Genomic DNA, 144,179 nt, shown 5'->3' with positions numbered 1-144,179 from the left:
ATCCACTAGCTGAAAAGATAGTTGATTTACTCAAGGAGCTATTAAAATCTAACTCTATAGGTCGTTCCTACAAGTATACACAAAAGAAGACCAACTATGTTCCTAAACCCAAAACAATTATGAAATGGATTCCTAAAGTCACCTGCTTGGTTGCTCACACCGCTTTCAAAGCAACAAGTCATTCAAAGTGGTACCTAGACAGTGGATGCTCCAGGCATATGACAGGTGACAAAGCTTTATTCACCGATCTGAAAGATATGACTGATGGGTCAGTCACATTTGGTGATGGTAGCAACTGCAAGATAATAGGCCAAGGTACGGTTCAACTTTTTAATCTTCCAGTGTTTAAAAATGTTTTATATGTTGAAGGCCTAAAGCACAACTTGCTTAGTATATCACAAATATGTGATAATAACCATAATGTTCGGTTTTCTAATCAAAGCTGTGAAATACTAAATAATAAGGGTTCTGTAATATTAACTGGACGTAGAACGTCTGAAAATTGCTATATTATTAGTGAATCCAGCTCATCTAATCAAACATGTTACATGGTCCATACAGACGAGACTGATTTATGGCACAAACGTCTTGGACATGTACATTATCGAAATTTATATCGATTGAGCAAACGAGAACTTGTAAGAGGTTTACCCAAACTTCAGAAATTAGATAAAATATGTGGTGAATGCCAGATAGGCAAACAAATAAAGAACTCACACAAAAAGGTGAATTCAAATACCACATCAAGACCACTCGAACTTCTCCACATGGACTTGATAGGACCTACCAGAACGGAAAGTCGTGGTGGTAAAAAGTATATCTTGGTAATAGTTGATGACTTTACCAGATTCACTTGGGTAGTCTTCTTAAGGGATAAATCAAACCCTTGAAGAAGTAAGAAAAGTTCTCAAAAGGATTCAAACTGAAAAATCTTCTCAAATCAGTAAAATTCGTAGTGATCATGGATCCGAATTTGAGAATAGCAATTTTGAGAAGTTCTGGACCGACCAAGGAATAATACATGAATTCTCTGCACACAATACTCCACAACAAAAGGGAATTGTAGAAAGGAAGAATAGGGTGAATCAAGAAATGGCTAATGTCATGATGAATAGCATGAAGCTCTCTCAAAATCTTTGGGATGAAGCAGTCAACACAGCTTGCTATATTAATAACAGAGTCTACACTAGGAAAGATAATAATAAGACGGCTTACGAATTGTGGTTCAATAAAAAGCCTCTTGTTAAATACTTTCGAGTTTTTGGCAGCAAGTGCTATATTTTACGTGATCGTGAAAATTTGGGAAAGTTCGATACGAAGAGTGATGAAGGTATTTTTCTAGGATACTCTTTAAACAATCGAGCTTATAGGGTCCTGAACAAAAGGATGGTGTGATTCAAGAATCCATTAATGTTGTCATTGATGATCATTTAAACACACCAACTTCTAATTCAGATAATGATGAAGTACTAATCATTGATAAACCCGATACTTCATCAAATCAAACTGATTCGAGTTGAGGACTGTTAAAGATCATCCAACCACACAAATTCTTGGAAACCCTCTCACCGGTGTTCGCACCGTAGACAACTTGAGGATATATGTAATTATGTATGTTTTACATCCCAAATTGAACCATCTAACGTAAAAGAAGCGCTCACTGATGAGAAACCGGATTGTTGCGATGCAAGATGAACTCAACCAATTCATAAGAAATGATGTTTGGTATCTCGTACCAAGACCTAAAGATAAACACATCATTGGAACAAAATGGATTTTCAAAAATAAGTCGATGAACGTGGAAATATAATTAGAAACAAGGCTAGACTGGTGGTACAAGGTTATACTCAAATTGAAGGGATTGATTTCGATGAAACCTTTGCACCGATAGCACGTCTTGAATCTATCCGACTATTTATATCCATTGCATGTTTTAAAAAGATAAAGATCTATCAGATGGATGTAAAAAGTGCTTTTCTAAATGGCGATTTACATGAAGAAGTCTATGTTGAATAGCCAATGGGATTTGAAGATTCCAAAAATACTGATTATGTGTATCGGCTTAAAAGGCACTTTATGGATTAAAACAAGCACCTAGGGCATGGTATGAGAAACTAACGAAATTTCTTTTAACTCATAATTTTCAAATGGGATCTTTGATAAAACTCTGTTTGTTAAAAAACAAAATGATCATATCTTAATGGTACAGATTTATGTTGATGATATCATTTATGGATCAACTTGTACTAACTTGACTACTGAGTTTGCAGATTTGATGAAATCACGGTTTGAAATGAGCATGGTTGGGGAATTGACTTATTTCCTTGGATTGCAAGTAAAGCAACAATCAAGGAATATTCATTTCTCAATCTAAGTATGCCTTGAATCTAATCAAGAGATTTGGATTTGAGAATGGCAAGAATTTCGATACTCCTATGAGTACTACCACGAAACTATCAAAAGACTCTAATGGTAAAAATGTTGACTCAAAACTTTATCGGAGTATGATTGGTAGTTTGTTATATCTAACTGCTAGTAGACCTGATATTTCTCTAAGTGTTGGTATTTGCGCAAGATATCAATCTGATCCAAAAGAATCTCACTTGATTGCTGTCAAGCGAATTATTAGATATGTCGCAAGTATTGTAAATCTCGGTCTCTGGTATCCTCATGAAACCAATGTTCAATTAGCTGGGTACTCGGATGCTGACTGGGCTGGTAATCTAGATGATAGAAAATCAACCGGTGGTGGTTGTTTTTTCATTGGAAATTGTCTAGTTTCCTGGTTTAGTAAGAAACAAAATTCTATATCACTTTCAACAGCTGAATATCGCAGCTGGTAATGCATGTACACAGCTTGTTTGGATGCAACGAATGCTAAGTGATTATGGAATTAAACAGGATTCTATGTTATTACATTGTGATAATTCCAGTGCGATAAATATTTCAAAAAATCCTATTCAGCATTCTCGTACTAAGCATATTGACATTAGATTTCATTATATAAGGGAATTAGTAGAAGAAAAAGTTATATCTCTAGAATATATTCCTACTGAAGATCAACGTGCTGATATTTTCACAAAACCTCTTGATAAAAGCAGGTTCAAAAAGATGAAATTTGATCTTGGCATGTGCATTTTAAATTGATAATTTATGCCTTCTTGTATATTATTGTATATATTTGCTAGATTGAATTTCAATTTTTGTATAATTTGCAAGAAATATGAATTTTTATATAATTTGCAAGAAATATGAAATTACATGAATCTTTGTGTCTAATCTGTATCCTCGTTCGGGTAATAAATCTGATTTTACTTCATTTATGGTTCGTGTTATCCATGCTATCTCAAATGGTACTCAGATTTGTTTGCCTTCCTTAATCTGTCATTTTATTCTTCACTTTCGACTCCATCCTGGTCATAGTGACATTCCATTTGCATACTTTATGACTGTATTGGCTACTCATATGTTAGTCGATATGCCTGTTGATGAAGCACCAATCCATCATCTGATCTTCAACAATACAAATATTAATAAGATGAAGTTGGATCTGCTTCCTGAACAAGGTGGTGGTGGTGGTGGTCCTGAAGAAGCTGGTGTTGATATTAATATGGATGATATTTTTGAGGAACTGGATTCTGACTCAGCTAATGATCCAGATTTTGTACCATCTGATGTTGATGCACGTCTGAGTGCATTAGAAGGTAGAGTTGAGGATATAAATGTTAAGTTGGAAAACATGTCTGTTGCTCATGATTTGCAATTCAAGTATATGCGCAAATATCTTAGGCGCTTGAACAAAGGCATGCACCAACTTGATCCTTCTATTCCTGCTCCATCTTCAAGTTCTAATTCTGACTAGTTTCTATGAGACTTTTGGTATGTAATAACTTTATTACTTTGCTCTTGTTTGATTGAGTTTGAGTTGGATTCTATGCTGGATATTTGTTTTTCATGTAATATTTATGCTGGATATCTGTGATGCTATCTTGAGTATCTCTATGACTCTTGTGCTATACTCTATTTCCTCCTCATGTTTACTCTCATTCCTTTATTTAGTTCTCCTTTGTCATCTTGTGACAAAAAGGGGGAGAATGGTTTATTGTTAATGTGATTGTGAGAGGAGTAGCATTGGTTATGTTACTCAGGGGGAGTGTTACTCAGGGGGAGTGGGGTGTCAAGAAGAATATATGTTTGATCTTGTGGAATGTATGTTGATTATTGATTTGCATGTTTTAACCAGTTGATTTTTATCTTGGTTATGTGTTTTGTCACTAATTTGACAAAGGGGGAGATTGTAAGTGCTATAGTTTATATCCCTGTAAGTTGTCAAATTTGTGGTGACAAAATCTCTGTTATGTTTTATATAACCTGCTTAAGTGAAGCTCTCTCAAGGATCTTAAGTGAAGCTCTCTCAAGGATCAACATACATGTACAAGCTAAGCTCACATCAAGCAACGCTCTCAAGTACAAGACTCAAGATCTTGAATGAAAGAACTGATCACAAGACAAGACTCTTGAATGCAAGAACTGCTCACAAGACTCAAGCTGAAAAGAAAAAGAAAGTACAAGGCAAGACTCAAGCTGAACTCAAGACTCAAGTTGAAAGTCAAGCTGAACTCAAGACTCAAGCTGAAACTCAAGCCACTTTCATGATTGAGCTACTTCAAGGTTTAGTCTACATCAAGACTTCAAGGCTCATTCTTCATGGTCTCTTGTTTCAATGTCCATACTTCATGATTGAGGTTTGTTTGACCATAGGATGACCTTAGAAGTAGGTCATTTCGGATACATAAGCCGAATGTTATTTTACATGTGATTGGTCTGTTTCTTGACTAGTCTTAGCTGCCTGCTTCGACTAGTCCTAGACTTGCTTCGACCGATCTAAGAAATTCCTGGATCGATCGTAAGTTTGTTACAAATTCCTGATAAAATCCGTTAGCCTTCGACTAGTCCTGGAATCTGCTCGACCGATCGTAGGAACAGTGTCGCATCTTCGACCAATCGTAGAATCTACGACTCGAAGTCCATGGAACCTTTGCAGGTCCTAACTGGTCGAAGGAAACCTACGACCGGTCGTAGGTGACCTACGACAATCGTAGGAGGGCTACGACCAATCGTAGAACGGTCTGCGCTTATCCCGCCTAATTTTTCAAATATCTTAGAGCTTCGACTAGTCGTAGAGCACTCTAGACTAGAAGACCGATCTTTTCACTTATAAATAGTGCACGAATCTCGAAGAAATCATCGATTTAATTAAAGTATTCACGCCAATCTTCGTCGAACTTCTGAGAGATAATTTTGTGCTCCATCTAAGCTAAGTGTGCTTATTTAATATCATCTTTCCATAGCTTTATTTTAATTGATTTTGTTTCTTATATTCCAATCGATTTGATAAAGAGGAATTGTTATTCCCTTTCTTTGGAATCAAAATCAATTAAGGCAAGCCCCGTTTGGTTTAATTTAAAATCAATTAGATCTAGAACCATTGTAATCGAGTCTTGGACATTGAACTTGGACATTCAATCATCTACTTTGATTTGGTTCTACCGGTCCTACAACGAAGAAGATATTCGGTATTTTACATATTGTAAATTCCTTTCTATTATTTTGGTTTCTTTCAAGATTTGCGGAAAAATCTTGTTATATTGGTTATCCGAGGAGAGCCAGAAAACTCGAAGTGGGGGTTTTTTTAATTGTGTAAGCCCACATACAAAGACACAATTGTAAGGGTTTTGGGTGAACCTGGGAAAACCTATCTTTAGTGAACGCTAATATCCCCTGTGTGAGGATATTAGGAGTGGAGTAGCTTTTTGTGTGGCTGTTGGATAACAGTTGGTGAACACACAAGCGAACCACTATAAATCCTTTGAGTTGTGGTTGATTGATTTATTCTTTTAATTGTTTTTATTCTTTTTGTGGGATGTATGTATGGTGGTGAATGTTGTAATTATTTCAAGCTTTGTGAGAATGTTGTAATAGCTTAGAATTTACTTTCTGCTATTCCTTTATAAGCTTGATTTTCAATTTCATTTGAAAGTTGTTCCAGCAAGGTTGCCCTGCCATTTTTATGGTGTATGGCTGTCCCTAGAACAATACATCTTTAATTACAAATTATTTCAATTCAGTTCATATTTGTTTTTGTATTCCTCTTCGATTTGAGACTTGATACAAAGACCTTTCTAGAAATAAGGTTGTCCTACCATAAACTCTGTTTTTGGTGTAAGGTTGTCCTTAGAATAACGTTTGTATCAACCTCTCAAGATCTGAATTTTGAGGTTGTTTTTCTTTCCTGCATTATTATTTAATTTGGCTATCATTTTCTTTATTATTCCGCTGTTATAAGTTTTTATTTGGCATTGTCCTATTCACCCCCCCTCTAGGACATATAGCTTGGCCTTTTCAACTCAGTACTTAACTCATCCATTCATCCATCCACTATCCACTCAAGTTGGTGGTGCGCCACCAAATCATTATGTGTATCTTTGTAATGACCAGGATTTCAGTTAAGGCGCGCAACCAACCTGAGATCAGGAGTTTGCCACATTGAGTCTAGCTATCCAAATTTAGGTATGGGACTGGTTTGGATAGAAGTCCCTTGTGATGAACCCTACAGCTTGCGATTCCACATACTATCATCCCGACTACACACTCCAGCATGTTAGTTCTTTTGAATTGTATATTGCATTGCATCCTCAGTATATAACATTTGGCTTACTATGACTCCACATGCCAACTCTGCCATTGCCTTTCCATCGTACGTCATATAGTAGAAAATGGAATTTGATTATCTTGTTCATAATGATTGGCTATTTTAATGATTCATGGTCGCTTGTCGAGTGACATTCCTATTATTAATGTCATGTTCATAATAACCTATACAGTTATATGACATGCTTAATTGATAACCTGCTCACATATGATAGCATGCTATATTGATAACATGCATATGGTTGTTTTGGATGTCTTTACAGGAGCACCTTGATAAGCCGTGTTTTACTCCCGGCACGCAGTACACTCACGAGCTATGGTTTGCTCATATAGATGACTTACACTTTTTTATGAAGCATGCAAGAGCTATTGGAGTTGGTATTGTTTCCCTCATTACTATTGAGCTGGTGCACCATATTATGTGTGACATGTCGAACAAGTTTGTCTCTTCAATAAGCATTGATACCATGAACAAAATGTGTAACCACCTAAACAGATTAATCGTTCAATAAAAAATTCACACTAAAAATTCCTCCTTGTAGGATCCCAGGATCAGAATCTGGCATATGGGTGTTAGGAGCCGAGAATGGGATACTACGGAGGCTGTCAACATCGGATTCAATGATCGGGAATTTTGTGAGCCCGATTTTCAAGTTTAGGGCATGATATTCCGAGCTCTGTCATAGAAATCTGGCAGTTAGTCCTGTAAGACTCTTTCAAAAATTCGGCAAGGAGGAGAAGATACATTCGGCCCGATATGCGTCCCATCCTACAAGTTCGTCTCTTTCTCTCTCTCTATTGAAGTTTTCATCTACTGTTTAAGAGTGATTATATGGCTATTGAGAGAGTGCAAATATTTAAATTAGATGAATGATCTTGATCTTTAAATTAGATCCATCCAACGATGTGAATTAGTCCTGGATAATCACATTGGTGAATGATACTAGCAATCCACTACTAGGTCAGTAATTTGGACGGTCTGTATCACCCATACAACTATGTAATGTGAATGGTGCACAAGTCACCATCATTTTAATGGCAGATGAGTCGATCATAGGAACCAGAACAGGGTGCAACCGAATTATGGAGAGTCTAGGGGAAAAATTCTGGCCTATCCATGTATGGAAATGTGTTATATATATATATGCTCATAGTGAACAATAAATGGTCCCATTTTTTACGGCAGGTAATCAACATAGTAAGGATCACATTCTTCTTAGATCATAGATTAGATGCAGCATCCACAAGTAGTGTTACACCTTTAACAAGGGCCAAATTGAATGGCTAGGATTATCTGAATGGGAGATTTTAATGCATCTCTCATCCACCATGGGGCCCAATCATACAAATAGTTCCAATGGCAAGTTGGACCCCATGTACAATTAATCAACTCAAAACGGATGATAGAGACCCAGCCTCATATTTTCTTGACCAACAAATTATATGGTAGACAAAGTGAAACATTGTTGATGGTCTAAATTTGATAAACAAATGTCGACCAACGACACATTACGACCATCCAAAAATCTAATTTTGAGGATTTGGCCAACGCGAAAATTCGAGGCCCTCCATTTATTTTGGATTGAGATAAATGTAAAAGCATGAGCAGTGGTTGTGTGACTGGGCACTACTGTCACGCCCCAAACTCGAAAACCGGGCTCACAAAATTCCAGTTCGCCGAATCCGGCGCTGACAGCCACCGCAGTACCCCATTCTCGGCTCCTTGCATTCATACGCCAGATTCCAATCCTGGGATGCTATAAGGAGGATTTTTTTTGTACATTTAACTTGTAATAAGCATAACCACAAGCATACCCAAATTACAAAGGCAACATCATCATCACATATCCACTAATATAAACATTTGAATATAATGCTGAAAGGGAAATACATAAATAAAAAATCAAGCCCCAGAATACCGCTGCATGCTCCAAGCTCAACACTGCTGCAACCCAACATCACCTGCACGCATCTATCGTGCATAAGCTTATAGAAAGCTTAGAGGGTGGTGTAAGTGTGTGCACAAGGTAAGTGCCAAGTATTCAATGCAATGCTATAGTCATATAATATCGAAAATACTGTTAATCCATAAACCGTACCATATCGGAATAAGAAGAAATATTGAAAGATCATGAATTATCAAGGTAAACAGAAATACTGACAAGATCATGACAAAATCATAAATCATACAATAACAAAGTAAGCGGAAATACAAACAATTCCATGAGTCAATCAATATCAGAATACGCAATATAAAACAGATATGCAAATGAGGAGTCGTAAAGAGCCAGGTATCAGATGCCAAGGATGCGATACAATATGCAATTCTTGATGAGTCCATGAATAGCATTAGTCGAATCTAGACCATATAATGCAGAAACACAGTAACCCAAAATGTCATATGCCATGAATGTAATGCAATATGCGGTGCAAATGGAACGACCATGCTGGAGTGTGAAGTCGGGATGATAATACATAGTATCACAGGTTATGGAGTCCATCACAAGGGACTTCTATCCAAACTAGTCCCATACCTAAATTTGGATAGTCAGACCCAATGTGAAAACTCCTAATCTCAGGTTAGTTGCTCGCCTAACCAAAATCTTGGCCATGTGAAGGTACACAGCAATTAGTTGTGCACCACTAGCCCGAGTGGATGGTGAATAAAATGAATGCATGAGTATGCAACTCCTACTCAATAAGTCCACAAATCAGTACGGTTCCTCGCTGGGATCATCACTGAGATTTAGTACACTCCAAATGGCACTGTCTCTCTCCCAGCAGCACAGTCCAAGTGAGCATAAGAAACCTCACTATCCGCCTGGCCAATAGTCTGTCAATACCTATCCGCCACGACGATAGTGGACCCATTCACGAGCTGGTCAATCTTAGCTTAGTAATGCCCCCTACCCTCGGGCGGGTAAGGTCACACCCCCTCTCAACCGACCACGACACAGTGGGAGACACGGCCTCCTGGTATTCGGCACTCGCGCCCTCGTGTATCCACTCGGTCTTGACGTTGGGGCATCTCCTGGCCTCGAAAGTTTAGGGACTTTCACCTAGGGACATCTATGGTGCCCGTATGCTAGAACCAAACATTTTCGGTGTCCCATCTGGCCATCAACGATATGCCTGTGGAGGCTACAACCCTGATGTTGCTAGGGTACACAGTAATCATAATGCAAGATGCATGAGTCATACAATCCAGTCATGCATCAATCCTGCACATACTGTGCGCTCATGAGAGATAACCTCCGCCTATCAGGGAGTCTCATAACAACACGCTCAATGATATATGCAATGATCAACCATATCTCATAAAAAACACGCAGATGATGCATATGGGCATGTATCATGATGCTATGATGTCACATACTCATAATCGGTATCAACAACCGGCATCGATAATCGACCTCGACAATGTGGACATTTAACCAACATTGCCCCAAGGAATGACCTACATAGAGCCAAACATATAATGGGCCCACGGCCTCACACAAAGGCCTGATATACAACACAACGAGCCTTACTCAAGGGACACATATACACAACAGGAGGGCCCTGCTCATGGGCCTCAAATACATGACATGTAGGCCCTACACATGGGTCTTGAATACATTGAATGGGCCATGCATCATTGGCCATGAATACATCACAATGGGCCTTTCTCATGGGCCTAACATACATCATAATGGGCTCCATAGCTTGGTCCTCAAATGCATCCCAATGGGCATCATCGCATTGGCCTCATATACATCATAGTAGACCTTAAACATGGCTTGAATGCACATCACAACGCTCCTCAAATACGGGCTGCATATACATCGCAATGGGCCTTAATAATCAGCCTCGATATTCAGCCTCAATCTCGGAAACGACACTCGGGATCGGCCTCGATAATCAGTACCGATAATCAACATGTATAAACAAGGCGGGGTCCTTAGATGGACAACTAATCAACAATAATAAAAAGATCGGCTCTCGGCCGTGGTTATATCAATCCGATGGCACGGAGCCATCTGTCTATGGCGAATGGGGCTCACTTACTTAGGTTAACCCGTGAAGAGAATGGGCATAACAAGGCCTAAGGGAAGGTTACAATGAGGACATCTAACCGTCATTACCCATCAATGTGGATATTCAACCAACATTGCTCCCAAGTAGTGGCCCATGTAGAGTCAAACATAAGGTGGGCCCAAATATCCAACAGGTGGCCTCAAATAATCATCACAGGTGGGCCTTACACATGCAGTACATGTGCCTACACATCACGATGGGTCGATATATTGGGCCGCACCATTAGCCTAATATGCACATCACGGTGGGTCGTACCATTGGGCCGCATCAATGGGCGTCAATCCAACAAGTGGGCCACATCAATGAGCCACACTAATGGGTCTTATATACATCAAGTCGGGCCTTGATAACTGGGCTGGAAACATGTCATAATGGGACACGACATACGGGCCGAAAATACGTCGCAATGGGCCTCGACCCATGGGCCGAAAATACATCTCTGTGGGCCTTACCAAATGGGCCATAAACATATACTAATGGGCCTCAACCATGGGCCTCTAACATATCATAACGGGCCTTGCATCAATGAGTCGCACTAATGGGGCTCATGCACATCAAGTGGGTTGCATTAATGGGCCGCACAAATGCACAATAGGTAGGCCCTGCACATGCAGCAGATGGGCCCCACCAGATGGTTAGTGTGGATATAGAATGCATACATCTAGTGGGTCACACATCCCACGAACGGTGTGAGTAAAACGTACATCGAGGCTGGCCCTATATGACCTGGACGGTTAAGGTGGAACATATGAGGTGGGCTCTGCTCACGGGTTCCAAATACATTACAATGGGCCTTGCCCATAGGCCTAATACGTATCATAATGGGCCTTGCCCATGGGCCTCAGATTCAAGCAGGTGGGCCCCATCATATGGGCCTCAAATATACATTACTGGTGGGCCTAAAATATAAATTACAGGTAGGCCTCCAATCGGCTGAAAACATATCATAATGGGTCTTATCAAATGGGTCACAACAACATAACAAGTGGGCCCTGCACATGACCCTCAAAATATCAAGTCGACAGATCATTTGTACCATACCAGAGCGAAATTGCACGGTGTGGCCCACCGTATTTTGAGATCCAACCTATCCATAAATTAACGTATGGATAGATGAAGTGAAAACAAATATCAACTTAATTGGAAACTAGAGTGGCCCTTAGGAATTTTGAACGGTGGATGACGTTGTCCACTATTTAAATGGTGGAGTCCACTTGAACTTTGGGATCTGACTCACTCATTTTCCCATGCCATAAAATGATCTCACAGGTGGTTAGACGGTATGGATACAGTGTGTGCATTATATTGGGCCCCACCGTCCAAACAGTGGACAGTGTAGAAATACATACATCAATGTGGGGCCTGCGGCCTACTACCGTCAAGAGGAGCAACAATATAGCTGATGTTCATGCAGCTTGCTACACTTAAAAAGGCAGAGGTGGGTCCAACGTAGGGCTCACCATCACGTATATATTATATAATACAATATATAATATATATAATATAATATAACACACACACACACACACACACACACACACACACACATATATATACATCAACGTGTATTCCACACGTGGGGTGGGTTAAAACCCACATATCATGGTGTGCTCCGCATCAGCATATGGACAGTCTGAAGCAATTCAAGGTGGGTCCCACAGAATTTAGTGACGTCAACTGCTGGTGGGACCCACCCTAACGTTAATTTGCACCCAACCTGTTAGCAAGGTCGCATGGACCTAGGGCCTACCGCAATGTTTGTATGCCAACCAGACCGTTCATAAGGTCACGTGGACCAGGGGGCCCACTGTAATATTTATTTGCCATCTAAACTGACCAGGGGCCCACGGTCGGGAGCCCACTATAATATTTATTTGCCATCCAAACTGACCAGGGGCCCACTGTAATGTGGTTCATAAATCCAGCCCACCCATTATGTGTGTCCCACTTGACTGAGGGTTCAGACCAAGTTTCAGCCACATCCAAATTTCAGGTAGGCCCCACCGAGTGATTTTATATGTTTTAGGCATGTCCTCACATGATTTTAGATGGTATGGCCCACCTGAGTTCCGTATACGGCTGATTTTTTTTTTTTTGGGGGGGGGGGGGGCGCTGCCCTAAGGGCCCACCCAATGCATGGCGTTGATGTTCGAAACGCATCATGGTGGGGCCCACAGATGGGGTCATGAGGCCCAGCCCAGTCGTCGTACGTCAGGCGCAGGCGCTGCCTACGGACGCTCTGCAGCAGCATCAACGCTGCCTTTTTTTAAAAAAAGTTTTTCTGCAGTTTTTCCATGGTAGGGCCCACATCAGTTCAATCCGACCCAGCTATCGGATTCTACGGCCCATGATCGACCAAATGAGACCAATATGTAACGTATTCTAGGCGATTGAATGATTCAAGGTGGGTTTTAACGGTATTACCGTTATTTCCTATGGTATGGCCCGTTTGATTGTCAGATCGGTCTCAAATTTCGGCTCAACGCCTAAAATAGGCTAAGGAATGGGATGGACGGTGTAGATTAGTTTTATACATCAAGGTGGGGCTTGTATGAGTGACCCACCCTAAACTTTAAAAGAATTTTTTTTTGTTAGCTGTTAGTACACGCCCATGCCAGTACACACACTTCACGTTAATCACCCTCATGTCTAGCGTCCCTGGATGCTGGACTGCATGGATAAACACAATGGTGGGTCCTACGCGGACGTGGCCCACATGTCATCAAGGTGGGTCCTCACATGAATGTGGCCCACCTGATTTAAATCAATCTGATACTTGTGTATTTCCACCGCCATAAGGTAGGGTCCACATGACTTGGATGGTTTGGATAAGACATACATCAATGTGGAGTCCATTAGAGTGGGCCACACATCACACAAAAATGAGAAAGAGAGTGAGAGAAGCACCCACCTCAAGATCTTCTTAGACTTCTTCCGCCAACGCGATCTAAAGCTCCAAGGGAACAAGATTCAATGGTTGGGATTGATTTTGGAGGGTTGGATTTGGGGGGTGGAAAGCTTATAAAAGGGTTGGAAATGGAGAGCTCTCATGGACCTGGGGAGCTTCCTCTTGTTAGGAAATAAGAAAGAAAGAGGGAGGGAGAGAGATAAGAGAGAGAGAGAGAGAGAGATGGCAAATAATGAGTTTGACTTATGGGGAAAAGGGGAGGGGTGGTTGCTTGTAAGGGGTTAAGGCTAGGGGTAGAGTAGGGTGATGTCATCCCTAGGGTGACATTATAGTAATTATGTTTCTAGGGAAGTACAACAATAGGGATAGGTGGGTCCCACGATCAAGCGATCAACGGCCTAGATAATGCACGTGCCGGATCTCATAATCTAAGCGTCGCATTGACGCACAAGACGCGTCGTTAGAACCGCGGCGACGGCGCGGTCGCAATGACATAGGTCTCATTTTGAGTCAGCTCAGGTTTACAGGATGTGACTCAAGAGCGTGCGCCAATGCTATCTACCAGTCGCGGGTCGTCAGAATTCGACTAGGAGGACCGCAAAAGTTTATAGAATGGTACGGGCTAGGATATGGGTCTTACAACTACTGGATTAAGCAACCCTGCTTCAACTTCTTCTCAAAAGTTTAAGACCTGAAGTGTTCAACATGACAATAACAAAGGCACTAGCAGGACATACTATTAAAAACCAGATAAGTTTTTATTTTTCTTTTTGTTAACATTCTAGTGTCTAATTACCTGCTTGCCTTCTTCTTCTTCTTCTTCTTTCTTTTTTTTTTTCTTTTTTTTTCTTTCTTTTAATTGTAATTATCCTTAACTATTTTTTATCAACAAGGGACGTCCCCGTATTCAAGGAATGGTTTCAACATGACAATGACAGTAAGCTTAACTCTAAATATCACCTTTATAATCAGAATTTGTGCTCTTTATTGTACAGTGGTTGTATGTGTTGTGTTGTTTAATTTGATCATTAAGTGATATAGTTGCTGGGATGACCTGTAAAAAGCCTGAATGAGGGCCAATGAAGAGAGCTTGTTTGATATCTTGGGGACCAAATGTTTGTAGATTTGATCATTTCCCAGCAGTTACAATCTCTGTATAACCATAAGCGATCTCCAAGAGTGATGCAGCTTATGGGATTTGGCTTGTCTAATTTAGGTCCTTGGTTTCATATGTCCAACATTTCCTACCTAGAAATATCAGATTCTCAAGAAGCAGTTGAAGAACTTCGCAGTAATTAAATTTCTTTATAACCCCCTTAGTATTGAGTATTCTTTCATGTCCAAAATTTGCAGGTTGCATACTTTGTATAATGTATACTGATTATATGTCTGTTTTAACAGTGGCAGAGTATTTTTGTTCTTTGGAATTCACAAAAGAGCCATCCAAAACTGATATAAGGGAGGTTCTAGATGTTGTTAATTATACAGATTTATATAATTTCTATATAATGTGAAAACTGAAAATAAAATTGGCTTGAATAAGGACAGGCTAAAGCACGTTTAGGACATTGTCCTTAAAGTGCTATTTGCCCCTACTCAAGTGAATTGAGTATGCTAATAGGTTACAGGAAAACCACTTCTATGATACGACGAGCCTGGTGTGGGTCTGCGTTCAGCAAACACGAAGGCCCACCAAATGGAACTCTTTTACACACTATCTGGCAGAATTACAATAAAGAAAAAATCTCAAAAGAGAAAAAGAGATAATTTAGACCACTGCATTGGTCAGTTCTTCAGCCGCCGGTTCAATTGAACTGTTCTAGACCACACCGTAGGTCTATTCTTCAAGCAAAGGTTCAACCCTTGCTGTCTTGCTGGAATCACTGGAGTATAACAGAGGCATAGTGGGTTGTCTCAGTTCGTATGGGTCTGCTGGAGTGGGTTGAGAGATGGTTTGAAAACCCATTTAGGCCCTCCTTGTATAGGCTATGATGGCTGAGGGTTATGGTCCAGGGAATTAAATCCCATGACTGTTTTCTAGCTGTTGGAGAAAACTAGCCATTTCTAACTGTTGTGCATGGGCCATTAAGCTGTTGCATGCTAACTGTTGTGAGACAGTAGCCAGCCGTTTTCTAGCTGTTGGGCTAGCAATGCAGCAGTTACTGCTGGACCCTTCACTAATGGCACAGTTGTTACAGACTACTGCAATAGCTCTTTTTTCAACTCTCTATATATACCAGAGGACTCTCATTCAGTTCTCTAGTCTCCCCTTCATCCAGCCATCCACCTTAGCCACTTAGTTGCACACGTCTCGCTCAAGGTCGCAAAGGAGCGACCCCCTACGAGTCGCTCCACGACACGATGCGCGAAGTGCAAAGTGCGCCACTACCGCCTCTACAGCCACACTGCCTCACATGCCCACGCCCTCACACTGAGCCCGAGCCCGAGCCCGTGCCTGTGCCCGAGCACGCGGGTGAACACGTAAGGTCTATAGTCCTTGGACTAGGTAAGCAAATATTATAATACTCCACTGTTTTCATTTAAACCACAAAATCTTCTCTTCCCTTTCCCATGTGAGACTATTCTTAAAAACCCACAAAAAGGTATTTTTCAAACCTTTTTTATATATTATATTATTATTTTTTATTTTAAAATATATATTTATAAAATCAATATTTTGCAACATTAGATTTGCTTACCGTCTCTGAGCTACGTGAAATTTCAGCTCTGGTGCTTTCTAAGGTTTGTGAGTTTAGATCAGCTTACTTAGCCTGCATATATCATCTTGTTGAAAATCTTTGATATTATGAAAATATCCTTCTTGTAAACAATTCAAATAAAAAATGAAAATACCCTTCTCTGAAGGGAAGACACACTGACTTTTGTTGCTCTATCAAAGACATAGGTTGTAATGGTTGTCACGGCTTTTTTTTTTTTTTTCGAAAAAATCTGTTTCGGCACCCATTACAAGCCATTTTTTCTGCAATGACTGTTTTGGCGTTGTAACGTGTAATGGTTACCACTATTACCATTACCAACTGTTTTGGCATACCATGAATCAATGTCTCCTACTCACTTACCTCTCTACTTAGTATTACTTAGAATCTTTCACTTTCTTTTTTTTTTCCTTTTTTGTGGATTAGTTTGAGGGCTGTTGAATTTTATCGACTCCTCTAATGGATCTCCTCTTTTTATTTTTATTTTTAAAAACTCTTTTGCTGCTTCAGAAAGCCTTCCATTGTGCAAAAAAGGAGGAACTTGTTAGATGGCTATTCGCAGCATATGAATATGGAATATGGTATTTGAGGGGTTTGCTTTTGGCCTCTTGTTATTTATGTCAAAGCCTTGCATACACTTTTATTGTGTTCGTGACCTTCCATTATTTTTTGTTTAACTGTTGAATGTGCAGCCCGTCACTACCAAACATGGTTGCATTTGCACATGTGAACAATCCATTTCATCAATTGGACAGTCCATTTGGCACGATCCACTCTTCATATATGTTTCTTGAAAATATCATACTTATCAGATTATCTAAACTGCACCTTCGGTTGCTTAAAAAAATGGATGGATAAGATAAGATAATTTATGAGGATAGCCCCACTCATGGATATTTAGGATCTTCCTACTGCTGCATTTATTATTATTTTGTGCAGCAGTGGAAGAAGTTTGGACACGCAACCCCATGGACAGTCCCGTGAAATGGATGCCAAAAGAGTACAAATGCAAATAGGTGCATGTCAAGCTTTCTATTCACTTATCAGCTACCACACATGCATGCCTACATGAGCAAGTTGACATGGATGCATACATACATGGGCATGATTTATCTCTTTCACTCTGCAATTTAAACGTGCCTTTGGATTCGTACTGTCCCAACTTGGGTTCGGTTTGACCAAACCGTCGGGTACTCTAACGGAGTTCATGTCAAGTAGTAGAGTTGGGTTGTCAAGGTAATTTGAATTGGAAAATCGTGTTGGATTAGTGAGATTAGGAATAATCACATGCATTTGACTATGGTGGGGTCAAGTAAAGTTGGGTTGGGATTTGGGGTTGATCACCTTACGTTAGAATTAGGGTGGGGTCAGGTTGAGAGTGTGATGATCTTGATGTTGACATTTAACCTGACTCAAACCTACTGGAAAAAATGGACACCAAAGAAAAACTATTCTGAAGCCTATTCGTAAAAGCCTGTATTTACGATAGTTCAATGCACTGTGACATTGGCGTGCATACATGCATGTACGGGCCTGTCTGCTAAACATCAAACACCACAAAAAATAAAAATAAAAAAATAAAAATGCTCAGATCTTTTTAGTTAATTGATGACGTGGTGCAAACCTGGACACGCGAATTTAGAGTTTTATGTATCCATGTTACTAGGCCACGTCACAGTCGTTGAGAAGGCAGAGGATTAGTTGAGACCCAGGATCCACCGAGGTGGGTAGGACCCCAACTGTGGGGCTCACACTGATTTAAGTGCCTTAAATCCTGTTTTCCCTAGTTTTCTGCCTGGAGTTGTGTTTGGTTTGTTTCAGATCTTAACTGAAATCATATCTAGCTTTGCATTATGTCTGCTGCTGAAAGGGGCAACTTCCAGATGTATCTAGATGTATCTGTAATGATTGCAATCATATCTAGGTTTATGCTCTTTTGGATACTATTGACTCTATGGATCATTTAAAATAGGGATTTTCATAAATTAGTACCTCACTAATTGGATTTTTGCATTCCATTACATCTGTGTTGGCAACGTAGTCTGGCTCCTGGAGAACGATGAAGTTCCTTGTGATCTTGTTTCAATTGGTACTTCCAACCCACAAGGCATCTGTTATGTTGAGGTGACTATAGAATTTTATGGTGTTGGATCTTTATTTCAGGAATTCAGCATCTTTATTATTTTAAAAAAAAAAAAACTTTTTTGTTGGAATATAGTTGTAGAAAGTGTACAAAATGGTGAAAACACCTCTAATGTAAAATTGTAAAAATCTACCAGGTGAAAGCATGACCAATATCATTGTGTCCAATGATCTGCATAGAAGTCGCAATGCATGCTAACAGTCTCGTTTCATAATGGCAGCTTGCTTGGGAACACCAATCTGTCGGGACCTATTCCGGATCTCAGCCCATTAAGGAGGTTGGATAGATTGTAAGTTTGTGGGGTTTCTCCATTTTCTTTGTTTGATCGTTGTGCTTATTTTCTGATTTTATGTTATCTTTTCTTCATGGCATTTTCAGGAATTCGAATTCTTCTTAAACCAACACTTACTTGAGGATTACCTTCTCATGTGTACAAGAACCGCCCCTCGAATATCTCTCACATTCCATGAGGAAATCTCTAGAGAGACATTCTCTTCAAAACCTCGTAGAAAGCAATGAAAATATACTTCAAGTTCTTAACACATGGTAGAAATTTTGACGATTGTTGTACATTTGAAGACAATGGGTAGGTTGTTAAAGCAGACAATCAGAGGGAAACCACATCTAAAAAGATGGTAAAGTCTCACTGGTGTGCATGCATTCATGTAGACACAAGTTCTTAACACATGGTAGAAATTTTGACAATTGTTGTTCTTAGTATTCAAAACTGAATTTTTGTGACAGGGTTTTGAAACCATTCGGATCCTTTTAGATGCCACCTTGAAATGTAGATTAATCACATGTATGAGGAGCGCAGGCTGCTTGTGGCCCAATCATGTGGAGAACTTGCAGAATTCGTTCACCCCAAGATACATGACTATCTCATTTTATCCATTGTGGCCCAATCATGTGGAGAACTTTCTTGAACTATATGCAGACTATCTCATTTTATCCATTGTGGCCCAATCATGTGGAGAACTTTCTTGAACTATATGCAGGGTAATGCTTCAATCGTGAATAAGAAATACGCTTGTTTAAAAAAATAATGATAATAAGAGTTTAATCATAAAATAGGGAGTGGGAGAGTCATTTGTGTGCGCCCAACCCATTCTTAGTGTGACAGCAGAATTCTGTACAATCGTCCAGCGTTCATATATAATGGTGCTGCTCATGGAAAAGGACTGACTTCACCAAATTAACTCAATTGAGTTTTGTTAGAATATTTCTTAATAGTTAATCTAATCCATTACTGGATAACTATTTCAGTTTTAATATGTTGCTGGTAATCAAACTAGACGAACACAAAATTTCATAGAGAGGCCTAAGGGTTACTATTGCAATGCATCAGGTCAATATACCTCTATAGCAAAGCTATCTGTGGTATTGTTCAAGCATTGGAGACAAGGATCCACAGGTATGATGTTTCTATGCTTAGGATTAGCACTGTTACGGAATTCAACTACTTGTGATAACTGTTTAATATCATGTGTATGCTAATTTTCAAAGCCTCTGGCACATACATATTTCGACCAGATGGCGCTCCTAAAACAGCTGCTTCAAGATCGGTAATCCAGTTGGTTTTCAGTTTCTTGTTCATCGTAAATTGCTGAATAATGACTTGAGAAAATCGAAACCACTAAAAAGCAGTGTTGGTTAGCTTGTTTGTGGTTTTAAGGTTACTAAACCTTGAATGTATTGTCATTCGACTGTAGGTACCCTTGAAGATTGTGCGAGGACCTCTAGTTGATGAAGTTCATCAACAATTTAATCTATGGATTTATCAGGTTCTCTACCTTTTATTCACCTATCAAATGGCCATTTCATCAAGATTAATTTATAATATAGCTTAATAGGATTCTTTATTCAAAAACATCTCTAGTGTTTCAGAGTCACAAAATTTTATCTCTTTCTATTTAAATAATTTATAAATCATTTCATTATATTGTTCCTTTAGAGACCTCTAAACCCGAAATGATGGTGACTAGAAACATCTAACACAATCATTTCTTTGAGTCCCAAGTCAATGCATAATATGATAGAAGAATCAACTAAGTAATTCTACATATAGCAGTAAAGGATGCAAGAGAATGTGCAGTAGAGCCACCTCCAAAACATACAGAACCATGAAAAGATATTATAAGATATTAGGACTTTTGATGAGACTGCAACAGAATAAATATAGATATAGTAATGTTTTTCAGTCATTATTTCTTATGATTTGTTTTTCAAATGTTTGCAGCTTTCTTTGAATTTGGATGGATGTGGATGTGAATATGATGAAAATGTATTGTAACAGATGTATTTACATGTGTATATCAGGAATTTTTTTCTGAATTTTGAAAATAAATGAAACCAGGAAGAAACAACTATTATCGATGAAATATTTCGTTGGTAATTATAGGTTGAAAACTTATACCAACAAAATATTTTGCAGGTACAAATTAATACAAAAATTTATACCAACTATCTATATATGAGATATACCGACAAATTATTTCATCGGTAATAGCGGGCTTATGCCGATGAACATACACGTCATTATTATTGTTTTACCAACAAATATACTTGTCGGTAATGTTGTTTATCCGAGCTTATGCTGACGAACATACTCGTCGGTATTATTGTTTTACCGACGAATGTACTCATCAATAATGTCGTCTATCCACAGTTTTACCAACGAAGATATTCTTTGGTATAAGCTATGTTTACCAACAAAATATATTATTTTTTTGTACCAAAAGTAACATGTTTGGCCGACGATTTTAGTCGTCGGTATTTATTTTATCATTACTGACAAAGTCATAATTCGTCGGGAAAAGTCTTCAACCACAATCTTATTGCGACGACATATTTCGTCGGTAATAATCATTACCGATGAAAAAATATAAAATAACGATGAATTATGTCGTCGATAAAAAAGCAATTTCCTGTAGTGTAAAATGGGTCGTGGTTGGTGAACCACGACCCGTTGTGGATGACAACAAGGCAATAATGACCAATTGTTCGTCATAGCCAAGACCATTGTGGATGACAACCATGATCCCCTTGAATGGTTGTAGATATGATGAACAATAGGTCGTGGTTGTCATCCATAATGGATCGTGATTGGGAACCACCACCCTGTGTGAATGACAACCACGACCCTTTCGTGTGATCGTGGTTCACATGCACATTGGATCATGATTGTCATCCATGTTGGATCGTGGTTGTCGACCACAACCAACTCTATATGAAACCACGATCCATTGCTCAAAAAGGCTTCGGTTCACGTGACATTCTCGGAATTGTTCAAATCAGGTAACTTCTTTTTACATTCTAAAACCAAACAACTACTGATCCAAGGACAAGGGACATTTTCATCTAAAATATTTTTTAAAGGCTGTCAGAAGGCCACCCTCGGAATATTTAAGAGGTAGGACCATAAATCGAGGTCAGTACGAAGGATTGTGGTTATGAAGCACAAATGGTCCTAGTTGTCATGGACAATGGGGTGTAGTTCAAATGCACAATGGATCGTGGTTTTCATAAAGGTTAGGTCGTGGTTATGATGAACAATGGATCATTGTTGTATCTAACGTGGATCGTGATTGCCAACCACGATACATATTATGTGACAACCACGACCCATATAACATGACAACCATGACCCATATCAGCTGACAACCCACGACCCATGTAACATGAAAACCACGACCTATATAACATATCAACCATGATCCATAACAACTGGTAGCCACGATCCATACACTATCACAACAATGACCCATATAACCTGACAACCACGATACAAGGTTATGGGCCAAATGAGTTGGGCCTTGCACAAGGCAGTGAAAGGCACGATCATAATACATGACAACCACAACACATCTGGCATGACAACCACAACTCATAACATCTGCCAACCATGACCCATGTAACATGATAACCACGACTCATATGCATGTGAAAAGCACGATCCTTATAACATGACAACCATGATCCAATGTGTATGTGAACCACGACCCTTCATCTGGGTCGTGGTTTTGACAACATGAAGAGTCACTGTTAGTGGTCGATGTTTGATTTCTTTGAGGGTGGAAGGTTTGAAAACGTGAAGTCATGGTTTTCTACTATCAATGGTGGAGGTTTGATCAAGGTGTGCCCTCCAATAAGCTCCCTTCACGTGACAACCAGAACCCTCACCTTCTCCACTCTGATCTTCCTTTACCTTAGCAAATGCCTACAATAAAATAAAATACCAACCTCATAGTGGAAGAAGATTTCATACAAGAGAAACGACAAGGAGAAACAACGTCCCTCTCTGGTAGTTGGTCCCTAGATCTTAACTTTAATAGGAAAACGAAAGAAGAAGAAGAAGGTTTGTAAAAGGTGCATGTGAAAGGCGACATTTGGCCCTTTCCAAGCTCATAAAAGCTTCCGTATTCTCGAGGAAAAATGGATTGGCTACTCCCCCTGCCACCATCCATGGGCCCAACCACCATGTATGTGTTTCATCAATTCTATTCATCCATTTTTATAGATCATTTTAGGGCTTGATCCAAAAAATGAGAGCTATATAAATCTAAGGTGGACCACAACATAGTAAAACAATAATGATTGGATATCCACCATTAAAATCCTCCTAAGGCCCACTGTACTGTTTATTTGACATCCAATCTGTTGATTAAGTCGTACAGACATAGATGAAGGGAAAAAACAAAGATCAACTTGATCCAAAACTTTTATGGCCCCCAAAAAGTTTTTAATGCTTTACGTTCATTCAACATTGTTTCCTGTAATGTGGTCCACTTGAGATTGGGATATACCTCATTTTTAGTTTCATACCATAAAATGATATATAAAAATATATGGACGGCATGGATGAAACATATAGATGGTGGTGGGGCCCACAGATCACTGAGCATAAGTCATTGGCTGGTGGCAAGGGGAGTAGCTAATCCGTCACTTTCTCGTCTGTTGAAACAGAAGGTAACTTCTTATTCACTTCATGACTGTATGACTTCTGAACTAAGGACAGGGGCATTTTTGTCCGAAACGATATCTAAAAGATGTCAAAAGGCCACTCTTGGGATATCTAGAACGTAGTACCTCCCGAGGTAATTTGACCAAACTTCGAGGTTAGTACACTCAAATTTCCAATAAATAATCATGGTTTAAAAACTTGAAAAAACTCAACACATCCCAATTTCATTAAGATAAAGGAAAATTCAATTTGGTCATGACACGGTTGAAACTTGAGAAAACTCGGCAAAAAACAGCTCTGAGTGGATCGACATTATTTATACTTTATAAACATTATATTGAGTTAAATGAAGCTGAGAAAATTAGAAAACCTAGCCCTACTTTTCGAGTTGACTCAATTAGTCGGGTTTCGAGTCAAGTTGAGAGAGAGAGAGAGAGAGAGAGAGAGAGAGAGAGAGAGAGAGTCACGCTCCTGTGAACCTTTTTACATGCTCACTTGTGCACACTTCTGTACACGTGTCTTGGGCACAAAATTTAAGCAATTCATGTGATGCGGCACCTCATGAAACACTCGGGACCTAACTTTCATCCTGATCCAAAACTTTAGTGGATCATAACAAAGAGAGAGGAGAAATCAAGGGAGCACTACAAGAAAATAGGCCTTTAGCCACAATTTTTTAGCCTCTGTTGAAAAAATGGAGGCTAAATGTGTTTTTTTAGGCTCGGTTGCTAAGGAACTGAGGTTAAAAGTTCATTTTACGCCTCAGTTGCATAGGAACCAAGGCCAAAAGTCTACTTTTTAGCCTCAGTTACATAGGAACCGAGGCTAAAAGTCTACTTTTTAGCCTCAGTTGCATAGGAACTGAGGCCAAAAGTCCACCTTTTAGTCTTAGTTGCATAGGAACAGAGGTGAAAAGTCTACCTTTTAGCCTTAGTTGCGTAGGAACGGAGGCGAAAAGTCTACCTTTTAGCCTTAGTTGCATAAGAACTGAGGCGAAAAGTCTACTTTTTAGCCTCAGTCGCATAGGAACCGAGGCCAAAAGTCTACTTTTTAGCCTCAGTTGCATAGGAACTGAGGCCAAAAGTCTACTTTTTAGCCTCAGTTGCATAGGAACCGAGGCCAAAAGTCTACTTTGACAAAATTCTACTTTTTTGCCTCAATTGCATAGGAACTGAGGCCAAAAGTCTACCTTTTAGTGTCAGTTGCATAGGAACCGAAGCCAAAATTCTACTTTTTAGCCTCAGTTGCATAGGAATTGAGGCAAGGATCTGTGGGGCCCACCATGATGTAAGTGTTTTATCCACACCGTTAATCATTTTTCTCAAATCGTTTTAAAATGTTATTACGGAAATTAAGCAGGTCCACATCTCCAGTGGACCACACCAAAGGAAGCTGCAGTGATAATGACACCCACCGTTGAAACCTTTCTAAGGACCACAATGATGTTTTTTTACCATCAAACCTAATAATAGGGTCATGCAGACGTGGATGAAAGGAAAAAACAAATATCACCTTGATCTTAAACTTCTTTAGCTTCTAAGAAATTTTTTAATGCTGAAAGTTAAATCCCCACTTTGTGGTCCACTTAAGACCTATACCTGCCTCTTTTTTTTTATCATACCTTAAAATGATTAACGGCCGGTTAAAACACTTACATCATGGTGGGCCCCACAGAGCCCGGCATGTACGGATTACTGTCCGAGCGGGGGTAGGACACAATCTGTCCATCCACAAGACAGTTTGCAAGGCGATTTATACGCATACTGCCAGCATTATTAATGGATGGCTTATGTTTTAAAAATAAAACCCCATGAGACCATCCTATCCATGGATGGCATATAAAATCGCATTTTACTTCTGCAATTCTATCTGTCAAAATCCCCAAGCTCTGAAAGGAAAACAAATCAAAATCGCATTTAACTTCTGCAATTCGATCCTTTACATTGCCTAGAAACGTTAATTCTGTCCTCCACACCAGCAATATCTTCGCCGATTTCAGGTACTTGTTCTCTCTTTTTTTCTACTGATTTCTCAACTAAAATCCACTCGAAAATCAAAAATCGGGACAGAAATCTTTCATTTTCATGTGTTTTCCCCATTTGGCAGTTCAAAATCCAATTTTTGCGTTTTTCGGTTCGATCTAAGGAGTTTTTTTTTTTGCTAATTTCACTAAAATCTTACTCAGGAAGTGGAAAAACCTATTTTTTCTAGCTCATTTGCTGGATTTGAGCAGTTTCTGCTTTGCAATATCAGCGATTAGGGTTTGGTGTTCAATCTGAGAGCAAAACCTTGTTCTCTACTATGAAATTTGCTCCTCCATTGTCGATTTCCGTGCAGTCTAGATAAACAAGGGGCATATACACCAATTGCAGCTCCTCACCGAGCTGAACCCTAGTTCTTCTCTCTGTCTTCTCCAATATTTCTCTTCTTCGTCAGATCTACCGTCTCTCTCTCTCTCTCTCTCTCTCTCTCTCTCTCTCTCTCTCTTCGATCATTAGATCCTCAAAAGACAGTGAGCTTTTTTCCAATTCTTTTCCACTTATGGTTTTTTTTCTCAATTTTTAGTGCTTAATCTATTTTATTATGAATCCAGCTTATGTCTCTCGATTATGATAGATTTCATTGGATTTTGATCCGATTCGTGCTGATAGATCTGTTTTCCTTTCGGATCTCATTGTTTGGAGCTTTGATTTTCCACTTAGGGTTTGATTTTTGTAATTTTTTCTTGATTTTTGGTGCTTGATTTGTTTTAATCTTGATCCAACTTATGTCTCTTTATTCTTAGAGATTTCATTGGATTTTGTTTCGATTCTTGTTAATTTAAGTTGTAATTTTGGTTTATGTATTTAGATTTTAAAGATTTATCTTTGATTTATGTAATATCATGCATTTGAAATACATTTTGAGATTTAGTATCTTCTGATTTGCTGAGATTTAGATGTTAGTTTTGCATCATTTAGAAGAATCATGGTGAATCTTCACCGAAAGGGGATTTTTTATACTCTAGTTGTGTGTGATGCTTGATACACAAGCACAAAGAAATTGTACTTGTGGCTTACATACACTCAAAGTAAACTGCTTAAATGACAGATCTAGGAATGTCTGATGGTTTGAACTATGAGAACCAAATTGTTGTTGGATTCTTGTATGTAAATCACTGCCTTTCTGTCTTTTATAGTTATAAATTGTCATTTTTCCTTCTTCCTGTGAACCGTTACTTGTAGATAAATGGTCTTAGTTAAATTTGTTGGGGTTATGTTTCAAAAGCTTGTTCCATCAGCAAAATCCCAACCAGAATGCCATATGCTACCCTAAAATCAGTTAGAATATTTCCCAGTTTCAGACGAAGTTGTAGATAACTAAACAAAAGAAGTCCTAGGAATATTATGTCGATGGGAACAAAGCCTCGATTGCATGATCTTCCCCTAGCTAGGAAGAACTTGGCTCTGTTGAGTCTAATTTAATTTACTGCACCTAGAGTTCTGGGTTGATGTGCCGATGATCTTCAGTGGAGATCTGTGTGCATTCTGACCTTGGTCAACCTTTTCATTTCACCAGACATAATTTTTGCTGCAATGTTTTCATTAAAATTCAACCAGGTTGCTTGATTATTAGTTTTTTCTGTAACTTTTGATAAAAGAATCTATTGATTGAGTCTGGTTTTTTGCTTTCGCGTATAACTATCAGTTTATTGATGTAAATTAAGTTCTATGAGTTCCTGTAGTCTGTCCTGACTCTGATTTACGACAACAGTAACAGATTACTCAAATCTGGTTTTCTGTGTGAAAGTTGTTTGGTTGAAAGCCAGCTTCTGTTTCTCATGAGCAAATTTAGAACATTCTTTTATTTCTCTCTCAGTCCGAGGGCCTGGCAAAGCATGTGGATTCATTTACAAAGATGTTGTCCTTGTTACAACTCAAAGAGAGGATTCATTTTGTACTAGCCCCGATACTGGTGGATGATTCATCTAGTGTCAACTTATTGAGGTACTTTTTAAGGACCACCTTTCAGTTGATTAAATATTCGTGTTATGGGCCATTGTATTCTCCAGTTAGAAAGTCATATGTTTTTACTTCTATTTTGGTCAATTTTTCTGCAGGTATTTGGAATCATTCTTTGAGTGCACTGAGAATGATTTTGATGTTGTTCTAGCTGAGATAGAGAAGGAAATTAGCATGGCAGATATAATGAAGGAACTGGGCTATGGATGTACAACTAATACTTCAGTCTGTAAAGAGATGCTCTCTCTCTTTTCACCCCTTAATGAAGTTACTCTCTCTAGGATACTCTGCATAATGGCATGGACCCATTTTCAACATTCTGCTCTACTCTTAGTAGTAATTCGACTGTTGATTCATCATGGTTGAGCTCTTGGAATGTTGGAACATTCATTGGTAGAAAGGAACAACCTTGTGCAGAGGTGAGAAAATCCCACCATTTCCCACCAGAATTCATTTCCAACCATTTCCCAGCACCCAAACATTAGTCTACGCCTTTATTCATTGCTTTTGCTTCCCTTATATTCCTAATAGCCAAAGGAACCTCATTTCAGACTAGCATCAGTTCCGAAACCAAGCATTCCATTTCTTTCTTTCTTACCATAATTTCTTTCTTGTTTACAATAATTCCTGAAAGATGATATTATCTTTTGATGCAGGCGATTGACAAGCTTCCTTTAGTCCTCGGTGTTCTTGAAGTCGTAAGAATCGGTTATACAAGGGTAAGTTTGTATTTGTTGTTTCTTTTCTCCCTCATCAGATATAGGTGACTTGATGATGACTCATGTAATGATCGTCGAACCTTATGTTTGGGCATGCGGGGTGTTATTGTTGAGGCGGAAAATAGAAAATGTATCACTTAAAGATAGGCTAAAGGCACATTACAATGTCGCTATATTTAAGGCGATATTCGCACCATACTGGTGGTTAAACCAATTTGCAAGAGGGTTACAACAAATCTGCCTCCAGGATACAATAAGCCTCTTCTCCAAGACTAGAGAAATGTGGGTTTCGGCCTGTAAAATCGAAAAACCGCACCCTGAACACACTTTTGCAGCATACAACCCTGACTTCTGTGCTGTTACAATTTACCCCCTAAAAACTATTTGTAATTTACTGCCTGAAAATTATTTACAGTTTAGCGCCTGAAAAATTATATTTTTTAAAAAACCTTCCAAAACCGAAAATGGTGAAGAAGAAGAAGATGGAGAGGAGATTGTTGGAATTGTGAATTCGGATTGACTCAAAGATGGGTTTATATAGAATCACAAGAGATGCTTAAGGCCCTTTTCATGAAAAGACATCTTCTTCCATGGTGTCTTTTCATCAATGGTAGTGTCTTTCCAACAATGGCATCCCTCCATTTAAAATTCAAAAGATGCTCCATTTTCAAAGAGGCATCACCATTCACACCAAAAATCACCAAAGCCACAACCCTTCTTTTCTCAATTTTCTTTTCTTCTTAATTTGAAAAACCCAACAATCCCCCATTATTTTTCAAAATACAGAGGTCAGGGTATGTAAGGAAAATATGTGCATAGGAGGAGGTGTCTTATGGACTTGAACCTTCACTTATTATAAACAAATCAAAGTTGAATCAGAATCCTTAGTGAATATGGTCTTGAACTAAGTATTCTATATAACATAACCGGACATGTTACACACACATATATTTCAATTGTCATGTGTTTTAAAGTTATAGCACATTAACAGCCTTGTGCTCTATCCTTGATTCATGAGTTCATGAGAGTAGCCAAAAACTCTCGAACATCAGGAAGTGGCCCCACTTCTAATACTTATATAGGTGAGTACTTATAAATGCCCCTATAAGTATAGCACCCTTGAAAGAACTCATTAAGAGCACTAGATCATCCTTCTTTTTATCATTATAGGTATCTTTTACTATACATACATCCAGGAATGAGACAGATAGAAAACGTACAGTGCTACTTCATCCACTTCCTATAAGGTACTTTGCCTATTGAACCTATTAACTTAGATTGAGTTTCCCTCATCCGGTGTTTGTAAAATTGGCTTAAGTCGCATTCTTCTTGATGTTCTACTGACAACATCCCTTGTCAATCTCTTGGTGAATAGGTCTACTAGATTCTAGATAGATCGTACATATTGTATTGTTATAACACCGTCACCAAGTAGTTTCCGCACAAAACTATGCCTTACACTGATATATCTGGATTTTTCATTATAAGTCTTGTTATATGCCTTTGATAGTATTGCTTCACTATCACAGTAGATAGAGACCGGTAGTAAAGGCCTTACCAATAATGATATTTTTAATAACAGGTTTCTTAACCATACTGCCTCTTTACTACTAGCTGCCAAAGCTATGAATTCAGATTTCATAGTAGAGTGAGATATGCAAGTTTGCTTCTTGGATCCCCAAGAAATGGCAGCTCATCCAAGTGTAAAAATCCATCCACTGGTAGACTTGGATTCATTAGAATCAGTGATCCAACTTGCATCACTATACCCTTCAAGTACACTAGGGTGACCAGAAAAATGTAAACCATAATTAATAGTTTTTCTCAAGTATTTAAGTACTCTAGAAACAACATTCCACATTCCAATGATCTAAACTTGGATTACTTGTAAACCTACTCAATTTACCTACTACAAAAGCAATATCAGGTCGAGTAGAAATCATAACATACATAAGACAGCCAATCACCTTGGAATACTCTAACTGAGATACACTACGACTTTCATTTTTAATCAACTTGATATTAGAATCAAAAGGAGTAGAAACTAGGTTCTTATCATAGTGATCAAACTTTTTAAATATCTTTTCAATATAATGTGATTGAAATAGAATTATACCATCATTGTTTCTTAATAGCTTGATACCTAAAATTAGATTAGCTTCACTCATATCTTTCATGTCAAAACTAGATGATAAGAATCTTTTAGTGTTATTTATAACTTCTAAACATGTACCAAAGATTAGCATATCATTTACATAGAGACATAATTACTCCGTTATTATCAAAGAATTTGAATATACACATTTATCAGATTCATTAATCTTAAAGCCATATGAGGTGACTACTTTATCGAATTTTTCATGTTATTGTTTAGGTATTTGTTTAAGTCCATATAGCGACTTGATCAATTTACACACTTTATTTTTCTTTCTTGAAATTATAAAACCTTCTGGTTGCTCCATATAAACCTCTTCATTAAGGTCACCATTTAGAAAAGCTATCTTTACATCCATCTGATGGATTTCTAACTTATGAATGGATGCTAGAGCAATTAAAACTCGGATAGTAGATATCCTTACTACTAGAACATAGGTATCGAAAAAATCAATACCTTCTTTTTGTGTAAATCCTCTAGCCACTAATTTTTCCTTAAACCTTTTTCTAGTTCTATCTGGTCTTAATTTTCTTTTGAAAATCCATTTAAAGCTTATTAGTTTTGATCCTGGTGGCAGATCCACAAGTTTTCATGTTCCATTTTGCAATATAGAATCCATCTCATCATTTATAGCTTCCTTCCAAAAGGAAGCATCCTAAGATCTAAGGGCATCATCTATTGTTACCGGATCATTTTCTATATTATATATCAATATGGTTTCATTTGTTATGTTGTCTTTACCTCCTTCTATTAGCAAAAGGTAGAAGTCGGGTCCGAAAGATGCACCTTTTCTAATTCTCTTGGTCCTTCTAGGTTCTATGTCATCTTTATCGAGACTGTTGATATCTTAATCAGGTATTTGAGAACTATTTTTTGTACCAAGGTCTTGAGGTCTTGTCTCTTTTCTACTTATAGAAGAGAATAAGTTTTCATAAAACTCGGCATCTCTAGATTCTGTTATGGTGTTTATCGGCATCGCATGCTTAGATTCTACAACTAGAAACCTATAAGACTTACTATTTTGCGCATATCCTATAAAAATATACTCAAGAGATCTCAACCCTATCTTGGGCTTTTTAGGATCAGTAAGTCTAACTAAGGCTCTACAACCCCATATCTTGAAGTATGAGATGTTAAAAATCCTATTCTTCCATAGTTTATATGGAGTCTTACAAGTCTTAGAGTGAGGTATCCTATTAAAGATATGACAGGCAGTTAATAGGGCTTCTCCCCAAAATCCTGAACATAAAGCTGTATTATTGAGCATAGAGTTTACCATGTCTAAGACTTGTTTTTCCGTTCTACTATCCCATTTTGTTGGGGTGAATAGGGAGCTGTAATTTGATAAATTATACCATGAGTTTTGCAAAACTTCGAGAATTCTAAGAATGGATATTCTCCTTCCCTGTCCAACCTTAGAATTTTAATCTTTCGGTCTAATTGGTTTTTAACTTATGCCTTGTATATCTTAAATTTTTGTAGTGCCTCATCTTTATTCTTTAATAGGTATACTAAGGTATAACGAGAGAAATCATCTATAAAGCTTATGAAGTACCTATTTTCCTCTCTTGTTATTAAACTGCTCATTTCACATATATCACTATGAACTAGTTTTAGGAATTGAGATTCTCATTCCACCCTCGGAAACAGTTTTTTAATTATTTTGGATTGTACACAAATGCTACATTTGTCATTAGGTTTTGTATACTTAGGAATTAGATTAAGATTAGACATATTATCCATTCTACGAAAACTAAAATGTCCTAATCTAGTATGCCAAACATCATGTGAATCAAGCATATAAACCGAAGAAGAATTTTCATTTATAAGGTTCAATTTAAACATTCCATTGGATACATAACCGTTCCTTACATATACCCCATTTTTAGACACAATCAATTTATCGGATTCAAATAGGAGTCTGAATCCAAACTTAGTCAGTAGAATAGTTGATATAAGATTTCTCCTAATATCTGGTACATTTAGAACATCGTTCAGAGTAAGGACTTTTCTGAAAGTTAGATTAGACGTACCTTCCTTTTTCTCACAACCTTGCATGTGGGGGCATTCCCCATACATAGTTCTTGATTATCCCCCACTAATTCGTAGGAATTAAACATGTTGTAATTTCTATAAACATGTCTGGTAGCGTCAGAATCTACCCACCATTCAATATCCTCATTCAACATCTTAACTTCAGAGATGACAGCTGCCAGATTTATGTCTTCCGTCATATTGACTTGCCATTTCTTTTCTTACATTTTATTTTTATATTTTCGGCAGTCTTTCTTAAAATGACCAGGGATTTTGTAAAAGAAGCATAGACCCTTCTTGGATGTGTTCTTTTTGAACCCTTGGTTATTAGATTTGAGCATATCATCTTTCTTGAAAGGTGGCTTCTCTAATTCCCGATTCACACTATTCTTGACTATATTCGCATTAGTTAGGGCCTCCTGTTGTTCTTCATTTTTGTCACGGAGCCTAGATTCTTCTTCTATTCGAAGAAACATTAGGAGGTCCTCCAAGGACTTTTTTTCTATTTCAATGATTTTCTAGTATCCTTCCATTTAGGTAGAAGTTTAGCAATAATGATGGATACTGGGAAGGATTCGTCGAGATTAGTGTCATCGGCAATAATGTGTTGGATGATGACCTGTAACTTATGTACTTGATCAAGAACAGGTTTTTCATCCAACATTTTGAATTCTAAAAACTGACTTACTAGGAATTTTTTGTTGCCTTCGTCCTCTGATGTATATTTGATGAGCAACGCCTGCCACAAATCCTTAACAGTCTTCTTTTAACGGTAAACAGCGTATAACGAATTAGAAAGATCGTTGAAGGTATGACCTTTGCATAGGTAGACGTTACGCTCCCAACTTTGTCTTTTTTGAATTTGTTCTAACGTATCATCGTCAGATGGTGGTGAAGTAGGATCTTGAGTGAGCACATGATCCAACTTAAGTGATGTGAGGAAGAGATGGACCCTCGATTGCCATCGAAGAAAATTTGAGCCGTCGAACGGCATCATTCGAACAAAGTTAGGATGACCTATAGAAGAACCATTATATCGCCTTAAAATTGTTATTGTTGAGGTAGAAAATAGAAAATGAATCACTTAAAGATAGGCTTAAGGCACGTTACGATGTCGCTATATTTAAGGCGATATTCGCACCCTACTGGTGGTTAAACCAATTTGCAGGAGGGTTACAGCAAATCCGCCTCCAGGATACAATAAGACTCTTCTCGAAGACCAGAGAAATGTGGGTTTCAGCCTGCAAAACTGAAAATTCACACCCCGAACACACTTTTACAGCATACAACCTTGATTTTTGTGCTGTTACAATTTACCCCCTGAAAACTATTTGTAATTTACTGCCTGAAAATTATTTACAGTTTAGCGCCTGAAAAACTGTATTTTTCAAAAAAACCTTCCAAAACCGAAAATGGTGAAGAATAAGAAGATGGAGAGGAGATTGTTGGAATTGTGAATTTGTATTAACCCAAAGATGAGTTTATGTAGAATCACAAGAGATGCTTAAGGCCCTTTTTATGAAAAGACATCTTCTTCCATGGTGTTTTTTCATCAATGGTGGTATCTTTCCAACAATGGCATCCCTCCATTTCAAATTCAAAGGATGTTCCCTTTTCCAAGAGGCATCACCATTCACACCAACAATCACCAAAGCCACAACCTTTCTTTTCCCAAATTTCTTTTCTTCTTATTTTGAAAAAACCCAACACGGGGCCCATGGCTTCAGGACCCACACTGTTCTAATGGATGGTGTTCACCAAAGATTCCCATGATTGAACTATCCTAACCTTTCTCCTAGCAGCTTGTAGAGATTTGTGGTTTAGAAGGGAAACAGTAATGGCCCATATTCAATGGGCAAACTAAAGATCGGGCCTATTGGAGCTTCCAATCTGGGAGATTTTGTGTCAGGATTTATCCACATTGGAAGCCATCAGATCAATGGTCTAGAATCTCTAGACATATAAGGGTTGTAAGTGGGCTGGGCTGTATCGGGGCAAAGTGGTCCTCGCCCAGGTCATGAGCTATGAATCCGTGCCCAAGCTCAAATGACGATCTAGCAAAGCAAGTAGGCTGAACAGGATTCATGTAGCAGACCCCATTTAGTTGCAACAACTCTTTAACGATGATTTAAAGGACAATCAGTTAGTTTGGAAACTATAAGCACCGTTTGTTTTCCAGCTCTTGTCGTTGACTGCACGATTACATGTAATTCTTTTGTTTTGTCTTTGCAGTGGTTTGCATATAAAAATCCGTTTTATCTCAGCAATCATTCGAACATTTAATCTGTTTATTTTGAATTATTCTTGTATGAGTTGCAAATCGATGATTGTTGCTTGAAGCATTATTTTCCCTTCTCTTTTACGAAATGGAGGTAGCATTTATTGAAGTGAAAAATAAAATACTAGTATCTCACAGGGAACCAGTGAGACTCTGATTCCTCCAGCACCTATACCCAGTGCAAACCAGGCTATATGATCCCTGGGTTTCCGTCATCATTCAATTGGCATCCTGTCATTGGCCTATGCGGGACCTATTTCTTGCCTGAGCCTAGAGAATTCCCTAGGCCAGTCTATGGCACCATTTTCAATTCTAGTATGGGAAACTGTTCTACGTTTTAGGTTCTTTTGTGTCGTTCTTTTTTTTTTTTTTTGTTCATGGGCATGTGGACTATTTTGTTATAATTTCATGGCTTTGAGCTGTGGTGCAATAAATCTTGTATGTGTTGTAACAGATACCAGCAGTGGAAGTGCAGAGAGGAGAAGAATTCCCAGAAGTAAAAGTGGAGTATCAGGTAAATTTCTTTTCGACACGTTCTTTCAAATTCTGCTTCCTATCAGTAGTTCCATTCTATGTGTAATCTATTGTGTAATTATCTATATGCTTGTAATTGTGTCTATGTGCACACGGATTTAAATATGAATGCACTTATGTTTAATTGCATATTTCAAGCTTGGAGTTTTATGAACTGGATCTGTGATTGTTTTAGGAGCATTTGATGTCATCTTGGAGCTTCTGGTTCGTGCCAGCAGAAGTCTGCCCGAAGCTATCACGTGGAAGGGGACCTTACTGAAACAGTTCATGTGGAAGGCTATGTGGCAGTTTGTTTGTTTTGGAAACTTTAAATAGACCATTAATTGTTTTGTTGGTATTGTGTTGATTGTTGTCTTGATGGATGTTAAATGGGTGAAACATGCACAGGTTCAATCATTAGTTGATTATAATATTGTTAGCTTTTGTTGATAGAAACAAGATTTAGCCTCGGTTATCGATAAATGATGTTAAAAATTGAATTTAGACTCAGTTGATTTCAACAAAGGCTAAATCTATCTTTAGTCTTAGCTTTGCCTCAGTTACCTAAACTGAGACTACAACTCCCGTGGCTAAATACTTTAGCCTCGGTTGTTGAGAAACGAGGTTAAAAATAGATTTAGCTTCGATTGGAGGCAACTAAGGTAAAAATTGGATTTAATCTCAGTTGGAAACATTGGAGGCTAAAATTTTGATTTAGCCTCATTTCGAGAAAACTGAAGCTAAAAAGGTTCTTTTAGCTTCACTTGAAGAACCGAGGCGAAAAGTCATTTTAGCCTCGGTTGCTAAAACTGAGGCTAAAGCCTTTAGCCATGGGCATTTCAACCTCGGTTTGGATAACTGAGGCAAAACTAAGGCTAAAGTCTTTAGCCTTAGTTTTTAACCTTTTTAGCTACAGTTTTGAACCGAGGCTAAAGCCCCCTTTTCATGTAGTGGAGGAAACTATTTTCGCTTGCCATGGTTCACCAGAGTTTTGGATCAGGGTGAAAGTTAGACCTAAGGGTTTCATGGAGTGCCGTATCATGTGGACGGTTCAGATTTTGTGCTCATATCATGTGAGATGGTTTATCTGATGATGATCACCTGAATTTCTCTGAACATGATCTTCTGGAGGGTCCCAACATCTATAACTAGAGACTGACCATTGGTTGATTTCAAATAAAAAGGCCCTTTAGGCAATCTCCTCATCCCATACTTAGACAAATCGCCAAATTTTAGCTTGCTAAGCATGAGAATTAAACGGTCCACTAAAGAACATGGTATATATTCTAAAAGCACCATTCCTAAGTGTACCATGCTCTGTGTGAGTACATGGACCTGCACATAATAACCCATACAACAAGGTTAGAGTAATATTAATTAATATGGTATATCCAAGGATAAATGGTCAATACTAAAATGAAAAATGCTTGCGTAGGTACCTAAGATGAGGTACCCATAAAATTATACCTAAAACCAGTAAATTCACATGGTATGATTTTTGGGTAATTCTTTCATACCTACGGGAGACATAAAAAAGAATAGATTGTACAGCACATAAATAGTACTATGGTGGGCCTTATACAAAACTAATGGTGGTCATTCCATTCCAACTGTTTTCTATGGTGCGGTCCACCCAAGTGTTGGATAATCATGATTTTTGGATCTACGGTGTAAATGTCACGCCCTGAAATCCGGCACCTGGGTATATCCGACCCCAATTCCGTACCCGAAAGCATGACTTATGTTTTGTATGTTTACACTTCATAATCCACATGTATATTGATAAAATGATCTCATTCATAAAATATAACAATTCAAAATTTTAATAATCGAGCATTTATTTTAAGAAGAATAAAATGTCCATATCCATGTTCTGGCTATTCAAGATTACCATCAAACACATGTCATCGTAATGTGGTCATACTAAATGTTCATTACACTTATTTAGAAATGGTAAAGAAACAAAAATAAATAAAAGAAGATCTCTTTAAGCTCCTCCATGAGATCTCGATCCTGAAATTTTAAAATCCCAACAGGGTAAGCTGCGAAGCCTAGTGAGTAATCCCAACATAGGTTTCAAAATAATCTCATATAATATGAATAAAATTGTATAAAAATACAATACATATTTGGGCAAAACAACAAATGAGGAGATTTAATAAACAAAATGTTTCAATGTAAATTCAAAGAAAAATGAATGAATGAAATCAACATATGTTATACCCCATAATAACATGTGCGGTTTATTTATTTTAACACCAGGGCCAGTTTACACTAGTTGGCCAACAACCGCACCAATACAACACCTAGCCTAGCAATGGGAACCTCTTGCATGACATGCTCACCCATCCAAAGGGCACTTGGTGAGGGACGCATTTGTACGTTAGCTGGTTAGACTACTACCCTACCGAACCTGGAAGTAGGAACCTTTTGCAATCCTGACATGCTCACCCACTCAAAGGGTATGGTAGAGGTTCCAAAAGGTACCACTTGAGTTTCTGAGACTTTCTACCCAAGGGTCTTGATCGCCCCACCTATTTACGCTTTAGGGATTTTCAACCCAGAGGACTTGATCGCCTCACCTATTTTCTGGTGTTTCATAACTATTTTAATGATGCATGATTTTAATATTGCATAAATCAAATATTTCTAAATATCTTCAATGACCACTATTTTTTATCAATCCATAATACTTGATGTACATGATTTATCAAACTAAAAATAAAATTTTCAATCAATGTAAATTGTACGTAGATAATTAAGATTTTACGTAAAAAAGAAAAGAAAAAAGAATAAAGAATAAACATTCAATGCAATCTATTAGATCTTGGTTAAAATACAACGTAAAAATAAACATGATTTATTAAAGAGAACACCAATCTGTACTATGGCAATGCTTTGGGATCTTTAATAAACATGATTTATTAAAGAGAACACCAATCTTTAATAAAGATGATTTATTAAAGAGAACACCAATCTGTAAAAATAAACATGGTTGCTTTGGGATTCACAAAACTATGGCAATGCTCGAATATCATTTCTATTAGCTGGGAATGAAGATAGATGTCCTAATTATTCTCCAGTAATTCCAAGCATGTCATCTTGGTAATGGAAGAAAAGAGAACATCAATCTGTACAAGTCATTGACAGTGTCGAACGAACCATGGGAAGATCTTAGCTTTTTTCTTTTATTTCTAGTCTCTGTGTATTGGAGCGACCAAAATACCCCTCACAAAACAACTGAAATAAATAAAGTAGGGGTGTTTTCCTACATTTAGTATTAGGATTCTTATAAGTAAATCACTGCCTTTATGTCTTTTGTAGTTATGTAGGAAAAATGTTTAGGCATTCCCATGTGTGATGCACATGCAATTTACTAGTGTGTGCATGCTCACACACACAGTACAATTCCACACACATGGGAAACAAAGCACAATTCATGATTCTTTTCAACTTCTTATTTTTCAAAAACAGGCGATTCCCTGCTCCTGGTTTTTGTGAAACTGCAACTAACATTCTTGTCTTGATGATGGTTTCAAAAACAAGCGATGCCAAGAACAACCACCTAGTGACTTCTCTATTGCTCAGTTCTGGTTTCTAGAGTGACTACTTGTCGTCCATGGGCATTGGTGCTATAAGAGGATTACTAAATGGTAAGAACTACAAAATCCCTTCTTTCTCTACTTTCAGTCAACACAAAATTGTATATTTATATGGGCTGCGTGGCTAATTTGTACTAGTGGAAACTACATTGCATTCAGATCTGTTATTTCTTTTATAAGAATATTTTATTTTGCAGCAATTTTATTTTGCAGTTTAAACTTAATACCTGACTTTTTTAGATTTAACCACTTACCAAAAGCAATTCTAACCATCCAATTAATTGTCATCAAATGGATGGTTCAAAGTAAAATAGTGAGTGGCTCATATTTGAAGAGAGAAAAAATCATATGGTTAAACTTATTTTCTCACTGCACTTTTTCACTTATGTTTCATACACAATTGAGTCAACAATTTCAGTGGTCCAGATTGCATTACGAGTATGCCATGTTATATGCAATTTCTCACTCTGTGCCATATTTCTAATCATCATCTATAGTACAAACTATTTTCTTTGAATTCAAATTACAAACATTTATAATAGATGTTTATGATAGATTATTCTCATTTCTGAAGTCAATGAAGTACACTTTTGTAATATCAATCCACTGCGACTGATATATTGAGTTTATAATCATCACAGTGGGAGGAGCTTCAAGGTGGGTTTGAGCAACTAGATTTGCAGCATGTGTTCATATTTGGCAGGTGATTCATCCAGCACTGAATGTTTTAGCTAATCTTGTTTGCCCTCCTCCTTCGATCAGCAACAAACCTTCTGTGCTTGTACAAGGTCAGCAATTTGTATCAGTTCAGACCTTTTTCCTGTGAACTATTACTTGTAGTTATAAATTGTCAGTTTTCCCTTTTCCTATGAACTGTTACTTGTAGATAAATGGTCTTAGTTGAATTTGTTGGGGTTATGTTTCAGAAGCTTGTCCCATCAGCAGAATTCCAACCAGAAAACCATATGCTACCCTAAAATCAGTTAGAACATTTCCCAGTTTCAGACGAAGTTGTAGATAACTAAACAAAAGAAGTCCTAGGAATTTTATGTCGATGGGAACAAAGCCTCAATTGCATTATTTTCCTTTTCGGAGTTCATTTTTCTTCATTTGTTTATTTTCTCTTTGGACATCTAATTTAAAAGCCTTTACCATTACATGATAGTTATGGCTGTTATAACAGTTAAATTTGAAGAAAATAAAACATAGAAAAGTCGGCAAAATCTATAATACCTGTTTTACATCAACCATTCCAATTTCTTCCATTAACGACCATTAATAAGATGGGTGTTTTTGAAGAAATGGCCGCTATAGCAGTTTCTACAACCATGCTTTTAACTTAAGCTACATTCGGATGTGCAGTTGATTTAAATTAAATTCCAACAAGTAAGATATCCAAAATTGGATTACTCCCACTTTATTTAGTGAGTGATATGTTCCAAGTTGCAATTGCATTTATTTTAAGTTGGACTTGAAACAAAAACAATTGCAACAATGTTGAGAGAAAATTGCATCTATAATCAGAAAGTTGTTGCGATTGTTTATTTCCACTCTGTTGCATCTTATTATCGTAGTTGAAGTTTGTATGTCCAACCTTATTGTAGTTTTGCTTTGAAAAAAACTATGCTTGCATTGCAGTGTTTTAGATATTTTTTCCTTTTCCTTTTTCGAAATTGGATGTTGTATCTTGGATACCATTTCTCATTTTAGTTATTGGATTAACATTATGAATGCAGATGGAAGGACAATCCGGTAATACAAGATTCAGGAATTCCCAGTATGTTTGTTATCCTTGGGTTTTCATATTGCTTTATGGGAAGCTGTGCAGGCATTAAAATTAATTTACAAGATCCATGTTTGTAGTTTAAACTTTCTTGAAGAATTAGATTGTTTTGAGAGCTTATATAATCATCCCTAGAGATTTTTTGCTATTTTTTCTCTTGATTGATGTGGTCTAATGTCATACAAGTTAACTAGATGGTACTTTTGCATGTATTGTTTTATCTGGGAATTTATAAGTCATAGAGAATCTGGGTGTGCGTGTTTATGTCAGAGTCTATCTTTATCAGTAGAAAAAAAGTGGTAGATAGCTCTGTCCTTTTCTAGAGCCACTCCCTCTGAATGTTTTAGAGTCTGTGACTAGAACATATCTCTCAGGAAGATTGGAACTACAAGTGAGATTTAACCTATGAAAGCTCATCGTAGAATATGGTTTCTTAGGATCACTGCAAAGCTCCCTCTGTAAGTTATTATTCAAAATACAAAAGAGATTATGCTTGGAATCTTGTTCAGGCTTTACAAGGGGCAGAGGAGGGTGAGACAGCTATGATGCTCCTATCTCCATGCTCTCCATCTCCACCTGCTACCACTGCTGTAGATTTTTCTCGTCACCAAAATGGAAGCCAATTCACCATGTTCCTCACAGCTCCATTACAGGCTTTCTGCCACTTGATTGGTTATTATGGCTCCAATATCCAAATGGTCAGTTTAATTAGAATTTATAGAGCCTTATATCAAATTAATTTTCCCTTTCTTTTCGAAGTTTGTTTCATTCTTCTGGTGAATTGTTTGGGCAAATGTTTCAGGATGTATATAACAATGCTGAGAAGTTGCTCTCATCATTATTAAATGACTGGGGATTGATTTTGGCAACTTCAGATTTCCTGGACCTAGTCTGGGCTGAAATCTTATCCGATCCATTCCTAAGGCGGCTTCTTCTCATGTGATATTCAAAGACTTCTCTGTTTTCTTTGAATTTATGGATGTAGCATCTCTTGTTGAATATGCTATGAAGTATTATCAAAAATGAAAGCCTTGTCCCGTGAACCCTAAGAAAACCATCTTTAACTCGAGACTTTCTTGCCCTAACATTGGTCAAACTTGGTTTTTGCTGACGGTCCAATCTCCATATACAATGTTTAATGAACTTACATATACTAAACACTAAGGGCCTGTTTGGTAGATTCCAAAAAATGAGTTCATCTCATTTTAGCTAATCATGGATATAAGTATTAGAGATAATGGTTGTTGGTTATCAAGATTATTATTAATCGTCACCAAAAAGAAAGTCTATAATACATAATTGCAACTAACTAAAATGAGATGAACTCATTTATAGGCATTTACCAAACAGGCCATAAACAAGTATCTGAAATAAGTAATATTTATTACCAGCCATTAAATTCACATGTTTGTCCATGCATGTGCAGGCATCATTATTTCCAAAATTATGGGGGAAATTATATGAAACTGTTTATGAATTGAAAAAATGAATAAAAACCATATTCTACGATGAGCTTTGCACACATCTCACTTAACCATTGACCTGATGTTCCAACAGGTTAAAAGCAGAGTTATTTCTGTTTTTGTTTTTGGGTTCAATCACTTTCTCGGGTTGTAATAGGGAAGATAGCACGGGGAGTTGTGTTCATTTGACACATCGACAGTCGCACACAAAATTATTGCTAATGGCGAGTTCTTCTTCTTTGCAGATGCTTTCAGACAACCTAACAAGCTGTAGTTGTTCATCAGCCAAGCAAAAGTCATACCCAAATCTTGCGTTGTGACTTTATATTATTTGTGGAACCTAATGTTGTGTAATAGTTTGATTGAGTTTGTTTTGAAAACTTTCAATAGTAAACAAGTGAGATTGATTGTTTGATTGAGTTGTTAACTATTTTGTTGGTATTATGGCTTTCATGATTGATTGTTTCATGAGTGGATTGAATGAATGGATTAGTAGTTTAAATAAATATTAAAAAAAAAAACATTTTTAGCCTCAATTTGTAACCGAGGCTTGGATTTAGCCTCGGTTGTTGAGAACCAGGGCTGAAATTCCCGTGGCTAAAGGCTTTAGCCTCGATTGTTGAGAACCGAGGTTAAAAATAAATTTAGCTTCAATTGGAGGCAATCGAGGCTAAATTTTGGATTTAGTCTCAGTTGGAAACAATGGAGGCTAAAATTTTGATTTAGCCTCATTTCGAGAAAACTGAAGCTAAAAAGGTCTTTTAGCCTCACTTGAAGAATCGAGGCTATAAAAGTCATTTTAGCCTCGGTTGCTAAAATTGAGGCTAAAGCCTTTAGCCACGGGGGTTTCTCAGTTTGGATAAATGAGGCAAAACTGAGGCTAAAGGCTTTCGCCTCAGTTTTTAACCTTTCTAGCCTCAATTTTGAACCGAGGCTAAAGCCCCCTTTTCTTGTAGTGTCATCAGGTTGGCCACGCCACAGGGATCAACATTGAGGGACACCACACTACAGAAAACTCCAAAATCAGTGTGGGGCGCACCATGGTGTGTGTGTATGAAGTCTAACCGATCATCAAGTTCACCCCAACGTGATGACTAGACACCCTAAAAACCAGGACAATCCAATAATTGAATGTGCCATACCATAGAAAACAATGGAAAACCACCCCAAAAACCTCTAAATTCAGGTGGTGGCCCACCTAATAGTTGGATTTAATGGGGTTTTTTTCTCATGCTCGACCGGTCGTGAGCCTTACACGACCAGTCGAGGGCTGGTGCACGACCAGTCATGGAGTCGAGCCTTGACTCAACTCAAAGTCCAACGACTTTGGGTTATTTTTCTCCAAGGTGCTCAACCAGTTGTGGCCTCGTCTCGACCGGTCGTGGTTACGCAGATTCGTTCCGCGATTTTGCGGATTGTGAAAATCTGAGTCCTTTCACAATTGGGATGCGGAAAGGAATTTCCTAAAACTATAAATAGGGGTTCCTAGGGTTTTTCTAGAGATATGAAAAACACAAAAGGGCTATCAAAGGTGTGAGAGAAAGAGAGAGAGAGGAAGCTAGTAAAAGGGAGATTATGCTCATGGAGGTTATCTACTGTGCAATTTATATCTCAGCGCTTCTACGTCCTCATAATCGGTGAGATCTCTACATTTTTCTTTTATTCTCTCATTGTTTATCCACTCTTGCGTGAATGAAGAAGGTTGTAACATTCTACTTCATAGTGGATTGTTGATTTAGAAGAGGTCCCGTGGTCTTTACCTCTTTGAGGGTTTTCCACGTAAAAATCTCGTGTGATGTGGTTTATGCTTTGATTTATTTCATTGCTTTATTATTCCATAATTCTAGTTTATTTCGGGAGGCTAGATCCTAAGGTTTTGTGCAAGGCCCCCAACAAAGTGGTATCAGAGCCAATTAAGTTCATTGAACAGGTAGGATCGTTTTTGAATTATGGAAGGTGGCTTATCAAGGATGATCAGCCTCAATGGTTCTAACTAAATCATATGGAAGGCTAAGATGGAGGACTTACTTTATTGCAAGGACCTATATTCTAAAATTTTAGGCATATCAGCAAAATTCAAGGCTATCTTTGATAATGATTGGAAGAAGATGGACCAAAAGGTGGTGGGGTTTATTAGACAATGGTTGGAAGATTCTGTATTCCATCGTGTGTCTACGGAGACCTCAGCCACTAACATATGGCTGAAATTAGAAGGGTTGTATGAGAGGAAGACAGCCCGGTAATAAAAATTTTCTGATAAGGCGACTTATGAATTTCAAGTTCAAGGATGGTGGTTCTATGGCCGAGCACATGAATGAGGTCAGCAATATAGTGAACTAACTCTCCTCTATGAAGATGGTCCTGGATGATGAATTGTAGGCTTTGCTATTGCTTAGTTTATTGCTGACAGTTGGGAGACATTGGTGGTGTCTCTAAGTAACTCCGCGCCAGACGGAAAGATATCCATGGAATAGGTGACCAGCTGTCTCTTCAATAAAGAGACAAGGAGGAAGTCTCAGGGGTCTACTCAACAAGAGACCCTTGTGACACAGGAACAGGGAAGAGGAAAGAACGGGAAGTGCGGGAAGGCCCAAGATAGATCAAGAGGCAAGTTGAGTAACAGAAAAGATGTTGATTGCTGGAATTGTGGCAAGAAGGGCCACTACAAGCATGAATGTCATGGTAAGAAGAACAACAAGAAAGGAAAAGAAAAGGAGAAGGAAGATGAATTAGATTCCACTGTGGTCGCTTCAGATGGTGACGTTGTAGTTATTCTTTCAGCAGATCATGATGTTTGTTTCACGGCTACGAGTCAGGACACTGACTGGGTGATTGACTCAGAAGCTTCTTTTCATGCGACTCCACGCAGGGACTTCTTCACAAGTTACAAGTCTGGTGACTATGAAGATGGGAAATTCTAGCGTATCAAAGATCATAGGGGTCGGTGATATTTGTGTGAAGACCGATGTGGGCTGCTGTAACACCCCGTATCTTTTAGTACTCGGGTGTTACCGTGTACTCTAAATTAATATAAATTACAAAATCGATAATACCTGAATATAAAATATGCTAGAAAGGGTTACAATGAATGACATATTCCAAATAATTTAACAACTTATATGAAATTAAAACATAACACATGTAACCCTACAAATAATGTACAAATGATATATACATTAACCTTTGCATGCTAACTTTCGTACAATTTACATGATAATAACCTGTGATATTATAAAATATATAAGTGATAGTAGTAGTAGTAATAATAATAATAATAATAATAGTAAATAACATTAGTAAGAGTAGTGTAATGTGATATTTAGTGTTATTAAAACATAACAGGTCATATATCCATGATCTAAAAAGTGACTTCTAGCTTGGGTGGTCTCTTGGACCCTTTTAGCTGTTGACGTCCAACTTCAAAATCATCAGACCACTAGATTGACAAAAAACCCACCAATACGACCTAAATCACGTTGTGGGCCCCACCTAGGCATTCAATGACCTGATCCTTGATCACGGGTCCTGATTGGGAACTTCTAAATGGATTGGACGGAATGGATTTCCCAAGAACATCACGGTGGGCTCCACATGTGTGTTGCTTGTGCACTAGGAAAGGTGCACTCGCTGTGCACCAGTTCGGGCAAACCCGTCAAAACGGGCTGACCCGCCCTTTCCATAAAAAGAGAGGTTCTCTCTCTCTCTTCGTTTGGGATAGCCGACGGACAACGTCCGTTTGCAACGTGCGTGGCCCACCTTGATCACCCCCTGGGGATGATCCAAACCGTCCTTTTGATAGAGGGTCCGTGTCTGACTAAAACCCTTAAGTTTCTCATGATGCGGCCCGTGTGGGTGCACACGAATCTCGCTGCAATCAGGCCCTACAAAACTGCGTTTCCAAAATGGCAATTTTCCCCCTTGCCACGAGGGCAATCGACATGCCCGTGCATCCTTCCATCTCAACCGTCCCTTGGAGGGTTATCTCTTAGCCGTCCATTCCGTTTTCAGAAGCTAGGGCTTTGGGTAGAAAGCCAGCAACCGAAAAATAGTCCTCTCCCAGCCGTTTCCTTCTTCCCTCAGACCCACCACCCAAAATCCCTTCAACCTCCAAAATCTTCATTTCACAAGCTCTTCTACGACCGTCCAAATCATCCGACGCCATAAGATTTAAGGAAAATCCAGCGGATGGCGACCTGCCATTGGAGCTGGAGCTTCTTCTCAAAGAGCACCACCTCTCCTCCGCCGCATCCGAGATGCTACCCGGCGAACCGGACCGAGCCGCATTTGTTTCCAGGCATTGTTGGGATAGAAAAAGAAGAAAAGAGGGAAGGAACAAATGGAAAGAGAGAGAAGATGAAAGAAAGAAGAAGAAGAAGATGGCGAGTGTGGCTACCTCGCCGCCTCATCGCTGGCCGTTGCTGCACCAGGCCACTGCCCGAGCTTCAGCTCGAGCTTGGAGGGTCTGGGCTCGCCTGAGCTTCTGATGTCCAGGAAGACAGGGCGATAGAGTGAGAGAGAGATGAGGAGAGGGTGCAGTCGGATGTGCACCACTCGACTCGGTCCGGTTGCGACCAAACCAGCGACTCACTGGGTGACTCGGGCTGGGTTGTCCAAACTCCATCCGAGTCGAAGCCTGTTGTACCCAGGTCGGGGCTTTCTAGATGCTGCAAGCTGAAAAAGAAGAGATAAGAAAAGAGGAGTGAAGAGAAAAGAGAATCAGAAGGGAAAGTGGGAGTTCGGGTTGGTGGCTGAGTTGACTCGGTTGGAACCCAGTCCAGCCGATTCGAGTTGGGTGAGTCTTTCTAGGCTCATTGCTGGACATCCCAGCAGGGTAGAAAGAAGAGAGAAAGAAAGAGAGGAGAAGAGTGGATGTGCTTGAGCCAAGTTAACTCGACTCGAACCGAGTCGACTAAGGTGAGTTAACTTTTTCTCCCCATTTTAGTTTTGTTTCGATGTACTATTGTCAATTGTTACCATTATTATTACTAGGATTATTAATATTAGCAAAGATTAGCAATTAGTGGGTCATTATGCTAAACAAGTTATTATAAACAAAATGCAATTATTAAATAGTAGTATCTTATTTATCATTCTTAAATGTTCATTTTGGATAGTCATTGGTGTCACCATGATAATTATTTTGTTACATTAACTAATATTAATTGTAACACTAATGTTAACAATTATTTTCTAATTATTAAATTAACATCGCTACCATTTCCATCATTATTAGGATTGTTAAATATTATGATGCATGACCATCAGTAAATTATCTATTCTAATGAAAGTTATTACATACAAGAAATTAAAATAATATCATTATTAAACGCTAATGTATTGTTTTAAATAATATATCATAATATTAATTATCATCATAATGATTTTTTAACTAATATTTATAACACTAATGTTAGTAAATATTTTATAATTATTAAATCAACATTCTTAAGCTATTACACATTAACTACAATTCAAACCCTAGAGTTAAGACTACAACTAAGCTCTAGGATAAAATCCTAATTTTACACCAAAACCTTAAAAATAAGTAATCCAAACATTAGGTTATAATCACAACCATAAATAGTAGGTAGAACATGGACCTAACCACACAACTTACAATTCATGATAGGATCCAAGTCTAAGGGCGTGTGCTCTTCCTAATAACATTGGAAGGCGAGTCGACAAATAAGGTGATGATTCTTCCCCTTAAGCTTTCCATTTTCTCATTAGCTTAAGTATAGTTTTATTTTAATTTGAATTAATAATTGATATCTCCATCTTATAATCACATATGTAATTATTAGAATCAAATTGTTAGATTTCATGCTTAATGTCCATCCTGCATATTATCTCATGCTTGTGGATTATTTATGGATTGCTTATGGAACTTACACTGGTACATCAGTGGGAAACCCCCACCTATACACCCATACTTAGGATGTAACCCGATTGGTTATGATTGTAATGGACCTTCGGCTTAGTAGTTATTGAATGGTGATTTGAATTGACCATTGATGTGAGCCTACCATCCAGGATTGTTCTGTCAAATGGTTTTCAAGGATGGTCCTTTATCGCATGGTTTTGATACTTGCCCTATGTGGCTCATTTTAATATCTGCCCTAGGTGGCTTGTTTCGATGTAGCCCTATGTGGCTTTGTTTTGGAATTTGCCCTAGATGGGTTCGATGTTTTATTTTGTACAACCATGCGATGGTAAGCCCCATATACTGAATATGATTGGCCACTAGTCGATTGAGATCCATTAAACATCTTAAGATGGTAGCCTCATGAGCCGGGGATGGTGGAATGGGACACAATGCCTGAGCTGTCGGCCTACGCTGGGCTCTAAGCTCCCCATAGTGACCTCTGAGCTTATTAAACCTGTTGATTGTTAAACAGACTAATAATGGTTGGGCTAATCATGCATTTTCATATATTATGGTCTTTTTCTGGTGATTAAATTCTCCTTGGGCGATCTATATATTATGGTTTTTTTCGAATAGCTGGTTCTCCTCGGGTATACCTTTGTGTATTTTTCCAGGTGGCTAGTTCTCTTAGGACGACCCTTACTTTATGGTCTTTTCCGGGTGATTAAATTCTCCTTGGGCGATCTATATATCATGGTCTTTTCTGGATAGTTTGTTCTCCTCGGCTGTACCTTTGTGTATTTTTCCAGGTGGTTAGTTCTCTTAGGGCGACCCTTTATTTCGACAATGGGATGTGCACCCCAGGTTAATGATACATTCACGCATCCATGCATTTAAAAAGACTGCAACATGTATTGTTTTGTATGCTTTGCCATGTTTTTATAACTATGGTTACCTAATGCGACGGTGTGTAATCTTGAGGGGAGTTCACACTGAGTTGGTCACTCATCCATCAAATAAATATAATCGTATAAGGCTTAAGTGATTTACAGGTTCAGACTGATGAGGTGCTGAGTACAAGTGCCAAAGACTCATGAATGTATCGTCAAAAGAAGCTGCGCGATCTTGCGGCTTATGTTTAAATGCATTTTTTTATATATACTTCTCATGTATTAAATTTTGTAATTTTTGTAGTTGTTTCATCAAGACATTAGTTTGTATAAGTCATTATGGGCAACTAATTTTATATCCTAAATATAAATGAAGACTTTCCTTTATGTTGATTTGTCCATCCTACGCTCATCTGTTAACTCTGATAAAAGGAAAAATATTATATATTGAATTTGTCCATCCTTTAAGGTTAACACTCGGGTTTTTGAGAAACGGGTCGTGTACTCAGGTCCTGAAATGTCGGGACGTTACAGCTGCACATTGGTTCTCAGGGATGTAAGGCATATCCCAGACCTTCGCCTCAACTTGATGTCGACGGGAAGGTTGGATGATGATGGGTATGAAGTCGGTTTGCTGGTGGGCACTGGAAGCTCATCAAAGGTTCGTTGATCGTAGCCAGAGGAAAGAAGTGTTGCACCCTTTACAAGGCAAGTGTTAGTGTGTATAAAGGTGGGTTGAATGTAGCGGAAGATTCAGCTATTAATATGTGGCACAGGCGTCTAGGCCACATGAGTGAAAATGGGCTTCAGCTACTAGAGAGGAAGTGGCTCCTTCTAGACGTGACAGGTATGCCTCTCAAAACCTGTCTTGATTGTTTATCAGGGAAACAACATAGAGTTTCATTCATTAAAATTGCTTCTCATATTAATAAGTGTATGCATTAGATTTGGTTTATTCTGCTATGAGGATAAAAACCTTGGGGGCATTGTATTTTGTTACTTTTATAAATGATGCATCTAGGAGGGTTTGGGTTTATGCTTTGAAATCCAAGGACGAGGTCTTTGGTGTGTTTAAATTATTTAATGTTATGGTCAAGAGAGAGACAGGTAAATCATTGAAGTGAATCCACATTGACAATGGTGGTGAATACATTGGCGACTTTCACGAGTATTGTAAATCCCTGGGTATACGGCATGAACAGACGGTTCCCAAGACCCCCCCAGATAATGGTGTGGCTGAGCGAATGAATTGCACCATTGTTGAGAGAATCAGATGCATGTTATCCCATGTAAAACTACCCAAGATGTTTTGGGGAGAAGTAATGCACACAACAGTGTATCTGATAAACAAGTCTCCATTAGCCCCATTGAATGGAGAAGTACCCGAGAAGGTGTGGACTAGACAGGATCCATCGTACAGTTATCTCAGGGTGTTTGGATGCAGGGCATCCGTTCACGTACCAAAGGAAGAGAGGTCCAAGCTCGATATGAAGATCAGACAGTATGTGTTCTTAAGGTACGGTGATGAAAAGTTCGGTTACAAAGTGTGGGATCCGACCGAGAAGAAGCTCGTCAGTAGTAGAGATATGGTTTTCTTTGAAGATCAGTGTATAGAAGACATTGGTAAGCTAGAGAAGAACTAGCCTAGTTCAGATGAGCTAGAGGACACGGATCCGATTATTCCTCCCGTGGTGCCTGATGACAGGGGAGTACACCAAGGTGCAGAGGACGAGGGTGTTCCTTTAGAAGATGGACCAGGGGAGCAGCCCCCACTTGATCCACCTGTTGAGCCACAAGTGAGGAGGTCATCTAGGGATAGACAGCCGTCCAAGAGATACTCACCGCATGAGTACATTATGTTGACTGACGGGGGAGAGCCAGAAGATTATTCTGAGGCCCTAACTGATGAGCATAAGGGGGAGTGGTTGAAAGCTATGCAAGAGGAGATGGAATCCTTGCATAAGAACCACACCTATGACATGGTGAAACTACCTAAGGGTAAGAAAGTTCTAAGCAACAAGTGGGTGTTCAGAAAGAAGGTTAAGCAGAAGAATTCACAGACGAGGTTTAAGGCCAGACTTGTGGTGAAAGGGTTTGGTCAGAGGAAAGGTATAGACTTCGAAGAGATATTCTCACCAGTGGTGAAGATGACATCCATAAGGGTGTTGCTAGGGTTGGCAGCTAGCATAGATCTAGAGATAGAGCAGTTAGATGTTAAAACTGCCTTCTTCCATGGTGACCTGGAAGAAGAGATCTACATACACCAACCAGAGGGATTCGAAGTCAAGAGCAAAGAGCATATGGTGTGTAGGATGAGGAAGAGCTTGTATGGGTTGAAACAAGCTTTATGGCAATAGTACAAGAAATTTGACTCGTTTATATTGAAGCATGGGTATAACAGAACGGAATTGGACCACTGTCTGTTCACGCGCAAGTTCTTAGATGGTGATTTCTTAGTTCTGATGTTATATGTTGATGACATGCTCATCATGGGAAAAGACATCAAGAAGATCGACAGGCTGAAATAGGAGTTAGGCAAGTCTTTTGCGATGAAAGACTTGGGCCTGGCTAAACAGATCCTAGGAATGGTGATAACCCGTGACAGAAGCAGCAGGAAGCTTTGGTTGTCACAAAAGCGGTATATTGAGAAAATCCTAAAGCGGTTCAATATGAATGAGCAAAACCGGTCATTACTCCAATAGATGGTCACTTTAGATTGAGTGACAGGGAGTGTCCTAAGACAAAGGCAGAGGTGACAGAGATACAAAAGATACCCTACGCGTCAGTTGTAGGAAGTTTGATATATGCTATGGTGTGTACACACCCAGACTTAACATATGCAGTTGGTGTTGTCAGCCGGTATCTTGTCAATCCTGGAAAAGAACATTGGGAAGCGGTCAAGTGGATACTGTGGTATCTAAGAGGCTCGTCCAGGTTAAGCCTATGCTATGGTGACGGTAAGTCGTGTTAGAGGGCTACACAGATGCAGATATGGTAGGCGACATATACTCCAGGAAGTCTACATCGAGGTTCATGTTCACGTTTGCAGGGGGAGCAGTTTCTTGGCAGAGCAAGCTACAAAAGGTTGTAACATTGTCGACGAAAGAGGCCGAGTACATTGCAGTCACAGAGGCATGTAAAGGAATGCTTTGGATGAAAAGGTTCTTACAGGAACTTAGCTTGAAGCAGGAGGAGCATGAAATTGCGGTGAGGACCGCTTTAGTTGAAGTAGGAGTATGCCAATATGTCCTAGAGGGGGTGAATAGGATTTTTTAAAGTTTTTATGATTTAATAAAAATCCTATTACACTAATCCTAACATATTGTACTTATCAAGATTACTCAAAAGTAACTCTACTGGCTTCCAAGCTTAGTAGAGAATCCAATCACAAACTATTTAATAAATGAACAATATGTAAACTAATTTATTATGGATATAACTGTGTATGTGTGTGAGGTGTGATCTCAGATATGAAAGTATTAAAGTAAATCACACAATCAAAAGAATAACAATCTCAAACACAGTCATTTTTATAGTGGTTCGACTACTTGTTTACTCCACTACCAGTAATTGCACTCAACCCTTGAGTGTACCGGATTTCACTAAGGAGGTTTCACAGCGGTTCACCTCAAACCTAAGGTTTTAAATCAGGTTCACCTTCAACCTTTACAACGTATACTGAGGCTGACTGTTTATGCTCCCTGAGCAAGGGTCAACACATAGCACTCCGGTTTTAAGCACATTGGCCAAGGATCCACACAAGGAACCTCTGTTTATGCTCCCACGAGCAAGAGTCAACACATAGCACCCACTTTTAGGCACACTAGACAAGGATCTTCCACAAGACCCTAACTGTTTATGCTCTCCACAGAGTAAGGGTCAACACAACGCACCCACCACGTACACTCCCGCCGGAGGCCTCCTACGAGAGCCTATAAGGGTGAGAAACACCTTAGACCCAATCTTAAAAAGGAATAATCACAAGTGTCCTTTGGACTATAATAACTTACAAATAAGTAGATGAGTCTCATTCAGTACGTTGATAAAGTTCTCCTCCTTGTTGATGAGGAATCTTTGACTTCCTTGATCCCTAACTCAGATGATGTACCAATACGAGGCTTTAGGTTGGGTCAAGGTTAAGACGGAATCTTACTCTATAAAATGTTTTCATACAAGGAAGATAGAGTGATTCCGATTATGCATTCAAGGCAACCCAGCTTAAGGATTTGCCATTAAGGTAGTAGCTGGAGGATCCTTGAATGCGAAAGTTCATTCCCCAATCAACTCTATTGAATATCAATGATGAGGGTGGATTGAATGATGAACTTCCTTGAGAGAAAGGGCTTTGGGTATATGATCTAAGGTAAAATACTCAAAAGCACCCTCTTCTTTCTCTACCAGTAACAATAGACAAGTTCTCCTTATATAGGCAAAAGGTTTCAACAGATATAAAATGGTCACATTTATGACAGAGTTCGATATCATCGAGCGTATACTCTCAATAGCATCAACGGTCCACTCAATGACACAAACTCAAATGTCATATGCTTTTGAAACCAATTGCCAGCTAGTCGAGGGAATCGAAACATGTGTCGATGTCATCGGATTTTAAACTCCAATTCCATCAATGTGAGGTTCAATTCCTCGACATTTGAAAATGAGAGAGACTTGCTTTAAAATATTTCAGGTTTACAAGATGATCGAGGGACTTTCGAGATCATCAGAATTTGAATGTCGATGATATCGATAGCTGTGTCGAGGCATCGATAAATCTAAGGAATTTTCATTTAAGCTTACTGGAAAGTTTCTGTCCCTGTTCGATGTCATCGAAACCATACCGATATCATCGATATTTGAATATCGATTCTATCGAGTGACCCTCGATCATAGATAAACAACCCTGAAATAATTGCTAGAAGACTAAGCGCCCATGACCAATAATATCGAGAGCCCTCCGATGTCATCGAGATTTGAACTTCGATAGTATCGAGAACGACTTCGATATATCTATGCACATATGATTTTCTCATGTAAAAACAGGGGCACCAGAGATCTGCTTGTTAATATTATCGAGTCAACTTTAATGGACTAGAGATTCAAATATCGATGATATCGATAGATATATCGATACATCGATAAATCCGTCTAGAGATATGAGTTTGCTGGACATATTTTGTCCTCATTTCGATGATATCATTTAAGCATCGAGGACATCGACAGCACATGTCGATTCTATCGAGAAGTGTATCGATAAAATCGACAAAGCAAGAAAACTTGGAGATTTTCTAATTTTTGAAGAAGTTTTCTTAACTTAAAACCCCAAGATGTTATGACTTATTTTAAGGGTTTTATTTACCTGGTGTTTTGGGACATGGGATGTGAGGCTTAGATTTACCTGAGGCGAGCTTGCACACATCCGGTTGAGGCAGACGCTTTGAATTGATCTTCCTATGAGGGTCTGTAGTCTAGCTGACTCAACACCCACGCTAATTGACAAACCAGGGCACTTTCAATCTCCCCCTTTGTCAATTATGTGACAAAATACTAAAACACCCTAAACCAGTATCTAGACAACCACATCCTAAATTGTGTGTACATGCATTTTATACAATTTTACAATTTCTAGTGAAACAATGTACACAACCCAGTATCTGCTCCCCCTAACTGTAAATTCCCCTTTATCTTGGTGCAACTGCTCCCCCTAACACCGGCAGCACCATTCAAGCAGATAGACAATTTTCCATTCGGGGTGTTTGAGTCATTCTCCCCCTTTTTGTCAGTCATTGACAAAGATATAACAGTTGATATTGACTAAAGTTTAAAGACATGTTGGAGAACCAATATTCATGGAATATGCATATATCAGATAGATGTATAATGGTCAAACAGTTGATTAATCAGACATCATTTATAGTAACTATGTATGCATAGCAGATCACATAGAGCAGTGATAGAAGCAGATAAACTCATGATCAAAAACATCACATGCATGATATATGTCGGAAACTAAATAAACCAGGGGACCTATGAGACATAATCATGGCAATAAAAAAAGTGAATTATAGCAGCCATATCCAAATATCCAAAACACATACTGCCACAGACAACAGTAGATTAACAGTTATCCCAACAAAAATCACCACTCCCATTTAAGAGCACTCAGAAATAACTAGTAGTAACAAACCCACACTGGGGCATATACAAAAAAAATGTCAAACTGTCGAGAGGCTATCACATTCATTCATGAGAGCGTAGAGCACCCAAAAAGATACTAGTACTCATACGTAGAAATAAGTGTGTGCAAATGTGATAGCGATCAGAATCCCATACTACGGCAGAGGAGTAGAGGTAGATGACGCCGTATCGTCTCGACGACAGGTGCTTATCTCAACTAATTGTTGGACTGTTTGCTGTACTCCTTGGACCAGCCGTTCCAAGACGGCAAGCCTCTCGTGCACCGAGTGGACATCCCTCTGAATTGCTCCAATCCGATCCTGGTGGAGCTTAAAGCATTAGCATGTCCAGGAGCTGATGTCGATGGAGCATGATGAGGTCTAGAAACTTCTTCTCCGGCCGTCTCAGTCCCTTCCATGGGAGCCACTACGTGAAAAATAGGAAAAAATGATGGATTTAAAGACGGTTCTGGACCGTCTCTAAAATTGCTTGGTTTAAAGACGCTTTAGAGACGGTCGTAAACCGTCTCTAAATTTTTAGACGGCCCTTGACCGTCCTTATTATTGTCTTAAAAATTTGAACGTCCACAAATCATTTAAGACAGTCAAAAACCGTCGTTAACTGCAGATAAAAGACAGCCATTGACCGTCTGGAATAAGAGACGGTCCCTGACCGTCTTATATGCCGGAATTTGAGACGGTCAAACACCGTCCTTATTAGAGACGGTCATTGGCCGTCTCTTACTAGTAATTTGAGACTGTCAAGGACCGTCTCAATTAGAGACAGTCGTTGGCCGTCTTTTCCTGTAATTTGGGACTGTCAAAGATAGTCTGTATTAGGGACGGTTCTTAGCTGTCTCTGTTTGAAACTGTCAAGGACTGTCTCTATTAAAGACGGTCATTGACTGTCTCGTATTGGTAATTTGAGACTGTTATTGACCGTCTCAATTATAGACGGTCATCGGCCGTCTTTTACTAGTTTTGTAAGCCTGTGAAAAATAGCCTGTATTAGGGACGGTCCTTAGCAGTCCCTATTTGAGACTGTCAATGACCGTCTATATTAGAGACCGTCCTTAGCTGTCTTATTGTGGTTATTTGAGACTGTCAAAGACCGTGCATTAGACACGGTCCTAAACCGTCTCTAATGCTCAAGTCAAACATTAAGAATAAAAAAAATTATGAATTTCGAAAAAAAAAAACCTAAACCGTCTCTAATGCTCAAGTCAAACATTAAGAATAAAAAAAATTATGAATTTCGAAAAAAAAAAAGTTAAAAAACTTAGAAAAATAACTAACAATGTTTAAGAAAAAAAATTTAGATTTTGAAAAAAAAAATCGATAAGAAAATGATATTTTGAAAAAGAAAATTTTAAAAATTAAACAAAATTGTCAAATTACAAAAAAATATATATTTTAAAAAAGAAAACTAGATTTTGTATTTTGAAAAGAAAAATTAAAATGTTGTATAACAAAAGTGATATTTAAAAAATGATATTTTGAAAAAGAAAATTTAAAAAATTAAACAAAATTGTGAAAAAATTGACAACTTGTAAAAAAATATATAGTTTAAAAAAGAAAACTAGATTTTGTATTTTGAAAAGAAAAATTAAAAAGTTGTATAACAAAAGTGATATTTAAAAACTGATATTTTGAAAAGAAAATTTAAAAAATTAAACAAAATTGTGAAAAAATTGACCAATTGTAAAAAAATATATATTTTAAAAAAGAAAACTAGATTTTGTATTTTGAAAGAAAAATTAAAAAGTTATATAACAAAAGTGATATTTAAAAAATGATATTTTGAAAAAGAAAATTTAAAAAATTAAACAAAATTGTGAAAAAATTGACAAATTGTAAAAAAATATATATTTTAAAAAAGAAAACTAGATTTTTTTATTTTGGCAAGAAAAATTAAAAAGTTATATAACAAAAGTAATATTTAAAAAATGATATTTTGAAAAAGAAAATTTAAAAAATTAAACAAAATTGTGAAAAAATTGACAAATTGTAAATAATATATATATTTTAAAAAAGAAAACTAGATTTTGTATTTTGAAAAGAAAAATTAAAAAGTTATATAACAAAAGTGATATTAAAAAAATGGCATTTTGAAAAAGAAAATTTTAAAAATTAAACAAAATTATGAAAAAATTGACAAATTGTAAAAAAATATATATTTTAAAAAAGAAAACTAGATTTTGTATTTTGACAAGAAAAATTTAAAAGTTATATAATGCAAGTGAGATTTAAAAAATGATATTTTGAAAAAATATTTAAAAAATTAAACAAAATTGTGAAAAAATTGACAAATTGTAAATAATATATATATTTTAAAAAAGAAAACTAGATTTTGTATTTTGAAAAGAAAAATTAAAAATTTATATAACAAAAGTGAGATTTAAAAAATGATATTTTGAAAAAGAAAATTAAAAAAATTAAACAAATTTGTTAAAAAATTGACAAATTGTAAAAATATATATATTTTAAAAAAGAAAACTAAATTTTGTATTTTGATAAGAAAAATTGAAAAGTTAGATAACAAAAGTGAGATTTTGATGATGTGTTATATATCCTTGCCGCCCCTATGTTTCTCCAATTCATTTTTGGGTCAGGTAATAATGTCAAGATGTTTTAATTTTAAAAAAATTGTCGGTAAAAATGTGTGTGTGTGTGTGTGTGTGTGTAGTTTTTATATCATATGAATGAAATTTTTTTTATATATATAATTAAAAGGTAATATTTAAATGATTTGTAATATCACATGAAAAGGAATATTGAAATGTTTAGAAATTTTAACTATGTTTAAGAAAAATTTTAAGAACAAAATAATGCTTTTGAAGAAAAAAATCGGCATTTTGAAATTTTTGAGAAAAAATTAAAATATGAGAAAACTTTTGAGATTTTGAAAATAAAAATTCAAAATTTGTATTTTAAATATTTTTGAAATATTTTATAATAAAAATGATATTTAGTTAAAAGATAAAAAAATATACATTTTGAAAAAAAATGTTAAATTTATTTGTGAAAAATAAAATTACTAAATTATTAGGCACATCCACTAATTGAACCTTTAATCGTGTTTGGACAATCTAATCAGTTCAAATTGAAGAGTAAATAACTTCAGATGTTTAAATCAAATTTCACTGAAATTGTTGATCAATCTTGTATGCCCAATATCTTTCTCATATGCAACCTAATTGAGGCGAGTAACTAGTCAAATTGAGTGTATTGATCAGTAAAATAGAGTGAATGGACCAGACATGTAAAATGGGCCAAATATTCTGGTTAAAATTGTGACCCAACTTATTGACCTCGTGAGAACGTAAGAATTGATGTTAGTAAGTTTTGTGGGCCCCATCATGATGTGTGTCGAACATCAACACCGTGGATTTGATGTGTTCCCTTTAGGTTATGAGATATCTCAAAAATCATCGGTAAACGAAACTTAAGTTGGCCATACCATTTAAAACTATGTGAAGACATCCTAAAAAATATAAAAGCACTTGGTGGGGCCCACATGAGTTTTGGATGCGGTTGAAACTTGGTCTGACTCCTCATCCAAGTGGGACACACATAATGAGTGGGTTAGATATGTGAATCACATTTAGGTAGGCCCAATATATGATTATGAATGTTTTAAGGAAACCTTTCTCCACTGTACTTTTTATTGAAGGCCCAAGAGGACCACACCACATGAAAACAATAGTGATTGGATATCCACCATTAAAACCCTCCTAAGGCCCATTGTACTTTTTATCTGACATCCAATCTGTTGATTAGGTCATATAGGCCCAGATGAAGGGAAAAAAATATCAGATTGATCCAAAACTTTATATGGTCCCCTGTTGAGGGTCGAATATTACATATTAGACCCCAGTTATTACTTGTTTTTACGAACATGATACTGTTTAATGCCTATTTAATCATGTTTGTGATGCAAGGTGTATTCACAAGCGCAGGACTGAAAAGGATGCTTAAAGCATGGATTTAACACTCTAATGACACCAAAAGCAAGGGACAGACCCTAGGGGACCAAGATCGAAGGATTTACATGTCAGATATCGTAGGAAATCAAGCCGTTCACGTTAAAGAGGCCTGAAAGTCATCCAGTACATCATAAGGTTCCCACCATCCGTTTGGCTCGAAACTGTATATATGGCCTGAGAACATCAACACCATGCATTTGATGTGTCCCCTTTTAGTCCAAAAATCAGTCATATACAAAACTCAGGTGGGCCGTAGCATCTAAAACTATGTGAAGACATCCATAAAATATATAAAAGCATTTGGTGGGGCCCACATGAGTTTTAGATGTGTATGAAACTTGGTCTGACTCCTCATCCAAGTGGGACACACATAATGAATGGGCTAGATCTATGAAGCACATCTAGGTGGGCCTAATAAATGATTATGAATGTTTTAATGGGAGGGTAACCCTCTCAACTATAGTGTGTGGTGTGCCCCACTCAAGTCATGGATTGACTTTATTTTTAAGCTCGTGGCCCACCATGGAATGGTGCATCTGACTGACGGGGCTGATCCAAAGTTCAAGTGGACTCACCATAGAAAAGAGTGGGATAGTGAATAAATGAATAAATCATGGTGGGCCCCACAGGATTTACTCACTATGCTTAGGGTACCAAGTTACTCTATATGCAATCTGCTTCCATCCAGAAGTGTACGTGGTTTGGCTAGTTACGCTACCACTAGCCAGGTTGCTAGTAGTCGGTGCAATGTGGACCCCACCATGATGTATGTGTTTTATTCACGCCGTCCATCCATTTTAAAAGATAATTTTATGTCTTAATCCCAAAAATGAGATAGATCTAAATCTCAGGTGGACCATACCATGGAATTTTTTTTGATGGAATGTCCACTAGTTAAAAACCTCCTAAGGCCCACTGTAATGGTTATTTGACATCTAACTTATTGATTAGGTGTAAAAAATTAGATGAAGTGAAAAAATATATATTAGCTTGATCCAAAACTTTTGTGAGCCCTACCATGATGTATATGTTTAATCCATGTCGTCTATCTATTTTTAAAGATCATCTTACGGTATGAGACAAAAAATGAGATATATCCAAATCTTAAGTGGACCACATTTCAGGAAACATTGTTGAATGAGCATCAACCATTAAAAAACATTTTGGGGCCATAAAAGTTTTGGATCAAACTGATTTTTGTTTTTCCCCTTCATCTGGCCCTGTGTGACCTAATCAACATATTGGATGTCAAATAAACAGTACAGTGGGCCTTAGGAGGATTTTTATGTGGTTCACAAATCTAGCCCATCCATTATGTGTGTCCCACTTGGATGAGGAGTCAGACCAAGTTTCATATGCATCAAAATTTCAGGTGGGCCCCACCAAGTGATTTTATATGTTTTAGGCATTTCTTCACATGATTTTAGATGGTATGGCCCACCTTGAGGGGCTCCATGGGGCCCATTGGAATATATGTGTTTGATCTAAACCGCCCATCAATTCTGATATATAATTTCAGTGGATGAGCCAAAAAATTATGTAAATCAAAGGTCTAAGTGGACCACATCATAAGAAATAATAAAAAATAAATTTCTATCGTTAATATGTTATGTAGTCCGCTTACAGCTTCGATCTGACTCCTTTTTTGGATCTATTGTTAAAATAATCCGTTAAAATGAATGGACGGAGTGGATAAATAACATACATCATGGTGGGCCCCACAAGACTTAAAAACTAAGCTTAAAAGGGGAACGGATTGGCTACTCCCCCTGCCACCAGCCCCGTGGCTGGTGGTCGGTGCTCTGTGGGTCCCACCATGATGTATGTGCTTTCTCCATTCCGTTCATCCATTTTTAAAGATCATTTTAGGGCTTGACCAGAAAAATGAGAGGAATATAAATCTCAGGTGGACCACACCATAAGAAAACAATATTGATTGGATATCCATAATTAAAATCCTCCTAAGGCACACTGTACTATTTATTTGACATCCAATCTGTTGATTAGGTCACACAGACCCAGATGAAGGGTAAAAACAAATATTAGCTTGATCCAAAACATTTATGGCCTCAAAAAAGTTTTAATGGTCAAAATTCATTAAACATTATTTCCTATAATGTGGTCCATTTGAGATTGGAATATAACTCATTTTTGGTCTAATACCATAAAATGATTCAGAAAACAAAATGGACGGCATGGATGAAATACAAACATCATGGTGGGGCCCACATTGTACTGAACATCACAACCCAATTCGTTTCCGCTTAAAAGTCTCGCGTGCGCCCGCCCCGCCCAAAACCCAAATCCCTCCTGTTGTTCGTCACCCCCAAAACCCAAATGTCCCTGCTAATCCACCCACGCGCGCTCATCTCCCAAAACCCAAACCCTCTCTCTCTCTCTCTCTCTCTCTCTCTCTCTCTCTCTCTCTCGCGCGTGCACCCAATAGGCCTCCACCATCGCTGATGAATGAGAGGTCAGTCATCGACCGATCGTCTCCATCAAACATGGTGCTGATCAAGATGGTTGACGGCGAATGACATCAGTGGTGGTCTGAAAACCACGTATGCCACCAGCATCTGCCAGGAGACCCTCTCCTTGCGACGATAATGGCTGTCGCAAAGAGAGGTGGAGGTGCTGGTTATGATGGAGATGAAGTGTTAGGCTGGGATCTTAGAGATGAAGAGACATAGAAGACCAGCAGAGATGCCGGCTATGGCCTCCATGGCTATCTCCCAGAAATACAGGTAAGGGTATATAAAATCCCTAATTATCAGATTCCAAGCTGAGCTCTGGAAACTGGATCTTGTAATCCCTAATTGTGTGATTTAAATCCCTAATCCATGAACGAATATATGGGATTAAGGATCTGAAATCCTAATTGTAACTAGAATAGGGATATGGGTTCTGAAATCCCTAATCGTAATCTGGAATTGGAGATGGGGATCTGAAATTCCCAACTTGGGATTTGGGATTCGAAATCCCTAATTGCTGTATTTAGGATTAAAATCCCTAATTTTCTCAATTTGGGTATTCAAAACTAAAAGGGCCTTACTGAGTTTACTCAGTACAATAAGGGCCTGTTTGGCCGGGCAGATTGGATGGTATTAGAGTGGATTGCACGGATGTGAAGGTAATGCTAGTTGCGTCAGTGGTGTAAGATCTATGGGATTGCTATATCCCAGGATTACTATATCCATATAGTATTATTCATATTTACGGTTTAAGGAAATGCATCCAAGATGATATAAATGCGTGAGGCAATTATCATACCATGGAGCATTGTCTGAGATGTACTTATTGTCTTCAAGGCCATACGCATGTTGCATTTTTCCTATATACATGTAAACCCCTTAATTCATCAAAGTTGATCATCTTATGAATCTAGAGATGTAAAAGATCTTCCAGGCCTTGGAAAAATGTATCATGTTTCTACAATTTGAATAGGTATTAGCTGGGCATTAGTAGATATGTGCTTTTATACCAATTTCTAAATGCAAGGCTATATTGCCTACAACCCATGCTGTGGGAAACTGAAAGTTTGGACTGCTAGGCATCTTGCCTTATAATTCGTGCTGGGAAAATTCTATTGTTTCTGAGGGACTCCTTAAACTCCATTTTTGAACGCACATCCTCTTGTTGACTAAGAGGATTCTTGATAACAGTTTGGTCCCTACACCAGTAGATGTTCATTTGGAAGTTGGTTCCAAAGCAGATTCTGCATCCAAGCAGGGGTGACTAGAATTATGGTGGTTTTGGAGGGTTTGTTGTTCATTTGTTCATGTTTTCTTGATTTTCAGGGTTTTAATGGCCGATTTGCAGGTTTTGGTGTTTAGTTATTTAACTTTTTTGGATTTCTTGATTTTTATGGACTGATTTGGAGGTTTTGATGTTGTTGTTGTTGTTGTTCTTCTTCTTTTTTTGGGGTTAATGGTCATGATACCGTGTGGTGGTGGGGCTACTTTTGTATTCGTGAACTGCTGTCTAGTTTTCTTGCATTTGGCTGTGTTGGGCGCACATGAATGTATGAATGCTTTCTTATGATGCATTTCACAGGTTCTTTCAATCTCCTTTTTTATTCCTGCATTATTCATTGGCTCTGATTCTGTTTCTTAGGTTCTCTTGAGCCTCTTGGATCACTTATTTCAAGCAGCATTGTTGGGATAACTTATGGATGGCCTGTTGCACAAATGGCATTGAATATGTTAAGGGCCGATATGCATTGCTTTTACTACCTGCTGGCCTTTTCAATGGTTGGCAATTGTTTTACATAGCCATTAGCCCTATGCTGATAGAGCTGTAGCTTAAAAATCTTATCTTATGCAGTGTGTCTAGAGATGGGCATTGGATTTTTCCAAGAACTCACAACAACAAAATTTGCATTGTTGGGAGACTTTAAAAAGATGTTTTATTTGTAGCTCATCAGATGATCTTGATATGTGATTAAGCAGAGATGTTTTGATTATGAGGAATCTCTCTATTCAGTTGTTAGTGATACCTTGGAGAAGTATACTTTATTTGCTTCTTGTTTTACTTGTTGGTTTGTCATAATGAATAAAGTAGATACCATTTAATTAGTTGGGCTTCTTTTGTTTTTTGTTTGGATGAGTTTGCAAACTCCAAAGGAAATAGTTTTTATGTTTATGCAATTAAGAAATAAACAACTATTGGGACACCAGGACAAGGAAGTAATGCTGCATATGATGTCTTTGATTGATTGCCTGTATGAATTTAGTAGGTTTAGTTGACTAATTTTTGCTTATTTATTGTAGCTAAGGTTCCTGCCAGATCGAATAAACCACTGCCACCTAAGAGTTCACCTGGCCCAGCATTAAAGAAGAAAGAAGAATCAACTGACAGTTCAGAAAGTGATTCAGAAGATGAGGTAGGTGGAATGCTTTTGAACTATAAATGCATGGAATTTTGACAAACCTTCCTCTTCAACTGAGTAAGTTCTCCAATATGAATATTGAAATTTCAAGTCATGTAACTGCTTATTTATTTTGAACCATGTGTAGCACCATCATGCATCTGATTATTGTTCAGATATTTTCTCATTTTCTCATTTAATGATGAAAGGAAAATATATTTGTAAAGAAATCCCCAAAACATGTATTTTAAACTGTGATCAAGACTAGTAGTAAATCATGATTGCAATAGTGATTGCAATTGTGTTGGCTAGTAGCTGCTGATATTATCTCTCAATAGTGATATTATCTTTGTAAAGAAATCCCCAAAACATGTATTTTAAACTGTGATCAAGACTAGAAGTAAATCATGATTGCAATAGTGATTGCAATTGTGTTGGCTAGTAGCTGCTGATATTATCTCTCAATAGTGATATTATCTTTGTAAAGAAATCCCCAAAACATGTATTTTAAATTGTGATCAAGACTAGAAGTAAATCATGATTGCAATAGTCAGTCTGATATTATCTCTAAGTAAGTTTCCAATGCTATCCTCGGATCTGTACTGACTTGTATAAAAAAACATGCTTTATATGATTCTAAGGTGATTGTAGAGATTTACTGGATATTATAATCTCATTGAATAAGTTGGGTGTTTCTTAGAATTTTAGTACATGTAGGAAAATCCTGATTTGGGTTTTCCTACATGTATATCATGGTGGGCCCCATCGAACCCCTTTCGGGGCTGAGTTACATAACGCAATCCGCACCAACGTGACATTCATGTATGGATGCGAATTTCTTCATTCTTTGATTCATTACACCTCCTTATAGGAAAACATTAAATGATGTGTACAGGTAAATTCATTTTTTCTTATTCCTTATATTGTTTCCCAGTTATATTTGTTTTGGTTTCAGAGTACAGGTAGCAATAGAAAGTGTTGGTTGATTGTGGCTTATAGACAAAGGGATGAGTAACCAATAATATAAATATGGGAGGCCTTCCCCAGGTATCCAAATGCTTTTAGATATAATTACGTTGTTTTTAAATGTATTAGATCGAAATTGATCGAGCAAACCTGGATGTGCGTCGGAGCTATCCAGATGTTGAGTGAGGGTCCCTAGAAGGTGGGAACTGCTGTTATGACCATGATGAAGCTGTCCATTTACTATGAACAGCATTGGAGTGGCCTGACCATTTGGACAAGCTATGTTTATGTATTTACTCAAAATTTATGGAGCAGACCCGGATGTGCGTCGGAGCTATCCGGATGTTGAGCGGGGGTCCTTGGAAGGTTGGAACCGCTGTTATGACCATGATGAAGCTGTCCATTTCCTATGGACAACATTGGAAGGGCCTGGCCATTTGGATAGGCCATGTTTATGTATTTATTCAAAATTGATGGAGCAGACCCGGATATGCGTCGGAGCTATCCGGATGTTGAGCGGGGTCCCTGAAAGATGGGAACCGCTATTATGATTATGATAAAGCTGTCCATTTCTTATGGACAACATTGGAAGGACCTGACTAATTGGAGCAGGCCATATTTATATCTGTATTTGCAGGGACCACACCCTTAACATATAACCTAAACCTATTTTCAAATCCCCAAAACGTATAACTACAACCTAAACCTATAACCTAAACCTATAAACTATAACCTAAAGCTATAACCTCAACTCAATTCCCTAAACTTTAACCTATAACCTAACCTAAACCTATACTTATTCCCTAAACCTATTCTTAAATCCCAAAACCTATAACCTAAACCATACCCTAAACCTATAACCTATAACTTGAACCTATAACCTAAACTCAATTCCATAAACCTTAACCTATAATCTAAGTTAAACCTATACTTATAACTTAAACATATTCTCAAATCCTAAAACCTATAACCTAAACCTATAACCTATAACCTGAACCTATTCTCAAATCCCCAAAACGTATAACTACAACCTAAACCTATAACCTAAACCTATAAACTATAACCTAAAGCTATAACCTCAACTCAATTCCCTAAACTTTAACCTATAACCTAACCTAAACCTATACTTATTCCCTAAACCTATTCTTAAATCCCAAAACCTATAACCTAAACCATACCCTAAACCTATAACCTATAACTTGAACCTATAACCTAAACTCAATTCCCTAAACCTTAACCTATAATCTAACCTAAACCTATACTTATAACTTAAACCTATTCTCAAATCCTAAAACCTATAACCTAAACCTATAACCTATAACCTGAACCTATAACCTAAACTCAATTCCCTAAACCTTAACCTATAACCTAACCTAAACCTATACTTATAACCTAAACCTATTCTCAAATCCCAAAACCTATAACTATAACCTAAACCTTAACTAAAAACCTATAACCTAACCTAAACCTAAACCTATAACCTATACCTATAACCTTAACCTTAACATATAACCTTAACTTTAACATATAACCTTAACCTAAATGTAAACCTAAACCTAAACCTAAACCTATAACCTAAACCTATTCTCAAATCCCTAAACCTAAACCTAAACCTTAATGTATTCTCAAATCCCTAAACCTAAACCTACACCTAATCCTAATCTAAACTCCCTAACCTAAACCTAAACCTAAACTTGATAACCCAAACCTAAACCCGATCCCGAACCTGAACCCGATTTCCTAAACCTAAACCTTAACCTATTCTCAATTCCCTAAACCTATTGCTTATAACCTAAACCAAAACCTAAACCTATACCTTAACCTAAAACTAAACCTAAACCTATAACCTATAACCTAAACATAAACCTAAAACCTAAATGTATTCTCAAATCCCTAAACCTAAACCTACACCTAATCCTAATTTCAACTCCCTAACCTAAACCTAAATCTAAACTTGAAAACCAAAACCTAAACCCGATCCCGAACCCGAACCCGATTTTCTAAACCTAAACCTTAACCTATTCTCAATTCCCTAAACCTATTGCTTATAACCGAAACCGAAACCTAAGCCTATACCTAAACCTAAACCTAAACCTAAACCTATAACCTATAACCTAAACATAAACCTAAAACCTAAATGTATTCTCAAATCCCTAAACCCAAACCTACACCTAATCCTAATCTCAACTCCCTAACCTAAACCTAAACCTAAACTTGAAAACTCAAACATAAACCCGATCCCGAACCCGAACCCGATTTCCTAAACCCAAACCTTAATGTATTCTCAAATCCTTAAACCTAAACCTACACCTAATCCTAATCTCAACTCCCTAACCTAAACCTAAACCTAAACTTGAAAACCCAAACCTAAACCCGATCCTGAACCCAAACCCGATTTCCTTAACCTAAACATTAACTTATTCTCAATTCTCTAAACCTATAGCTTATAAGCTAAACCTAAACCTAAACCTAAACCTTAACCTAAACCTAAACCTAAACCTATAACCTAAATGTATTCTCAAATCCCTAAACCTAAACCTACACCTAATCCTAATCTCAACTTCCTAGCCTAAACCTAAACCTAAACTTGAAAACCTAAACCTAAACCCGATGCCGAACCCGAACCCGATTTCCTAAACCTAAACCTGAACCTAAACTTGAAAACCCAAACCTAAACCTGATGCCGAACCCGAACTCGATTTCCTAAACCTAAACCTTAACCTATTCTCAATTCCCTAAACCTTAACCTATAACCTAATCTAAACCTAAACTTATTACCTGCACTTATAACCTAAACCTATAACCTAAACCTAAGCCTAAAACTTAAACCTAAACCTAAAATTGAAATGTATTCTCAAATCCTTAAACCTAAACCTACACCTAATTCTAATCTCAACTCCCTAACCTAAACTTAAACCAAAACTTGAAAACCCAAACCAAAACCCGATCCCGAGCCCGGACCCGATTTCCTAAACCTAAACCTTAACCTTAACCTATTCTCAATTCCCTAAAGCTATAACCTATATACTATAACCTATAACTAAAACCTAAACCTATAACCTAAACCTAAACCTTAACCTAAACCAAAACCTATAACCTAAATCTTAACCTATAACTTATAACCTATAACCTGAACTTATAACCTACAACCTAAAACCTAATCCTAAACCTAAACCTATAACCTATAACCTAAAACCTAAACCTAAACTTATAACCTAAATGTATTATCAAATCGTTAAACCTTGACCTACACCTAATCCTAATCTCAACTCCTTAATCTAAACCTAAACCTAAACTTGAAAACCCAAACCTAAACCCGATCCCGAACCCAAACCCAATTGTTGTAATAATGTAGCCCAATCACATGGCAAGAAACAAGAATGTATCCCTTTTAACACATGCCCCTTTTTACAAAGCTTTAATTTTTGTTGTTGTTTCTATTAACTTGAATTGAAACACTTTTTTACATTATTTGCTTGCATTAGTTTTATTTTAATGATCAGTTTTATTTAAAAAAAGTGCCCACTTTTTTTGAAGAAGTTTATGTAATTCTTCATGATTCTGAATTATAATGTTTTGTTGGTTTAATATTTTTTTTTCAAATGAAAGACACACAAAGAAAATTGTTGCTGATTTTTTTCCTTTTTTTATTTATGATGTTAAACTTATATGTATTTATGCGTGGATGAATGTAATGTGGATAAGATTGTTTGTGTTTGGATGGATGTAGTTTATGTTTGGATGAATGTAGTTTATGTTTGGATGAATGTAGTTTATGTTGGATTTACGTATTTTGGGTTTAGATGGATATGAATGTGAATATGATGAAATATATTAAATAACAGGTGTATATCGGGAAGAATACGATGAAATATATTATAACAGGTGTATATTGATCCTCTCAAATTTGAAAATGTGCTTTGAAGGCTCATAAGGGACGGTCCATGACAGTCCTTTTTAAGGACGGTTTGTGGCCATCCTTTGAAGGCACATAAGAGACGGTCCATGACAGTCCTTTTTAAGGACGGTCCATGACCGTCCTTTTAAAGGACAATCCATAGCCATCCTTTGAATGACGATAAGAGACGGTCCATGATAGTCCTTTTTAAGGACGGTCCATAGTCATCCTTTGAAGGTTCATTAGAGACGGTTTATAACAGTCCTTTTTAAGGATGGTCCATGATTGTCCTTAAAAAGGACTGTCGATGGCTGTCCTTTAAAAGCTCATAAGAGACGGTCCATGACCGTCCTTTTTTCGTCAATAAGAATGACGGTTTTCGACTGTCCTTTTTGGTCATTTGAGACGGTTTTGGACCGTCCTTTTTTCACAGTTTTGGCGTAGTGAGCGTCACCAGCACATCCTTCACCTCCAACTACTTCTTTGTGAATGCCTTCATCTGGATCCTCAGGATACATATGAAATTTCAAGTCCATCCTTCGAATGTTGCTTTTGGTGAAGGTTTGGAGAGGAAGTTCCGGATCACTGGTCGTTGGGAAGTCGATGGCGTCACATACCCTGTTTATGATCCAGGGATAGGGCAAGTGTGAAAAGGCCTAGCTATATGTCCTAGAGGGGGGGTGAATAGGACAATGCCAAATAAAACTTATAACAGCGGAATTAAAAAGAATATGATAGCCAAAATAAATCACAATGCAAGAAAGTAAAATAACCTCAAAATTCAGATCTTGAGAGGTTGATACAAATGTTGTTCTAAGGACAACCTTACATTAAAAACCAGAGTTTATGGTAGGACAACCTTATTTCTAGAAAGATCTTTGTATCAAATCTCAAACCGAAGAGGAATACAGAAATAAATACAAACTGAATTAAAGTAAATTGTAATCACAAATGTATTGTTCTAGGGACAGCCATATACCATAAAAATGGTAGGGCAACCTTGCTGGAACAACTTTTAAAGGAAATTGAATATCAAGCTGATAAAGGAATAGTAGAAAATAAATTCTAAACTATTACAAAATTCTCACAATGTTTGAATTAAATGATTACAACATTCACCACCATACATACATCCCACAAAAGAATAATTAAAGATCAGAAGTATAAATCATTCAACCACAACACAAGGGATTATAGTGGTTCGCCTGTGTGTTCACCAACTGTTAAACAACAGCCACACAGAATGCTACTCCACTCCTAATATCCTCACACAGGGGATATTAGCGTTCACTAATAAAATAGGTTTTTCCAAGTTCACCCAAAACCTTTACAATTGTGTCTTTGTCTGTGGGCTTACACAATTAAAAAAACCCCACTTCTGAGTTTTCCTGGCTCTCCTCAGATAACCAATACACAAGATTTTTTTGGCAAATCTTGAAAGAAATCAAAACAGAAAGGAATTTACAATTAAATGTAAAATACCTGATATCTCCTTCGTTGTAGCAGCCCGGTAAAACCAAATCAGAGTAGATGATTGAATGTCCAAGTTCAATGTCCAGTACTCAATTACAATGGTTCTAATTCTAATAGATTTTAAATTAAACCAAATAGGGCTTGCCTTAATTGATTTTGATTCCAAAGAAAGGGAATAACAATTCCTCTTATCAAATTAGATTGGAATAGCAGAAACAAAATCAATTAAATAAAGCTAAGGAAAGAGAATATTAAATAAGCACACTTAGCTTAGATGGAGCACAGAATTATCTCTCAGAAGTTCGACGAAGATTGGCTTGAATGGATTAATTAATTTGAAGATTTCTTCTGAGATTCGTGGCCTATTATAGGTGAGCAGATCGCGTCTTCGACTGGTCTAGGGAGCTCTTCGACTAGTCGAAGCAAAACAAATATTTGAAAAAATCAGGCGCGATAAGCTTTGACCGTCCTTCGATTGGTCGTAGGTCACCTTCGACTGGTCGAAGGTCTCCTTCGACTAGTCGAAGAACCTGAAATACATCGCTGGATTTTGAGTCGAAGATTTTCGACTGGTCGAAGATGCAGTCGACACTGTTCCTTCGACTGGTCGAACAGATTCCTGGACTAGTCGAAGCCTAACAGATTTTATCCGAAATTTGTAACAAACTCACAACTAATCGAGGAATTTCTTAGACTGGTCGAAGCAACTCTAGGACTAGTCGAAGAAGACCTAGGACTAGTCGAAGAACAGACCAAACTTAAGTAAAATAAACATTCGATTTATGTATCCAAAGTGACCTAATTCTAAGGTCAACCTAAGGTCAGTCAAACCTCAACCATGAAGTAAGGACATTGAAACATTAGGAACTAGTGACCTTGAAGTATGAGCCTTGAAGTCTTGATGTAGTTCAATCTTGAAATCTTGATGTAGCTCAATCTTGAAAGTGTCTTGAGTTCTTTACAAACTGCCTTGTACTCTTCTTGAAGTCTTGCAGCTTGAGTCTTGTCTTGTGAGCAGTTCTTGCATTCAAGATTGATCCTTGTACTTGTGAGCTTTGCTGGATGTGAGCTTAGCTTGTTTATGAATGTTGATCCTGTTGTGAGCTTCACTTATGCAAGTTATATATAACAGTGATTTTGGCACCACAAATTTGACAACAGACAAGGATATAAACTATAGCACTTACAATCTCCCCCTTTGTCAAATTAGTGACAAAACACATAACCAAGATAAACATAAAGTAAAACAACTGGTTAAAGAGTTATGAACCAGGTCATATAAACTGGCTTACCTGCAAATCAATATTCAATATTCAACATTCAACATTCAACCAGTTTCATTCAACTAGTTCAAACATACTCCCCCTGAGTAACATAACCAATGCTACTCCTCTCACAATCACATTAAATAAGAACAAACCATTCTCCCCCTTTTTGTCACAATATGACAAAGGAGAACTAAATAAAGGGACATATGAGAGTAAACATGAGGAGTTATGAGAGTATAACAAAATAGTGATAGACATACTCAGCATAGCTTCACATAGAATGAATAACCAGCATAAAACATAGATAGTATCCAACTCAAAATCAGTTAACCAAGTGTTAATTATAAAGTTATTACAGACCAGAAGTCTCATATAAACTAGTCAGAACCAGAACCAGATGACGGAGCAGGAATAGAGTATAAACTTGTCAGAACCAGAACCAAATGACGGAGCAGGAATAGAGGGATCAAGTTGGTGAATCATGAGCAACAGACATGTTTTCCATCTTTACATTTATATTCTCAACTTTATCCTCTAATGCACTCAGACGAGCATCAACATCAGATGGTTCAAAATCTGGATCATTTGTTGAGTCAGAATCCAGTTCCTCAAAAATATCATCCATATTAATGTCGACTGGACGAGTGTACTTACGACTGGTCGAAGAATGCCTAAAAATTCATATTTCTTGCAAATTATACAAAAATTGGAATTCAATCTAGCAAATATATATACTATAATACAAGTAAGCATAAATAATCATTTTAAAATGCACATGCCAAGATCAAATTTCATCTTTTTGAACCTGCTTTTATCGAGAGGTTTTGTGAAAATGTCAGCTCGTTGATCTTCAGTAGGAATATATTCTAGAGATATAACTTTTTCTTCTACTAATTCCCTTATATAATGAAATCTAATGTCAATGTGCTTAGTACGAGAATGCTGAATAGGATTTTTTGAAATATTGATCGCACTGGAATTATCACAATGTAATAACATAGAATCTGTTTAATTTCATAATCACTTAGCATTCGTTGCATCCAAACAAACTGTGTACATGCATTACCAACTGCGATATACTCTTCAATTGTTGAAAGTGATATAGAATTTTGTTTCTTACTAAACCAGAAACTAGACAATTTCCAATGTAAAAACAACCACCACGGTTAATTTTCTATCATCTAGATTACCGGCCCAGTCAGCATCCAAGCTAATTGGACACTAGTCTCGTGAGGATACCAGAGACCGAGATTTACGGTATCTGCGACATATCTAATAATTAACTTGACAAAGCAATCAAGTGAGATTCTTTTGGATCGATTGATATCTTGCGCAAATACCAACACTTAGAGAAATATCGGGTCTACTAGCAATTAAATATAACAAACTACCAATCATACTCCGATAAAGTTTTGAGTCAACATTTTTACCATTAGAGTCTTTTGAGAGTTTCGGGTAGTACTCATAGGAGTATCGAAATTCTTGCCATTCTCAAATCCAAATCTCTTGATTAGATTCAAAGCATACTTAGATTGAGAAATGAATATTCTTTCGATTGTTGCTTTACTTACAATCCAAGGAAATAAGTCAATTCCCCAACCATGCTCATTTCGAACTGCGATTTCATCAAATCTGCAAATTCAGTAGTCAAGTCAGTACAAGTTGATCCATAAATGATATCATCAACATAAATCTACACCATTAAGATATGATCATTATGTTTTTTAACAAACAGAGTTTTATCAACAGATCCCATTTGAAAATTATGACATAAAAGAAATTTCGTTAGTTTCTCATACCATGCCCTAGGTGCTTGTTTTAATCCATAAAGTGCTTTTTTAAGCCGATATATATAATCAGTATTTTTGGAATCTTCAAAACCCATAGGCTGTTCAACATAAACTTCTTCATGTAAATCACCATTTAAAAAAGCACTTTTCACATCCATCTGATAGATCTTTAGCTTTCTAAAACATGCAATGGATATAAATAGTCTGATAGATTCAAGACGTGCTACTGGTGCAAAGGTTTCATCAAAATCAATCCCTTCAATTTGAGTATAACCTTGTACCACTAGTCTAGCCTTGTTTCTAATTATATTTCCACACTCGTCAGACTTATTTTTGAAAATCCATTTTGTTCCAATGATGTGTTTATCTTTAGGTCTTGGTACGAGATACCAACCATCATTTCTTACGAATTGGTTGAGTTCTTCTTGCATCGCAACAATCCAGTTCTCATCAGCAAGAGCTTCTTTTACATTCAATGGTTCAATTTGGGATGTAAACCATACATAATTACATATATCCTCAAGTTGTCTACGGGTACGAACACCGGTGAGAGGGTTTCCAAGAATTTGTGTGGTTGGATGATCTTTAACAGTCCTTAACTCAGAATCAGTCTGATTCGATGAAGTATCAGGTTTATCAATGATTAGTACTTCATCATTATCTGAATTAGAAATTGGCGTGTTTAAGTGATCATCAATGATAACATTAATGGATTCTTGAATCACACTAGTCCTTTTGTTCAGGACCCTATAAGCTCGATTGTTTAAGGAATATCCTAGAAAAATACCTTCATCACTCTTCGTATCGAATTTTTCCAAATTTTCACGATCACGTAAAATATATCACTTGCTACCAAAAACTCGAAAGTATTTAACAGTAGGCTTTTTATTGAACCACAATTCGTAAGCCGTTTTATTTTTATCTTTGCTAGTGTAGACTCGGTTAATAATATAGCAAGCTGTGTTGACTACTTCAACCCAAAGATTTTTAGAGAGCTTCATGCTATGCAACATGACATTAGCCATTTCTTGAAGTACCCTATTCTTTCTTTCTACAATTCCATTTTGTTGTGGAGTTTTGGGAGCAGAGAATTCATGTAATATTCCTTGGTCGATACAGAACTTCTCAAAATTGCTATTCTCAAATTCAGATCCATGATCACTACGAATTTTACTGATTTGAGAAGATTTTTCAGTTTGAATCCTTTTGAAAACTTTTCTTACTTCTTCAAAGGTTTCAGATTTATCCCTTAAGAAGACTACCCAAGTGAATCTGGTAAAGTCATCAACTATTACCAGGATATACTTTTTCCCACCATGACTTTCTGTTCTGGTAGGTCCTATCAGATCCATGTGGAGAAGTTCGAGTGGTCTTGATGTGGTATTTGAATTCACCTTTTTGTGTGAGTTCTTTATTTGTTTGCCTATCTGGCACTCACCACATATTTTATCTAATTTCTGAAGTTTGGGTAAACCTCTTATAAGTTCTCGTTTGCTCAATCTATATAAATTTCGATAATGTACATGTCCAAGACGTTTGTGCCATAAATCAGTCTCGTCTGTATGGACCATGTAACATGTTTGATTAGATGAGCTGGATTCGCTAATAATATAGTAATTTTCAGACGTTCTACGTCCAGTTAATATTACAGAACCCTTATTGTTTAGTATCTCACAGCTTTGATTAGAAAACCGAACATTATGGTTATTATTACATATTTGACATATACTAAGCAAGTTATGTTTTAAGCCTTCAACATATAAAACATTTTTAAACACAGGAAGATTAAAAAGTTGAACCGTACATTGGCCTATAATCTTACAGTTACTACCATCACCAAATGTGACTGAACCATCAGTCATATCTTTCAGATTCGTGAATAAAGCTTTGTCACCTGTCATATGCCTGGAGCATCCACTGTCTAGGTACCACTTTGAATGACTTGTTGCTTTGAAAGCAGTGTGAGCAACCAAACAGGTAACTTTAGGAACCCATTTCATAACTGTTTTGGGTTTAGGAACATAGCTGGTCTTCTTTTGTGTATATTTGTAGGAATGACCTATAGAGTTAGATTTTAAGAGCTCCTTGAGTAAATCAACTATCTTTTCAGCTAGTGGATTTCGTTTCCGATTAAAGTTGACATGGCTGCTTCTAAGTTTTTGAATTTCTAGAAAAATCTTGATAAGTACTTTTCCCTTTTGAGTTTGAGGACTCTCCTTTAACAAACATAGGAGGAGTATACTTTTGTTTAGGAGGTAGATTTTTATCATAGCCCAACCCGGATCGATCGCCACATTTTCTTGATCCGGATAAAAGTTTCTCTAACTTTGGATCACCTTGGGCATATTTCCATGTGTCCTTTAGACTCAGAAGAGAAGATACTTCAGTTTTAAGTTTCTCAATTTCAGATTTTAAATCAATAATTAGGGAGTTTTTGAATTCCAAATCGCATTTTGATTTTTCAAAACAATCTGAAATTTGTGATTTTTCTAAGTCAAGTGATTCAAAACATTTTTTGAGTTTAGAAAACTTTTCTTTTTGAAGTTTAAGTTTGACAGCAATTTTACAACTTTCCTTATATAGGGCATTATAAGCGTCTTGAAGATCATCTTCATTTTCACATTCACTACTCAGATTTTCTTCACTTGTTGAGTCATTATCTAAGAATGTGAATTTGGCTAGAGTCATAAGAGCTTTAACCTCATTGCCCGACTCAGTTTCAGAATCTTCTGAAGAACCTTCAGAATCAGATGATTCATCCCATGTAGCCAACATACCCTTCTTCTTGGGTTTGTCCCTTTTAGGACATCTATTTACTAAGTGCCCATATTCTTGACAGTTGTAACATTGACTATCTTTCAAAGATTTTCGAGATTTGGGTCTAAACTTCTTTTTATCATTTGATTTTTTAAAATCAACCCTTTTCTTGCTTTTGAAAATCTTGTAAAATTTCTTAGCTAAAAGAGCCATATCATCTTTTGACTCAGAATTTTCTTCTGAATTATATTGAGAAGATTTTAGTGCGATAGATTTACCTTTAGGAGCTTTAAAGTTTAACTCGTAGGTTTGTAGAGAACCAACTAGTTCTTCTACCCTCATATTATCTGTATCACGAAGTTCCTGGATCGCGGTTACTTTAGAATTGAACCGTTCAGGAAGTGAGCGTAATATTTTTGCACACACTTTACTTTCTGGGATTTTATCGCCAAGACCCCACATGGAGTTTACAATGTCATTCAATCTAGTGTAAAAGTCCATAAACATTTCATTTTCCTCCATATGAATTTCTTCAAATCTGGTTGTGAGGAGTTGGACTTTAGATTTTTTGACAATTGTAGTACCCTCGTGTGTTATTTCTAATATATCCCAAGCTTGCTTTGCAGTATCACAGACAATGATTCTTTTGAACTCATCCAGTGATAGTGCGCAAGTAATTGCATTTAGTGCTTTAGCATTTGCACTACTCTCACTTTTCTGAAGAGTGGTCCATTGGTAATATGGTGTGACTTTCATAGATTTTGAACCATCAACCCCAGTAACTTCCATGATAGGAGGTTTCCATTCAATCACTATGACTTGCCACACATTTTCATCCATTGATTTGAGGAAGATCCTCATTCTGGCTTTCCAATAGGCATAGTTGGAGCCATCAAAGGGTGGAGGCCTTTTGACTGAAAGGCTATCAAAATTTGACATCTTAAATAGCTTAAATCGTTAGCTCAAGAATTAAATCCAAGAATTAAAAAAGAGCTATTAGGCTTTGATACCACTTGAAAAGGCCTAGCTATATGTCCTAGAGGGGGGGGGGGGGAGGGGGGAGGTGAATAGGACAATGCCAAATAAAACTTATAACAGCGGAATTAAAAAGAATATGATAGCCAAAATAAATCACAATGCAAGAAAGTAAAATAACCTCAAAATTCAGATCTTGAGAGGTTGATACAAATGTTGTTCTAAGGACAACCTTACACCAAAAACCAGAGTTTATGGTAGGACAATCTTATTTCTAAAAAGATCTTTGTATCAAATCTCAAACCGAAGAGGAATACAGAAATAAATACAATCTGAATTAAAGTAAATTGTAATCACAAATGTATTGTTCTAGGGACAGCCATACACCATAAAAATGGCAGGGCAACCTTGCTGGAACAACTTTTAAAGGAAATTGAATATCAAGCTGATAAAGGAATAGCAGAAAATAAATTCTAAACTATTACAAAATTCTCACAATGCTTGAATTAAATGATTACAACATTCACCACCATACATACATCCCACAAAAGAATAATTAAAGATTAGAAGTATAAATCATTCAACCACAACACAAGGGATTATAGTGGTTCGCCTGTGTGTTCACCAACTGTTAAACAACAGCCACACAGAATGCTACTCCACGCCTAATATCCTCACACAAAGGATATTAGCGTTCACTAACAAAATAGGTTTTTCCAGGTTCACCCAAAACCTTTACAATTGTGTCTTTGTCTATGGGCTTACACAATTAAAAAAACCCCACTTCTGAGTTTTCCTGGCTCTCCTCGGATAACCAATACAACAAGATTTTTCTGGCAAATCTTGAAAGAAACCAAAACAGAAAGAAATTTACAATTAAATGTAAAATACCTGATTATCTCCTTCGTTGTAGCAGCCCGGTAGAACCAAATCAGAGTAGATGATTGAATGTCCAAGTTCAATGTCCAGTACTTAATTACAATGGTTCTAATTCTAATAGATTTTAAATTAAAACCAAATAGGGCTTGCCTTAATTGATTTTGATTCTAAAGAAAGGGAATAACAATTCCTCTTATCAAATTAGATTGGAATAGCAGAAACAAAATCAATTAAATAAAGCTAAGGAAAGAGAATATTAAATAAGCACACTTAGCTTAGATGGAGCACAGAATTATCTCTCAGAAGTTCGACGAAGATTGGCTTGAATGGATTAATTAATTCGATGATTTCTTCTGAGATTCGTGGCCTATTTATAGGTGAGTAGATCGCGTCTTCGACTGGTCTAGGGAGCTCTTCGACTAGTCGAAGCAAAACAGATATTTGAAAAAATTAGGCGCGATAAGCTTTGACCGTCCTACGACTGGTCGAAGGTCTCCTTCGACTGGTCGTAGGTCACCTTCGACTGGTTGAAGAACCTGAAATACATCGCTGGATTTTGAGTCGAAGATTTTCGACTGGTCGAAGATGCAGTCGACACTGTTCCTTCGACTGGTCGAACAGATTCCTGGACTAGTCGAAGCCTAATAGATTTTATTCGAAATTTGTAACAAACTCACGACTGATCGAGGAATTTCTTAGACTGGTCGAAGCAACTCTAGGAATAGTCAAAGAAGGCCTAAGACTAGTCGAAGAACAGACCAAACTTAAGTAAAATAAACATTCGATTTATGTATCCAAAGTGACCTACTTCTAAGGTCAACATAAGGTCAGTCAAACCTCAACCATGAAGTAAAGACATTGAAACATTAGGAACTAGTGACCTTGAAGTATGAGCCTTGAAGTCTTGATGCAGTTCAATCTTGAAATCTTGATGTAGCTCAATCTTGAAAGTGTCTTGAGTTCTTTACAAACTGCCTTGTACTCTTCTTGAAGTCTTCCAGCTTGAGTCTTGTCTTGTGAGCAGTTCTTGCATTCAAGATTGATCCTTGTACTTGTGAGCTTTGCTTGATGTGAGCTTAACTTGTTTATGAATGTTGATCCTGTTGTGAGCTTCACTTATGCAAGTTATATATAACAGTGATTTTGGCACCACAAATTTGACAACAGACAGGGATATAAACTATAGCACTTACAAGGTGACGATCCCTGGATGTATGAATAGTGTAAACCAACTAATGTACAATCAAAGTCGAGAGGCAGATTTTTGTCCCGTTGGCTATTGAGCACACTTCAGGGTCATAAATCCAGTGAGATCGGACCGGTTGGTACTTCTAAGATAGATGTTTGTGGTGAAGATACCGTGCAAGACCCGAAATCTTGGTTCCATGAACTCAGACTTCAATGCATTTCCTTGGTACCAAGGAATGTCCCTATCATGACAGAGGTATTTAGTAACCTTGGACCGAATTTCAGGATATTCGACGTCCATTTCAGGGAGACCATCGGGTGACATTTCCAGCCCTAGGATGTTTGCAATTGTAGCAGGAGTGATCAATATATCATCACCATCAATATTCCTACACTCTTCAATGGATGTTACCTTGGGATTAAACCGTTCCGGTAGTGATCTCAGTATTTTCCTACAGATTTTAGGAACCGGAACTTTTTCTCCCAAACCACCCATGAAGTTGCAAATGATATTCAGCTTAGTTAAAAACTCCATAAAGGTCTCATGCTCTTCTATTCTGAGACTTTCAAACTGTGAAGTTTGGAGTTGTAGTTTAGATCTCTTCATAGTGCTTGTGCCTTCATGGGTTGTTTCTAATAGATCTCATGCTTCTTTGGATGTCCCACACATACTTATTTAATTGAATATATCTTGGGACATGGCATAGTAGATGGCATTCATAGCTTTAGCTTCAACAGTCTGTTTTTATTTATTGAACGTCGTCCACTTTTCTTTCGGTTTGGGTTTTGTGATGGTTGTGCCACTATCAAGTACAACTTGTTCAGATGGTGGCACATATCCACTTTCAACTATATCCCAAATATCATGATCCAAATATCTCAGAAAGTAGTGCATCATAGCCTTCCAGTATGTATAATTTGATCCATCAAACATTGGAGGTCTAGTGACCGATGAGCCCTCTCCTTTCGTCATATTCCCAACTTCAGTCAAGATCACTCTCTAGGCGGTGAAGCCCTTAAAGAGAGACCCGCTCTGATACCAATTGAAATTGCGGTGAGGACCGCTTTAGTTGAAGTAGGAATATGCCAATGTCCTAGAGGGGGGTGAATAGGACTTTTTAAATTTTTTATGATTTATTAAAAATCCTATTACACTAATCCTAATAGATTGTACTTATCAGTATTACTTAAAAGTAACTCTACGGGCTTCCAAGCCCGGTAGAGGATCCAATCACAAACTATTTAAGAAATGAACAATATGCAAACTAATTTATGATGAATATGACTGTGTATGTGTGTGAGGTGTGATCTCATATATAAAAGTATTAAAGTAAATCACACAATCAAAAGAATAACAATCTCAAACACAATCATTTTTATAGTGGTTCGACTACTTGTCTACTCCACTCCCGGTAATCGCACTCAATCCTTGAGTGTACTGGATTTCACTAAAGAGGTTTCATAGCGGTTCACCTCAAACATAAGGTTTTAAATCAGGCTCACCTTCAACCTTTACAACCTACATTGAGGCTGAATATTTATACTCCCTAAGCAAGGGTCAACACATAGCACCCAGGTTTTAAGCACACTGGCCAAGGATCCATAAAAGGAACCTCTGTTTATGCTCTCACGAGTAAGGGTCAACACATAGCACCCACTTTTAGGCACACTGGTCAAGGATCTTCCACAAGACCCTAACTGTTTATGCTCTCCACAGAGCAAGGGTCAACATAACGCACCCATCACGTACACCCCCGCTAGAGGCCTCCTACGAGGGCTTGTAAGGGTGAGAAACACCTTAGACCTAATCCTAAAAAGGAATGATCACAAGTGTCCTCTGGACTCTAATAACTTACAAATAAGTAGATGAGTCTCATTCAGTACGTTGACGAAGTTCTCCTCCTTCTTAATGAAGAATCTTTGACTTCCTTGACCTGCAACTCAGATGATGTACCAATACGAGGCTTTGGGTTGGGTCAAGGTTAAGATGGAATCTTACTCTATAAAATGTTTTCCTATAAGGAAGATAGAGTGGTTCTGATTATGCATTCAAGGCATCCCAGCTTAATGATTTGCCATTAAGGTAGTAGCTGGAGGATCCTAGAATGCGGAAGTTCATTTCTCAATCCACTCTATTGAATATCAATGATAAGGGTGGATTGAAGGATGAACTTTCCTGAGAGAAAGGGCTTTGGGTATATGATCTAAGGTAAAACACTTAAAAGCACTTTCTTCTTTCTCTACCAGCAACAATAGACAAGTTCTCCTTATATAGGCAAAAGGTTCCAATGGATATAAAATGGTCACATTTATGACAGAGTTCGATATCATCGAGCGTATACTCTCGATAGCATTGACGGTCCGCTCGATGACACAAACTCAAATGTCATACACTTTTGAAACCAATTGCCAACTGGTCGAGGGAATTGAAATACGTGTCGATGTCATAAGATTTCGAACTCCGATTCCATCGATGCAAGGTTCGATTTCTCGACATTTGAAAATGGGAAAGACTTGCTTTGAAATATTTTAGGTTTACAAGAATGATCGAGGGACCTTCGAGATCATCGAAATTTGAATGTTGATAATATCGATAGTCGTGTCGAGGCATCGATAAATCTAAGGAATTTTCATTTAAGCTTGCTGGACAGTTTCTGTCCCTATTCGATGCCATCAAAACCGTACCGATATCATCGATATTTGAATATCGATTCTATCGACTGACCCTCGATCACAGATAAACAACCCTAAAATAATTGCTAGAAGACTAAGTGCCCATGACCGTTAATATTGAGAGCCCTCTGATGTCATCGAGATTTAAACTTCGATGGTATCGAGAACGGCTTCAATATATTGATGCACATGTGATTTTCTTAAGTAAAAATAGGGGTGCCGAAGATCTGCTTATCGATATTATCGAGTCAACTTTGATGGACTGGAGATTCAAATATCGATGATATCGATAGCTATATCGATACATCGATAAATCCATCTAGAGATATATGTGTTTGCTGGACATATTTTGTCCTCATTTCGATGATATCGTTTAAGCATCGAGGACATCGATAGCACATGTTGATTCTATCAAGAAATGTATCGATAAAATCGACAAAGCAAGAAAACTTGGAGATTTTTTGATTTTTGAAGAAGTTTTCTTAACTTAAAACCCTAAGATGTTCTGACTTATTTTAAGGGTTTTATTTACCTGGTGTTTTGGGACATGGGATGTGAGGCTTAGATTTACCAGAGGTGAGCTTGCACACGTCTGGTTGAGACAGACGCTTTGAATTGATCTTCCTATGAGGCTCTGTAGTCTAGCTGACTCAACACTCATACTAATTAACAAACCAGGGCACTTTCAGAGCACTTGGTCTATTGCGATATCAGAGTTCTATACACTTGAACAAGAATTTAAGTTAGCATTCCAAGTCAAAGCACATAAAGATTCAGTATAACTAGATCAGGGATACTTTGGAACAGAAGATGTTACAGCTTAAGAAGGTCCACACGGACGATAATGGGTCAGACATGATAACCAAGGTTTTGCTCAAGGGCAAGTTTGAGGTTTGCAGAAACCAGGTTGGCTTGAAGAAGGTAAATCTCTCCTGGGTCAAAAAGAGAGAGATTTGATGGGGTTTTTTCCCCGTGCTCGAACGGTCGTTAGCCTTACATGATCGGTCAAGGGCTGGTGCACAACCAGTTGTGGAGTCGAGACCTGACTCGACTCAAAGTCCATCGACTTTGGGTTATTTTCTCCGGGGTGCTCGATCGGTCGAGGGTGGTGCTCAATCGATCATGGGTGGCACTCGACCAGTCGTGGCCTCGTCTCGACCAGTCGTGGTTACGCAGATTCGTTCTGCGATTTTGCGGATTGCGGAAATCTGAGTCCTTTTGTAACTGGGATGCGGAAAGAAGTTTTCTAAAACTATAAATAGGGGTTCCTAGAATTTTTTTAGATATATGAAAAACACAAGAGGGCTATCAAAGGTGTGAGAGAAAGAGAGAAAGAGAGAGAGGAAGCTAGTAGAAGGGAGGTTATGCTCGTGGAGGTTATCTACTATGCAATTTATATCTCAGCGCTTCTACGTCCTCATAATCGGTGAGATCTCTCCATTTTTCTTTTATTCTCTTATTGTTTATCCACTCCTGCGTGAGTGAAGAAGACTGTAATGTTTTACTTCATAGTGGATTATTGATCTGGACGAGGTCCCGTGATTTTTACCTCTTTCAGGGTTTTCCACGTAAAAATCTCTTATGTGGTGTGGTTTATGCTTTGATTTATTTCATTGCTTTATTATTCCATAATTCTGGTTTGTTTCGGGAGGTTAGATCCTAAGGTTTTGTGCAAGGCCCCCAACAGGATCCACCTATTGTGGGACCCACTTGGTTCTTGTGTGACAGCTAACCAATGTAAGAAGTTCACCAAACATAATGATGATCACCCACTGCAAAACTCAGGATCATTCAGCCATTTAGGGGGTCTCATCATAGAACATAATGGATTTGGGGCTTTCATCCATCATTGTTGAAACCGATTCCCTAGTTCTATTGAAAGCTATCTCAAATCCCGTCTCCTCCTATGGCTGGAAGCTTTGGTATCTCCTTTGGTATCTCATTCAGTCCATCCATCTTCTGGTGCAGCCTCTCAATCTCCAATTCAGTCATACCCTGCGGGAAGGTAACTCTGTGGCAGACGGGCTTGCCAACATTGCTAGCAGTGGTGCTTCTGATAAGATCTTCCTCCATCCAGCGGATCTCCCCAGGCAAGCCAAAGGTTCCTTAGTGCTTGACAAGGCCGGGGTGGGCCTCCTGAGGCAATGCAAGAACAAAATTGGTGTTGGCTAACATCCTTGCTGGGTATTTCATCTTCAGGTGCCCTCCATAAGCGCTGCCCCGCTTCAGTTTTTCTTCGCATGGGGCCTTTCTCCGCTCGCCTACTCTCCCCACCTCTGTGCTACCAGCTTGCTTGATCCATCCTCCCTCCATAGTCCCTCTTATCTTCCCCGGCCCCTCTCCGATCCCCCTTTCTTTTCCTTTTTTTCCTTGTTTCGGCTTTTATATGATAGGCGCACTCCGAGTCTTTTTGTTGGAACCCCCCGAATGGATGTAAATCTCATTTTCCATAATATTCCTAGTGGAATGTCTCCACCTTAAAAAATTATTTTAAAAAAAAAAAAAAAAAAAAAAAAAAAAACTGTAAATTCATGTGTGGTCCACCTGATGATTAGATCAACCGTATTTTTGTGGCTTTCGATCTTTAAGGTGAGGAGAGCGTGTTGCATGTGTTTGCTGCCATACAGCAAACCACGTTAGCCCCATATGCATAACTTGATTCCACGCGTGTTTGTGGGTGCTTGCAAATACTTTTAACAAAAATAGATCTTTCATGAACCTCAAAATTTGAAGTTGTCTAGTTGGAAAGTGATCAAAACCTTTGCATGCATTAGCAAAGAACGTTTAGTTATGGCAAGATAAAAAAATAAATAAATACATGAATAAACAATTAAATAAAGTAACATTTTAAGTGCTTCAAATAAAGCATGTGAGTGTATCATCATGAACGAAGGAGGTTTTTGTTTTTAACTTTGGTTTTCTCTATAGTAGTTTGTTTGTTTTATAGTATATGATGTTTTTAGTGGTATGATATAGGGTCCTCACCAGGCTAGGGGTAAAATCTTTCTATCATGTATGCCTGGTGGCATCGAACCACACATTCATTAAAAGACAAAAATGAAAAAAAAAAAATAAAATAAATAATTAAAATTAAAATTAAAATTAAAAAAAGTATATGTGTATCCTTGATGAAAGGGATGTGAACATGCTAATGCATCAAACCAAGTTAAACCCAGTACGAAACTAGGCTAGTAACGGGTATGTACCAGACTCCTGACAACTATAGAAGTCTTTGCTCCAAAGTTAGATAGATCAAAGGCAATCTCCATGCCTGAATTTCCAGACCCAACAATCAAAACAGCTTTTTCACTGTAATCTCTCCCTGACTTATACTGGTTAGAGTGCACAATCTCACCAGGAAAGTTCTCTAACCCTGGTACATCAGGTATAAACCCTTGACTATTTTCCCCGGTGGCAACAACTAGAAACTGGCCTCTATACTCCTTGACTTCATTCGAAACTGCATTACGGGCCACAAAAAACCCACCGACCAATATCTTGATCGTAAGATGCAGATTCAACGGATCGATGGTATAAGGGGGCCAAGTTGAAATGGGACACATATTGATCAATGTAGTGGATGAAATCATTCCTAGAGATGTAGGTAGGTGAGGAGGGAGGGTTAGGCATGTGAGGGAGGTGGCAGAATTGCTTAGCTAAGTGAAGGTTTAAACGATCGTAGGCCCTTTTCTTCCAAAGAGAAGCATAACAATCTTCTCTTTCTAAGATTATATTAGGGATGGAAAGGAGGTTTAGGCATGCTGAGGTTGCTAGGCCTGATGGACCAGCTCCTACTATCACTACTATGCTCTCCATCTCTCTCACTAGTCTAGTATTTTTCTTCTCTCTAACTGCTATTACTAATGCCTAATGTCACTGTAGCGGTTGGGGGTGTCTCCTCGTTTATTTATAATCAATGGGAATTGTTTGATACTCTGGCAGTTTATGATGCTTGATATACAGGCATTATTAATCAATCACATGCCATATATTCCATCAAATCAAACTATCTAAATAGCCGAAGCCGCCATAACTGTCTCATGCCCAAAATCAGATTGTTTGACCCGTTCTTGCTTCTGATATGCGGATACTTGTTGGCTGAAATAGGACCGTTGGATATTTTTTGTTTCAACGATCGAAAAGTGTATGCCAATCTCATAGTGAAGTAAGTGTGATGTTTGGTTTATGATACATATAAAACATGAACCCATAATTTAGCCGGTTCAATTCAAATTACTCATGCGTGAAATGTACAAATTTTCACTGCATGCCTGTGTATCATCGATCACACTCTTCCACAGCGTCAAAGTTTTCCTCCACAGTCCAACGGCTGGAGTAAGGGAATAGTTCACCACCTCCCTTTATGTTTTGTGGTTCAACATGTAGCGATCTGAACCATCCAGATAGTGGGCCTGATTGCTCATGGACCACGGCCTTCGTATTGCTAGAACAATCCTAAACTTGTGATTTTTCTAGCCAAATTTGGACCCACTGGCTATTTCATCCACCTGTCCATTCGAAGGTTATTATTTGGATGGCTAGGATCATTCCATCCTTACGATTTTCAGGCTATGGCCCACAAACAATGGGCCCTAAGATTTGAGCCGTCTGGATTATCATGCATGTATGCCACGTGAGTATGCATAAGACGCTAAAACTGAAAAAAATGGTGATGAACTATCACCGTAGATGACTCAATACCAGGGGCCTATTAATGAAACAAGATCTTCTGTTCGTTTTCACTAGATGCCTTTTAAAGGGTAGCGGATAGCGTACTGAGTAACTCAGTACCCTAAGCATACTGGGTAAATTCTGTGGGGTCCTCCGTTATTTATGTATTTTATCCACTCCATCCATCAATTTTAGCAGATAATTTTAGGGCTTGAACTTAAAAATAAAGTATATATAAACCTCAAGTGCACCACACCACAGGAACAGTGTGAATTGAATATCTGCCGTTGAAAATTTCTTGGGGGCCACAGAAGTGTTGGATCAAGCTTGTATTTGTTTTTTCTCTTCATCCATATCTGTGTGATCGTATGAACAGGTTTGACAAGAAATAAACATCATCGTGGGCCCTAAAAAGGTTTCAACGGTGGAAATCATTATTCCAACTGTTTCCTATGGTATGGTCCATTTGATCTTTGGGTATGATTAAATTTTGTGTTCAACTGCTAAAATAAGATGGAAAAATGGATGGACGGCATGGATAGATCATATACATTCACGGTGGGCCCAACAGAGTTTACTCTTATCTACTCGGTACGCAATCCGAATCGCGGGTTGTTTTCACCATTAAATGAATTATAAAATCACTAATATGACCAGAGGTAAATGTGGGGTATCCATGGCCTGTTGTCCAAAGATGGCCCATTTCTTTCCCTGCATCTATGATTAGCAATTGGTAGGCGTCATTCGGGTCCCACATTCTACCAGAAAGAACCCTCGTAATATCTACGGACCCAGAAAGAACGGTTTGATCATACCAAAAACTAGGCTCCAATGCTAGTTTACCACCATGTTTAAACATGTGCAGTGATTCTTCAACCATACTTATGGAATGGTTGTGCAGCAATCTAGACCATCTAGGTTGCCTGACTGATCGTTGATGGAGCACAACCAAAAAATTACTCCAAGAAATAGACAGTAACGATTGACTTTGCCTATTGAATTTGGAGACGCACTATTTAGCCAAAAAAATAAAAAATAAGTTTCCAGAATGATGGCGAACTATCACACGAATCTATCCCTATTCGGACAACTTCACGCATTTGAGATTGCACGCGTAGTTAAAACGGTGTGACTCGGCCGAGTCAATGGAACACGCTGTGGGGTTTTACCAGTGGCACGAAGTGGCTCAAGTTCTGTGGGGCCCACTATGATGTATGTGTTTCATCCATGCTGTCCATCTGTTTTTCCAGATCATTTTATTGCATGAACCGAAAAATGATGGATATCCAAAGCTCAAGTGGATCACATCACAGAAAACAGTGGATATTGAATGCCCACCGTTGAAAACTTCTTAGGGACGACAGAAGTTTTTCATAAGCTTATCTTTGTGTTTTCCCTTCATCCAGGTCTGTGTGACGTTTTGAACACGTTGGACGGCAGATAAAAACATCACGGTGGCTCCAATAAATTTTCAACAGTGGGTGTTCAATACCCACTGTTTTACGTGGTGTTCTCCGCTCGAGCTTTGGGTCTGTATCAATTTTGGTTTCATGGGCTAAAATGAGCTGGGAAAACGGATGGATGGCGTGGATAAAGCACCTTCACCACGGTGGGCCCCACAGAGCTTGGGCGACGTCGTGTCACATGACATCCCTGCCACAAGCAGTCCACTCTCGCCACTTTCATGCATGCATGGAAGGTCAGTACCTGTACACTAACTTCTCTTATCCTTGTATATAGCGTCTTCACCGGCTCATCAGCCACCCGTTGAGAAACGCTTCTCCGCGCTTCTTCTGGAAACATTTAAGAATCTTTTCTTTTTAGGGGAAAAACAGCGACAGGTGTGCTTCGTGGAAAAGGACATTGGACACGTTTGTTCAAGATCCCAACCGTTCATTAGGCCTGGTCGGTTGCTCCTGAATGAATCAATGATTCAGATCATCATAGAAAGGGGGGCATGAAATTACTGGACTGAATTTTCTTCCCACACATGTGACAATTTTTATCACCATACAGCGCCATATGCGTATGTTGAACCACAGAAAAAAATAAAAAATAAAAAATCAGAACGATCTGACAATCCTAACCATGAAAAGTACTGTACAAATAGATGCCACGGTTGTACACGATGTTCAAAATTCAAACGGCTAGGATTGTCTAGTCGCATAACGTCTGATCTGTGATCCATTCATGATTGTCTCCAGTGGACGAACGGTTCAGATGATCATACACATGTTGCGCGTATGGCTCAAAATGCGGCAGGGCGAAAATTCCACCAGCAAATATGTGCACGTATGTATATATGTTATGTCATCAACTGTACATGTGCTTGTAGCGATGTATGCATGGTGATGAGTACCTCGCCACAGAGGTGGAATGCCACTGCCAAGTCATCCCAACCATTGGTAAGCGGAAAATAGCCTCTATTGCGCAGGAATGGCTGAGGTTTCTATGGATGGGCACAACATAATCAATGAGTCAATGACATTAAAGGGACTTAGGAATAGTAATTAGATATTAGCAATCCAATAATATATAACTAACATACCATACATGTGTACCAATACCATATATGAAGTTGTAGATTGTATATGTTGCAATTTTGAGAAATAATACGACTGTATCTTATATTATCCGGCACCTCACTTCATAACTCAATAGCCACCTCTCTAGAAAATGCTTCTCCATGTGATTCTTGTGACACTTGTGAATCTTCTTTGTTGGAGAAAATGACGTTACCTGGTAACAATAAAAAAGCACATTTAACATGTGTTGAAAGTTTGTTTAAGATCCAAATGGGTTTAAGGCGAGATTAATCTATGCGGATGCATGCAATTACCCACAAATCACCTGCATTGGGTGAAACATGGAGAAGTGAATTGAACTCATGACTGTGGGGTGGATTATTATCCCTATCAAATTATTTTTATTTTTTGTTTTTAAGTTAAAAATTGTGAAATTTCAACCCAATAATCTATCATAGCTCTAAATAACTAACCAATCATTTATCATAGCTCTAAAATATATTAAAGATGTACTCACTTTTTCCAATATCATCCATTCCAAATATTTGACATTCTTCAGTAACCTTGTTTTGTAAAAAAAAAAAAAGAAAAAAAAAGGTGTTATTAATTTTTTTTAAATGAATATAATGCCAATGAATGATGTAATAAGAGCTTCGCTAAGTTATTCAAAAACAGTCATGTTAATGTTACGACTGTTACCATTATGCATTACAGGGCTGCAATGGTTGTCAATGTTAAAAAAGCTTTTAAAAAAATTTAAAAAAAAATTAAAAAAAATTAAAATGGCCATAATGGCTGTTATGGCCTGTATCATCACAGGTGGCCATTATTCCTAATGTTACCATTATTGAATACCTTGAGTTTGACACATTACCTTTCAACATTAAAATATTTTTGGCAGGAATGTAGAAACATTTTAGACATCGATTTTCAAATGAATGTCTAAATATTTTTTTCCTCTCCTTTATGCATGCTGGCCCACATGATTTCTTGCCATTTTTATACCTTGAATCTAATAATCAAACTGCTGGCCCACTAAACACTGCCAGAGATCATCCTACATGCGGCCATACATTCCAATCTAGCGCATGTGTGACATGTACAAATCACACGATCTTCAAACCAACAGGATAAAACAAAAATGGTTAACAATGAATTGATCTATCAATTTTTGGTGCATCACACCCGTTCACCAAGATGTAGTAGAGTGCATGTGAGACTTCTCACATGATGGCATATACATAATAAAACGGTCCCACCAGAGGTGGGTCATAGCCCAGAAACATAAATTAAATCTCAAAGGTAGACAATATATATACCTAATAATCACTTGATATGATGATCAGTAGGATTCCCACATACAGCATGACTATCAATTTGAATGTTGAATTTCCTCTCAGGTGTCACTACAACAAAAAGCGGTATAAACGGCATTTGCGCTGCACGTTTATCGGTGCTAACGAAGACCCAATGACGGATATCGTACCATATTAAAAAAAAAAAAACTCTCTCACATTTCTACCCGTCTCTCTCTCTCTCTCTCTCTCTCTCTCTCTCTCTCTCTCTCTCTCTCTCTCTGCAACTCCACGACTCTCCTATTTCCTACCCGTCTCTCTCTCTCTCTCTCTCTCTCTCTCTCTCTCTCTCTCTCTCTCTCTCTCTGCAACTCCACGACTCTCTCCTTCTCTCTCTCCTCTCTCTCTCACGGCTACTTTGGGATCTCTCCGTAGTATCTAGATCTGCTACTCTCTTGTTTCCTAGGGTTTTGGATCTGTTTTCTGCACTCTGTTGCAGTTCGGTCTTCTGCTGCTGGTGAATCTCAGATTCTCAGGTATGATCTACTTTAGAATACTTGATTAGGAATATTTTTTGTTGAATACAAGTCCTTAATTAGGGATTTGCGTTGTCCAATCTATTTTTAGGGATTTGCATTGTCGAATCCATTTTTAGGGATTTGCATGGTCGAATCCCTAATTTAGAAGTGCTTGTTCCATCTGCAGATTCTCGAATCAGGGTTGTTAATGGTGTTGATCTGATTCACAAGTTCAAAGGTATTAGCTAAAACCTTCATATATTGTTCCTGTCTGTATCTTGTCCATCATTTTTATTGAAACTATTTTAGGATTTGAGACGAATCACCAGCAGATAGTCCATTTTAACAAACAACTGTTTTTCTATTGTCATGTTCTGTTGCGATTTTCATGGCGCTTCTTCAAATGTATCCTCGTTGGATGGTGCTAATGCACTGTTGATGTGGGGTTGGATGGTGCTGGCCCATTACGGAATATGGAATGTCCCTCTGTTTTCATGTCTTTCTATTTTCAGGCGTTTGATCTGACAGTGGTTACCATCCTCCCTGTGGAGATGGTTTTTGGTCATGGATGATTGAAGATGCCCACCTATCCCACCATCCAGATCATTTAAGATGGAGATGGTTTGTCTAATTTCAACGAACCTTATTCTGATGTTGTACTGACTTGCAGAATTGGATCATTTCCCCTTCCCATATTGCCGTTAATGATTGTATTTTAGTTTCTTGTTACTCATCATAGTACATGTGGCTGTATTTTTCTGTGAATCTGAGCCGTCTGCAGGTGGGCCACCCAAATACAACCAGGAGATCTCAGCTGTTTGTTTATTCTCCTTTGAAAGTTGAATATTGCCCGGGTTCTAATAATTGTCACCATTTATCCAGTGAGTAGGATAGCATGGTTTTTCCATGGATGGCTATCTACAGCAGGACCCATTTGTATGTGCTAAAAACGTAGTAGATAAGGACACGCCATCATCGCCACAATAGAAAAACAATTGTTTGTTTAAATGATCTGGATGGTCGCAAAGTATAAGAGCTTGATATGCGGGAATCCAGAAAATGCAGAGCAAGATCCTAACCACTGGTTCGTGGACACTTGTTTGTTGAAATAGGACCAATAGGTATTTTCCATTTTCTAACAGCATAACGAATGACCACTAATCCAATCTCCAGATAAATAATCACATAATAGTGAGAAAATCTACATTTTGGAGGACTATTTATTGTACATATTTTGTATCAGATGGGCATTTATTGATTTAAGTCCAGGCCCTTTTTCTTGGAGTCAATCAGCTTGCTATTTGTATTTGCCGCTGTACATGTAGCATTCATGCACTGTGTGAGACATTCATATTTGATATTTAGCTTGTTCTTCAACCACTGTTTTCATTTCTTCATGACAATTAATATGATTGTCACAAGGTGTTGGAAGGAATTTTTCACGGACTTATACCTCCCACATGGATCAGATTGGCGGGCCTGTGCTTTTTTTTTTTTTTTGTTGCATTAATTCAAAAGGGTCGTTATCCAACTTATATTAGGGCTAGAACATTTGTAAGAATTCACCACTGATGGATTTTTTTGTAAATTTGAAAGGGCTATGATTCAACTTCCATGTGTCACAGTTCAGGGCCATTCATCAGGTAGAGTGCACTGTGATGGAGCCACAGTCATCCTAGAAACTTCAACAGTTCAAACTATATGATAGATCATGTTGAGCAGCTAACAATACTGAAGGTGCTTTACTCATATTTTCTATTGTGCAAACTATATGATCTGTAATTTATCTGTGTTAAGAATTTTATTGGGCTGTAATTTAAAGAATCCTTCACCAGAAGCTGCACATTTACAACTAGAATGTTAACACATACATAGACGCTTATGCGTAATGATTTTCAATACATAGATGCTTCTGATCATCATACTTGACAGATCAGGTCCTTTGCTTCTGCAGACACATGAGCAGTGGGAGGAAAACTCAAGTCGATCTCCACAATCCTACACATAGATAGTAGTATTATAAGCTCTGTGTAAACTTTGGGAAATGTAGATAGGCAGATGAAGCTTTTCTAACCTTTTGAATGTATCTTCCTGGTTCTCGGCTTCGAAAGGTGGGACGCCGTAAAGGAACTCATAGCAGAGGATGCCCAAGGTCCAGTTGTCAACTGTGTAGTCATGTGCTTTGTTTGTTACCATTTCTGGTGCTAGATAATCCAAAGTTCCACACATGGTGAGCCTCTTTGATCTGGATTGCACTGACCATCCAAAATCTGCAATTTTTAGTCGGCCCTGTAGGAGAGGTAATTGATTTATCAGCAGTGGTGGAATTCTTTGGTTTCCCTTCTTTCATGGAAGGTCAGAACAAAACCTAATAGTGGCATTCCTCTATGGTTGAATATCATCGTTGAATGATGATGGAAGTGGGCCCCACCTGCCTCCAGCACCTTTGGAGCCCTATGAAATTTGGTCAAGCATTTGGTGCAGTGCAGTGAGACCCAAATAGAAATGATCAATTTTCTATTTTTTGTTTTTTTCCTTTCATCCACAAATAAAAAACAGTTCCCCTCATTTCAAATTTCATCAAGCAGTTGAAAGTTGAAACAACGAAACACTGATGTTTGGGACAGGGCAGTGGGACCCAAATGGTAGTTATCATTTTTTAGGGCAGGGCAGCAGGACCCAAATGGCAGTTATCATTTTTGGGGCAGGGCAGCGAGACCCAAATGGCAATTATCATTTTTTCACTTTCCATCCCCAAATAACAAAAAAAAGTTCACTTGTTTCAAATTTCAACAAACAGTTGAAATCTGAACAGCAAAACATTGATGCTTGAGGCAGCACAACAGGACCCAAATGGCGGTTATCATTTTTTCACCTTCCGTCCCCAAATAATAAACAATTTCACTTGTTTCAAATCTCAACGAGCAGTTGCAAGACCCAAGTGGAAGTTATCAATTTTTTTTTTCCCTTTTCCATCCCCAAATAACAAAAAAGTTCACTTGTTTCAAATTTCAACAAACAGTTGAAAGCTGAAACAGTGAAACATTGATGCTTGAGGCAGCACAATGGGACCCAAATGGCAGTTATCATTTTTTCACATTCTGTCCCCAAATAATAAACAATTTCACTTGTTTCAAATCTCAACGAGCAGTTGAAATTTGAAAACACAAAGCACTGCTACACAAAAAGAGCTTTCTGTCTGCCACCAATTCCTGAGTCAGTTATGAATGTACCTAAAAGAATTGCAGCCCACTTCTCGAAACAGCCCAACAATCAGACTGTAATTTATCTGTGCAAACAATTTGGACTGTTTGATTTAAAGTGCTTGCATGCTGCATGCAATGTCCAAGTATATTCAACTAGGTTTTTGGTTCATGATGCATCCACATTCCGAGCCTCATATGCTGCCACATGCAACCAACACTACAACAAAAACAACTATACACGACATTTGCGCTTTTCTTGAATTTTAGTTTTTATTGTAGTTGCATGAATCTTCTAACTTGTGTACCAATAACTATCTTTCTTATAGATTACATGTATAGACTGTCTAAATTGGGTGCCAAGTTGGCAAGGACAACAGGGTTTAGTGTCCCATCTGTAAGCAAGGAGAGTTGAGAGAGAATCATTATCTTATTTACTGTACTTGTTGCAAGCTTCAAATCGATGTCCAAAGTGATAAGGTACTGTCCCAATTCATTTTGGTACTACAATTCTCTATTTGTTGTTCTGTCATTTTTGGTGCTTAATGGAGAGCAAAACTGAAAGTTGTTGTCCATATGTTAAATTTCCAAACAAATTTTCAAGTTCTATGTTAGTATCTTCTAGAATTTCAGCTGTAGATTTTTTTCCTCTTTTTAGATGAAATTCAACATGATCTTCCAAATTGCATATCTTTGATTCTTAGAACCAATACAAGCAATCTCTTCCTATATAGCTCTACAAAGTAAGTTAGCGGGTTTCTCTCCATTTGTTTGCCAGGTATTATTCATCAATCTCTTTCATAAATAATTGATCTTGCTTAATTTATATTTTTGTCACTTCATTTATGTGTTTTCCTAGAGAGTAGAGGCCCAACTTGTAACTCCTCAGAACCCGCTCTGCCGTAAGATATTACGGTGTATGACGGTTCCCAGCAGGTTAAGTTGCAAGTTATTATATAGAGTTGGTTGGATGTCTTTTATTTTTGTAAATGTTGTTAATAGTTAGTTGGATGATAAATGATACTTGTGATTGTGAATGACAATAAACAACTTATTATATATGGAGCCCCAACATGCCCACACTTTGTCATCTAGAAAAGATCTTTCCACCGACTTTTTTTGATATTATGGTGCATTTGCCAAAGAGTTTTGCGCGAATACGTGAGGAAGAGGTAAATTTTATTAATAACCTAACTAACCATGTTAGTATATTTGTGTTATATAACTTGTTTGCATAATAATAGAGGAAAAGGGCCAATGGGTCGGATCTGAGTCGGGCAAATATGTTTATCTTGACTCATACATGCAAAGATGAAAAGCCTGTGGATGAGGCCTCATCAGTAGTAATGGTACGTTAATGTATTTACATGTAAGAAGAGCTCCATATAAATGTGTAGCAGCAGCTAGAGTATTTACACATTAACTGTTCCCATGTGATAATTATTATTGCAGACAAAACTCAATGAAGAAATATCTCAGCAACTTAAGGCCTCACAGAGTAGCACGACAAGGGATGATTTATTATCTCAAGTTATGGGAGAAGACAAGTATGGTCGTGTCTGCACTTATGGGTTAGGACCATCTCCATCTGATTTGTGGGGTGCAACATCCAACCAACAAAGGATGACTTCCATTGATCAGAGGAGAGATGAAAGATATGAGGAACTACATGCTGATATAGTCTCTCTTAAAGAAAATATAGCTGTACTCTCATCCTTAAGAGAAGTTGAAATGTCATCCCTTAAAGAAACTATGGTTGAAATCTCATCCGCAAGAGATGCTGAAATTTCTTCCTTGAAAGAAACTCTGATGAAATTGATAGCCACTATGAATAATGCAAACAATAACCCACCCACAGTATTCGGTGCTGCAGCTAGTTCTAACATGAACCAACCATCCTCATCATCAAGCCATTGGGTGAACTCTCAAGTAATTATATTATATACATGTCTTTATTTACATATGCACTATGTCCTAGATTATATATAGTTTAGTTGGTATTTAATGATTGATATTGATTTATCATTTGCAGAAACACTCAACGAATAAGGGGAAGACCACGAGTTGCACTAGCGCTGGGGTAATTCCTTATACCAAGTGAATAGTTCTTTTATTATATTTTGATGTTATTGTGTTCTTAATTATATGTGGTATACGGATGAATGTTTATTCAATACAATGCAGTTTGTCAAATAGTGAATTTTATTTTGTAGGATGTGACTAGAGTTCTTCTTACAAGTATTGTCAAACTCGGGGTTACTATTGCTAAAGGAATTGTTTTGAGCAAGGATCCGCTCACAAAAGTAGGGGGCACGAACTTGGAATTGGTTTTTGGGAAGTATTAATTCATGTGGCAATAGTACGGGAGGAGGTTTTGATAAGACCCTATGGACGATATAAAACAATTGGGGATGCTATTGGAACGAGTATTGTTTGGCCCTCTATTATGTGTAAGGCCAGATTTTTTTTATTTTTATTTTTCATATACAATAGAATTTCTTGTACAAGAATGCGAGTACTAATTAATTTCTTTTTATTGTTTTGTTTTGTAGGTTTAAGGAGAGTTGGATTGAGCTAAATGAAAGGATCTCTCTCTCTCTCTCTCTCTTGTAAATGTTTTATGTTTTGTGCATGGGTTTAGGACTGATGTGTGATTGGTTTTGGATAGAAAGTGTTTAACTCCCATTTTGAAATTTGGATTGACTTAAGATCCAATGCATATGACAGGTTGGGTAACTAAATCAACAAGTTAGCCAACATGATTTACTCTTGTTCTTATCAATTTTCTTTATAACTCAATGCAACTCTTGTTCTTTCCATGTTTCTTTACAACATTAATAGGATGGCGTTGACCTTTTTTAGCGTGTTTTTTGTGGCAGTGTTAGATGATGAAAGCCAAGCGAAGGAGAACAACTACATTTATGTAAGTATTATAAGTCTTAAGTTCCATTTGGTCATCACATCAATCTTTATGAATATAATTTTTTATCAAACCAAATGGATCTTAAGCCCCTTTTTTAACTCCGCCAATGCAACTACTTGCATTGCCAGTCCCAAGCCCGGGTAAAGGAGGAGGGAGAAAGGCTTGAGCGTCAAGGTGAGTTGTATCATTTTCTTCCATATTTCTTTAATGCAGCAATACTATGTTGAAATTTTCAGCATTTTTTACAGGTTGAGAAGTGGGTTGATCCAAAATTCTGTTGACAGTGTAATCTTTAATTGCTTTATGTTGATATTTTCAGCATTTTCATATGTATGTTACCCATGTTAAAATCAACTTTCAGATCATATGGCTGAATTGTTGAAATTTTATGTTTCAGGGACGATCCTTCACAAAATTTGATAAGATATGTAAGTGCAAGTTTTCCTTCTTGATCCATGTATATCATCACTAACATTGTATCCAACTGAGCCATATTTTTTCTGTAATAACAGCCTGCCCTTTTTGTGAACAAAGAGAGATAATTCAGAATTAGCAGAGACAGATGGGCTGATAAGTTGTTCAATAGAAAATTTGAAAGGTTTGATATTCAAACAAGAAGTGTTGTAGTCCTGGCATATTGCTGTGTAGATTTTCTTTTGTACATTGTTCAAAAAACTTGTGGCCTGAGCTTGGCTGAGTTGACCTATTTAAAAAGCTGGCAAAACATTCCAAGTGGATGATTTACTTGGAGTATTAGTAGTTTCAACCCAATAAGTTTCTGGATTGTTGAAATTGAATTGAAACTTTAAGTTTCTTCTGAGAATTGCTGGCATTTTGTTTAGTATCATCTTTTTGTTGATTCGCTTAACTCCTTTACTGCTTCTAACACAAGCAAAACCCAATTGAAATTGGTGAACTTTTGGCTTGTATTATTGGTTTCTGCTAGTTTGTAATTGCAAGGTCCCCTTCATGGTTACACTTGTAATTTGTTTTCTCTTTCTGTACCAATTTCTTCTAGCTGAGGTTTACGAATGTTGCAGAGGCACCCAAACCAATGGAAAGAGATTTCATGTCCTAAATCATAGTATCGTTTTTTCTCTTGACCATTCAATTTCTTTGATACAATGTTCCTACTACAATACATGTTTATTTATTTTTTGTTCTTTTTGGTAGCAGAGATACTTGTTGGATTCTTTTGATTACACAACTGGCTCAAAGTATTTGTTGAAGTCAACCTACATCTAGATTTGGAGGTGTGGAGAAAGCATGTGCTGCTCTCCATAAGTAACCAATTTGCCATGCTGGCAGATGTCTGGCATGTACATGAGCTGCCTTGTACATGCATGTGTTGACAAAAACCTATAGTACCAAAAGGCAAGAAAGAAACAAGATAAAGATCTTTTGCTTTTTCTGCTTTTACGTTTTTTCAAATTGTTGTATTGAAACATGAATCTATTACTCATGAAGTGATTTGAATATTGAGGTTTCCTTGTATGTAGCTTTTAGTAGATAAATTTTAACCAGTTGATATTTCAATGGTCTTTTCTTGTTTGTATCCTTTTAAATCATTCACTCTCTTACTCAATTTGTACCACATTCTAATTTTGCAGAGAGGAAATGATGTTCTGCATTCACCAGTGACTATGCATATTTAGTTGTGGAGATTGAAGGTGCTAAATTGTTTATCGATAATTATATTAATTGACAGGTAGAGATTTCTGAACTAAACGAGGAACTGAGCTGACTTCAGAATCAGGCAAGATTTGTGGCATTTTCTTTCGTATGTACAGAATTAGGCTTTTATTATTGTTGTTGTAGTTGTTGTGGTTAGCAATATCAGTGTCATTTTGTTTTCCTTACAAGTTGCAACCCATTGCCATTTTGTTGATTATTCCAGTGCTTTCTCATATGGCTTTTGGATATCACCTAATCTATATTTGTTTTTTGTCATTGCTGTAGAGAATTTTCGAGCACTTTGCACAGGTAAGCTAACACTGTCTGTCATTTTAAGTGTTAGGTTATTCCTTAATTTTATGTTACACTGATGCAGATACTCAGATTTGGACTTCTTTTCTCATTACAAGAAGTTTGTACTGAAAGCATTGTTGATATTGAAAATAGTCAGTTGTAGTCAGGGTTCAAATTATCATTTGAACGCCATACAATTTTTTTTTGCAATACATTACCAATACCAAGCACAATTCAATTTTATCATATTGCCCCATGGGTGTGTCACAATGCATTCTTACAATACATTCTGCTATTTTGAGCCTTGGTTGCAATATGTGAACTGATGTTAACTGTAATACTGAGACTCTTAGTTGCACTATCCTTCTAAACATGTGCTACTCCCACTTCAAATCAATAATTCCGCTATTTTGAGCCTTGGTTGCAATATGTGAATGGAAAAATCACTTTATTTTTGGCCCAAGGGATCAAGATACATGGGTTGCCTGATAATTGACAATTGATTTTGACAAAGACATATGGAGTTACATATCTCTGGGTTATTTTAAGCAGGTTGGTTCTTGTGGGGAAAGAAATTGTTGCTTTTGATACTAGTCTTCGTCTTGATGATGAATGCAAGGGAGAATCACCTAAAGAGGATTGAAGAGGATCTTTGAGGCAGATACACAAACAAGATCCAGGCCATTCATCAAGTGGGGACCACTGTGAGCATGCAATGAGCCAGAAACCAGGCTCGTGCACTCATCAGGTGGGTGTCAGTGTTTGAAAGAAAAATGGATAGAAAAATATCAAGAGTCTATGTTTAGCATACATGTAGCTCGACTGATGAGTAGACCAACCTATTCGTGGGCCAGCTAATGTTCATGGTGGGCCCTACCTAATGAAGCACCGAGATCTTGGAATGTGTTCTACAAAGATCCTCTTGAATAGTATAGGTTTATCTTCAGTATGATGTGTGGCCCACCTGATGAGTGGACCAGCCTATTGGTTGGCCATTGCATGTTCATGATAGGCCCTACCTGATGAAGGGCCTGGATCTTGTGCATTGCACCACGTGTTGTGCAAAGCTCCTCTCCAAAAGTCTCACTTGGATCTCCTTTTCTTTGCTTTCTCTGAAGTCTTATTTTGTCTAAAATGTGAGTATGTTGTTCCTGTGGTGGATCTGTTGTACAGATAACCAAGGCTGGCGAGATTGGGTCTTCCACTATGCCCCACAAAGTCAATCCGATTGATTTTGAAAACAGTGAGGGTAACCTGATTGTAGCTAATGGAACTCTAAACAACCTGAGCACGAAGTTACCCATTTCACGTTGACAGGTAATATAGTTCCGTTTGCATTTTGTTTCTTTTCTTTTCTTTTGTAGTTCTTTCACTCTTTGGTGTTGGTCTTCTTATAAAGAAGAGAGTCTTGATCTGGGCTTGTTGAGCCCAACCCTTGCAATGGGTTTTCTGTTCCTACTATCTGAACTAATGATAGGTGCATCTAGAAGTTCCCCATTTATGGTGAGGAGGAATATTGGCGTGGTATTAGGGCATTCCCTCCTTGCCTATAAAAGTGCACTTCAGGGAATTGGGAAGCTTCAGGTAAGCAAACCCCAACTGAATAGCTCCAAGGCCCACTTTATCGTGGAAGAGGCTGCCCCTGACACGTCCATTAGTTTGGCTACGAATTTGTTGATGGTTGGAGTCTCATCTTTAATAACCTGGAATTATTAGGAGGAATTAGTAAAGACGAATTGAAATAAACTTTGCAAGTGACAAGTATTTCAGCCTCTTTTCTAATAATCTTATTAATGAAACTATTCATTAAATGGGTGGTTCCCAAGGGGCCATTGTGATCCATGTGCCTGATATCCACGCGGTCCATTTATTTTGATAGTTCATTACAGTGCAATAGTCCAAAATAGAAGCAGATTCAAATCTCATGTGGACCACACCATAGGAAATATGGGATGATTGAATGCATGCCATTAAACACTTCTTTGGAGCCACCGAGGATATTTATTTGCCATCCAAGCTGTTGATAAGGTCACAAAGACATGGATGAAGGGACCACCCAAGTATCAACTTAATTCAAAACTTTTGTTGACCTAAGAAAATTTTAATGGTAGGCGTTCAATCACCACTGTTTCTTGCAGTGCAGTTCACCTTAGATTTGGATCTGCCGCATTTTCTGACTGGCCTAAAATGAGTTGGTGAAATACATGGAGGGCATGGATATAATATACATACATCATGGTGGGCCCCACAAGGATCCACTGTGATCCACCAAGCCGCTTCAATGACACGTGTCATTTCAATAACCAAAAGTCTCCTGCTTGTACTTTTGCTACTATATTTTAAAAAAAAAAAAAAAAACTTTTGCAATTTGATTCGGTTGTGCATCCAAACAAAGCTTAAATAGATATAAAATGTTGGTTTTATTGAGCAGAAGTAAGGTCTAAGTCTTTGTGATATCAAAATAGAACTCTTTTGGTTTGGGTCTTGGTTATGTGAGAAAAGGGTTTTTCACTTTCACCTTTATTGTATGGGTATGCTATGGTAGGATTTAAGCTAGCTTGTTGGTTAAAATGGTATTTGTTTTTAGTATGTAGACCATTTGCAAGTGAGGATTCTATTTCAGGAGGATTGACTATATTTATTTTTGTAGTATGACTATATATGCTACATTTTGATGTTTCTAAGTAGCATGTGTGCTTCTACAGATTGGTCATGCTGATTAGCTCTGGGAGAGTCTCCTAAGTTTGCATCTGATTATGGTCAGTGTTAAACTTTTAGCCATCTATCTAATTCTTTGTACAAATATTACCGGGCATCATTGGCTCGACAGCAGCAGATGTTGAAAGCTCAATCATTGCAAACTGGTTCTGATATGAGGCATGCCATGACGGCTTCTGCTCTAGATGGAAGTAATAGGTATGGTTCTATTGATGGCATGCTTACTGTTTGACATTAATCACTTGAAATCCTTGTTTACCATGTATTAATTGATGCAGTGATGTTGAATATGTTTCCTTTTCCTTCCATCTGTTTTTATTTTCGTAAATGAGAAGTGTCAACCTAACTTCAATACATGCTCGGTAGATTAAATCTTTGTGAGGGAAAATGGTGTCAGCCCTATGCTTTTGGGGGTGTAAAACAATGTAAGAACATCATTAAATTGGCTCCAGTTGAAAGTCTAATAAATTTATTTTTCGACCAGCCTAACATCATGTAATTCTAATACTATTTGAATGACTTAGAACCATTTGGTTCTTTGGTGGAAAGCTTTTAGCCCTTTAGTGAAATTGGTGGGAGCTGCTTTGATGGTTTTGTTCATCTTTTCTGGTACAAAAGTGGAAGCAGATGGATCAAATCACAAGTATAAGCCCTTTGTATGCAAACAAAGTGGGTCTTTTTCACAATCCAAGGTAATCTTTCTTTTTTTTATTTTTTCTTTTTGGGTCTTTTGAAAATTATGTAGATCTGTATTTATCTTGTTCTCTTTTCCCAAGACAATTTTTAATGAATTTATTTTTTTTTCTTTTATAGACCCCATACTATAAGTAGAGTAACATTGTAACCATGGTTATGCCATTGATGGGAAGCCACGTAACATCCTTCCATAGTCCACGGTTCCACTTTGTTATTGGAGTTGTGGTCTGCTGTAATTTTCAAGGCAATTTGTGGGACCAAAATTAGAAAGATGAATGTTAACATTTACTAAATTGTCATGAGTACTAACAAGGAGAAAAAGTTAGCTCAACTCCATAGCTTTTGCTGGCATCTCATAGTTTTGTTGATGGGGCTGGCTTAGTTGGAAATGGGCAAAAATGATTTGGATTAAGCATGGGTCTCACTTGTCAGAATTAATAACCAGTGAACATTGTAGAAAGCCTCATATCACATCTCCTACAAATCATCTTGTAGTAATATGAATAGGATTTGATTATTTTTTTTCTTCTGTTGATAATATTCATTAATCAGCAGTAAAGATGAAATCAGTGAGATTCTAAAATTTTCTTTAAAAAAAAAAAAATCAAAAAGAAGAAAAGTTCACCTTGAAAATATGGAATTCCAAGCCGGTCATTATTTGATATATGTTTTTTATTGAGCGAATACCAAGCATAGTATGTCATCAGGTTTAGAGATGAAGCTTGATGAGCTGCGGAAAGAGCTCTCTTCAAGTCATGAGGGAATATTGCCACATACCATTCTTTCCACCCAATAGATCAGCACATAAAGCACCGAAAAACCAACTTCCATGGAGCAGCTAAGGACTAGCCTGGTTCTGGCTATCATAGGAGCAATTTTCAAAGGGCTAATGGTGGGTGATCCACTCTTCTCGTTGCATACAAGTGGGGCAATCCAGAGTTCAAATCACTTCAGCCTTTTGACGCTAGTTGTACTAGGAGAAGACCATATAGAGGATTTGTTTTTATTTATTTATTTACATTCAAGACCATTTATTGTAATTATTTTTTTTTTGTGTGGTAATATAAATTTTGTTTAATATTCAGTTTTATTTGTATTGCATCATTTTTATGTTTCAAATATTTAAAAAATACAGGTTTTGATTGAATTATATATATATATATAAAAAGTTACTGGCATGCTAGGGCCCACAAATCCATACAAAGGCTTCTACCGGCGCTTGTGTAGAAATCTTACGGCGCTTTTTCGCAAGAAAAAGTGTCCACAAACCATTTTTACCGGCGCTCTAAGTGATTTTACCGGCGCTTTTTCGCGTCGGAAAAACATACAATTATCGGCACTCAGAAAGGCACCGATAGAAGTTACCTAGCGCCGCCAATACTTTTAGCGACATACCCATTTATAGAATCACCGGCGCTTTTAGGGACTTATAGCGGTGCTTGTGAGCGCCGCTAAAAGTCTCCTTTGTTGTAGTGTGTGTGGCCCACTATGACCGACATCTTTATCACCATAAGTAGACATATGAATATGATGAACCGATCGACATATATCTGAACCATAGACAAAATCAAAAGGATTTGGCAATCCTAACCATGCAGAAATATTGTCCACACATGCAATATGCCACATGTACTACACCATATTCAAAATCCAAATGGCTAGGACTATCCGATCGATCCCATATGCTTTTATCTATGGTCGACCCATTCATGGTTGTCCTCAGTAGATGGACAGTTCAGATCATCAGACACATGCCGCTTGTATGTATGTCATTAATTATTCATATGCACATTTGCATGGTGTTGATGTAGGGACACGAGTACCTCTCACACAAAGATGGAATCCCACAGCCAAGTTTTCCCAGCCATTGGAAGGGGAAAATGGGCCTGATTGCATAGGACTCAGATGGATGGGATCTGCTGGAGTTTCTATGGATGCACACAGCATAACCAATGAGTCAATGACATTGAGAGGCTCTTAGAGGATGTTAATATAATTATAGAAATAAAACAACCCAATAAAGACTAAAATTTGCTTTATTGATATCTACTGAATCCATACTCACTTAACATGCAACTCTAGCATTTTTAGGAGTTGGGTGAGCCAGAGTTTTGAATTTGCAACCTCAAATTTGTGACTTTTGCCCAATAGAGCCATCAGCCTGGTCAGAAAACTCGCCGTGCTTGTCTAATACTCTTAAGAGGGGAGCTGATACTGGTAATGCAGATTGCTTCCCTCTTTGAATGATCTCCTTTTAAATGGAATTTGGCCAATCATCCGCTAACATTTGTCACATTCCTTCAAATGATTTCATGCCACGCTCATCTGGTTGGTACCGAATATGCCACATGTAGTATAGATGCCCCAGGTATAGTCCGGACGCCCTCGGTATTGATAGACCACCTGGTTTTATAACACATCTCGCGATTATTCTAGACATTTCTCATGATAAGCACTTACGATATCCATATAACAAGATACAAATTGAGTATTGAATGTATCAAAAGCACTAGGAAATCCATTTTTGTGACTTAATGAGAGAGGAAGTAGCTTGCAAAACGGGAAAGGGGTTCTTTTTTTCTTTTACACACGCACACACACCCCCACACACTCACGCCGTAGTGGGATTTCACCACCCATGGATACTCGAACCCTTGACCGGGTGTTGAAACTCCTGAGAGTCTACCACCTGAGCAAGAGCAAGGATCCAATATTTGATATTTTAGTAAGTATAACACTCGATATAATCCAATATTGGACCATCAACCACCAAAATCATCTATATGATTAGCTTAACTATGGGTGAGGGCTATCTTAAATATTGATTAAATTGAAGTATTTCAACTCTTTTAATTATAATAGAGACTGCCCAAATCCAATGAAAAAGATTTAGATCATTGGAAGATGATTTTATTTTTTATCTAAACCCATCTAAGGTGAGACCCATCATACAGATGCTTTGGATCATTGGAAGATGACTGTAAATCCAAAGGCTAAAGTCCTGACATATCCTATAGCAATATGTCATGATATATTTTTGGAAACCTTATTTTGGCGTGGGTGCAAGTTACACACAATTAAGGCGTGGCATTTTAAAATGACAAAAATGCCCTTATAAAGTTGGTAAAATGTACACCATTAATGGGGCTAAGCAGGTAAAATCTCAACTATGAGTTGCCAAACATATCTGAATTACTTAAATAATCTTTCCTTTGGTTAAAAAAATAAAATAAATTCCCATGTCCTATGAAAATTCAAAGTCTGAAAATTTATCCTTACTAGTGTTATATACAGTGGAGGGAGTAGAGATTGTTTCCTACTTGCTATACACCTTTCAGCTTGATAGATGTGTGGAAATCTAACATATGCATGGCTTTACAACCAAAGTGTGGATCTATTGAACCCGCATGGATGTGCCATTCCCTTTTAAATTAATTGAGACATTTAGAATAATTCTAAAAACTCAACCTCTTCAAATTTCTAGCCACAACACCCATGAAAAAGTTAAGAAACACTACAAGAAAATAGACCTTTACCTTTACCGGCGGCCAAAACCGCCCCTAAAAGTCCAAAAAACTGCCGGTAGAAGAATTACCAGCGGTCGGGCACGTGCCACTAAAAGGGGGCATCGCTGTATCTTTTAGCGGCAGTCGCCTCATTTTACCGGCGTTTTTAATGCCCGCCGCCAAAAGTCTGCTTTTATCGGTGCTTAATGTAGTTTACTGGCGCTTTTGGTGACTGCCGCTAAAAACTACAAAAGCGCCGATAAAATTGTAAAAACGCCACTAAAAATACAACAAACGCCGGTAAAAAGCGATGAACCGCAGGTAAATTTTGTTAGAAACGCTAGTAAAAAATGTAACAAGTGCTGATAAAAGATTGGATAAACGCCGGTAAAAGCTTTTGAAAGACGTCGGTAAAAGTGCGAAGAATAGAAATTCCTACAAATTCTTTACTAATCCTTTCACACAAATTCCTGTTGATTCTGACTAATCCTTTCCTATAATTACTGTCCTACAGTCAAATCTCCATCTATCTGACTATCAAATCTCTATCCGCATAACTATCAAAAACCTATGATTAAATGACAAGAATTTGAATTACCCAATAATCTAACATTCATCAAGACAACGATTAGTACAATATCAACAAAACAATTAATGGTCGATTTAAAGTTTTCAAAACAAACTATAAATGTCTTCCTTTCCTAGCCTTTGTAAGTGCTATACTTTATATCCCTGTTTGTTGTCAAATTTGTGATGACAAAATCTCTGTTATGTTTTATATAACCTGCTTAAGTGAAGCTCTCTCAAGGATCAACATACATGTACAAGCTAAGCTCACATCAAGCAACGCTCTCAAGTACAAGACTCAAGATCTTGAATGACAGAACTGACCACAAGACACGACTCCGGAAAGCAAGAACTGCTCCCACGACGCAAGCTGAAAAGAAAAAGAAAGTCCAAGGCAAGACTCAAGCTGAACTCAAGACTCAAGTTGAGAGTCAAGCTGAACTCAAGACTCAAGTGAAACTCAAGCCACTTTCATGATTGAGCTACTTCAAGGTTTAGTCTACATCAAGACTTCAAGGCTTAGTCTACATCAAGACTTCAAGGTTCATTCTTCATGGTCTCTTGTTTCAATGTCCATACTTCATGATTGAGGTTTGTTTGACCATAGGATGACCTTAGAAAGTAGGTCATTTCGGATACATAAGTCGAATGTTATTTTACATGTGATTGGTCTGTTCGACCAGTCTTAGGTCTGCTTCGACTAGTCCTAGACTTGCTTCGACCCGTCTAAGAAAATCCTCGACCGATCGTAAGTTTGTTACAAATTAGGATAAAATTTGTTAGCCTTCGACTAGTCCTGGAATCTTTTCGACCGGTCGTGTGAACAGTGTTTCTGCATCTTCGACCAATCGTAGAATCTACGACTCGAAGTCCAGAGAACCTTTGCAGGACCTACGACCGGTCGAAGGAAACCTACGACCGATCGTAGGTGACCTACGACCGATCGTAGGAGGGCTACGACCGATCGTAGAACGGCCAAAGCAAATCCCGCCGGATTTTTCAAATATACTGTTAGAGCTTCGACTAGTCGAAGAGCACTCTAGACAGTCGAAGACCCGATCTTCTCACTTATAAATAGAGCACGAATCTCGAAGAAATCATCGATTTAATTATAGTATTCAAGCCAATCTTCGTCGAACTTGAGAGATAATTTTGTGCTCCATCTAAGCTAAGTGTGCTTATTTAATATCTTCTTTCCTTAGCTTTATTTTAATTGATTTTGTTTCTTATATTCCAATCGATTTGATAAAGAGGAATTGTTATTCCCTTTCTTTGGAATCAAAATCAATTAAGGCAAGCCCTATTTGGTTTAATTTAAAATCTATTAGAATTAGAACCATTGTAATCGATTACTGGACATTGAACTTGGACATTCTCATCTACTTTGATTTGGTTCTACCGGGCTGCTACAACGAAGAAGATATTCGGGTATTTTACATATTGTAAATTCCTTTCTATTATTTTGGTTTCTTTCAAGATTTGCCGGAAAAATCTTGTTATATTGGTTATCTGAGGAAAGCCAGGAAAACTCAGAAGTGGGGGTTTTTAATTGTGTAAGCCCACATACAAAGACACAATTGTAAGGGTTTTGGGTGAACCTGGGAAAACCTATCTTTAGTGAACGCTAATATCCCTTGTGTGAGGATATTAGGAGTGGAGTAGCTTTTTGTGTGTGGTTGTTGGATAACAGTTGGTGAACACACAGGCGAACCACTATAAATCCTTTGAGTTGTGGTTGATTGATTTATTCTTTTAATTATTTTTATTCTTTTTGTGGGATGTATGTATGGTGGTGAATGTTGTAATTATTTCAAGCTTTGTGAGAATGTTGTAATAGCTTAGAATTTACTTTCTGCTATTCCTTTATAAGCTTGTTTTTCAATTTCATTTTGAAAGTTGTTCCAGCAAGGTTGCCCTGCCATTTTTATGGTGTATGGCTGTCCCTAGAACAATACATCTTTAATTACAAGTTATTTCAATTCGGTTCATATTTGTTTTTGTATTCCTCTTCGATTTGAGACTTGATACAAATACCTTTCTAGAAATAAGGTTGTCCTACCATAAACTCTTTTTGGTGTAAGGTTGTCCTTAGAATAACGTTTGTATCAACCTCTCAAGATCTGAATTTTGAGGTTGTTTTACTTTCTTGCATTGTTATTTAATTTGGCTATCATTTTCTTTATTATTCCGCTGTTATAAGTTTTTATTTGGCATTGTCCTATTCACCCCCTCTAGGACATATAGCTTGGCCTTTTCAAGTGGTATCGAGCCTAATAGCTCCTTTTAATTCTTGGATTTAATTCTGAGCTAACGATTTAAGCTATTCAAGATGTCAAATTTTGATAGCCTTTCGATCACTAGGCCTCCACCCTTTGATGGCTCCAACTATGCTTATTGGAAAGCCGAATGAGGATCTTCCTCAAATCAATGGATGAAAATGTGTGGCAAGCCACGGTGGTGAATGGAATCCTCCTATCATGGAAGTTCTGGGGTTGATGGTTCAAAGTCTATGAAAACCACACCATATTACCAATGGACCACCCTTGAGAAAAGTGAGAGTAGTGCAAATGCTAAAGCACTAAATGCAATTACTTGCGCACTATCACCGGATGAGTTCAAAAGAATCATCTCTTGTGATCGCAAAGCAAGCTTGGGATATATTAGAAATGACACACGAGGGTACTACAATTGTCAAAAATCTAAAGTCCAACTCCTCACAACCAGATTTGAAGAAATTCATATGGAGGAAAATGAGATGTTTATGGACTTTTACACTAGATTGAATGACATTGTAAACTCAATGTGGGGTCTTGGCGATAAAATCCCAGAAAGTAAAGTATGTGCAAAAATATTACGCTCACTTCTTGAACGGTTCAATTCTAAAGTAACCGCAATCCAAGAACTTCGTGATACGGATAATATGAGGGTTGAAGAACTAGTTGGTTCTCTACAAACCTACGAGTTAAACTTTAAAGCTCCTAAAGGTAAATCTATCGCTCTAAAATCTTCTAAATGTAGTTCAGAAGAAAATTCTGATTCAGAAGATGACATGGCTCTTTTAGCTAAAAATTTTACAAAATTTTCAAAAGCAAGAAAAGAGTTGATTTTCAAAAATCAAATGACAAAAAGAAGTTTAGACCCAAATCTCGAAAATCTTTGAAAGATAGTCAATGTTACAAGCTGTCTAGAATATGGGCACTTAGCAAATAGATGTCCTAAAAGGGACAAACCCAAGAAGAAGGGTATGTTGGCTACATGGGATGAATCATCGGATTCTGAAGGTTCTTTCTGAATCAGAAGATTCTGAAACCGAGTCCGGCAATGAGGTCAAAGCTCTTATGACTCTAGCCAAATTCACATTTTCGATAATGACTCTACAAGTGAAGAAAATCTGAATAGTGAATGTGAAAATGAAGATGATCTTCAAGACGCTTACAATGCCCTATATAAGGAAAGTTGTAAAATTCTGTTGTCAAACTTAAACTTCAAAAAGAAAAGTTTTCTAAACTCAAAAATTGTTTTGAATCGCTTGTCTTAGAAAAATCACAAATTTCAGATAATTTTGAAAAATCAAAATGCGATTTGGAATTTAAAAACTCTCAAATTGTTGATTTAAAATCTGAAATTGAGAAACTTAAAACTGAAGTTTCCTCTCTTCTGAGTTTAAAGGACACATGGAAATATGCCCAAGGTGATCCAAAGTTAGAAAAACTTTTATCCGGATCAAGAAAATGTGGCGATCGATCCGGGTTGGGCTATGATAAAAATCAACCTCCTAAACAAAAGTATACTCCTCCTATGTTTGTTAAAGGAGAGTCCTCAAACTCAAAAGGGAAAAGTACTTATCAAGATTTTTCTAAAAATTCAAAAACTTTTCAAAAACCTAGAAATAGCCATGTCAACTTTAAGGAGAATCGAAATCCACTAGCTGAAAAGATAGTTGATTTTCTAAATGAGCTATTAAAATCTAACTCTATAGGTCATTCCTACAAGTATACACAAAAGAAGACCAACTATGTTCCTAAACCCAAAACAATTATGAAATGGGTTCCTAAAGTCACCTGCTTGGTTGCTCACACTGCTTTCAAAGCAACAAGTCATTCAAAGTGGTACCTAGACAGTGGATGCTCCAGGCATATGACAGGTGACAAAGCCTTATTCACCGATCTGAAAGATATGACTGATGGTTCAGTCACATTTGGTGATGGAAGCAACTGCAAGATTTTAGGCCAAGGTACGGTTCAACTTTTTAATCTTCCAGTGTTTAAAAATGTTTTATATGTTGAAGGCCTAAAGCACAACTTGCTAAGTATATCACAAATATGTGATAATAACCATAATGTTCGGTTTTCTAATCAAAGCTGTGAAATACTAAATAATAAGGGTTCTGTAATATTAACTGGACGTAGAACGTCTAAAAATTGCTATATTATTAGCGAATCCAGCTCATCTAATCAAACATGTTACATGGTCCATACAGACGAGACTGATTTATGGCACAAACGTCTTGGACATGTACATTATCGAAATCTATATCGATTGAGCAAACGAGAACTTGTAAGAGGTTTACCCAAACTTCAGAAATTAGATAAAATATGTGGTGAATGCCAGATAGGCAAACAAACAAAGAACTCACACAAAAAGGTGAATTCAAATACCACATCAAGACCACTCGAACTTCTCCACATGGATCTGATAGGACCTACCAGAACAGAAAGTCGAGGTGGGAAAAAGTACATCTTGGTAATAGTTGATGACTTTACTAGATTCACTTGGGTAGTCTTCTTAAGGGATAAATCTGAAACCCTTGAAGAAGTAAGAAAAGTTCTCAAAAGGATTCAAACTGAAAAATCTTCTCAAATCAGTAAAATTCGTAGTGATCATGGATCTGAATTTGAGAATAGCAATTTTGAGAAGTTCTGTACCGACCAAGGAATATTACATGAATTCTCTGCTCCCAAAACTCCACAACAAAATGGAATTGTAGAAAGGAAGAATAGGGTGCTTCAAGAAATGGCTAATGTCATGTTGAATAGCATGAAGCTCTCTAAAAAACTTTGGTCTGAAGCAGTCAACACAGCTTGCTATATTATTAACCGAGTCTACACAAAAAAGATAATAATAAGACGGCTTACGAATTGTGGTTCAATAAAAAGCCTACTGTTAAATACTTTCGAATTTTTGGCAGCAAGTGCTATATTTTACGTGATCGTGAAAATTTAGGAAAGTTCGATACGAAGAGTGATGAAGGTATTTTTCTAGGATACTCTTTAAACAGTCGAACTTATAGGGTCTGAACAAAAGGACTGGTGTGATTCAAGAATCCATTAATGTTGTCATTAATGATCATTTAAACACACCAACTTCTAATTCAGATAATGATGAAGTACTAATCATTGATAAACCATACTTCATCAAATCAAACTGATTCTGAGTTGAGGACTATTAAAGATCATCCAACCACACAAATTCTTGGAAACCCTCTCACCGGTGTTCGCACCCGTAGACAACTTGAGGATATATGTAATTATGTATGTTTTACATCCCAAATTGAACCATCTAACGTAAAAGAAGCGCTCACTGATGAGAAACCGGATTGTTGCGATGCAAGATGAACTCAACCAATTCATAAGAAATGATGTTTGGTATCTCGTACCAAGACCTAAAGATAAACACATCATTGGAACAAAATGGATTTTCAAAAATAAGTCGGATGAATGTGGAAATATAATTAGAAACAAGGCTAGACCGGTGGTACAAGGTTATACTCAAATTGAAGGGATTGATTTCGATGAAACCTTTGCACCAGAGCACGTCTTGAATCTATCAGACTATTTATATCCATTGCATGTTTTAGAAAGATAAAGATCTATCAGATGGATGTAAAAGTGCTTTTCTAAATGGCGATTTACATGAAGAAGTCTATGTTGAACAGCTAATGGGTTTTGAAGATTCCAAAAATACTGATTATGTGTATCGGCTTAAAAGGCACTTTATGGATTAAAACAAGCACCTAGGGCATGGTATGAGAAACTAACGAAATTTCTTTTAACTCATAATTTTCAAATGGGATCTGTTGATAAAACTCTGTTTGTTAAAAAACAAAATGATCATATCTTAAGGGTACGGATTGATGTTGATGATATCATTTATGGATCAACTTATACTGACTTGACTACTGAGTTTGCAGATTTGATGAAATCACGGTTTGAAATGAGCATGGTTGGGGAATTGACTTATTTCCTTGGATTGCAAGTAAAGCAACAATCGAAGGAATATTCATTTCTCAATCTAAGTATGCCTTGAATCTACTCTCGAGATTTGGATTTGAGAATGTCAAGAATTTCGATACTCCTATGAGTACTACCATTTAACTATCATAAGACTCTAATGGTAAAAATTTTGATTCATAACTTTATCGGATTATTATTTGTAGTTTGTTATATCTAACTATAGACCGATATTTCTCTAAGTGTTGGTATTTGCGCAAGATATCAATCGATCCAAAAGAATCTCACTTGATTCTTTGTCAAGCGAATTATTAGATATGTCGCAATACTGTAAATCTCGGTCTCGTATCCTCATGAAACCAATGTTCAATTAGTTGGGTACTCTGACTGGTCTGGTAATCTAGATGATAGAAAATCAACCGGTGGTGGTTGTTTTTATTGGAAATTGTCTAGTTTCTGGTTTAGTAAGAAACAAAATTCTATATCACTTTCACAGCTGAAGATATCGCAGTTGGTAATGCATGTACACATGACTTGTTTGGATGCAACGAATGCTAAGTGATTATGGAATTAAACAGGATTCTATGTTATTACATTGTGATAATTCCAGTGCAATAAATATTTCAAAAAATCCTATTCAGCATTCTCGTACTAAGCATATTGACATTAGATTTCATTATATAAGGGAATTAGTAGAAGAAAAAGTTATATCTCTAGAATATATTCCTACTGAAGATCAACGCGCTGATATTTTCACAAAACCTCTTGATAAAAGCAGGTTCAAAAAGATGAAATTTGATCTTGGCATGTGCATTTTAAATTGATAATTTATACCTTCTTGAATAATATTGTATATATTTGCTAGATTAAATTCCAATTTTTGTGTCTAATCTGTATCCTCGATCGGGTAATAAATCTGATTTAACTTCATTTATGGTTCGTGTTATCCATGCTATCTCAAATGGTACTCAGATTTGTTTGCCTTCCTTAATCTGTCATTTCATTCTTCAGTTTCGACTCCATCCTGGTCATAGTGACATTCCATTTGCATACTTTATGACTGTATTGGCTACTCATATGTTAGTCGATATGCCTGTTGATGAAGCACCAATCCATCATCGATCTTCAACAATACAAATATTAATAAGATGAAGTTGGATCTGCTTCCTAAACAAGGTAGTGGTAGTGGTGGTGGTCTGAAGAAGCTGGTGTTGATATTAATATGGATGATATTTTTGAGGAACCGGATTCGACTCTGCTAATGATCCGATTTTGTACCATCGATGTTGATGCACGTCGAGTGCATTAGAAGATAAAGTTGAGAATATTAATGTTAAGTTGGAGAACATGTCTGTTGCTCATGATTTGCAATTCAAATACATGCGCAAATACCTAAGGCGCTTGAACAAAGGCATGCACCAACTTGATCCTTCTATTCCTGCTCCATCTTCAAGTTCTAATTCTGACTAGTTTCTATGAGACTTTTGGTATGTAATAACTTTATTACTTTGCTCTTGTTTGATTGAGTTTGAGTTGGATTCTATGCTGGATATTTGTTTTTCATGTAATATTTATGCTGGATATCTGTGATGCTATCTTGAGTATCTCTATGACTCTTGTGCTATACTCTATTTCCTCCTCATGTTTACTCTCATTCCTTTATTTAGTTCTCCTTTGTCATCTTGTGACAAAAAGGGGGAGAATGGTTTATTGTTAATGTGATTGTGAGAGGAGTAGCATTGGTTATGTTACTCAGGGGGAGTGTTACTCAGGGGGAGTGGGGTATCAAGAAGAATATATGTTTGATCTTGTTGAATGTTGAGAAGAATATATGTTTGATCTTGTTGAATGTTGAAACTGGTTGAATGTTAAATATTGATTATTGATTTGCATGTATTAACCAGTTGTTTTACTTTTGTTTGGTTATGTGTTTTGTCACTAATTTGACAAAGGGGGAGATTGTAAGTGCTATACTTTATATCCCTGTTTGTTGTCAAATTTGTGATGACAAAATCTCTGTTATGTTTTATATAACCTGCTTAAGTGAAGCTCTCTCAAGGATCAACATACATGTACAAGCTAAGCTCACATCAAGCAACGCTCTCAAGTACAAGACTCAAGATCTTGAATAAAAGAACTGATCACAAGACAAGACTCTTGAATGCAAGAACGGCTCAGAGTGCTCAAGTGAAAAGAAAAGAAAGTACAAGGCAAGACTCAAGTGAACTCAAGACTCAAGTTGAGAGTCAAGCTGATTTCAAGACTCAAGTGAAACTCAAGCCACTTTCATGATTGAGCTACTTCAAGGTTTAGTCTACATCAAGACTTCAAGGCTTAGTCTACATCAAGACTTCAAGGCTCATTCTTCATGGTCTCTTGTTTCAATGTCCATACTTCATGATTGAGGTTTGTTTGACCATAGGATGACCTTAGAAAGTAGGTCATTTCGGATACATAAGTCGAATGTTATTTTACATGTGATTGGTCTGTTCTTCGACCAGTCTTAGGTCTGCTTCGACTAGTCTAGACTTGCTTCGACCAGTCTAAGAAAATCCTCGACCGATCGTAAGTTTGTTACAAATTAGGATAAAATTTGTTAGCCTTCGACTAGTCCTGGAATCGTTCGACCGATCGTAGGAAGCAGTGTTTGCATCTTCGACCGATCGTAGAATCTACGACTTGAAGTCAGCGAACCTTTGCGGGACCTACGACGATCGAAGGAAACCTACGACCCGTCGTAGGTGGGCTACGACCAATCGTAGAACGGTCAAAGCAAATCCCGCCGGATTTTTCAAATATATATTAGAGCTTCGACTAGTCGAAGAGCACTCTAGACCGATCGAAGACCTGATCTTCTCACTTATAAATAGAGCACGAATCTCGAGAAGAAATCATCGATTTAATTATAGTATTCAAGCCAATCTTCGTCGAACTTCCGAGAGATAATTTTGTGCTCCATCTAAGCTAAGTGTGCTTATTTAATATCTTCTTTCCTTAGCTTTATTTTAATTGATTTTGTTTCTTATATTCCAATCGATTTGATAAAGAGGAATTGTTATTCCCTTTCTTTGGAATCAAAATCAATTAAGGCAAGCCCTATTTGGTTTAATTTAAAATCTATTAGAATTAGAACCATTGTAATCGAGTCTGGACATTGAACTTGGACATTCAATCATCTACTCTGATTTGGTTCTACCGGGCTGCAACGAAGAAGATATTCAGGTATTTTACATATTGTAAATTCCTTTCTATTATTTTGGTTTCTTTCAAGATTTGCAGAAAAATCTTGTTATATTGGTTATCCTGAGGAGAGCCAGGAAAACTCAGAAGTGGGGGTTTTTAATTGTGTAAGCCCACATACAAAGACACAATTGTAAGGGTTTTGGGTGAACCCTGGGAAAACCTATCTTTAGTGAACGCTAATATCCCTTGTGTGAGGATATTAGGAGTGGAGTAGCGTTTTGTGTGGCTGTTGGATAACAGTTGGTGAACACACAGGCGAACCACTATAAATCCTTTGAGTTGTGGTTGATTGATTTATTCTTTTAATTATTTTTATTCTTTTTGTGGGATGTATGTATGGTGGTGAATGTTGTAATTATTTCAAGCTTTGTGAGAATGTTGTAATAGCTTAGAATTTACTTTCTGCTATTCCTTTATAAGCTTGTTTTTCAATTTCATTTTGAAAGTTGTTCCAGAAAGGTTGCCCTGCCATTTTTATGTGGTATGGTGTCCCTAGAACAATACATCTTTAATTACAAGTTATTTCAATTCAATTCATATTTGTTTTTGTATTCCTCTTCGATTTGAGACTTGATACAAAGACCTTTCTAGAAATAAGGTTGTCCTACCATAAACTCGTTTTTGGTGTAAGGTTGTCCTTAGAATAACGTTTGTATCAACCTCTCAAGATCTGAATTTTGAGGTTGTTTTACTTTCCTGCATTGTTATTTAATTTGGCTATCATTTTCTTTATTATTCCGCTGTTATAAGTTTTTATTTGGCATTGTCCTATTCACCCCCTCTAGGACATATAGCTTGGCCTTTTCAAGTGGTATCAAAGCCTTTCAGTAAGGTCCCCTTCTGGACCGATCATATGTCTTCCTTTCCTATCCACATCTTCTAGCAAATGTCTACAACACCAACCTCACTGGCTATGATCACGTGTCCACTATGTGTGATTTAGGCCCTTTTTCTTGCAATGAGCCTAAATTCCTCCCTGGGAAGTTTCTCTGCAATGGGTTGAGAAGTGTAAGACCCGTATCCTAGTCCGTATTGTTCAGTCGACTCCCGTGATCCTTTCCATCGAATTTCGGCAATCCGCGACCTGTAATCGACGTTTATGCGTGACCGTAAGTCAAATCTCGTAGATTTGAGTCAGCTTAATCCGAGACATGTACCATTGTGACAGCACCGTTGCCGCGGTTCCAACACCGCAACTCGCGCACCGATCTGATACCCTGGTAGGGAGATGCGGGCCGTCGTTTATTTCGAAGAAAATGCCGCACGTTTGCAATCCCAAGAGAATCTCTACGACATGTCAAATCAATCCAATCAATCACCTCACATGTCAAGTACATGTCCCATCCCCAAAAGCAACCACCAAGTCAACTCTCTCTCTCCCTCTCTCCTACACACCCATATATGTCAAGTACACCATCACCTCACCCATCACTCACATCCATCATACATCTTTCATCTTTCTCATCTCTCTTACATTTCTCATCTCTCTCATTCTCAAGCAACAAACATCACATGTCCAAGCTCTTCCATGAGAGAAAAGTGTGAGTTGTGTGGCCCACCTTCCCATCCCAAAATCCTTCATCCTAGCCATTTATCTCTCATCACCCTCCATCAAAGTGGAGCACAAGGAGGTTGGCGTTCCATTGGACCAAGGAGATCGAATGGTGGGTGCTTCTATAGGTTAGTTTTCATGTTTTTATGATGGGCCAAGTGAGGCCTACCGATCGATGGTATGGATCTCACTTTGGACCCTAAGATGTGGCCGATGGCCCACCTTGATTATCATGATCATTCCATGATGGGGCCATTCTCCATGGACCCCATCATGATGTTTACTTTCTAAGTTTGAAAGAGGTCATCTAAACCTTCCATTTTGGTGGAGAAGGAATCTCCACTGTTGATCTTTGATTTGATGGGCCCACATGTATTGGGACCCACTTGATGTATGATTGAATGCAAGGGAGGGCTCATAGTGGCGGAGCCCTCCATCACACATGTCCGTCTCTCTTTCTATCTCTCTTTCCCTCTCTTTTTCATATTTTTTTGTGTTATGATGTGGTCGTGTGGCCCACTTGGATGGACCTCACCATGAGGCATGTATCTTATCCAAGTTATCTATTGGTGGGGCCTACTTTATATGTGTTGTATCCACACCATCCATCATTTGGTGGCCCACATGAGCAGGGCCCACCTTACATACGTGTGAGCCTAAACCGTCCAGCATCCAGGGACGCTGGACGTTAACTGGATAAAAAAAAACAAATATTAGCTTTGGTTCAAAGCTATTGGGAAAGGCTGTCCATGTAGGCCCCACCTTGATGTATGCACCCAATCCATGCCGTCCATTTCATTCCCCAACCCATTTTAGGCGTTGAGCCGAAATGTGAAGCCAATCTGATTCCTATGTGGGCCATACGACAAATGCTAAGGGTTTGGGCTACCCATGTCATTTCTTACTTTTTGCATGGGAGGTTTGGAGTGAGTTTTCACTCATGGGACCCATATTGATGTATTTCTTAGATCCACACCATACGTCCATCTTCTAACACATTTTAGCCGTGGAGCCCAAAAATCTACTCGATCCAACCATCAGGTGGACCACACCACAACCGATGGTGGTAGTGGGAGCACCCCCTCACGTCAACCATGGGGACGTGGGGTGGGGGCGTCCCAACCATGGACCCACCTTGATGTATTTATTTAATCCATGCCATGCACCACCTTCCTCATGTAGTTTTAGGCTATGAGTTGAAAAATGAGACAAATCTTAGTTCTTAGTGGACCGCACCGAGGGAAACAAAGTCTCACTATTGAAACTTTCTAATACCTATTGTTGTGTGTATAAGTGGTGGACCTATCCATCATTAGACTCCTTTGGTCCATAGAGAGCTGGTCGATATAATAAACGGAATGGATTATCCACTAGTGGGCCCCATATAGTAGAACAAAATAAAAATAAAGGAAGAAAGAGAAGAAGGAAAAAAAACGAGTAAGTCCCTGGATGTTTTTGTCCAGTGACGGTGAAGGTAGAAGCATTACTAGGCTGCCACCACATGTGGACCCCACCATAATGAAATTGTTTAATCCACACCATCCACCATATTCTCCTTATAATTTTAGGCCATGTGCCAAATTTTGAGGCAAATATCAGTCTCGAATGGGCCGTACTAAGGATATTAATGCCCATATATTGAAACACTCTAGGGCCCTCTTTGGAGTCCCTTGTCACCCAAACTAGTCTTAGTTAGAGTCTATTTGACCTCATTCGAGGTGGCCAAGACGGTGAACGGATTAGATTATTCACTTGGGGCGTCCCACCATGAATTGTATTGCTAGGCCCAAGATGGTGTATGCGTTGTATATTCACGCTGCCTAGCCTCGTCGGACACCATGATATATGTATTTTATCCCTACTTCCCACCCTTCGGGCAGATGTGTGGGGACCCACCTTGATGTATGTAATCTATATGCATACTGTCCATTTGTCCCTGGACGGTGGGGCCTCCTATTGTGTATGTGTTTTATACACGCCGTCCATCAGCGTGTGGGGCGCATCATGATGAATGTGTTTCATCCACGCTGTCCATCTATTTTCTGGGATGAGGCCCACCTTTAATGTGTTTATGGCCCATCCATGAGGCCCACCTTAATGTATTTTGTGGCCATCAGTGAGGCCCACCTTGATGTACTTTGTAGCCCATCCGTTAGGCCTACTTTGATATATTTTGTGGCCCATTCGAGAGGCCCACTTTGATACACATGTGGCTCATCATGATGTATCTTTAACCCATGAGTAGCGCCCACCTGTTGCGTGTTTTGAGGCCCAGGTGCAGGGTGCACCTATTGCGTATTTGAAGCCCGTGGGTTGAGGCCCATTGTGATGTATTCAAGGCCCATGGGATTGAGGCCCATTGTGATGTATTAAGGCCCGTGGGTTGAGGCCCATTGTGATGTATTTGGAGCTCATGGGTAGAGGCCCATTGTGATATATTTGAGGCTCATGGGATGTGGCTATTCCCGGCCCATACGATGAGGCCCATTGTGATGTATTTCTGACCCATTTGGCAAGGCCCATTGTGATGTATTAAAGGCCCATGGTTGAGGCCCAGTGCGATGTATGTATGACCCGTTAAGTTGTGTATGAATCTCTTGTATAGGCCACTCCTTGGGAGCAATGTTGGTTAAATGGCCACATAGTTGGGCAATGATGGTTTAATGTCCACATTGTGACCTTCCCTTAGGCCTTGTTCAGCCAATTATCAGTGCTAGTCATCGATACCAATTATGAGTATGTGACAACATAACATCATGATACCTATACCTTGGAGCCCACCTTGTGTATATATTGGGCCCATAGGAAAGTCCAGTTTATTGCACGATAGAGAGGGTAAGGAAGCCCACTTATTGCACTTAGACTCGGATCTGCCCTCGGTGGGGGATATTGTGGCGCTCCATCACTGTGATCACACGTGGGTGGGCGCACGTGGACGGACACTGATGTGGGCGGGGCCTGAGGAGCCTGGGTGAGCTACCGGTGATTGGCAGGCTACTGTGCTGGCAGGCTACTATGCACACAGTGAAGGTAGAACTTTGTCCCACATCGGTTGCATCGTCCGATGTTGTGGTGGCTATAAGTTGGATTCTTTCCTTAACTATCGTGACACGTTTTAAATCAGTGAGCTTATCTTGATATTTGGACTAGATCTGCCGTCCTTCTATGGACCCCCATCATTCGTATACATGTTGTGATGAATGATTGATTAAAGCAGATGCCATTAGGTTGAGATGATTATGGGACTCCTTGTGAGACGGAGTTATCCCCACATGATCGCACGATATGACAGGTTTGATGTATGACCTAGATGAGGTTGATGGTATTCATGGCTCGAAGATCGATGGAATTAGACGCAGATCGAGGAAATCAAGCCATTCACGTTAAAGGGGCCCCGAAATTGATAAAAAATGCAAGATCACATGGTTATTTCTCGTCATCTGATTGGCTCAAAACTTGATACATGGCCTGAGGAAGGGCCATAAATTAACCATGCATATCAAATTTCAGCCCTTGGATCACTATGGAAGTACCCCAATCGGATAGATCAGCCCATAAACCGTTAATTCTGGGCCCACCTGATTCTGGAACTATCTCAACTTTGGTCTCGGCGGTTTGCAGGAGCTGATCTAAGGCATCAGATCAAATGGATGGTTGGATTTTGTAGGATTACATCATCTAATGGGTTACCGTTTATACGAGTGTGTTTACATAAGCTGATACAACGTCTAACGCGGTTGGCATCGAACCACTTAGGCAGGGTCGGCTCACGACCAGTCCTCATTCCAACAGACAGAAATTTCTTTTTAAGCCTTCAGTATAACGGACGGACGGCGTCCGATTTTGATAGTGGAGCCCCACACTTGATGTATGTGGATGATCAAGCCGTCCATCTTGTAGAGGGCCATGAAATCTTCAAACCCATGCTGAAATTTCTGGACCCATGCAAGCACACAGTGATGCGATAACTTGATGGCCACTAAGTGGACTCCACTTGCGCGGTTTAAATATGAGAAAATGTGTTAATGATTTCTTGACTCATGGCCCCGATTTCGAGCAAGTGGACATAAAAACCGATCAGCGGTCCTCTGCCAAAAGAAATTTCGAGGGCAATCTAATGGACGGGGTGGATTTCCTCGAACAACACCTCTGTGGGGCCCAACTCGAACCATGTCGAATTTGCGCCTCTGCAAGCACCTTACGCGAGTCGAGGCAAATCGGAAGTTGCGGTTGAAGTTGCTGGGCCGTCGAATCGGATCGGCGATCCAAGACCGTCCATTTTTCGATGCATACAAGGAGGTGCTTTCAAACACTCGGGCCAATGTCCTGGCTCGGCGATTTCGAAAGTGGGGAAGACTCCTCCTCGAACCGAGTCCACAAGCGTCATCGATATACGGTCTCCTGCTCAGCGAGTTCCGCAAGGAATGCGCGAAGATCTCTCGCATCCGGTCTACGCCTCTCTGCGAGATGCCATGCCGCACCTATAAAGAGAGAGAAGGAAGAGTTTGGTCAGGGAGGCAGCAGGTGGGTTTTCTGCAGCTGGAGAGGTTTTAGAGGGAGGTCGGCTGGAACGTGACAAGGAGCATTCAAGACAAACAGGGCGTGGCTGGAAGCTGTTGGCAGCACGGGAAGGAGAAGCTGGATGTGGCTGGAGGAGGAGCTTGGCTTTGAAGGAACGGAAAGAAAGAAGGAGAAAAGAAGAAAAAGCTAAGGAATGGAGAGAGAGAAGTGACGCAGCCTGGCTTTTTTTCTTCTTCTCTTCTTTGATATTTCTTTTAATTTTTAAGACTTAGCCCATTCATGTGTGGCTGAACCTCTTAGCTAGGGCTAAGAGGTGAAGCCTGTAGCGAGATGGGAGATCCTACTTCGTGCCTTTAATTTAAAAATTCATAAACTGAATTTGATTTAGTTGATTATTAAAGGAATATTTTTCGTAGTCTTTAATGGTCTGTTGTGACTGAAATTACAATGGGTTTGCAATGGCTTTGAGTATTTCTTTCCCCTTTTTATGTTTATGAAGTCAGGAAGCCCTGTTGTTCATCATTGTCCCATGGGCATGGTAGGATGACAGTACCCTTCTTGATCTCCATACATTGTTGGTTGGTTGGTAATTAGTTTAATTCTGTTGTTTACTTTGTCTCCTGGGCATGGTTAGATGATGGAATCCATTCTAATTCATATACCTTTCACCTCTTGAAAACTATATCAAAGGAAGTCTATTAAATTCCATGATTGAGACAGGCATAAGATCTCCCGATCTCTACAAGTGGATCCTCTGAATCCCTAGTTTCCCTTCTCTAAATTCCTTAAGTTTTAGATAATTATTCCTTAAATTCTATTTGGTTTAGATCACATCTTAGTCTAGTTCTATTTCTACCTAGTTTCAGGAAACGTACAAGTTTCAGTCCCTGTGGATTCGACCTCGGTCTTACCGAGTTATTACTACATCACAACCCTATACTTGGGGAGTGAACAAGTTTTTGGCGCCGTTGCCGGGGACTGACGGTTACGTTTTTCTGAAATTAATTAGTTTTAGAATTAGGATAAGATTAGGATTTTACTAACTTTAGGTTAAATGTTTTTATTTTATTTTATTTTTAGAAACTATTATTTTATTTTTAGAAACTAACCGGTTTTCCTGTTTTGTAGGATCCTGAAATAACTTCTAAACTGGTAATCCCTTTCTAATTCCTCTACTTTTTCTATTTTTAGAATTAGAATTTGAGTTTTGAAAATATTCTATTTTCTAGTATTTTTTCTATTTTTAGGAACTAGTTTATTTTTAAACTTTCATCTTTTATTTTTAGAAACTAGGATAATTATTTCCCTTTTTATAAATTCTTTCTAATTTTAGAAAGTAACTCATCTTTCATTTATTTTATTTTTAGGCTTCGATTTTCTATTTTAGAGACTTTCTAATTCTAGGTCTTCTTTTTAGAAACTAACTTAGCTTCTAGGTTTAAGGAACTTTCTTTTTTAGAAACTAACTTTCTATTGTTTTCTTTTACAGGATCTTAACATAGGAATTTCTCATTTGGTACCTTCTTTCTAACTTCTCCTCCTCTTACTTTCCATACTTCTGTAGGATTTTTCTTCTATTTTTCTTAGAATTAGACTCAAAGTTAGAGTTCTACTATGGAAGCGTGGGTATGTGCATATGCCGAGATGGATAAGAGATATTGGGGAATGCCTGAGGGTTGTGGAATTCAACGTATACCTCAAGATTTTTCTCCATCGAGAACAGACATTGAGAACCGACTAGAACGTTATGCTCCATCGGCTAATAGGTCTGTATACGATCATAATTATGGGAATGAGGATTATTATCAACCATCATGTTCTCCCATGTATGATCAGTATGACTATAACCAGTGGAACCATCAAAACTGGGAAGATGAACCAACAACATGTTGTAATGATTATTCTCTTGAATACCCTACCTTTGAGAACCAACCAGAAACGATCCAAGAGAATTCATTTCAGCATAACATGGAGTGTATTAGAAAAGCAATGGAAGCACTCAATTCGCGCCTCGATAGGATAGAGGAAGCTCGCTCATCCCAACTACAATCCAATCCAGAAATACAATGCGAGGAAAATGATCCTCACTTGCTTTTGAAGAAATTTGAAATTTGGAATGAGGAGTTGGATTCCATTAATGAGCATACGGTTCAATTCCCCGATGAGTCGATCTCAATGACTGTTCAAAAGAATAGTAGAGATACATGGGTGTCTTTCGAATATAATGATGATGATATACTTCACTCACAGGATATACTAGATTTCAATGATGAGGGAGATGTTGGTTTATGTGAACCGCAACCCAATCTGGGAATAGAATGCGAGGAAAGTGAACTCACCCCAAATGTGCACTGCACTGAACTAGAATATGATGAGTATTGGGATGACGATCATGAATATACAGCCCAAAGTCCCCTAGAATCAATCTCAAGTTTGATGCAGGTCAATGATCAAGACGTACACGAAGTGGTCGATCATAATGAGCCACTCTCCTCACCTGACATGTCTGATTTAAAGGTGGAGGATGAGCTCCTTACAACCGACCCTTCTAACTCTTGTGAAACATGTTTGGACCATGCCTCTGAATTAAATGATGATGTGATTCGGGAGAAGGACGAGTTGCTCGCTACGACCTTGGAAATTGAAACCACTAAGTTGAGGCCACCATCTGAGCTGTACACGTTTGACAATTCAACACCTCGATTGAGTAGTTTCAATGAACAAAGTGATCACATCGATGCTTCCCCTATTGATTTTCAATCTATCTGTGTAGGGCTGGAGCAAGAGAGCACACCTCCGTTTACCTTTAAAGACAATGGATTCCTTGGGCAGATCATCACGAGCTTTAATGTGGAACATAGGTCACGCTCAACTGAATTTTCCAACTCTTTGGATGATTGTTTGGCACACTTTGCAGATTCAAATGATCCCATGATAAGAGACATAGTGAATGCCTTGCAAGACGACATCTCGGTAGTCATCACTGACCGAGTGAACCCTTACTCTGAAGCCCCTTCTTCCACAGATCCTAAATGTTTACCATTAGGGGAGGAGGAGCTGAAAATTGAACTGAAGTTTGCTACTTCGGAATGTGTTGAGACTACATCACTTCTTAAGAAGTTTTCTAAACTTTATTTACTTGTAGTCTTTGATTCACCATGGGATATTAACGTTGAAACTTCTTCTGTCACAGGTGAATCATATATACTTTGGATACCTCAAGCGAATCAACAACAAAATTTTAATGAGGTACATAAGTTTCTCTGGAAAGTCAAGCTCCAGGCATCCAAGCCTATTGCAAAAGGGCTTTTGGATGATCTGTTGAGAAACTTACTAAGAAACTTATCACGATACTGGCCGGAAGAAGAACCTTGGAGGTATAGGTAGGTTTATCACTTTCATAGGACTAGAGCTGTTGCTTTATTTGTCTGGTTAAAGACGGTAAACTTGGGCTCCTGGGAGGCAACCCGACTCTTCATTTCATTTCGTTTTTATCATTAGTTAGTTCAATGTTTGTGGGTAACATTACTGCAAACCCTCGCGAGACTACAACTCGTCCACTAGGGGTAACCTAGGGGTTTAAAGGCTTGTTGCATATGCTAAATGCAATCGAGAGTACCTGCGAAAGTGGTGTAGGTAGGATTTCATTTTTGTTATTTTTATTTTATTTTTGTTGGTTTCTCTCTTGTGCTGACCCGCTCTTACGTAGCTATCTTTGGAAAGCCTCTTGATTCTTTTCGTCCAGGTACTATCTTTCCATCACTCCTATTTTTTCGTTGTCTCATGTGCATTGCATGCTTATTTCTTTTACATTGAGGACAATATAGATTTTAGGTTGGGGGCGGGAGATTAGGTTTCCTAATCAGTGTTTTCTTGGTCTTGAGCAAAAGTTGTGAAAATTAAAAAACTTTCTGACATTTTGTTGAAGTCGAAGTGATTTTGATGGCCATCTAGGGCACTTAGAATTTCAAGATGCGTGATGTTGGTACCTCATGACTCTTGGATTCAGTTATCTATTAAATTTCACAGCTAAGTTTGAATTGTTAATCCACTATTAGAATTTGTAAACATTGATTGAGTCATGAATTCGCAGGACACATCTCGCTTGCATATTAAGGTTTCAGTTCGATATTAGAGGATTAACTTGGTAATCACTAAACATGAAAGGAACCAACTTGAGAAATCAAATGGATTGGGCGACAGTCTTTACCATAGGTTTGCTCCCTATAGGTGTAGATTTAATTCCCTATAAATGATATGTGAAAATTTTGGGTGTACAATCTTCATCATAGGTTTGCTCCCTGTAGGTGAGGATTTGATTCCCCTTCTTGGTGTCACTTTTAATGAAAAAATCAAAAGCTGAAGGAATGAAAAGATGATTTGTGAGGCAAGTTTTGGTTATCAGGAATCTTCTTATTGGCTACTAGTGATATCCTGAAATAGAGAAGTGAATTTTAATGATGATAAGCTGAGATTACACTGTATGCTCATAGATCTCAATGATTAGAATTTTTCTAATTAATGGAATAATACTTTGAACTTGATTATGAAGTTTACCGTGCACTTGAGTCTAGGAGAAAGTAATATCCAACATTCATGAATCAGGGAATTCCATATCTGGATTATTCTACAAAAATCACTCGAGTTTATAAAAATTGTTCGTAATTCTCAACTTATTTTTCGCATATTTTGCTCGGACTAGCAAAATGCTGGTTGGGGTTATGTTGAGGGTCAAATATTGCATATCAGACCCAGTTATTGTATGGATTTACAATCATTGATACCGTTTAATAGCCTGATTTAATCGTGTTTGTGATGTAGAGTGTATTTACAAGCATGAACTGAAAAAGGGTGCTTAAACCATGGATTTGACGCTCTGATGACACCCAAGGCAAGGGACGGACTCCAGGGGACCAAGATCGATGGAATTACACACCAGGGATCCGAGGAAATCAAGCCATTCACGTTAAAGAGGCCCGAAATTGATAAAAAATGCAAGATCACATATTTCTCGTCATCTGATTGGCTCAAAACTTTATACATGGCCTGAGGGCCATAAATTAACCGTACATATCAAATTTCAGCCCTTGGATCACTATGGAAGTACCCCAACTGACTGATCAGCCCATAAACTGTTGATTCTGGGCCCACCTGATATCTGGAACTGTCTCAACTTTGGTCTCGGCGGTTTAAATAACATGAGGAAACAAATGGATGGTTTGGATTTTGTAGGAACATCACAATGGGCCCCGTTTATACAGTGTGTGTACATAAGCTATACACGTCCGCGGTGCATCGAACCAACTTAGGCGGGTCAGCAGCGCTGACCCGCGTCCTCTTCCAAAACAGAAATTTCTGTTTTAAGCGCTGTATAACGGACGGACGGCGTCCATTTTTTCGGACGCTAGTGGGCCCCACACATTGTCCTAGTGGATGATCCAAGCCGTCCATCTTGTAGAGGGCCATGAAATCTTCAAACCCATGCTGAAATTTTGGACCCATGCAAGCACACATGTGCGATACAGAGGCCATAAGTGGACTGCCCTGCAGCGTTTAAATTGATGTTTGAATGATTTCTTCTCTGATTCTGAGCCAATGGACATGAAAAACCATTCGTTTCTGACCGAAATTTCGAGGGCAATCTAATGGACGGGGTGGATTTCCTCGAAAACACCTCTGTGGGGCCCACCGAACATGTCAGCGCCTCTGCGTACGCCTTACGTGCGTCCGGGAAAACCGGAAGTTGCGGGAAGTTGCGGGCCGCCGTCCGTGAACGGATCAGCGATCCAAGCCGTCCATTTGATCATACAAGGGGTGCTTACACTCGCCATGCTGGCAGATTTCAAAGAGGGGAAGACTCCTCCTCGCAAACTGAGTCCAAACGTAATCAGTTAAACGTCTCCTGTTGCAGAAGCAGAGTTCCGCAAGGAATCTGCCGCGAAGGATTTCGCAATCCGGCCAGGCCTCTCCTGCACAGCCCCTGGCACCTATAAAGAGAGAGAAGGAAGAGTTTGGCAGGGAGGCAGCAGGTGGGTTTTCTGCGGCTGGAGAGGTTTTAGAGGGAGGTCGGTTGGAACGTGACAAGGAGCATTCAAGACAGGGCGTGGCTGGAAGCTGTTGGCAGCACGGGAAGGAGAAGCTGGATGTGGCTGGAGGAGGAGCTTGGCTTTGAAGGAACGGAAAGAAAGAAGGAGAAAAGAAGAAAAAGCTAAGGAATGGAGAGAGAGAAGTGACGCAGCCTGGTTTTTTTTCTTCTTCTCTTCCTTGATATTTCTTTTATTTTTTAAGACTTAGCCCATTCATGTGTGGCTAAACCTCTTAGCTAGGGCTAAGAGGTGAAGCCTGTAGTGAGATGGGAGATTTTACTGTGTGCCTTTAATTCATAAACTGAATTTGATATATTTGATTATTAAAGGAATATTTTTCCTAGTCTTTTATGGTCTGTTGTGACTGAAATTACAATGGATTTGCAATGGCTTTGAGTATTTCTTTTCCCCTTTTTATGTTTATGAAGTCAGGAACCCCTGTTGTTCATCATTGTCCCATGGGCATGGTAGGATGACAGTACCCTTCCTGATCCTCATACATTGTTGATTGGTTGGTAATTAGTTTAATCCTGTTGTTTGCTTTGTCTCCTGGGCATGGTTAGATGATGGAATCCATTCTAATTCATATACCTTTCACCTCTTGAAAACTATATCAAAGGAAGTCTAGTAAATTTCCATGATTTCTGAAGCAGGCATAAGATCTCCCTGATCTCTACAAGTGGATCCTCTGAATCCCTAGTTTTCCTTCCTCTGAATTACTTAAGTTTTAGATAATTATTCCCTAAATTCTATTTGATTTAGATAGCATCTTAGTCTAGTTCTAGTTCTACTTGGTTTCAGATAACGTACAGGTATCAGTCCCTGTGGATTCGACCTCGGTCTTACCGAGTTTATTACTACATCACAACCCTATACTTGGGGAGTGAACACCCATCATTCGTATACATGTTGTGATGAATGATTGATTAAAGCAGATGCCATTAGGTTGAGATGATTATGGGACTCCTTGTGAGACGGAGTTATCCCCACATGATCGCACGATATGACAGGTTTGATGTATGACCTAGATGAGGTTGATGGTATTCATGGCTCTTCAGAATTTGTATATTGCATTTGCGTCATCGGCATCTGATATTCAGTTCTCTATGACTCCGCATTTATATAGCTAATCCGCATTACATATTCTAATATTATATGACTCATGGACTTACCAGTATATTTCTGCTTACTCTGATTACTCTGATATTGCATACTTCGCACTTACCTTGTGCACACACTTACACCATCTTCTAAGCTTTCTATAAGCTTATGCACGATAGATGCGTGCAGGTAGTGTTAGGTTGCAGCAGCGTTGAGCTTGGAGTGTGCAGCTGTCTTTTGGAACTTTGATTTCGATATATGTATTTCCCTTTTAGCATCGTATTCAAATGATTATATTAGTGGATATGTGATGATGATGTTGCCTTTATGATTTGGGTATACTTGTGGTTATGCTTCTTATGAGACAAATATACATTGAAAAATCCTCCTTGTAGGATCCTAGGATCGGAACCAAGCATATGAACATTGGGAGCCAAGAATGGGGTACTACGGAGGCTGTCGGCACCGGGTTCAACGATCGGATTCCTATGAATCCGATTTTCGGGTTTGGGGCTTGACAAGAAGCATAGTTGATTCGGTAAGTGGCATAACATTGAGATTATACTGCTTGGAGTTGTAGAGTGCTGCAGAACCAGGCCCTCTATTTGTTGAAGACTTAAACCTTTATAAACAATCAAGGCCCATGATAAACATGAAAATAAAAGGATAATCAGCTTCACAAGTCACCTCTATGGTTGGGAAAGTGTCATAGTAAATATTAATAATTTGTCATTGTATCAATTGGAACTTTTCTTCTCTTTTTTTTTTTCTTTTTTCATTTCCTTTTTTCTTAATGATTTGCCTTCAATTGGAACTTCAATCACATTAATAAATTGTCATTGTATCAAACTATACGGTGCTACAAGGCTTACAAGCAACACAATATAACCCCTACTCAATTGCTTGCTGGCAGGTATTGCAAATTATAAGCAACAAAGGAAACAAAAATTGGCCTTGTAAAAGAAAACCAGTAAGAAAAACACACCAAGTATGAAAAAGTTTAGAAAGAAAAAGCAAACAAAAGTCATCACCTGATATTCTTGAAGTGGATTTCGTTGCTAGTCAGGCATGTACAGGAAGCATCCAAAACCTGAAGAAATAAGAAAACTCAATAGTCAGAATCTAGATGATAAATATGATTCATTCAGTTCATTCATATTCGTAAGATTCCATTAATTTACCTTAGGGCCCGTTTGGCCAATCGGATTGGAAGGGATTGGATGGTGTTGGAAGGGATTGGAAGTTAAATCCTGAGATTGGCCGGGGGTGCCAAACAGAGTCGGTAATCTGATCCCAATCCCATGGATCTTAAGACAATCCACCAACACCATCATTACCTTTAAATCCCATCCAATCCACCCTAATCCGTTTAAATTTGCTTGGGACATGTTTGGTTCATGGGACTGGAAGGGATGGGAAGGTTTAATCCCCGGATTGGCCAAGCGTGCCAAACAGACTGGATATAGCAATCTAGGGATATAGCAATCCCAAGTATATTCATCATCCAACCAACTATAATAAAGCAAAAAAAATATTATTAAGCAAGATCAATTAACAACTATAAATTGTAATTAGATGTTCAACAACTCAGTTGATCTGTTCATGTAAATAAGTCCTACTTCCTCATGAATGTCACAAAGAAATCAATGTTATATAGCAAAATTGCTACATGCTTTACATTTTCAAGTCATGATGAGCATTAGTCGAACATATTTCAGCTCGTGAGAAAGCCTAACACAACTAGCTATGATAAAGGCTTAGGCTTAGATGATGATGACGACTTAGAAAATAAATAAATAAAAATAAATCAACAAGCAGTACATTCATCATTAAGTAGCAATTTCTAACACAACAAGGAATACCCATTTCCATAGCTAGTTGAAAAAAAAAAAAACTGGTCTTCGCTATTTTTATGTGGGGACTGGATGTTAACATCTAGATGATGGGATCAAGGGATAATATGCCATTCACTCAATGGTTTAATCATTTTCAAACGGGTTCATCCAAACATGACATCAATATTCTATAGAAAAATCAAGCTACTTCCTATTATACAAGCTAGGTCCATAGTTTTTTTGTTTTTTTTTTTTTTTTAATCTTGAGCATGATATAGAATTTCCTACACTTAGTACTACATGCGGAAAATGTCCATGCTTCAGTATGCTTTGTGATGGACAACAACCCATACACCAAAAACACCCACAACAATTAATAGGAAACTTCACATTCATCTGTAAAAATATGAATCAGCACAAGGAAAATAGAAAAAAAAGGAAAAAGAAAATGTGAACTTGTGAAGATGTCAAGACATGATACACGAAGCTCCCAACTCAAGAATACAAACCTGCAGTCAAACAAGGAAAAGCTACATGAAGCACTCCAAATAGTGAAGAAAAAGAAATGTATTCATGGACTTATAACTAATCTGTTTCAGAATTTTCCAATGGGACTCTTGATCCACACATGATTGAGATCCTGACTGTTCATCGGGTGGAGCCACAACTTAGATGTGTTGGCCCAAAACTCGGGTCTATGGGCTAATCATGTGCTCCTCACGTGGAGACAAGAATAGATAGTTAAGAAAACTTGATCCATAACATATTTGATGTATACGTGTTCCACCAGATAGCAAGTCCATTTTACAAATTCCAGGTTGGCATGGAAAACATGACTGTTTCTATGGTGGAGAATCATGAACTGCATAGTCTTATGCATAGCGGTTAAATTGCAGACCTATCATGGATATAGCATGGCCTAACAATCATTTAACTGATAAAATAGACAAAGGGCCTCTGTTTTAGAGAAAACCCAAATCAAACCACTTGAAAATAAAATAAACCTCTGTTTTGCAGCCTTCTTTTGCAACAATCCAAAAACAATGGTGGTGGCCCGTTTTGTACACACCACCCGTTTTGTACACGGGCGGCCACATAAAAACGCCCCTCATTTCATCTACAATGGTGGTTTTTTGTGGCCGCCTGTGCTAAAAATGCCCCTAATAGCCATTTTTCTTGTAGTGATGAGGTTTGGCTCATCATTTCAATTGAGAGTCAATACTTTTATTAGCAAGAAGCCATCTAAGAATTTCTCTTAAATAAATGTGCTTGGAAAGGGGAAACAAGACATCCCATCACCTCTTCAATCTACACAGAATGGTTTTAGCCAAGATATATTAAGTAACCCTAGCCAAAATAACTAGAGAAATGTTTAATCTGCACAACTAAAAGTACTGAGAACACAAGTACCTCTCTTGTTGAATTACTTCAAGAGCACCATAACCAAGATAAGTCTTACACACCAGTGGAATGTTTCTTGGAAGAATTTTACTCCACTACCATTATATGAGCATTAAAAATCACAAAAGGCAAACATTTCTACAGAAATCCACGCAATAATGAAAATTGATGTCCTGAAACCAAAAATGGATCAAACCATAAAAACCAAAGCATAGACTCCAAAGGTCTTTGTAAATTTCCTCATCTATTGCATAAACAACACTAAATGATAGTTCCAAGTATGAGATCTTTGTAAATTTTCTCATTGTAAATGATAGTTCTAGGTAGGCCATACAATCCATGGTCAGGTGTTCTCCCAAGCTGGCAATCCCAAGAGGGAAAAAAAAAGCAGCTTAAAACTAGGGAATAAGAAAAAATTACCTTAATGTAAGTGAGGGGCCTCGGCCTTTATGATACCATGTGCAATAGGAGGTAAGAATTTCAAGTGCAAATACCTGAGCACTTGACCCAATCCATTATATTACAGGAGGAAATGGAGAGAAATCACAAATCATCATCATCAGGTAATGTTAATGATTTTATTTTTTTCAAAGAAAGGTTGCAACAAACCCAGTCTTGCGAATTTTTTTCCAAGCTTCTTTGAAGCCTCGCTCAGTTTAACACTTGAAGCAATAAGCCATGCATCATGTGGAGTTATAAAACAAAATTAGAAACTTCTAGCAAACAAAGGGATTCCATCAAACTTTTGAACTAAAAATGAAAAAGAATTGCAGTGGACAATGGATATTACTCACCAAAGAGTTCAAGGCCTTTCACAATTGTGACACATTTGTGTTTATTTCGAACAACCTTTTCGATGACAACTTCTTGTTTCTCTTACACAAACATTGGCATTTCAATGAAGAACAAAAATTGATGGAACACTACTGATTCAAATATAAATGACTGGAGTATTAGTCTCGATATAAAATGATGAAAACTCAACAATTGCGAAGTTGGAAATGGCGAAAGAAAGATTGATAGCATGAAGTCAGCATATAGAATCATAACCCCAGCAAGTTCATGTCACTATCTAGTTTTGAATAGAATTTTTGTTCTGTAATAAAAAGTCATTCCTAAACATGAATAAACAAATGCACATCACAAATCAATTAACCGTTAAAACTATAAATCCAGAATGTTCAGATGAGTTAATCATAGAACAAAACTACTCAACCAACTATGAAGCTATATAATCAATTAACCGCTGAGTAGCAGCAAAACAAAAATCAGCTACCAATAATGCTCTGAAACTGACTATGATTAACACTTAAATCATAGAACAAAACTACTCAAATGCACCCCTTTTTTCGTATTTATACACCTCATTTAGCAGTGCCCTGTTTTGCTCAGCGCCGGTACAATGTGACTCCGAAAGTGCTGACTAATCCCCCTTTTGTTGTAGTGATATGAATGAACAGTCATTTTTATACTTGTTAATACACACCAAGCATGATACATAGAGATGAAGAGAACTTGAGAGAACACATCTACTAACTTCATCTTTTTTATTACATAAATACTGTTTTATTGGCAAAAGATAAAAAAATTCCATTTCACATTACCATGGAGAGGAAAAGGAAATGATCTCTTATTGAGGAAGTCGTAGGAAAAGAAAACTGATTTTTAGAAACCACTGGAACCATCACATCAGGTGATAGTATTCTTTCCTCTGCTGTTGTATCCCATTTTCCACCAATCCAAATAGACCTTATTCCAAATTTGGCCCATGGATAACAAAATAGACAGGCTATTCCAAGAGATGACTTCTTGTCAGCTATGGAGTTAGCTTCACTCAGAAGCTTACACCCTTAAAGCAGAACATCTTTTCAAAATCTCTTATTTTCCTAACTCATACAATAGAAGTTCTCTTTAAATGATCCTAAAAATATCAAACAATTTCCAAACAAGAAGAGTGACACCTACATTTAAAACAAGAATCCTTCGGTCCTGATTTTCTTACTTGGAATTTTTATTTAAGTTCATCTATCCCATCATGAGTAAGGACTAGAGATGGAGCTATTTTGATCAACCTCAATGGACGAAAAGGTTGTTATCCGTTTAGTTGCCCATGGCCAACCTATCACGCGTGTATGCCATCTTGGCTGTTGAAAAGGTTGGCCTACCGTGATGTGCGTGGGGCCTACCGTGATATACAATGGATGCAGATATAGAATAGTCTTGTCTCTTTCTCTACTCATTTTCATGTATGCCCAAATATATGGTGATGGATATTCGATATTGCCTTCACAGGATCCCGTATAAACATGGGAGCCCAATTTGTTTCCAAATTAGTGACGGTGAATTCCAGGTTTTTGATGCAATTGTATGGTTATGGTTATCCATTTTCTTGTTCATTTGGAATGGATATGATCAAATGCATTCGAATTGCATGCAACTCACAGTAAGTTCAAGCTGCGTGGGGCCTACCGTGATGTGCAGGTGAATCCAACCTATCCATTTGAGGCCTAGATCCCAAAATCCAGCTTGATTGACTCATAACTTAGGAAGGGCACTCTTATAGGGAAAACAATGGGTAGGGGACAGCTACCACATAAACTTCGAGATGGAATGTGGGGTCCACCATGTTGTGTATATGTCATCCAACCTAGACTTCAGGTGCACTACACCAGAAGGGATGCACTGGAACTCAAAACATTCCAAAATTTAGGTGGGCTGCAACAAGTGAATATATGGGCGGCGCATGACTGTACATTGCTTTGTGTGGTGTGTCCCACTTGAGTTTTTGATGGAGATGATTCTTGGGATTTATGGGTCCATACACAGCTCAAACATACCGTAATTACTATGCATTCGAAGGCATGTGACCATTCCTCTTGAAAAAGAGTGAAACCAATACATTGAGATGAAAGGGAGTTTCCTATTCAAATGAAGGATTGATGAGCTCCCCTTAGCTAAAGAATCAGCCAAAGCATTTGTCTTTCTTCCAACATGGGCGAACAAATGTTCACTCTAGATTCAAGATGAACAAATGTTACGAATCTCATCAAACATGAAGTCCGTCACAGCCTTGCTGGCCCAAGAAATGAAAATCAAGGAGTGAAAAGGGTATTACCATCATATTATCAATTTTTCAAGCCCTTAATTGAATGTCTGTGATCACCCAGTTTAGGTGATATTGGGGCAATTTTGAATGGCTGTGAACAATCACTTTACTCACGCCTATAGTCTATTTATTCACTTGTTGTGGCCTAACCAAATTTTAGAATGGCTTTCGTTTCATTGTCCCTTCATCATGGTGGGTTGCAACTGAAGAGTGGATTGGATGATATCATCGCCATTAAATGAAAAGACCTGGCATTTCCACCCCTCCCTGCATACAACTCTTTTCTGTTATCTTCATCAGGACCTAACCCCTGGATCTGTCTATAATCATCGCCAGCTTGGGGTTTAGCCACTCGCCTCCCCTTATTATAAACAAGGGAAGGCTCATCTACTCTCTCAACTGGCTTGCTTTCACAACACGGTGGACCCCACATTCCATCTGGAACTTTGTATGGTGTCTCTCCCCCTCAAATGTCCTCCATTGTTCCCTTTGTGTGGCCCAACTTAGTTGTGGATCAGGCTAGATTTTTGGGTCATGCATATAATGGATAGGTTAGATGGCACTCACGCATCACGGTGAGCCCCTGACAGCTATGTGATCATTCCCCTATTTCATGCTAAATCACTAATAGTTCATTCTTTAATTAAAATCAAGAAAAGAGAAAAGAAAAAGCTCTACGATAATACCTGGATTTGAATATCCTTGTTCTGGTTCATACTGCTTTTCTGCACCCAAAGGAAGGAAAATGAAAATCAATAAAAACAACAATTCTCAACAAACACAACTCAGGAAGAAAGAAATCCCAATCCCCAAACAAAGTCACATACTACAAAAGAAAACTCTCTCTAAAAACCTCAATAGTTCAATAGAAAAGACCCAAATAGAACAAAATCCAATTCAAAGTCACCACTATTCTCTGGAAATTCTTGCACCATTCAATCACTGATTCAAAACCAAACAAGGAAATTCAAATCCCAGAAAGAAGAAGAAGAAGAAGAAGAAGAAAAACCTCATTAAAATCATTCAAGTTTTCAAAGTCACTCCAATTCTACACAAGTTCATATAGCACACATTTGCAGCTCTAGAACCACAAAACCATGTTTTTTTTTTTTATATATATAAAAAAAAACAGAAACAGGGGGCTTTCCATGACTCAGATCATTGATTAGGTGGGCCCTTTGTTGGATTAGGAGATTCTAACACTTCGATCCTTTGCTGTTTCCTCCTTGAATATGGATTGTTGCTGAAAATTTTCTCTTAAACATTCCAGAATAACATACAATGTTCTTTCCTGTCTCACACTTGCATGGAACATCCAAGCCATGCAAATGGTGGTCAACAAGATAAAGGTTATAAAGTGCGAAAACCAGAGTAATCAGGTGTGCTTCACTGTCCAAATCAGCAGACAGCCATTGGCCTGACTCAATGTACAGATGCAGCCCACTTAGTGGACTAGTCTGATTCTCGCCACTACCAATCTTTACGCTGTGGTCCACCAGCACCACTCAGATGTTCTAGACAAGTGAGACGTTGGCCAGGACAGGAAAACAAATCATCTATACAAATTACAAGTTTACAGCATTTCTCAAACCAGTCCCCACAATCAAATTCGAAATTCGCTCCAATTCAAAAGTCCACCTCAAGAACATAACCAACCCATCTCAGCAATCAAAGACCCATTCCAAAATTAAAAAATCTCCCTTCAAAATAAAAAACCCATCTACACAATCAAAAGAAAAACCCATTCCTTCAAAATTCTCACTACAAGAAACGAAAAACCCATCTCCACTATCAAACCGCAAACCTCCAATTGAAAAATTCTCCCTCAAAAAAATAAAAATAAAAATCTTTACAAATCAAAACAAAAAACAATGGATGAAATGTCTCCATGTACACATGTTGTGAGAAAAAAATGTTAAAACGGAGACATTTCATCAAACACATGTTGTGCACACCTTAAACATTCACAACAAATGATGAATGACAAGACTATTCTATATCTGCATCCATTGTATAAATGGCATACATCTATAAAAACCAAGACCATTTAGATCATTGGTCCCATTGTTTGCTAGAAATGGTCGGGGATAAGGTGAAGCGCGGGGGCTGCTGGCCGCACTTAGAGTAGTGAAGATGATGCTGGAGAGGATGTGCCATTGCTAGAGATGATGTGTCGTTGCTGTAGAGGGAGAGATAAATCGACAGTGATAAGGAGATCGAGAGGGAGACAGAGATGCAGATCGAGAGAGACAAGGAGATCGAGAGAGATAGAGGGAGAGGAGGGTTTTGGGGCGCACTTGGAGGGAGAGGGAGAGATCGAGAGAGAAGGAGAGGGAGATGTGGAGAGTGAGAAGGAGAAAAGGGTTTTGGGGATGGGTTTTGGTAGAAAAGAGGTGGGAGAAGAAGAGGCGGGATGAATTTGGGATATGTGCACGTCAGGGTTTTGGATATTTGGGGATAGGGCGCCGCGCGAGATAGGGTTTCATTTGAGGTTTTTTTTTTATAAAAAAAATAGCGGTGGTGGCCCGTTTAGTACATGGGCGGCCACATAAAAACGCCCATCATTTCATCTACAGTGGCAGTTTTTTGTGGCCGCCTGTGCTAAAAATGCCCCTAATAGCCATTTTTCTTGTAGTGAAAAAAACCCCTAATATCCTCCTGGCCTTGGGCATCGATGGAACGGAAGTAGAGGAGAAGGGAGCGGAGGGGCAGGATCTAACTGTGGCAATGGGCTAGGGAACCCGTCTAGCCCAACCTGGCTTTGGGCCTTCTAACTCGGTTGGTGGGTTAGACTTGAGCCTTGCATGAATGGCCCAATCATTTTTTCAAGTTGGGCTTGAGATCAAGTCATATTTGGTGGAACAAATTCAACCCAAAATTTTATGCACATCTTATACCCTACAAATATGCCATTTTAATCTTTAGTTTCGCAACCACTGGTTTTATTCCTCTAAGATGTTTATTTTTGTTTACACGTGTGGTTCAGTTGATAAATGAATATATTAGAAAAATTCAAAGGAGAAATAGAGATTTTATCAATTTTCATGTCAGGTGGGCCTGGTGCAACCAATTTTTTTTCCAAGTTGGGTTTTGGCCTGCAATGTTACACCCATGATGGGCTCGGGCTAGGTTTGGGTAGTGGGTCGTAAGTGTTGAGTAAGACCCAGGGCTAGCCTGGTGCTACCCAAAACTAGGCCTATTGCCACCCCTAGCAAGATGATAACTGATGCTTAGGTCAGGCCAAGTTGGGTTAAAATTACTTGAGCCTAAGCCCAGCCGAAAAATAATACCACCATGCATGTGAGGCCCAAGCCCAACCCACAAGGCAACCTAGTAAGACCCGGTCTAAAGCTGATTCAGCTTACTATTCTTAAACAAGGCTTGTCATGAGGTGGGCCCTCAGAAGGTAATCTGCATTTCATGCCCTTCACTGAAATGGTAGCCGGTGAACTGGAATGTGGTAGAGGCATTTTCTTTATTCTTTTGTAATAATTTAAAAAATAAAGAGTAAAATAAGTCTCTTATTTTTGTCATGTAATGGTATTTTCTGTCCCATATCAAATATGAATAGGAATTAGAAAGCATTTATATTAGATTTCTCTCCTAATAACTTGTATTGATAACCAAAAGCCTTACTCATATCCTTCTCTACTTCTTTCCCGGTCAATAAATCAGTGAGTGCACTTGATCCAGGTCATCTAACTTTAGCGACAATAATGTACATCAACTCTTCTTATTTTAAATTTCTCTTTTAATCTGTCTCCAATTTGTTTTTCTATTTTTTGGTAAATCTTTATTATTTGAAACAACATCTTCTACCACATGCATGGTGGGGTGACTTAACAATTAGAGCCACAGTTAGAAAATATGTTGGAAATACCAAAAATTAAAAATAAAATAAAATAAATTATTTTTGTTTCACCAGTTGAATCATGTAAAAATTACATTGTCCTTAAAGCGTGATTCGTCCCCTTATCAATTGTTGATGGGTTACAAGCGAATTGCTTACAGGATAAGACAAGCCTATCTGGATCCTCCATGCAGCAACCACGAAAGGTCCACTTAGGAACAATTCAACGCAGCTGATCTTTTGGCAGACTCAAACAATGTATGTATTTGCAATATTCTTTAATGGAGATGTTTTCTGAAGGATCCGATGGATGATGAGAGATCTGTTGGAATTGATTGATCTTTAAGGCTAACTAACGCGTTGTGGGCTTATAGGACTGCTTTTTAAACTCCTATTGGAATGTCTCCCTATAACTTGTCTTTGAGAAAGCTTGTCACTTACTAGTGGAATCAGAACATAAGGCATACTGGGCCATAAAGAAGTTCAGTTTCGACATTGACAGAGCTAGCACGCTTCGTAAACTTTAGCTTGTAGAGTTTAAAGAAATTAGGAAACACGTGTGTGACAATGCAAGAATTTATAAAGAGATAATGAAAGTGTTCCATGACAAGAATATTTTCAGGAAAATATTTAAGCTAAATTAGAGAATCCTCCTTTATAATTCTCGTCTCCATCTCTTTCCAAGAAAATTGCGATCCAAAATGATCGGCCCATTCATAGTAAAGACTATTTATCTTTATAGTGTCGTAGAAATTGTGAATCCTAAAAATGGCATTGTGTTCAAAGGAAATGGTCAGAGACTGAAATCATTTGTGAAAAAATTAGTAAAAGAAGAAGTGCCATATCTCTAAAAGATCCTATGTATCAAGACTAATCTCTTAGTCTGATTAAGACCATTTACTTTGTTTTCTTAGGATTTAGTTTCTTTAGGTAGAATATGATCTTTTGTTTTATAAATTCTTAGTTGTTAAAACATTAATCTTTGAAGTTCGCTATCGTATGTCATCCTTCAGGTACATATTCCAGCTACTCCTCTTTATTTTCTTGCTCTCATATTATATTTATTAAATACATTTTATACATTAAGGAAAATGTAGATTTTATATTGGGGGTGGGTTCCATAGGAAAATTTCGAGTTAAAATTTCTGAATTAATTTTTTAAAGAACCAATTTCTATAATTTTATGATAGTTTCAGGAGACAAATACTTTTGAATCCTAGATTCTAGTTGCTTAATGAATTTTAAGATTAACTGCAATTTAATGATATTTAGTTGAAAATTTTTGAACATTGATTGTGTAAAACCCCATACTTTCTAGTACTCGGGTGTTACCATGAAGACCAAACTTAGTGTATACACAAACTTGACTCATTTGAGTGTTCACTTCATGCTAAGATAAATTGGAACATTAGGAACCATCTCTGTCCATAGATAAGTCATCCAACCATTGATTTACAAGAATGACTATTAAATCATCAAAGAATCCACATTGACGCATAAAAGACCTAATTATGGGAACCCAATAGGGATAAAACGTCAATTAAACCTTCGTTAGATTGATTGAGTCGTACAAACTCAATTTTGGGAACCAGGTCGTCAGATCCGTCATCAATTAGTCATTGATGTCTGATCGGATAAAATCTCCACCCTAATGTAAAATATTGGCTATTTAATCCCATTTTAGCTATTAAATTCTGTATAATTGGTCCTGGAACCCTAAATCATCGAGAAATTCATTTTATGGAATGTTTCGACCATCGAATTTTCACGGGTTGTGTCTTAACCATAAATTTAGGGATCATGACCATCTAGCTCAGAAATCAACTACTAAAAACTCACCTAGATAGACTTTAGAATCCTTGGGACCATTGATAATCACATAAAGCTAATTTGACCGTGAGATCGATAAAAATTAACACAAAAAGACCATATTCCCATTAATATGGCCCGCCTAAGCTTTGGATCTACCTCATCTTCAATCTCCTGTCCTAGTGTAGTCTTGCAAAACGAACTGATGGACTGGATTCATCAAAGACATTATAGTGGGCCCCACATTATTGGTGCGTACACACCGAGAACATGTACACTCGCAACTCATGGGATCTGCCATCTTGGTCAAGCAACGTTGACCTGACATAGGAGGAGATTTCTCTCATTTCTCGTTTTCCCACCAGTAAATAGACAGCGTCCGTCTTTTGAAATGTCGCCCACCATCACGGATCAACTCAATGATATGAATCGTCCATCTGATGTAACACTTATTCCAACCAAACCCCAACCTTGTCACTCAATTTTTGTACAAGTGCATACACACAAACACAAGCACAAGTAGGGTTGCGCACGAGGGTCATTCCAAAAATGGAAACTTTGTTTCCTTGCTGGAAATACAGGACCACTAGCCTCCTGCCTTTAAGACCGTTGGATGCAAAGCATCTCAACCCTTCATAGGTTTAGGGTTTTTTTTAACAAAAGAGGCATGGCTTGGAGCACTTTCTATTAAATACGGTTACCCTAAAAAGAATCTTAGCCTCTCATTTACTTCTGGAAGCCATGTGAGGTATCCTAGTGGTTGATTCTGGAGCAACTAGCAAGACCACCTCAATTGATTTGGAATTCTCGTGAGAAACTCGTGGGTGCACGAGTCAATAGTCACGGTCAAAAATATCAGAACCCATCAAGTTTTTGTACAAGTCTCTCCAAATGGTGGGTCCCATAGTGTCCTCTGATAAAATCCACACCATCCACATGAAAGAAATCCAAAGAATAAGCATTCATTGATGATTCGCCATTAACGACTAGATCACCATTCTCCATCTAGCCAAAAAACCCACCACCTGGTTAGGGGCCACTTATGCTTATCTGAAGTGTACATTTATTGGGCCATAGTGCCAGAAGTTCATTTTAACCTCGGATTACAACCACGCAAGCTATATTCAATTATATCATCATAAAAACTTAACGGATTAAACAACTAAAATCGTAACTAATCCAACAATTAGTTGGTTTCTAACCCTCTGGAAGAGGATTAGTAGAGCCTATTAAAGGTCATTTTTAAGGCCACACTTTCTAAAAACAGGAAGTGAAAAGAGAGAGGTCAAGTGCGCCACCGTGATTACCACCTTAAATTGAGTCGACTCGGTTTGAGTCACTGCGAGTCGGGACGAGTTTTACCAAGTCCAACTATTGGACATAAACTGAAGAAGGAAAGAAGGTAGAGAAGAAAGGAAGGGAGAGTACGCTGGTCCATTTCTCATAATGCCACCAAGTCAATTCCACACGGTGAGATCGAGTTGGGTCTATGATGTAGTACTCGTGCCCCACTGTGTCTACTCAGCTCGACTGGAATTGAGTCAGGTCGGCTCAGGCATACGTTGCTAGATGTTTTCCAGCAGGAAGAAAGAAAGGAAAAAAGAAAGAAGAAGATAAAGAAGAGAGAAGCGTAGCACTGTCCGCCGCATTAGCTCGACCTGAGCGAATTGAAGAGTCGAGTCTGGACCGACTTCAGTCTTATTTGGATTGTGACTCGGTGCAAGTTGTGTGATTGGGCCGAGTCTAGGCCATGTCCATCCTTGAAAGAAAATGAGAGGAGAAAGGAGGAGAGAGAGAGAGAGAGAGAATCAAGTTAAGTCGGTAGGTGGTGCCACACCGTTTTGACTCGACTGAGTCACTGTGTCGAGTTATAAGCTATTGATATGCCTGATGGGGCCCTGATTCTAGGAGTTACAAAGAAGGAAGAGAGAAGTGAAGTAAAGGAAAATAAGATAGAAGAAAGGAAGAAGAATGGGTGAAGAAAGGATAGGGCAAGAAGGTTTAGTGACCTTACCGAGTTACCTGGATGACTCACAAAGTCTAGATCTGATTTGGGCTCGAATGTTGGGCTATGTTGCTAGTAGAGTTAGTCCAGCAACTTCTGGGGTTTACTTGGGGGGTAAATTTAAGCGGGTGCTTAGGTCAACACGAGTGGAATCGGCGCAGTTTAACAGAGATGACTCAACAATGGCCGAATCTGCCTTATGATGAGTGGTCTTGCCCAACAAATCGGAGCCAGTCATGTTTAACATCTGGAAAATATTGTTTTTCCACTCATGGTGTGGCGCAGGTTAGTTGTCATCAGTTCACAATCGAGTTCAAAGTTGAGTCGGATCGAATTTCACAACAAGGAATCGAACTTAAAGTGTGTGCACGTATTCCAACAAATGCTGAAAAGTGAATGTGACATGAGAGGTGAGGATCCCCCTTTAAGCTTTTCTACATCATGATAGTTAACTTAGTTCATTTATTTCATTGATTGCCTAATATAACATGCAGTGGAAATGATGATAGATGATAGTTTCTATTTGAGTGACTCTTCATAAATGATTGATAATTGGATTTAAATTCAAGTATTTGAACATGCTATGGATCTCAAATATTCCTATTCTAGTTTAAATTAAACACTTTATATGTGTAAGTGCTATTGATATTGTATGTGGCTTGTTTTACCACTCGTGATTACTTTATGGTGTTTCTGGAGGTCCTTGAACCAGTGGCTATTTGTGTAATGGATTAAATAAAATTATATGGTGGACTTATCATCTTGTGGATCATTTGTGCTTGAGAGGCTTTTGGGTTAATCCATTTTGTCACATCCATGGATGGACTATTTGCCCTATGTGGCTTTGGTGGAATATTTGCCCTATGTGGCTATGATGGAATATTTTCGTATAATCTTGCAATGGTAAGTTCCACTTGTTAAACTATGATTGGCTACTAGTTGAAGAGATTACCTTTAAAACAACCTATTTGTTAGCCGCATGAGTTGAGGATGGTGAAATGAGATACTATGCCGAGTTATTGGCCCATACTGGGTGATGAACCCTCATTGTGATCTTTAAACTTTCGTAAATTGGCTGGTTGCAATTAGAATAATAATGGTTGGGCTAATCATGTATTTCATGGCATGCGGACT

At 38.1% G+C, this 144,179-nt stretch overlaps 2 protein-coding genes, 3 long non-coding RNA genes and 1 pseudogene across 8 annotated transcripts; 5 read left to right on the top strand and 1 right to left on the bottom strand.

The window, feature by feature from the left end:
- Window positions 1-17,636: 17,636 nt before the first annotated feature.
- LOC131243298 (uncharacterized) lies at window positions 17,637-20,504 on the top strand. 2 transcript variants are annotated; one of them, XR_009170008.1, is made up of 4 exons: window positions 17,637-18,537; window positions 18,693-19,191; window positions 19,823-20,121; window positions 20,269-20,504. It is a non-coding gene; the product is annotated as an uncharacterized LOC131243298 (long non-coding RNA). The 2 variants fall into 2 exon arrangements; XR_009170007.1 differs by lacking the exon at window positions 17,637-18,537 and having other exon boundaries at window positions 18,559-19,191.
- Window positions 20,505-26,607: 6,103 nt separating this feature from the next.
- LOC131243296 (uncharacterized) lies at window positions 26,608-28,334 on the top strand. 2 transcript variants are annotated; one of them, XM_058242530.1, is made up of 5 exons: window positions 26,608-26,664; window positions 27,378-27,505; window positions 27,619-27,793; window positions 27,826-27,939; window positions 28,177-28,334. In XM_058242530.1, the coding sequence occupies exons 2-5, from the start codon at window positions 27,417-27,419 to the stop codon at window positions 28,285-28,287; spliced, it is 489 nt and encodes a 162-aa protein (XP_058098513.1). In that variant the 5' UTR covers window positions 26,608-26,664; window positions 27,378-27,416; the 3' UTR covers window positions 28,288-28,334. The 2 variants fall into 2 exon arrangements, with proteins under 2 accessions (XP_058098513.1, XP_058098512.1); XM_058242529.1 differs by lacking the exon at window positions 26,608-26,664 and having other exon boundaries at window positions 27,250-27,505; window positions 28,177-28,332.
- Window positions 28,335-34,985: 6,651 nt separating this feature from the next.
- On the top strand, window positions 34,986-35,636 carry LOC131243297 (uncharacterized). Its single transcript, XR_009170006.1, has 2 exons — window positions 34,986-35,220; window positions 35,416-35,636. It is a non-coding gene; the product is annotated as an uncharacterized LOC131243297 (long non-coding RNA).
- A 666-nt stretch (window positions 35,637-36,302) lies between these two features.
- Window positions 36,303-85,532, bottom strand: LOC131244198 (probable indole-3-pyruvate monooxygenase YUCCA10; annotated as a pseudogene).
- Window positions 39,126-41,532, top strand: LOC131243299 (uncharacterized). The gene is made up of 3 exons (XR_009170009.1): window positions 39,126-39,609; window positions 41,114-41,302; window positions 41,407-41,532. It is a non-coding gene; the product is annotated as an uncharacterized LOC131243299 (long non-coding RNA).
- Window positions 85,533-95,457: 9,925 nt separating the features above from the next.
- On the top strand, window positions 95,458-96,844 carry LOC131244577 (uncharacterized). 2 transcript variants are annotated; one of them, XR_009170403.1, is made up of 4 exons: window positions 95,458-95,857; window positions 95,961-96,008; window positions 96,142-96,354; window positions 96,481-96,844. XR_009170403.1 is itself a non-coding variant. In XM_058244095.1 (3 exons), exons 1-3 carry the CDS (start codon window positions 95,462-95,464, stop codon window positions 96,271-96,273), a joined length of 576 nt encoding a protein of 191 aa, XP_058100078.1. In that variant the 5' UTR covers window positions 95,458-95,461; the 3' UTR covers window positions 96,274-96,443. The 2 variants fall into 2 exon arrangements, 1 of the variants encoding a protein (XP_058100078.1); XM_058244095.1 differs by lacking the exon at window positions 96,481-96,844 and having other exon boundaries at window positions 96,142-96,443.
- The last annotated feature ends 47,335 nt before the right edge of the window (window positions 96,845-144,179 follow it).

This window comes from Magnolia sinica, chromosome 4, assembly GCF_029962835.1.
Source record: "Magnolia sinica isolate HGM2019 chromosome 4, MsV1, whole genome shotgun sequence".
Lineage (NCBI taxonomy): Eukaryota > Viridiplantae > Streptophyta > Magnoliopsida > Magnoliales > Magnoliaceae > Magnolia > Magnolia sinica.
The sequence above is the reverse complement of the archived record's forward strand: the minus strand, read 5'-3'. Positions and strand labels throughout refer to the sequence as shown.

Excerpts from the sequence above, each read along its gene's own strand:
- LOC131243296 (XM_058242530.1), top strand. The coding sequence starts at position 27,417 with ATGTTGTCCTTGTTACAACTCAAAGAGAGGATTCATTTTGTACTAGCC. Across the intron at positions 27,506-27,618 it reads TCTAGTGTCAACTTATTGAG|GTATTTGGAATCATTCTTTG; the intron begins GTACTTTTTAAG and ends ATTTTTCTGCAG. Across the intron at positions 27,940-28,176 it reads AGGAACAACCTTGTGCAGAG|GCGATTGACAAGCTTCCTTT; the intron begins GTGAGAAAATCC and ends CTTTTGATGCAG.
- LOC131244577 (XM_058244095.1), top strand. The coding sequence starts at position 95,462 with ATGGGAGAAGACAAGTATGGTCGTGTCTGCACTTATGGGTTAGGACCA. Across the intron at positions 95,858-95,960 it reads GCCATTGGGTGAACTCTCAA|AAACACTCAACGAATAAGGG; the intron begins GTAATTATATTA and ends TATCATTTGCAG. Across the intron at positions 96,009-96,141 it reads CGAGTTGCACTAGCGCTGGG|GATGTGACTAGAGTTCTTCT; the intron begins GTAATTCCTTAT and ends TTTATTTTGTAG.